This window comes from Equus caballus, chromosome 19 (assembly GCF_041296265.1).
Source record: "Equus caballus isolate H_3958 breed thoroughbred chromosome 19, TB-T2T, whole genome shotgun sequence".
NCBI lineage: Eukaryota > Metazoa > Chordata > Mammalia > Perissodactyla > Equidae > Equus > Equus caballus.
Genome location: NC_091702.1, coordinates 28,807,826 through 28,929,721, shown reverse-complemented (window position 1 = coordinate 28,929,721; position 121,896 = coordinate 28,807,826). Strand labels below are relative to the sequence as shown.

At 42.0% G+C, this 121,896-nt stretch overlaps 1 protein-coding gene, 1 non-coding gene and 1 pseudogene across 2 annotated transcripts; 1 reads left to right on the top strand and 2 right to left on the bottom strand.

The window, feature by feature from the left end:
- Positions 1 to 558: 558 nt before the first annotated feature.
- On the bottom strand, positions 559 to 107,189 carry USP13 (ubiquitin specific peptidase 13). Its single transcript, XM_023623342.2, has 21 exons — positions 106,860 to 107,189; positions 83,051 to 83,176; positions 77,287 to 77,347; positions 70,364 to 70,485; positions 65,280 to 65,422; positions 63,535 to 63,719; positions 55,307 to 55,401; positions 54,035 to 54,222; positions 49,415 to 49,486; positions 48,959 to 49,052; positions 40,080 to 40,205; positions 38,840 to 38,993; positions 36,248 to 36,422; positions 29,904 to 29,992; positions 27,422 to 27,544; positions 25,879 to 25,905; positions 22,419 to 22,562; positions 20,459 to 20,625; positions 18,860 to 19,013; positions 7,170 to 7,254; positions 559 to 5,430 (listed from the first exon to the last, which is right to left on the bottom strand). The coding sequence occupies exons 1-21, from the start codon at positions 107,025 to 107,027 to the stop codon at positions 5,337 to 5,339; spliced, it is 2,592 nt and encodes an 863-aa protein (XP_023479110.1). The 5' UTR covers positions 107,028 to 107,189; the 3' UTR covers positions 559 to 5,336.
- On the bottom strand, positions 11,376 to 11,514 carry MIR9178 (microRNA mir-9178). Its single transcript, NR_128257.1, has one exon. It is a non-coding gene; the product is annotated as a microRNA mir-9178 (primary transcript).
- A 14,176-nt stretch (positions 107,190 to 121,365) lies between the features above and the next one.
- The window catches only part of LOC111769078 (large ribosomal subunit protein uL10 pseudogene), a 771-nt pseudogene continuing 240 nt past the window's right edge, over positions 121,366 to 121,896 (top strand).

Here is a 121,896-nt window from a genome sequence, read left to right as displayed (position 1 = left end):
GGAATGGATTCTCTCCTACAGCTTCCTTGCTGACATCTTGATTTTACCCCTGTAAGACCCAAGTTCAGATTTCTGACCTAATAAATGTATGTTTTGAGCCACTAACTTTGTGGTAATCTGTTATAGCAGCAGTTAGAAACTCATACGCTCTAGAAATGTGGTGTCATAGAAATGCCCAAATCCTTTGATGCAGTCAGCATCAATTCTGCTTGTACGTGCATTAAGGGAGCCACCAGCAAACTGAGAACCAGGGAACCACAGAAAGGTCTCAACTGACTCCAATATTTGACTTGACATCTGGTAGAGAAAGTCTAGAAGACATCAGACTCCTCCCTGCCTTGGCCCCTCCCTCCTTCACAGAGGTAACCACATCATTGATGTTCCACAGTTGATGGGGACCAGGCAGCCTTGCACCCACACAAAGAAACCCTAAGAAGGCATAAAAAGAGTCATTGTCTCAAGTTACCTGTTCCATTGATGAATGAGAACCTGCAAAGGGCAGAATCAATTTACTCAGCATTTTGTTTTGCAAAAGAAGAGACATAAAGGGACCTCAGATTGTGAGAATAGCTTTTAATTTTAAAACAATTGAAGCAATAAATCATCCATCTCTCTTCCCATCACAGGCAAATATTCTCCCCAAACATTTGAGATATTTTAAACAACAACTGTGACTAGTGCAAAATAAAATAAATACAAACTCTTTCAGAAGCCAACATCACCACCTGCCAGGCAGGTGGGCACAGGGAGGAATGGTGATGTATCGAGAACGGCAGGATTCGCAGTTTCAAGACACCCAGCTCTGACCAGACTAAACAATGCCTGGGGAGGGGAACCCACAAGAGAATGTTGCCTAGAGTGAAACAAATATGCCCAACACCCTCATGTGGCTGACATTCTTGGTACCTGGAAGATGCTTGAAAAGTAAGTGCAAAGTTAGCAGCTTCTAGGAAAAGGTGAAAGAACAGAGCTTGGGGCTCATTTGCTTTTGTTTTTTAATTGGGGTCTGATACATATTGGTTTTTCTATGGAAAAATCTGCTGGCTTCTGGAAGGCATTCCATACCTCACAGTGCTCCCAATTCCAATGAAGCATTTGTGTTGCTTCTATCTGGAGAGGTTGGAGAATTACCTTCCATACCTCGGTATTTCACTGCCTACGCCACGCCACCTAGTCTAGTCTAGAGCGGCACTGTCCAACAGAAGTACCATGCAAGCCACACATCTGATTTTAAATTTTTTGGTAGCCACATTAAAAAAAGATAAAAAGGAACAGGTGAAATTTTAATACCTTACTTAACATATTTAAAATATGATCATTTTGGTATGTAATCAATATAAAATATTGATGAAATTTTTTACATTCCTTTTTTGGTATCAAGTGTCCAAAATCTGGTATTTTATGTGTACAGCCCAACTCAATTTGGACAAGCCAAATTTCAAGAGGTATTAGCCACATGTGGCCGTTGACTACTGCATTGAATAGCGCAGCTCTAGAGAATCTTAATACAAGCTCCTTCAGCAGGATTTACTGGGTAGGGAATCTCCTGCACTGTGCAGGTGATCTTATACCCCAGCTTAAGAGAACAGAACCTGGTTCTGTAACCTAGGATTTCTGAACTAAACTGAAGGACAGAATCACATTTTATCCACGCCGATCCCTTGGCCCCTGTCACCTGCCATCTCCCCACAGACAGCCTGTACAGATGGATGTGACTTAGCAACAGCGAAGCCTACAAGATGAAAAGACATCCTGTCTGTGACAGACAACTTCCTCAATACTTAGTCGGGGATCATAGCTATAACTGAATCAGAAGAAGATAATATTATAAATGTTATAGATTTAGCTGAAGGTAGTTCTGAGGTTTTTCAGGAGGTGTTTTAAACGGATTTTTCATTGTTGAGGGGATGGTAACAACATACATCATGGACTAGGAAGAAGAGAGTTTCACGAGTGGGGAAAGAAAAAATGGATAATTACCAAAGAAAGTGGAAACAGAAGCCAGGGTGGGCACACCAAAAATGGCACAGGTTCTAAACTGGGGTGTATGGGCCCATAATAAACCAAATATATAACATCCAACCTCTATGTGATCCCTCATATCCCCATGTCTGACCCCAGTAGTAACCATAGGAAAATAAAAATAGAATCAAATGTTAGGGCAGGAAGGGACTTCTGAACCTATCTGGTCTAACCCACTCATTTTAAAGAAAAATGGCCAGAGAGGTAAAGGACTCAGCCCATCACAGGCAGAGATGGAGTCGGGCTACAAACTCAGGTGCCCTCACTATGAATTGCAGGTAAGGCTCCGTCTAGTTCAAGGAAATAAATGATGCTGGGAGTCACAGGCTCGTGCTACTCGCACTAGACATCTTCCATCTCCAAGTGAGCTCAGGAGAATGGCAGGCACATTCTCTTGTAGGTGGGAGAAAACAGCCAAGTCAAAATATTGAAGCAATGTTGATGTAAAATAGCATTAAAACAGGATTCTTCCAATTGTCCTTTCTGCATACTTTTCCTCCCCTTTAAAAAAATCCCAATCTGAACCAAACTGGAGTTCTGATTAGTTAAATGGGCATTTAGATCAATTGACAAAATAAAAACTTTGCTACATTATATTTTCCAAAGACACATTCATTGGGATTTTACACAAATGGATATCAAAAGATATTTACAGGGAAAAAAGTGCTGTCTTTCACACGTACACTCACACACAGTGAGAATTTCACAATTATACCACCACGCCTCACACAAGGACTCCTAACAGGTTGATAATCAGTAGACGAAATCCACACATTATTCCAGTTTTCAGTAACAAATAATCTCATCTACGTACATGTGTAAAATTAAGTAGTATGTTCCAGACTTTTATTCCAGGGAAACTTGCCTTGTATATATTAAGGTATACATATAAATACATTTTTAAGCAAGAAAGAAACCCATTATTCGCTCCAGTTTTTCCCAATTCTTAATCTGAAATAAAGAATAAGCACATATACAAAACTTTGCCTTGTAGAAATAGCCCTTTGTTTTGTGAGGCAGGAAAAAAAGAGGCAGCCATATTACACTTTCTTACAATAGGTTTAGGCATCAAAAGGGCTAAATTTCTTTTTCTACTTAATGAAATTAAATAATGTATAGCCTATAATCTTATATACTGATTTGACACCATTCATTTTGCAAAGTTTTATTAGAAAATTTTTTGTTCAAAATACACGTGCTATCATTGTCCATATTTCAGTCCAAACCCCCAATCACCTCCCACCCCCAGAAAGGCCTTTGCTTTGTGACAGCATTGAAAAGAAGTCATTTTCGATGTGTGTTTGGAGTCATTACTCTACAATACTCAGCCCTAAAGAGACTGGATTTTCTAAGGCTGCTCAGCGTGGGGTTTTGACAGGAGTCAGGGGCTCATGTAACAGAGTGGGACTGCCTTAGGATATGGAGTCAATGTTAAAAGGTGACACCAGCGGGCAAAATTTAGTAGAGAATTACTGCACCACGAGCTCCCGCCTTCTGCCAATCTCACTTGTTCCCAAATTGAAGAAAACATCAGATGAGAGAAGGGAGGGAGCATACTCTACTAGGACCCACCGTGGCACACCATCTGCGACCGTACCAAATCTCGCCATATCCTCAAAGCACAGTTGGAAAGAGAGGGCAAGTGTCATCACACCATTGTGCAGATGATGAAAGCGAGGCACGGGGAGGATGAGGGACTAGCTCAGCTAGGGGCAGCACCCGTGGTCTCCAGGCCACGAGCCTCGGGCTCTGCATCCCTCACTCACATGGCGTAATGCATCTGTGAGACGGCCCCATCATAACCAGAATCCTGATTGTTCACAACTCACCATGTCATCATCTGCCATCTGTCCTGTGTCTCACCCAACTGGTTCTACTTTCTTTTCCTACACTTTCTAGAAAGAGCCTTTCTACCAACCAAATGCATGTTTAGCAGACAGCAATAAATTTTCCATTTGACTAAATAATCTGAAATAGAAATTCCAGAGACCCTGGAATTTGGTACAGGGCAGTAGGAAAATCACAGAGCACTATCATTCCATTTTTTCATCACATGTGAAACTCTGATCTAACCCCAGGTTACAACAAAACACTGAAATGTAAATCATGGTCTTTTATAATGTCATATAAACTTTCTTCGCATGTGAAACCCTTAAAGTACCCAGGATCACACTGTGGTTGCAGCAGATAAGCAGTGAAGGCAAGTCAGGAGGTGATTAGGCAAGAAGAGAGCAGGGATGGGACTCTGGCCCCAGAAAACATAGAAATGGAGGCAGGCAAAGAGCTCAGAGATGAGAAAATTACAGACCAATGTGGGGCACTTAACATGATTCCAGGGAGTTGTCATGTGTTATGGTAAGAAGAGATGAGCTATTTTAACTAAAAATACACACTATACCTTAGCAGGAAGGGCTGCTGAGAAACAGAATCCATCTACCTTTGGCAAAGTACAGTATTGTGCTGCTGTGGGCATCTGGCATTACACCATCAAAGGTCACAAACCCAAGTGAATTCTCGACAGCCCTCAAAGGGACAATCAGCCCTTTCTAAGCCTGGAAATCTAAGTGGGGAACAAATTTTTTAAACTGTTCCTGAGTTATAGTTTCTTTAAACTATTTGCTTGCTTTTTCTAGCTATGCTTAATACCAACTGTTTTAATCTTTAAAAACCAACCCGTCACAGATTTTCTAGTTGACTATAAAGGTCTCACACTCTTGGTCTCATTCTTACACACATTCACACAATTGTATTATGTATTTTGATATGATTAAATTAAAAATATCTTTCATTGCAGATGCTCTAATCTACTATACATGGATAGGTCAGAAATTATTGTCTGTAATGAAAAAATTATGTCACAAATAAAGCCCAGCTCAGTTACTGATTTTCGTTATGAAACAAAAGTGGGCTTCTCATTTATTGTGGGTGAGGCCACATGACTGGCCCCATTACTTGGTTTCTCTGGAGGCCGCTACCACTGACCCCCAAAGCAAAATAGAGGGCTAGTGGCACATTCTCACCTTTGATGTGCCAGTGGCAGATCCCCCACCAGCAATATGAATACGTTTTTTTTAAAAAATCATCCTCTCCTTGAACATTTATAAAAAGAAAAACTATCTACAGTAGTGTAACATCACTAATAGAAATTTCTTCCCAGTTCTATTTCAGAAGATGTCAAACGATGTTCTTTAAATAATCTATAAATATCCCATGTATTCCTTCATGTCTGGCCGTCCAACTTCTTACTTTTTTTTTTTTTTTTGGCAAATTAAAAAGGCATATGGCTTCTTCTCGCCAATTTGTACGTCTGAGGTTTAGCTTGGTATCCTGCGGTAAAAGTACATGTAGCCCAGGTCTTTAGGGGGCCTTTCAGAGGCACAAACTTTGTGGTCATTGTAGATCACCCACCTGAAAACAAAAGACAAAAGCATTTAATGGATCTAAGTCAGTTCCAGGAAACTCTGCAGGGAAAAGTTACCATGCCATACTTAAAATCATCAAGATGCTTTAAGATAACCATACTCAAGCTTGTGGTCTAAAAGGGAACAGAATGCTGGTGGGAAATTGCTTTTTCATTCTTGAACCTAATCAAAAAGTAGCTACTAAAGGAGCCTCCAATCATTTTAAATCCTCTATCTCATAATTCTGTTTGTAGATATCCATAGACAGCCTCAGGAATGGAGTCAAAAAATTATGTACAACAGTGTTTATTTTAGCCTTAGGTATAAACTAGCTAAAACTCAGAAGTAAATTGCCATGCAGTGAACTATTATAGAACCAATAAAATATCTTCAAAGAATATTTGGTGAAGTGAGAAAATAATCACAATGTAATATGAAGTGGGAAAAAATGTTACAAAACTGTCTAATACTTTATTATTAAATAATAATATTTATTATTATAAAGTATTGTGTACATACTTTAAGGTTTTAGAAAAGTTGTAAATATATATGCATATTTATATGTAGTGTGTACATATGTAGCCATATATACCCTCTCCCAATAAAAACAATAAAGCAAAGAGAAATATACCAAAATACAGACAATGGCTATCTCTAGGTTTCCAGATGACATATTCTTTGCATGTTTTTGTATTTTACAAATTCTTTTTACAATGAATTTTATTGCTTTTTAAATTATGATTAAGCTATTTTTTCTTAAGAAAAGTATTGTTAAAAGAGCTATCAGCCTTGGTAATAAAAAGAATTCACCATAAAACAGGTCCCTGTGCTCAACTATTTTGTTACTCAAGTTTAAAAGATAAGACTAAAAGACACACCAAAAAGGAACAGAATTGAGTTCTGAGTGGGAACTGATCACTCTTGCAGTAGGAGACACGGAGTGAGAGGTCAACGTCAAACCAGGAGAGGCCAACGTTAGGTGTTTCTCCAGCATCCATGTGGCCTGAGCAATGATGCAAACAGGAGTGCTGACCCACAGGCTGCTCAGTGGGGAGCTCAAGGAAGGGAAACCAGTGGGGCCTCTGGAGATCCAGCCTGGGGAGAATGTTCTGAAGAGAAGAGCAGCCTTACATCCCATAACTGTCTCCTTTCCTGTTTACCACACACCTAACAATCCAACTTAGGAAGCCAAGAAACCTACTGCAAGGCTGCAATAAGGCAAAACCCTGGATGTTTAGGGTTGTCAGATAAAACACAGGATACTCAATCTTTGACTATCAGGTAAGGAACAAATAGTTTTTTAGTGTAAGTTATGTCCCATGCAATATTTGAGACAATATTTGTACTAAAAAATTATTCATTGTTGATCTGAAATTTGATTTTAATAGGGCATCCTGGTTCTCTTGGGTTTTGTTTTGTTAGCCAAATCTGGCAATCCTATGGAGGTTCCAAATATGACATGCATTCTGCTGCAGAGTGCATCTTCATTTTGAGAAGTCACCTTGGTATGACGGTTGAGAGTGGCTTTGAATACCAGCTCTGACACAGCTACTTAGGAGCTAAGGTCAAGCTACTCAGCCTCCCTGAGCTTCACTGTCACGATGTATAAAATGGCTTTAAGAATACATCCCTCCAAGACCACTGTGAGAACCCAATGAGAGAACATGAAATCCCTAGTAGAGTGCCTGTCACACAGCAGGTGCTCAATAAAACACAGACATCATTCACCTTCTAAAAAAAACTCACCTTCCTTCCTTTTTGATATGGCAAACATAATGGCCACTCATTGTAGATGTTCCCATGTGACTGATGAATGCAAATAATTCATACACTATGAAAGAGGAAACAACTCAGTTACAAGGCAGTACTTCAAGAAATCAATAGCAATTCTGATCAGAATTTAAAGCCAACAAGAGTGTAACCCAGCAACTGTTTAGATTGGAAGACAAAGTTTATTTACCTTGTTATGCTGAGAACACACATGCCCACACATCCACCCAAAGTGACACCAAATTCAACCTGCAAGTTCTTAACAAAGCAGGACGTAAACTATCAAAGTACAGCTGACACTAAATCCATCTCTGGAAAGCAGTTAAAAATGCCACAGCCCCATCTGGTGGCAAGCTCACGGTCTGAAAGGGCAGTCCTGGCTCTACCTCTTCCGAGCAGCATGAGGATAGAGGAGTTATTTCATCTCTCTGAGCCCATTGCTTCACAGAGATGAAAAATCCACCCACTTCACCAAGTTGTATGAGGCTTACATGAGCAATTCAGACTAAAATATCATACAAATGTCAGGATTATGAGGAAGCCAGCAGATAGCTGTTAGCATTTATAGAAAAGGAAAATGCTTCAGAATACGCTTCTTGTGATTTCTGACTTGAGACCAAAATTCAGGCTTCGTGTTTTCTGAACAAGTAGATATATAGCCTCTTAGAGCATTAGACTGATGTTTATTCTCTAACGAGTACGTCCTACCACCTAGCACAGTATTCTGTACCAAATCCATGTTGAACGAATTTCAGCTCATGCTCGCCCGGCCAAACCTAGACCTACACAAGACACAGTGGGTTCCACAGACTGCTACCAGTCCCCTCCACAAACTGCTAGAGACTACAACAAAATAGGTACAGAAACTGAGTGAGCATAAACTTTAACAATAATTGGAGAACAATATTCATGTCTGTAGAATCTAATAAGAAAAAAATGGGCTTGCATAGTCATTTTTCTAGTACTCAGTTTTTATTGCGTTTTCCAAAGTACTGGTTTCGGACAGACCATTTTGCCTCACCTCTCCCTCTCCCATTCTCTCTCTTTCTCTTGCTGTTCACCCATGCTCATCCACTTACTCACTTGTGAATCCTCAGGCCTCATTTTACTCACCCTTCAGGACATCACACTGCTGATCACCTCCTCCTTCCTCAACTATTCATTCTCAAGACACAACTCTCTTGGTTGTCTAGCTGACTCATCAGCTCCTCCTCATCTCCCCGACCTTTAAATGGTGGTGATCTGAAGCTCAGCTCTCAGACTTTTCTTTTCTCTATCCTGATTCTCTCTCTGCATGCTTTCATCCAGTCTCACAGAATTAAGTGGAGTTATTTTCTTAATTTCTGGAAAGTTCACTGCTAATGTATGGAAATACAAGTGACTTTTGTATATTGATCTTATGTCCTACAACCTTGCTGAACGCATTTATTAGCTCTAATAGTTTTTTCAGTGCATTCTTTAGGATTTCCTATATATAAGATCACATCATCTGCAAATAAAGAGAGTTTTATTTCTTCCTTGCTAATCTGGATGCCTTTTATTTCTTTTTCTTGCCCAGGTGCCTTGGCTAGAACCTCCCCTTACAATGTTAAATAGAAGTGGCAAGAGTGGACAGCCTTGTCTTGTTTCTCATCCTAGGGGAAAAGCAGTTAGTCTTTCACCATAAGTATGACATGAGCTGTGGGTTTTTTCTAGATGCTCTTTACCAGGTTGAGGAAATGCCTTTTCATTCCTAATTTGTTGAGCATTCTCTCCTCAGCCTTATCTATCTTTGCCAATGGCAATTCCATTCTTCCAGTAACTCGGGACAAAATCTTGACTTCTCTCTCACACTCTTCACACACACCCAATCTATCAGCAAATGCTGTCAATATTTCCTTCAAAATATATCCAGAATCCAACCACTCTTACACCTCCAATAGTAACTCCTAATCCAAGTTACCACCATGTCTTGCCTGAATTTTCACAATAGCCTCCTAACTGGGCTCCCTGCTTCCTTCCTTGCCCCCTGCCCACTATACTCAGCATGGCTGTCAGAGCGGTCTTTAAATGGAAGTCAAATTGTGGCCATTTCTGTCAAAAACCCTCCCAGTGGCGTCCTAGATCTCAGAGTAAAATCTTACTCTTACAGGGGCCTATGAGGTGCCCCCACCTCCTTCCACTCTCCCCCTCACTCCACTCCGGCTACTCTGGCCTCCTGGCTGCTCGTCAAACACACCCAGCGCGCTCCGGCCTCAAGCTTCTACACTTGTTCCCTCTACCTGAAACTCTTCTTTCAGATGTCACATGACTCACCCCTCACTTCATCAAGATCTCAGATCAACTGTCACCTCAGAGATGCTTCCTGAACCACCATATGAAGGAGCAGCCCTCCCGTCCACCCCCACCCTCACCCGACCTTTCTTTACTGTTGTCCATCTAGCACGAATTAACACCTGCCATGTCATATACTTACTCGTGCATTCATTTATTGCCTATCTCCTTTTATCCCAGGCTAGAATATAGCTCCATAAGGACAAGAAGTCTGTCTATCATATTTGCTGAAATATTCCAAGCACAGAGAACCATGCTGAGCACGCAGTAGGCACTTAATAAGTATTTGTTGAGTGTATAAATAAATGAATTAAGGAATAACTCCCTTCACTCTATTTCCTCATTTGTTTTTATATCACCTTATATTGACTATATTTATACCAAAGTATAAATTGGGGTATAAATTAGTGAAATAATGATTTAAAAAAGAAATGAATCAGAGGGAATTACTGTTCCCATCATAACTAAGTTTTTGTTGCTAGCTGTCACATCCAAAAAAAACTTCTAGGTTTGAAACCAGAAACCAGGCAAAAACAATTGTGAACGACAATCATTTTGCCTGGCCCTTATTTTCTGAAATAGTGATCCAGGGACCCTACCCTTGTCTGCCCTTCCCATTGCCCCCCAACACTAAAAACCCACCCAACCCCAGTGAGCAAGACAAGGTGTGGGCTGAGACTTCTTCCAGTTTCTTGACCCTGGTGGGTTTTTAAAGCTCTTTTAGAATAATTCAATAGCAAATTCCAAAACTTCAATTTGACAGGTACAGTGCTGGTCTCCCAAACTTCAGCTGCCCTCTGCTGCCCTCTTAGAATTTTTATGAAATAAAGACAAGATACGATGCCCCAACCAAGGCTTTTTTCCCCTCAAAGAACCGTCCCCCAAAACAACAACTTAAATAATGGAACAGGGTATTTAATGAGCACTGCCCAGCATAAGCCTGAGCCATAACAATGAAACATTGCTCAGACACCAACACAGCCAATGGGTTGACAAAACAAACACACACAGAGAAAAGGACAGATCCACACACTCCAATACACCCAAACACATCATTCAGCCCCAAAGGCATTTTTCCCCCATTCAGTTCAAAACAATTCACATATATACTCAGAATCATAAAAATAAAAAGAAAAAGATGAGCATAAATCTTAGTCCTATAATTAAAATTAACCATGTTTATCAATATAAGCAATCACCCCATGCATTATTCAAGACCTCCTGCTAGGAACCACAGCAAAAGAGAGAGTCTCTCTCAACATATTTGCAAAAACTCAACAGGCAAAAAAATCTCATTTAGTGTTTCTTTCCAAAGAGAAAGTCAAGGTGAACAAACCAGACGGGATGATGCTGCCGGTTCTTCTTCAAGTTCCTGGAGGTCAGAAAACAGCATCAGCACACACACTGCCCCTAAAATGTATAGACCCCTTCTCATGTAGATAGAAAAGCCAGTTTGAGGTAAGGTAAATCATTCAAAAAACGTTGACTTTCAACAGAGAAACTTTCAAAGTATCCGAAAGAGCTGAACAAACTTCCTATACATACCACTACGTCCTACATCTGCTCAATAGGGACCCTCTAAATAGCCAGAATTAAACAGCATCTGAAACTAGCGTCCTTCCTCCCTACTTCCCTCTCCCAACAAAACTTGTCCTTTTACGAACTTAGGAAAATGTTCCCAACCTTTCTAATCACAGAATTTTTTAACATCAAAATTTTATCACCCCACCCCCAAACAACACAGCAGCGATTGTACTCGGATTTTATTCATTGGGAGAGCACTGTCAGAGAAAGTCTATGAAACTTGGGGAGTAGCATAGGTAGGCAGCATGCCCTTTCATGTCATGTGAAGGAATGGTCACCCGAGGATGGTCTTGGATAGGGACTGGCAAACTAGGAAGCCCCATAGGCCAAATGCAGCCCACAGCCTATTTTTGTACTGCCAAAGAGGAGAAAAATAGGAGATGACCTGCATATGACCCAGGAAGCCTGAAACATTTACTATCTGGTCTTTTACAGAAAAGGCTTGTTGGCCCCTGGTCCAGGGGAATGAACTCAGTTCATCTCATTACTTACCACTGACTGAAGGTCCCAAACTTAGTGAAGCTACTTGTTAATTAGTAGATTTTTGTCCAGTAAAACTATGAAAAATTTCTGTCCAGTGAAACACAGAACCTCAAGGATTTACGATCTTGATAGACATGAACTAATTTTATCTCTAACTCAGCAATCAAGTTATCTTTAAATATCCTAGCTTCTCAGATGCATTTGAACCAACAACCAACTGGTTCCCTCATTAATTAAGGAGTTAAAGAAAATCTGTGATATGTGTTCAGTTTACATTTACCTGAGAGTTATGATTCCACCTTTTTGAAAATTATAGTTCAACAACACATAACGACGAAACGCAGCTCTAGATTCAGGAGTGCAGTTAAATTAATTTATATTTTATAAACCACTACAGCATCCACATATATTTGAAAAGCAGGAGTATCTTGTAAGGGTGCGATACATTATTTAGTCCACAGAAAGTGCTCACAATACAGAAACAGCAAAAGACCCCTTGAAATAACCATCGAGACCCCAGAGGCTCTGCAGACTTCTGGTGAGAAACCCAAACTGGGTTTTCCAATTGACAAACTGGGTTTTCCAATTGAGTCTTCCTAACTTGAATAATTTGTTTCATTACCCATCTCTAACTCTCTCTGTACAATAGGGGGGGAAACAGCACCCCCCCATTTACTAACATTTGACTCAAAAACACCCTACATTTGCAAACAATCTCTACCCCCAACAGCTTGATTTCCCTCATCCCTGCTCTGAGAAAGGGCGGCAGAAGGCGGAGTTTTTGGCAAACTTCTGAATTCCCAAGAAGAGAAAAAGGAGGATCTGGGTAAATCAGTAACAGTTTAAGGCAGCTGATAACACAGACAGAATCTTAAAGGGTCTGCGAACTGCCTCCCGACCCCAGCCAGCTCAAAATGACCAATCCCCCCTGACTTCTCTTTGTTATACAGCCTAAAACTCCAAATATCAAACACTTCCCTCCTAGCTTAATAGTTCCCAGTCATTCATACTTTAGTGTAAATTAGTTTACTCCACAGAGTGGCTTCCTCTTAATGTCCAATAGCCCCACTGAAAAAAATAGGAATTACAAATAGGTGCTGAAATGGGATGAGCATTAGAGCCCAGATGTGGTAAGTAAGTGTGTGTGGCTTTCAAGTAGACCACTGGCGCTTAGCTCCCCGTGCAGCTGTACCTCCTGCTCTCCAGATCCTATTCTGGCTGCATTCCTCAGGGAGCCCGGCATGTGGGGAGCCCCACCATTATGTAAATGAAATGTCTCTCTGCTCCCCTTGCTGGAAAATCTCAGCTGCAGAAGATACCTGAACCATTACAGCAATGTGGCTGAAGGAGCCAGAGCAGGTTTTGAGTAATCACAGCCTAATCACATTTTAATTACACTGGCAATCAGTGAGTTCTTAAAAAAAAAAACAGTAAACGCTCATTAAGTGCAACACAGACACAGAAATGGTTTTGCAAACAGCAGAAGCCCAGACAGGTCAACTGAAGGCCTGATTTCCCTCTTTTTTCAAATTTTTAAAAACTCAACAGAAGGGCCAGCCCCATGGCATCGTGGTTGAGTTTGGTGTGCTCCGCTTAGGCAGCCCAGTTTCATGGGTTTGGATCCGGGTGCAGACCTACACCATTCATCAGCTACGCTGTGGCAGCAACCCATATATACAGTGGAGGAAGATTGGCACAGATATTAGCTCAGGGCTAGTCTTCCTCAGAAAAAAAAAAAAAAAATCAACAGAAAGTGAAGCACTAGCCCTAAAATGTGTAGGACATGAAGATAAATAGACAAATATCTTCTGAAAAATAGACTTCTGTCTCCATTCCAATTTAGAAAATCTGAAATAGGATGACTCAAGAGGGAGTGAAGGAGAAAGCGCACAGACTTCAAAATCAGACAGATGCGAATTCCAAGCTGGTTCTACTACCAGCCAGTTGCCTCAGTGGCCCAAGTCACCACTTCCTTATCTGAATACCCAGCTGTAAGGAGTGAAGGAAACACTGTAGAGGGAGTGCCTGCACATAGTAGGCCTTCAATAAAGGACCACTACTAGAAGTGTTAATAGCACTAATCCTTTTAAGCCAATTACATAACATTTAAATAACGCAATGACATTACTTCCTCATTCAAAATGATAGCAATAAAGATTCTTTTAACATATTCCCTAAAGGAAGAATTTGATACGAGTGCTTCTTTAATCCCTGTCCTCATAGACAGTAGTCTCTTTTTTTCAATTCAAACACCTACCTTGTCATTATTTTCAGTGTTAACGTGGTGCAGTGATGTCCCAGTAGCCACTTTCCTCTTTACGGCAACAGTAACCTAATCTTGCTTTAAGGTGGTGGTTCTCAAATTTAAGCTGAATTAGAACCACCTGGAGGACCTGCTAAACCACAGATGGCTGGGTCCACCCTCAGAGGTCCTGATTCAGTAGCTCTAGGGTGGGGCCCAAGACTATGCATTTCTAACAAGTCCACAGGTGATGCTGACTCTGCTGGTCCACTTGAACCAGGGCTGGAAGGGACCAACCCTTCCCTTCGCAGCTCACAAGCTAGAAAGGAACATGTATCCACCCTCAGGCTCCATGAGTGGGTCCTGTGACCAGGGGCAGGGTGGGCACAACCAGAGTCTCATTCTCAGGACGTCTGCTGAGACCTCTGGGACAAGACTCTGCTGGATTTTAACCTGGAAAGACACCAATGCAGGAGGCACTGGCAGCCATCTGACAGCCATTAGGGAGAGCCTTTCTGAGACTGGAACCAACCCAGAGGGAGCAGAGCCCAGGGGCACAGCCAGACAAAAGGGTTTGAGTCTGGGAGTCAAGGACACACCTAGAGTCAGGTCTCTCTGGGACTTTCCAGCTTTTATGACACAACACTCACTTTTTTGCTTAGACAAGTTTGGCTCAGCCCTCCTGACAGGTATAGGAGAACCCTTAAAACTGAGGTTGTTGGTTTTACTTGGTTTCTTGGTCTGTTTGTCTGTTTATTTTGGCTCTCCATTTTGCTCCTAAATAGTAATTACCTAAACCTTTAAATTGTCTTCATTACCCCCAGGTCAAATGTCCCAACCCAATTCACCAACCAAAAAAAGAGGTAAAAAACACTGTCTCGGGAATGGAAACAACCTACCTACACAGAATACCCATCTCCCCGAGTTAACCTATGCATTTAATGTAATTCTAGTCAAATCCCTGCAGAACGGCCAATGGCCAAAATTCAGCAGTAACAATTTAGAAAACATAACAGGAAAAAACTTTATTCATAAGTAAAACAGAAAACGTAATTCTGAGAAGTAACTAAACCAGAAATGCACAGGATGTTTATAAAGAAAACCATACAGCTTTGCAGGAGCAGGAGAAGAGGGGATGAATCAGGAAAAGGATAATATGTGTTTGGCCAGAAAAACTCAATACTGTACAGCTCACCAGGTACTCCCAAACTAATATGCAATATATGAAACTCTTCATACAAATCAATAAAAAACAGCTACAAACCTCAACCAAATGGGAAAATGGGCCAAAGGAAATGAGGACAACATTAATACAAGAAAAACAACTGGGCAATAAAGACATGAAGAATATGAGAGTGCTCAGCCCGACAGCAGTGCTGGGAGGAACGGGAAAGAGCAGAGATGCCAGGGCAGCCAGGATACGCAGCAGGGCTGTGTTTCTGGGGAGAAGTGTAATAATCTGTGTTAAAAATCTCAAAAATATGTAGTTTGCCTCAAAAGCTTCACTTCCAGAAATTTACCCTAGAGAAATAATCAAATGAAGACCCAAGAATGTTCATTATAGCATTATTTTTAATAGAGAAGGAAGGGAGGGAGGGAGGGAAGAAACAAATGTTGAACAAATGTTTCTTGCGTAACTGCATAGGGATTAAAGGCATTTGTTGTACTTCTGCGAACTGAATTCATCCCCTAAGAAATTTATTATTTAAAAATCATTGCTGTCATCTTCTGAATGTGCAAATAACCCCCTTTTTGGAAACTCTTTCTGTAATCGCCGTTTACTCAAATAATAACTAGTTAGCCTAAAATTAGGTATATAGATTATGGTACATCTATACAATGGAATATTATTAATATATGTTCAACAATCTAGATTAAATATATGTACACCACAGTTAGGGGGAAAGTAGGTTATAAAATAGCATGTAGAGAATAGAATATTTTTATAAATATACACATTATATTCATTTTTATAGATTTGTTTAGAAAGATCTAAAGAATATACAAAAAACATTAACAGTGGTTATGAGTGGGTAGTAGAATTGTAATTTTTATTTTCCTCTTTTCACATATCTGTATTTTCTCAAGTTGCTAAAATCATTATATTTCATTTTAATTTTAAGAAAAATAAACAATATAAATGTTAATTTTTTAAAGGAAAAAGAGAGAAGTGACTGACATATGAGTTCAGGTGCTGATGCAGCAAAGTAGAAGAAACCATCTTTTTCCCTTTCTGTGATTGACGCAAGTGTGACAAAATGGGACTGCCGCTTCCTCCATGTGGCACTTAGTGGAGGCAGCAAAAAAACCATCCATGTGACCACTGCCTCTTGCATTCATTTAATTCTCCATTCGATCATTCATTTGCTGATCACCTCTCATGGGCCAGGCACAGGGCTGGAAAGGCTACCTTAAAAACATCTTTTCTTCTATAACATCAGATGCAAAATGCATTTGATGAATTAGGATGGTTTATGCTTTTTTGGTTTTTCACAAGTAAATTTTTCACCTACTACTGTTCTCAGGTGCTGCATGTCCTCTATGTGATCCCTCACAGTGCCTCACTGCCTCCTTCCCCGCCCTCACTCTCAGGCGCCCTACATTTGGGGGTGATGAGGAATAAGGCCGCAGAGTTTGGCCCTTTAAATGAAAGGGTGCTTAAAAGCATCATCATAGCACCCTATTCAAGGATGCACCTCAAAAACCAGTAGAGCCAGGAATATCTGCAGACCACTCTGAGCACAATAAGCCCGAGGAGCTGATGTGGCGGTTTTGTGTCATTAATGACCATCTTGGGGAGGACGGTTGGTCCCTCCTAGCTCCACCAGAAGCAGGGAAACCCTAATGGATCAGACTCTCCCTCCTTCTGCAGCCAAATCTCTTGGCAGCTTTACAACGGCCCCATCTTGTGGTTTATTTCTTTTGCAAGAAGGACTCATCCTCCCCAAAGAAAAGTCCATTTCAGAAAATCAAGGAAGCAGTGAACCGGTGAACACATAATACATAATAAATTCTGCTCGTGAATTATTGAGTACCTTGTCCACAACAGCTTTTAATATTTTAGGCAAGCCAGTGATTTCCGAAAAGTAATACAAGACCCCTTAGATGAATATGGAAGACGGGAGAACTATACATCTCATCCTTTTCCTACCCGTCGGGATTAAAAACAGCTTCAGTGAAGAAATTCCTATTTTATATAAGAAAAGAAACTTTCCCTCCCACCCTCTCTCTTGAGTTAGATCAGTACATCCATGTTATGTCTGGTAAGAGCACTAATGAGTAGAACTATAGCGATATGCTTATAGGAACAAATGCTTCTAATGTAAATTCAATCCCATTTTTACTTACTTAGTACTTTCTATGTGCTAAACACCGTGAGCTTTGTAAAAGTAAAATGGTTTCTGCCCTCCACAAGTTCCCAGTCAAATGGGAGACACAGATATATACACAAATAATCTTACTGCAAGATTTTTTTTTTTTTTTTTTTTTTGCTGAGGAAGATTCATCCTGAATTTGATACTTCTAATAACAGAAGAACCAACACTATGTTATAGCGGCTATGGGCTCTGGAGGCAGACTGCCTGGGCTGGAATTCTGGTTCTATCTGTTACTATGTGAACTTGGCAAGTTACTTAACATTCTCTATCTCAGTTTCTTCATCCGTAAAATGGGGATAACAATGGTATCTACCTCATAGGGTTATTGTGAGGATTAAATGTACCAGAAATGGAAGAATTGTTGATACTGGTATAATTACTACTAGCATACGAGGTAAGGAGGGACTGATTATGACAAGGGTCTGGGAAAGCAGTCCAGAGAAATGGAATCTGTGGCCAAGTTCTGAATAACGGTAAGGATTTCAGTGTGCAGTGAATGGAGAGAAGGGCGTTTCACAATTAAGGATTAACCTGAGCAAAGGTCAGGAAGTAGCTAGAAGAGGGTCAATGACAGCTGAGCAGGCTGGTGGTTTGGCTATAGGACCAGCCATCTGAGTTGCAGGGATGGGCGGTACAGGAGAAGTGATGCTGCGAGATAAGGTAGGCTGGGATCTAACTGGGGAGGCTGCAAAGAGGTGCTGAATGGCAGCTAAAGAGCCTGAACATTATCTCACAGGCAACGACAGCCCAAGAGGAAGGGAATCACGATGGTGAAGAACGTGGATCCTGAGTTTGAATCTTGGCTCCACCTCTTAAGAGCTGTGTGACCTTGGGCAAGGTACCTAATCTTTCCGTGCATCTATTTTCTCACCTGTAAAATGGGTGTGGTGAGGATTAAATGAGTGTTTATAAGCAAAGTCCTCAGAACAGTGCCTGGCACATAGTGACATATATAAGTGTTTGCTATTATTATTATTTTTTTAAATATTTTTTATTTATTTATTTTGAGGAAGACTGGCCCTGAGCTAACATCTGTGCCCATCTTCTTCCACTTTCTATGTGGGACGCCTACCACAGCATGGCTTAACAAGCCGTGCATAGGTCCGCACCCGGGATCCGAACCGGTGAACCCCAGGCCGCCGAAGGGGAACACACGATCTTAACTACTGCGCCACCAGGCTGGCCCCAATGTTTGCTATTAAAAGGCAGAACATTGGCCTATGACACCTCCTCCTGCCATCCCGACAGCCCTTCAGAAAATTATCAGTAGTTGGTACAGGTAATGACACACCCATGGGTATGTATGGGGTCAAGGGTACAAGACTGGTTTTCAACTATTCAAGAATATCACCATGAAAATAAGTGCTCTCTTGGACAAAAACTTCTGTGGTCCATGAAGAAATTTTACCTCAAAGGACAGACAAAGTCAAAGCTGGCACTAAACTTAAGCACACATGCTACTAGGCAACGTGACTCTGAATTTGTCCAAAACTTTATCAGATCCTTGTGCCCATGCAAAGCCGCAAAATGTACCACTTATGGGAAGATGGGATCTGTGCTAACTTTTGAATGATGGCAAAGGTTTTAACATGCAGTGGTGAGAGGGAAGGGCATGAGCCGAACGTATAGTCATGATTGTTCACACAATCCCTAAGGCATGAACTTACTTCCAGATCCATCCTTGACTCTAGGTCCTTCGGGCTTGGCCTCAGAAATAATGTTTGCATTGGCGTTATTCTCCATCTCGATCACAAAGTCACTGTCCTCCTCAAACTCAGGGTGGCTAAAGATCCAATCCAGTGCTCTTTCCAGGTTATTATTCTAATAAAATAAAACATTTTTACAATGTATGCAGTCCCCGGGCCTCATTATAACCTGACCATTTGAAAGGACGTCAAGTAGATAGGGCAGGAGGCCTGAATTCATTAGTCCTAAGTGCCTCTGAGTAAGACGCTCTGATTCCGCATATGAAACGCACATTAGTTGGCATTCTGCAAGTCTCCCAACTGAGCTCTCCAACTGGATTCACTGGAAAACAGTTCTGAGCAGCAGATTAGCATTCTAAAGTCCGTCTGTCTTAGCTCAGCATTTCTGTAGGCTGATGCTGATAATGATGGGGTGCAGAATGCCAGAGAGGTTGGCATTGAAGTGCCGCCCTTTTTAAAGCCACACTAACTGCACACACTGCATTCTCTACCAACTGTATTTTCTGCAGATAACCATGCAAGGTTGATGGGGGCCAACGTGAGTACTATGTTAGCGCCTCCTATCCCTAAATGTTGGCAGAATGGTTGAATTGCAGGCGAGTCAAGATTAATTCCTTGATTAAGGATGACAACGCTGGTTAGTTAAATTGTTTTAAACTGAACTCCATGCGGTTCAAACCAATTGACCATGAAAATAGTTCCATCTTCCCCTGTTTGTGGTATCACTGACGGGTTAAAGAATTGTTTAGACGTAGTCAGAATCTCCAATGAAACAGTCAGGCTAATAAATAAGTGGAGAGTAAGCAAGTTCCCCGAGTGAAACAAACTCTAGTTGAGACATCTCAAGCATTCTTAAGGGGGACAGATTGTTCCAGCCACATTCCCATGAGCTAGTCGAGAGCCACTGTGACCTCAGCAATGGACCCTAGCAGGCAACCAGTCAGGATAGGCAAGAAGGAATCAGTAGCAGACATCCACTCAAAAATGGAGTATGGTGTGGCAAGGAAGGGTTTAAAAGAAAAAAAACAATGCAAGGGAGGATGGGTTAAAAAAAAAAAAAGCACTTTCCCTCAATATGAAATAGATATCTGTACTGCCAGAGGAAGACTTCTTTCTGCTCTCTAGTTTCACAGCCCTTCTCTCCTGACATCAGGAATTCATGAATACAAGAAAAGCATAACTTCTCATAAAGAACTGCCTTATTGAACACAGAATCTCGTGCAGCCCTCTTTGCTCCAAGGCCAAACAAACTCCAAGTCAAATCTCTGACCCTTGTTAATAAATGTTAGGAATGATACAGAATTTCTTTCAGTTTCGTCATCTTGCCCAGATGTACTATCTCCCTAATCTTAAATTCTTTGTATGATTCCCTCAACCATTTATTTTAGCTTTAAATACACTATATGCCAATAAATCTCTCTGGGCAATGGTGGCGTATAAGTGAGACAAACATGATTCAACACAATCAAAGGACATTGGAACGTCTCAATTGCTACTGACGAAAAACAAACCACTTCCAATAAGAGGAAGGTATTCACACACATAGTCTCTCATGCTTACTGTTGCTCGTAGCGCCTGAATAGCCTGATTTCGATGGAATCCCATGGAGGTAATAATAGCTACAATTTCCTCCGGAGGTTGGTTATCCAATCCAGTAGCACCAAAAACAGAGGCTCCAGCAGAAGCTGCTCCTCCATAACCAGGCATGGTCAGTGGTTCAGCAAAATCTGGGGAAAATAATCACACTCAGGCCTTTTTCTTTTTTTTGGTCTTGAAACAAACAACACTTTAAGCTAAGGAGGAAAAATAACTACAAAGTTACAATAATCAAGACAGTTTGGTACTGGCATAAGGATAAACACATAGATCAGTCAAACAGAATTGAGAGTCCAGAAATAAGCTCATATATCTATGGTCAACTGATTTTCCACCAAGGTCAATTGATTTTCCACCAAGACCATTCAGTGAAGAAAGGACAGTCTTTTCAACAAATGGTGTTGGACAACTGCATATCCACATGCTAAAGAATGAAGTTGGACCACTACCTCATACCATATACAAAAATTAACTCAAAACAGATCATTGACCTAAATCTAAGAGATAAAACTACAAATGCTTAGAAGAAAACACAAGAGTAAATCTTTGTGACCTTAGGTTATGTGATGGTTTCTTAGATACAATACCAAAAGCACAAGTGAAAACAGAAAAGAACAGATAAATTGGACTTTATCAGAATTTAAAACTTCTGTGCTTCAAAGGATACCATCAAGAAAGTGAAAAGACAACTCACAGAATGGGAGAAAATATTTGCAAATCATATATCTGATAAGGTACTTGTATCCAGAATATAAAATGCACTCTCTGAGCTCAACAATAAAAAGACAAATAACCTCATCAAAAATGGGCAAAGCATTTGAATAGACATTTCTCCAAAGATATATAAATAGCCAATAAGCATATGAAAAGATGCTCTATATCATTAGTCATTAGGGAAATGCAAATCAAAACCACAATGAGATACTCCTTCCCATCCACTGGAACAGCTATAATAAAAACAATAATAACGAGGTTTGATGAGGATATGGAGAAACTGGAACTTTCATACATTGCTGGTGGGAACGGAAAATGGTAGAGCCACTGTTGAAAACAACTTTGCAATTTCTCAAAATGTTAAACATGGAGTTACCATACGACAGAGCAATTCCACTCAAGATAAATGAAAACATACATCCACACAAAAATTTGTACACAAAATGTTTATAGCAGCACTATTCATAATAACCAAAAAATGGAAATAACCCAAATGTCTATCAATTGATCAAAGAATAAATAAAATACAGTGGAAGATTATTAGGTCATAAAAAGAAACGAAGTAGTGATATATGCTACAACACAGATGAACCTTGAAAGCATTGTGCTAAGTGATAGAAACCAAACACAAAACATCCCATATTATATGATTCCATTTATATGAAATGTCCAAAATAGACAAATCCATAGAGCCAGAAAGTAAATCAGTGGTTGCCAGGGGCTTGAAAAAGAGACAGGGAAGTAGAGGATTTCTTCTGGGGGGACAAAAATGTCCTAAAATTACATAGTGGTGATAGTTGCACAACTCAGCAAATTTATGAAAAACCACTGAAATGTACACTTTACACAGGTAAATTATATCTCAATAAAGTTGTTAAAAGTAAAAGCTAACTAAATAGCTTCCATTTCTTCACGATAGGTTTCTATTTCAAGTCCTTATATTCCCTTAGCTAGAAGTTTCTCTCACATCTTTCCAATGGTCTTTTGCCATTTAAAAGGGTGAATTATATCTCAATAAAGTTGTCACTTAAAAAAAAGAAAAAAAAAGATCGTGACTTTGTGACACAGGCAAAGTCCTCCCCCACCGCAGCATATTATGAGCTGAAGAGTCATTTTCTGGGACACATCCAGAGGACGTGGAAGAACCAAGGCTTACCATCACTGAGGATCAAATCAGATTCCCAAGCCATTCCATTTTCTGACCACCTACCTGGCTCCTCCATGTGAACAATGATCCAGTTGAAGGCCACCTCGGCTCCCATATTTCCAGTAAAGTACACAGCCTTCCGACACGCTTCTAGAGGGAACCCCATCTCGGCCAGCTGCATCACTGATGACTCATCGATGTCTGATGCTACGGAGCACAACAGGATATTGCGGCGTGAAAAAGTAAATTCTCCACTTCTTCTTGTCTTAGCTTCTCTTCACCCCCTTATCCACGTGCTACCCAAAGCAGGTGCTATTTTATTTAATGTGTAGATGGTGGTTTAACATTGTTTTGTTTTAAGCCATCCAAATATTAAGCGATTTGAGCTGAGTTTACATCTTGGACCTAAATAGAAACCATGGTAATTACCTGAACAATCCAAGCACTGACAAACAATTCTCTAATTTCATATGGGGAGATTTAGCGTATTCCCAGAACCATTTCCGCCTCTCGGATCATTCCTAAGACCTCTACAGCAGCCTCTCCTGTGACTGAAATTTGAAGAGAAAAGCATGATCTACACGCCCAAAAGCCTGTTCCTTACATCTCACAGAAAGTTACAGCAGGCCTTTAGATATAAGAGCAATCAAAGGAAGTAATCAGACAGGGGAATGGAGAGCCCAAATATAGAAGGAAAGAATGTGCTTTTTAATTGTACACATTTAAGATATTAAAAGAGATAATTTTACAAACCTAACTTGGGCTTACACCCAAGGGTTTTCTTCTCTTTTCATAATAATATATAGATATTGGTAGAAATGTGTGTGTAAAGACACACACACATACACATAGGTTTGTATGTATACTTTGTACCTATATATATATATACACATAGGTATGCTTATGTATATGTATACACATACATATGGGTGTGTGTGCACCCATACACACCTACACAGTGCTCTCAAATTATACCAAAGGTAGAGAGGAATAGAGCACAAAATATATCCCTTACGTTTTTCACGTCCTGAGGCCTCTAATCTACTGAAAATTCTCCCAAAGATGGCAGTTAGCAGAATTTAGGAATACAGATATCTGCTCTAAAAAAATTATATTGAAAATGTGTTTACCAAAGTTCTCCTACAAGGAAGATACACAGAACATACTATCGAGGTCAAATTTTAAGAAAGCAATGATGTAGGACAACAGTGATACCCAAATTGTGTTCTACAGTACTCTAGGGTTCTAAGAAAAATGTAATTATTGAACCACAAAATAAGGGGTTTCCATGGTCAAATAAATTTTTAAAAGCTACATTCTCAATTCTCCCCTTAGAAATTCATAATGTGCATTAGCATAATGAAGACCCAAAAGTCCTATATTAAATATTCCTACAGTAAGGAGACTATGAAAGTCCTTCTGCAGAACACCTTTCAACAGCTTGTAAGACTCTAATGTTCCCTACGGTCCATCAGCTATGAACATATAGAGAAGATATGGTATATCTATGATGGAATACTACTCAGCCACAAAAAAATGACAAAATCGTCCCATTTGCAACAAAATGGATGGACCTTGAGGGCATTGTGTTAAGCAAAATAAGCCAGACAGAGAAAGACAAACACTGCATGATTGCACTCATATGTGGAAGATAAACAAACACATGGATAAAGAGAACAGATTAGTGGTTACCCGAGGGGAAGGGGATTGGAGGGTGGGTGAAAGGAGTAAAGGGGCACATATATATGGTGATGGATAAAAATGAAGACTGCTGGTGGTGAGCACAATGCAGTCTATACAGAAACTGATAAACAAGAATGTACACCTGAAATTACACCATGTTATAGACCAGTATGACCTCAATAAAATAACTGGGGAAAAAAAAGGAAGTACAGTTTAGTAAGAAGTGTATGTATGTATATAATAACATCGGACTGAAAATGTATAATTCCATTCTTGTGAAAAATAAAGTGAGCCAGGCATAAGTAAAGAATAATGGAAGGATATACACCAAATGATAATAGTGGTGATAGATGGGTGATGAAACCACAGATGATTCTTTGCTAGTCCATAGTTCTAAATATCTCTTTTACCTTCGTAATAAGAAAACAAGTTATTCCTTTTAAAAATCTGAGAAAGGTAGGAGGCAAATGTAAATTAACTCCAGCTAATTCTCTTTTCTGCTGTTGAGGATAGGTAATTGCTGATAAGACAGCAAGCTCAGACCCAGAGGGAATCAATGGCCAAACCAGGAACACTGGAAAATGGCCGAGTGCTCACAGTCAGAGACAGACTCCTCCGGAACAGTCAGTTCCAACCACCCATGACCTCCCCGGGGGCGAGATCCTGCAGGCCAGCTCTCTGCAGCATCAGGAGCAGCCAGCAAACCTCTCCAGTGCAGGAAAGGTGAACTGGCATGAAAAGCACACTGGACTCCTAGCCCTGGTGCTGGTCCCAGCCCTTGGGTCTCTGAACTTGACTGGGTCTCAGTTTTATCCTCTGTAAAAGGTCATCTGCCCTACCCTTCTTACTGTGATAATCAAATGAGAACCTCGTCTTTGTATAAAAGACCTGTTATATACCATCGAAAGGAGTTATGGAATAATCAATGCCTTGTGACTCATGGTAACCATTCAAAAATATTAACAGCCATTGCTATTATTTCAACTAGATTATCCACATTGACAATGGCTTTCCCAAAACCCATGCTGACCCTAACAGCTTCTCCTAGCAATTAGCAAATTATAACTGACCCAAGAAACAAAATGTGGAGGCCTAAGCCATACAATCAACCACTTGCAATGTGGAACACTCGAACTTCTAAATTAACCATAGTTGTCTCCAGAAAGGCTTTGCGGACAAAAAGATTCAGAGTATTTAGTGTTCAGCGTTTACTCCCTCTTCCTCTCTAATTAATATCTAAATAGTTTGTTTTTTCAATTTCTTTTTTGAAAACTAAGAGTATCAACCCCCACCGGATTAAGGCACTAACAGGCTACAAAATTAACAAAACAATCCAATGAAATTAATAACCTTGAGAGTATTAATTAATACTACCATGTCCTGTCAGTCATGTGTCTTCATTATGTGTCTAGTGGCAGGAGTGGAAAAAATGACTGCCCACTGTGCCATCAGTGCAGAAAGAGGCCTACTCATGTGGCCAGAGAGGGAAGAAATAGCATCATCATCCCCTGTTCACACACGAGGAAACTGAGGCTCAGAGAAGTTAAGTAAATGATCCTAGGTCACACAGTCATAAACAGCAGAGCCTAGATTCCATCCCAGGGCTTACTGGCCACTCACACTAATGGCCACTCTCCTGAGCCACAGGGCCACCTAAGTCACCATGTCACTAGTTTACATTTGATGCCAACTCAACTTGCAAACAAAGAATCATTCCCACCCAGGAAAAGCTGCAAATACACATACAAAGAACAATGCCCCTTTACTGAACTCCCACAGATAAATATGTCAGACCACTAACAGTGGTAGGACACTCAGAAAAATTTCAAAAGATACATACGGTCTATGAATTGGTTCATCAGGCGATCTGGAAATTAAGGGAGAAGGCAAAAAATGAGACCAAACCACAGCAAGGAGCTTTAGAGAAAGAAAGAGTTAATCCAGGGCGCTCCCTAGCCCCCACCCCCCACTCCCTGATATCCCAGTGTTGTCAACCCCTCAAACCCCCACAGAGACCACCCCAGCCTGCACGACATCAAGTCATTACAGTAAGGAGGGAAAAGACCAGGTTTCAGGCATTTTGAGCAGCTAAAACATGATGCTCTATCACCTTAATGAACTAAATAAGATGGAAACTACACTTTTGCTGGTGAGCACACCGTAGTATATAAAGAAGTCAAATTATAATGTTCTGAAACCTAGACAATGTTATAAACCAATGTTATCTCAAATAAAAAAAAGCAATGAACTAAATAATTTCTCTTCCTGTATTACTAAGAACTCTGTATAATTACAAACCTAAGATCCTGTTGTGAACTGCATAAAAAGCAGGAACAGTGCTAATAAACCATTTTGTATTTCTCTGATGCTCCTACAGATCTCTTCTTTCTCGAATTCCTTTAATGAACCACCTGTACCACACACCCGAGACTGTCCCACATACAGGTCCCTTGCCTACCCTCCGTACTCTGTAATTTAACATTCGTCTTAGCATTAGAGAATAACATAAAAAAGATGCCTATCTTGAATCCTATCGTGCTCCTCCTGCATTCTCCTTTCCCTTCTTTTGCACCCGAAAGTGGCCACCAGTAACATTCACTGTTCAACTGATGAAAAACATTCAGTAGAAGGGCCCAGCGTGCTCTATCACTATTAGCGAATTGACCTAATGGACTCATTAGGAAGATGAATGTTCAACGAGTGAGCAAATGAAGACAGAATGAAGCTGATTTCATCAGAGTAACTGAGTCCATAAAGGAACCAAGATTTTTCGACACTGTTCTTGGACCCACAAAGGTGAAGCAATTATTTTTTGCATGTCCTTTTCCCTAAAAAGTGAAGTATTCCAAACAATGACGAACTCAGCATTCACAGGGTGAAAGAGAAACTCGAGCCGCCCCCTTGCTGTGAAGCAGTGATGACGCTGGGGAGGTGAGATGTGGGTAAGATTTTTAAAACCAACAAACACTGCTTAATTTCCCCTTTTGGTTGTCCAAAGATACTCACAGGAACGACACAGCTCCCCTAGACTAAGAGCCGACTGAAAACACACTCCTTCTCTTCCCTATGGGCCCCTCTGCGGGAACGAGACGGAAGAGGGAGGCAAAGCCAGAGGCAACATAACCTACTAACTTTTAACTTTTGGGAGATTGGTTGCCCTCTGCTGCCAGTGATTTCCACAGGTATGTTTCAACTACTCGTGACGGGTCTGTGCCTCTTCCCACATCTATTTTAAGTTCACAGGTGCAGCCAGGCCTCACTTGTGTGTCTATGGTGACTTACAGCACAGGAAGGGACCGCAGAAGGCGTGGGAGAACGTGACGATTCCAGCAAAGGAGGGTGGGGGAAGTGATAAAGAATGTCTTCCTGGCAGAAGATGGTACCTTTTGAGTCATCAGGAATGACTATTGGGGGGCTGATGTCTGGAAGTTCCTCCTCTCCTGGCTGTAACCCCCTGGCTCGGAGATGGTTGATGTCAAGTAGGTCTGGCATATCAATAGAAACATCTGCAAAATGAGAGAGATTACATTCACTGGATTCTCCAAAAACCCACAATCACCTCCTAAAACCAACACCACTAATTCTACGTGCATGTGTCTAGGCAGAGCTAAGGGATGCTGTTCTCGTCCCTGGAGTAGGTCACCAGACCAGCAGACTCATCAAGACTGATTAGATGTTAACAGAGAACTGGGGGAAAGTACAGGGAGCGGCAGGATTTCACACTGAACAAGAACAAACGGGGTAAGCCAGAGGTTGCAAACTGGGAACCCATAGACCACTTGCAGCCCAGACATTTTCCATTGGATATTTTTTAAATGATGGCAACAAATTCCAAGTCTTAAATTGGATTTCATTGAAAAATTCATATTTCCAGCTTATTTTGGAAAACAGAAAGCTGTAGCACATTCTCATATGGTAACAACTGCCTTGGGCCCGATCTTCGGCTTCCACTGTAGACAATATGTGCTCTCTGTGAGTCTGCCACAGACCCCACCGCTCCCTATTGCCCCCATGACCCTGAACATCATATTTGTGTTATTCTGATTTCTATGGTAGAGAAATGTTTTTCTAATCCATGTCTTTATCCAAAGTGGGAATACCCAAGAAAGACCAAGATATGTTTCTTATACCCAACCCACTTCTTTCATTTACATTATCATCCAGTCCTCGTTAGGCATTTGAGTTTGCAACCGTTAGTTTACGCCTTTTCTCAGATCATGGTGGGTACTGTGATTATTCTAACTAAGGTAATAAATAAGAAATGAAGTTTTAAAGAAATTAATCGAATCTCAAGCGTATTAGTCTTGGGTATATTTTTTTAACTTCTCAGCTCAGTTGTTATTGTGTTAACTTACTCAAATAAAAAATGCATCAGTCTGATAGCCTGTTGAGATTTAGTATTGCACACATTCAGATGGGATAATAACGAAAAATGGGTTCAAATGCTGGTGCAGGATACGTCTCTTGGGCTAGCAAAAAGAACCTGAAAAGACTATCCCCAAAACCAGTTATGAGGTCAGGTACATAAATCCTATTTTAAAACAATAACCCAAAGAAGAAACTTAGCTAAAAGAAAAATTTTTAATCTCATGGGACAGCAAAAACAAACATAACATCTGACCAAGAAAATCAATACAATTGTTCCTCAACAGAAAATTCGGGTTCATTAAAGAAAACTTCGGGGCTCCTTTAAATTCAGTAAGTCTATGATGTGAATTTTACATCCTTTACAGAAATTCCAAGGACAACGAAACATAAGAAAACTGTCTCTAGAGTGGTTCAAAGCCTTTAGAAGAGTCAGTTTTCTCTCTCAGGTACCTCCCAGGTCCATGGAGGAAAGGTTGAGGGATGAACATCCCGTCCACAAAATGATTCCGCCAGGAAAAGCAAAGATCTGCTGCAGAATCAATCACCAGGCAAACAGTGCCTTGTTAACGGTGAGTGCTGGAAGTTTCTGGAAAATCTCTCCTGCCGATTTTACATTCTTTTTACCTACCCCCTTCAGATGAGCAGATGAGGGCATAATTAACCTGGGGAAGACTTGAGCTGCTGTTTTTAAGTGCTCAAAACATAAAAACTTTAAAGGCCTGGCAAACTGTCTGAGGAAGCTGCTTGAGAAACCACCGAGGGTAAAACCGTACATCCTCCCATGGCACTAAGGACAGTCCACCGACACCTTGATAGGAGAGCACGATGGTGGAGAAAATGTTCTTATGCATTTTCTGGAAAACCAACTTTTAACAATGGTCAAGGGCCTTTAAAATTAGCAAGAAGAAAGCCCAATTAAGCCAAAGTCACATCTCTCTTTTGACTAATGCAACTGACTGTACTCCTTTTATTATTAATAAAATTTGTATGATCTAAGAGAATATCACTAGCCACACCTGCCCGCTTCAGAAGCAGAGGAGAGATGCTGAGAGTGTATCAATTACTTGCATCTCCAAGTGTGGCCTCTGGAACAGCAGCATGAGCAGCACCAGCATCACCTGGGAGCTAGTTAGAAATCAAGAATCCCAGGCCCCACCCTAGTCCTGCTGGATCAGCATCTGCATTTTACCAAGATCCCAGGTACCCTGTAGACATGGTCAAGTTTGGGAAGCATTTTTATTTGATAATGTGAAAATCCCGTTTTCACTCTCAGAATCTGGTCATTCCAGAACCCATTATTAGGGGTGGGTTAGTATGTGGTCATTTTTACTGTCAGTGCTTATCATATACTCTGATTCAAAAGAAAAAGGTGAGAATAATGGAAAAAGAATGAAATGGAACTGTTTCTGGCAGCCAACCACACGGGCTCTTTCACATGCCACGTTTTCTAAATGGCTAATTTGATGTTTTAAGCAAAAGCATGCAAAAGATACCTACCAAATTTTTTGGGAACCCAGTCAAGACCAAAAGTGAACTTCTTTATCTGCACTACCAAGTATTCAGGGAATGAGGCAAAGCGAGATGTTCTGGGAAACACAAGGGGATTAGATCAATGAAACAAGGCAATAAGAATTGTGAATACAGTTCATGAAGCATCAAAAGCTTTGTCTGAGGCATACCTGGCAGTTCCAGTGACTGGACTGAAGGGGAGGAACACGCAAACAGACATAAGCAGACACACTCACCCACTCCTGGTCATTCAGCCTGGCCTTTTCACAAGAAGAAAATGCTTAACGGAGGAGAACGCTGTCCCTTGACAATGATTTTGGGCACACTGCAGAAGTACTACTGTTACTTTGCTGTGGCATTTTATACTTCCAAAAAGTGTTTTTCAACTATAAACATTTGTTTTTGCTAAAACCCTTGCTAGAATTTAGTGTACATATTTGTAGGCATGTGTGGGCATGCGTGCATTATGCATTTGTGTGTGGGGTTTGAAAAAGCTCCCCAAGCAATCCTTACACACCCCCACCTCCGCTCCCACTGAGAATCACTAATTACAGCACAGAGTCTGCATAACGAGGGTTTACTGGAACTTTGGTTGAGGTCAACTATTGGAAATGCCGGGGTCTCATTAAAATACTACTGCACCTAAACTTCACGGTACCTGGAGCCTAAAGGAATATATATTATGGCATAAGGATCTAAAACATCTAAATCTGGGCCTTAAATTTTAAAATTAGTTCATTTGTTCAATGTCTTGAGTTTCCCTTCAAACTTTCAGGAAGGCTGAATGGCCTGGACTTGGGTTTGACAATTTTATGCACAGTCTATTCAACTGGTACACCAAATTCACGCCCCAGTTCCAGCTCATTCTCTCCACGTTTATCATCTTGTTCATAAGAACCATTTCTATTTGATTGTCAATGTGGGTATAGTAGGTAACTGTAAAAAAGGAAATTAGCTGCGACAGACACTATAGATACCTTTTAAAATAAGATGCTAGAACACCCTCCCCATAAACTCTACTTTTCAAATGTTATTCCTTCTATTTGGAAGGTATTGTCCCAGAATTCAGAAAACAAAAGAAAATGCATTGCTGCCCCCTAGTGTAGAAGAGAAGCCACAGTACAGGGACAGAGCACCACCAAAACAAGTCAAAAGATGTGGATTTGGGTTTACGATACACTACTTAATTCACTCCAAATCTAGACAAGTCACAGACCCTCCTTGAGGCTCCATTTTCACATCTACAAAATGGATTTATTAATACCCATTTGCCTTGGCTGTGTGATATTCATAAAAATGTGAAACTACCTAGCACACTAGAATGTACTATGTATACCTAAGGAATTAGCTTGATTATTTTGCCATGAAAGAGTTGGAATCCATGAGGCTTTGGACACTGACTTGGTCTGTCGCTGACCTGTATTTTGTCCCAGGCAAGTCACTGAACTGCTCAGTATCTCAAATTCTCCAGCACAAGGATGGTAGAAGGGTACAGGCAATAACACAATGGAGTTTTTCAAAAAGACAGGAGCTTAACCATCCTAAGGAATTGATCTATTATCCTGGCTCGCCCTCCAGAAATTATATATTATCTCTAATTAGGTTTTCCCATCTTCTGAGAAGCAGTAATAAACATCATTCTTACTTAAATATAACCAAGTCTTCATTTGCACCAAAACTCAACAAACTCCATCTGATATTTTCAACCAGTGTAAAAATGTCACCTCTCTGACTTCTTCTTACCACATTAACTTAAGATCTGAAAAATATATAGCGGTGAAATCAACCAAAAGTCATCGGTAAATCAATGATTGCCAAAATGTGGTTCAGGAGTCCCAAGACTCTTGCAGTAGCTCTGTGGTCAGCATTTGGGTGAGGAATCAGCTGGTAATACCACGGGGTGGGGACAGGGGAACTCAAGCCTGGGATGGGATGGGAGAGGGGACAGTAATTTAACCCGTTACTTTGCTACGGGTAACTACCAACCTAAGAGTACCAGAAAGCAGGTTAGATGATGCTCACATATTTGCCCTGTTGGGTAAACACTCTTTATTCATCTTTGTAACCTCTATAGGGTCTCAACTTGAATCACCCATGTAGAAACTGCTCAAAATATATTTGTTCAAATCAATCTCAAAATTAATATTTTATATTCATCAACTGCAGGTCTGGGACATCAAGTTTGTCAGTTAAATCCAGCAAAGTTATAAATTATGCACTACTTACTCTTTTATTCCTAAAATTAATTCCTGGAATTAAAATTTTTCTTGAAAAGTTATGTATTTAATAAAGACCATTAGAATGGAAATCACTCAAAAAGGTCTAGGTAGACACACAATAAATTTACCTCAAAGAATTGCTATGGGAACTAAATGAGTTAAGACATACAAAGTGCTTAGAATAGTGCCTCACACACTATTGTGTTGTCTATTGACAATCTAGTATCGGTCTTTAAAATATATCAAGTGTCAACTAATTACAATTAAGGCAAAAACACCATGAAAATCTTACTAAGAAAAATATATAAGCTGTCCTCTCCTTGAAATTATTAAGATTGTCTAATGTATTGAAAACCTGATAACTAAAAAATATATAATTCGGCAGCGGCCCAGTGGCATAGCGGTTAAGTTCACACGCTCCACTTTGGCAGCCCAGGGTTTGCAGGTTTGGATCCCGGGCATGGACCTACACACCACTCATCAAGCCATGCTGTGGTGGGGTTCCACATACAAAAAATAGAGCAGGATTGGCACAGATGTTAACTCAGCAACAATCTTCCTCAAGCAAAAAGAGGAAGATTGGCAACAGATGTTAGCTCAGGGCCAATCTTCCTCACCAAAAATATATCAATAAATAAAAATTACTCTAACCTTCCCATTAAATATGTTGAAAACATGATAATTAACCAACCACAGTCAAACTGTATAATCCAAAGCGAAAACAAAAAAAAAAGGAAAGATAAAAATACCAGTAGTAACAATTACAGCATCTATTCACTCTGTGCCAGGCACTGTACAAAGCACTTTCCATGGTTTATCTCACCTTAATCCTCACCTCAACCCCATGAGGAAAGAACTATTCTTATCCCCGGTTTACAGATAAGGAAACAGGGGCTTAGGGAGGCGAGGTCACTTTACCGAGGTCACGTCCCAGTCATTTCTACACTGGGGATTCAAACACCGCCCACGCACGTAAAGCCTGTGCTCTGGGCACACCGTGCTATTCTCTTCATAAATGATAAAAGTCAAGAGAAAATCTCTCCTGATGACCCTTACTTAATCTGTTAGCTGCTTAAGGGCAGGAACTAGATCTTGTTCAACTCGTGGCCTAGAAGACACTAGGGGGGCAATAATGAATGACCTTTCAAAAACTACCATTCTTTCCAGACAGTCTGTGCAGGACCATTTAAAGGAAGGGTCTTTAAGTCTGGTCCACACTGATCCAAGCTCTTCGGGATATCTTTTGCCTCTTCCTGGCCTTTCAGGCTCTGAGTGTAACATAAGAAAAGTTCAAGGCCCCAAATTAACAAAATAAGAAGGTCATGTCTGAGTCACAGCCTACATTGCTGGAAATAAGAAAAAGAAAAAAAAAGAGATCTTTTAGGAGTCCCCTGAACTGGTTTCCCCAAAACTAATATTTGAAATATAATAAGGTATAAGAAGGAATAAGTGAGGCTCTACAAGGATTACATATATGAATATAAGGATAAGCAAGCATGATAAGGAATGTGGTGCACTATATAATACAGGGATTAAGAGCTTAAACTTTTAACTCAATTGACCTGCGTGAATCCCACTCTGCCCCTTACTGGCCAATTACTTCTCCTTATCTCCTCATCTGTAAAATGGGGAGAATGATGGCGCCTACCTCACAGTAGTACTAAGAGGATTAAATGATAACTGATGGGAATTATTCAGCACATGACCTGGAATAATAAATATACAATATGGTAGTTGCTTTATTACCCTAAAACATTGTTTTTTCCTGTCCCATAGAGACCAGTTTTCAATTATTAACAATTGTGATACATCCAGTACTAGTCTTTTTATACACGTAAAACCATAAGAGCATGTGTATATGTAAAAGACAGAGAAAAAAGGAAAACATGTTTCATGTCTACTATTAAGGATTAGGGAAAGCAGAACCCTTCCCTCAGGGATTCTAGTAATTATGTTAGGACTGCCTACAACTAAATATTTTGTAGCATTTGAGGGGAAAATCAGGTCAGCAAGCATCATTCTTCCATTACAGAGGGAAGCAGGACATTGGCAGTGACTCTGTCGCAGGAGAAGAATCCAGGTCTCCTGACCACTAGCCTGGGGGTCAGAGGCTCTGTCTCCTGGAAAGCTAATGCCTCCAGCCTCCACTTTAAAGACAGGCCTTTTCCAAGGAGTGAGAAGGCTCCCTCCTGCGGGCCCAGAGAGTATGGCACACCCTGCACTTCTAAGATGTGAGGCCACTTTTCTGCAGAGAAGAAAAGGGTGGCCGAGTGGCCAAGCAAAGGGAGAGCACTCTGCAGCTCACCCCTCATGCTGGGGGCTTTCTAGGCTGCGGGATCCGCGATCGCTTCCACCTCCCACACCGCATCAGAATCACAGCGCCAAGTGCAAAGGATGAATGCTTAAGGAATCTCCAGCCTACTGTCAATAGTTAAAGTAAAAAAAAAACTCAAATCAACACATCGTACACCTTCAACTTACATAATGTTGTATGTCAATTATATCTCAATAAAGCCGGGGAAAAATAATTAAAGAGCTTGTTTCCACCCCTAATATAGGGTAGATTTCTAACTGTGCAAAGATGTCTTCGAGTTGCAATGAAGTGAATCTTGCATATTTAACATGCCAACTCACCAACTGTCATCTGCAAGGACACACACACACACACACACACCCATACACACACACACACACACACACACTCCAAAGCTGAGCCCTCGTAGGATGAAAGCTTACCCTGCAATGGATAACTGAAAACTGAATCAACTACTATTAATCTTCATTTGGATATGAAGAACCTTGTTTTAAAAATTATTTTAAGAATGGGGCTGGCCCCGTGGCCGAGTGGTTAAGTTCGCGCGCTCCGCTGCAAGCGGCCCAGTGTTTCGTTGGTTCGAATCCTGGGCGCGGACATGGCACTGCTCATCAAACCACGCTGAGGCAGCGTTCCACATGCCACAACTAGAAGGACCCACAACGAAGAATATACAACTATGTACTGGGGGGCTTTGGGGAGAAAAAGGAAAAAATAAAATCTTTAAAAAAAATTAAAAAAATAAATTAATTAATTAATTAAAAAAAAATTATTTTAAGAAAATACAGCTTTCTTTGAGCTTTTGAAATAAATTCTTTTTGTTTCACATTTTTAACATGTGAAATCAATCATCTGAAACAAAGAGGAATCCAGAGGGACGGCCGTTGCAGAGACCAAGTGATTCAGGCACGACTGCTCCTTAAGATCGTGATAAAAACAGCCTGCAGCAGCGCTGCCATCCTTCACTCTCCTTTATGTCAAGAAGAGCTCAATCTTAGTTTAAAAGAAAAACGGCCAAAAAACATCTAAAAGTAGTGAAATTCCCAGAGCCAAACTTTCAGACCTCCCCTCACTTTATGCCACTATGAGCACTCTTTGTCCAAGTGTATGAAGTGTGTCAGCAACAGCTTGACGGTATAAAATCAATTAAGGTGTCAAGGGGAGAAAAAACATTTTTTATATACCTGACAACAAGGCTCATAGTGTGGAAACAGAACACCTGCCTGAGTCCTGGCAGCTCATCTGAACAATGCTCAGGAGCCCTTATGTGCCCTTTGAGACGCCCTGAGCCCCCTGGTCTCCGGCAGGAACACAGTCACCAGGTTCTAAGCCAAGTCTTTGATTATGCAATTAAAATCTATCACAGGGGAGTTTAAATATCGAAGACTGTCATAGGTATTTTTGTAATTTCTATATTAACATCATTCTTGCCATGCGGGGCGGGGGGTGTTTCTTGGCTACAGCCTCTTGGCAAAACCAAAAAGCAAATTCCTAATAGAGGATAAACCACGACCTTGCTTTTTAAAAAAAAAAAAAGGCATTGCCTCGCTAGCGTGTCATATAGATGCTAAGTCGGTTATTGGACAGGTCTCACACAGTGAGGTCTACAACAACTAGGAGTGTGTGATCATAATCTCAGCTCACCACACACAAGCAAGCCTGCGCGGACTCACACAACACCCTGCCACCTCTCCCCCGCCCCAGGCCCCGCCTCTCCAGCCCCCTCCTCACCCCACGACCACCACACAAGCGCACACACACACACACACACATGCACACGTGTGCTTCCACACACTTACTTCACACCCGCAGACTTTGCCTGGAGGGCGCTACTCCAGAAATCGTCAACGTTTTCCGGTTCAGAAAAGGCCTGAAGGCAGGCACTAAAGGGGATCTTGGCACGAACCACCTCGGGGAGGGGTCTTCTGTTCGCTTCTGCTTCCCTTCTCGTTAACTCATAGGCGATCAGTTCATCTGAGGGAGAGAGCAAATGAATGATCGTGCAGTCACTTCCATCTCCTTGAAATGAACAACACCCTCTTTGGACAATCCTCCCCGAAGGCTTCTGGGCTGGGGCAGGATTTCTTCCTTGTTGCCCTTCCCAGAGCTGGAGAAGCCTGCTAAAAGGCCGTTCTTGGGGCCATCTTTAGAGTGGCACTGACACTGCCTCGAGCCATTCTTACTTTTTTGCCTGTTCCCCTTCAAGACTGACAGGAGTGAATCCCGGCCCAGCTGAGAGGTTCAGATCATGCGAGTGACGTAAGTGATGCACGAACCTGGTCTTTCATTTGCCCAGAGGTCAAGGATGGTTTTACCCAAACACCCCCCTCCGATCACAAAGTCTTCACACCAGAGCATTTCACACTGAAAAAGATCCGGGCTCACCTCTTGCCAGGCCCTTCACTATGATTAGGGACCATGGGGGGTGTGGGCCAAGGAGCAGGATGAACTACAGGGACTGCAATTATAGCCACTGCCCACAGCCTGTGACACTAACCAACACTGCCGAGGCAACTTTGGGCCAAGGTTATGCAACATCGCAGACATCAGAGCCACCAACCTTGAAGGCCTTTCTATGCTATCCATGCTCAAAGGATTAAATACCAAGGGAAAAAGAGGTGAGTGCACCAGGAACTTCCCAAGAATCAAAGAGATCTGCTCTTGGAAACTACCTGTTAAGTCAAAATTTTATATAGATTTTGAATGGGCCTTTCTGGGAATTCCTTTTGTATCACAGAAAAAGAAATCACTCCTGATTTAACAGTTTTTCAGCACATTTATGCGCCTATGCATGCTTATGTGCTTTCCTTTTTTTTCTTTTTTTTTTGCTGAGGAAGATTAGCCCTGAGCTAACATCTGTGCCAATCTTCCTCCACTTTATACATGGGTTGCTGCCACAGCATGGCTGACGATTGGTATAGGTCTGCGCCCGGGGTCTGGACCCATGAACCTGGGCTGCCAAAGCAGAGCACACTGAACCTAACCACTATGCCACAGGGCTGGCCTCACTATGCGTTTTCTTAAACACATCTGAATATGCTTTCAAAATTCATTCCCCAGTCCACATCAGTTTTTGATGTAAGTAAATCTAGGATGCTGGCATTAGGCATTCTGAGCAATCAATATCCAGAGACTAAATTATAAGTCTCCTTTCTGAAAAAATGTTACCACTCATAAATTATAAACAGTGAGTCAGAGAAGATGATAGAACTGAGCAGAACAGGCAAGAGAAAGCAATTAAGCCGAGTTCTAAAAAGCAAACAAACCACAGGCCCCCACCCTCATTTCTACCTTGTATAAGGGATAAGAATTTAAAAATTGGTCAAAAGCTGCATTGAGCTTACAGAAAATGGAAATCATTTCATCTTAAAATCATCATGATCATCACTCTCCAATTAGCACAATATAGTCAGGAAAAGACCAAAAAGGAGAAAAAGGCTACCAGGGAGTTGTTGAACTTTACAGAAATGACCAGTTCACAGGAAATAAGCAATCTGGCAGATATTTTGCCTTTTTCTGCTTTTAAGATGCTAATTCTAAGAAATTACCATTTGTCTATTCTGCCTGGGAAGAACCAGATGAGATGGACTGAAGGAAACTTCCCCTGAAACCCCCACTGGCTGCAGTATCTCTGCCTCCTTCCTGCTTCCGAAGCCCAGAGAGTCTTCTAACAGGCCTCGCTCCTATCAAGGGCCTTGTCACACTTTATCTCAAAGACTCGGAGGCCAAAGCTGGATTACTTCAAGAGACCTCCACTTGAATGTCTCACATCAAAAAATGCAGTTCTGGAGCCAGCCTGGTGGTGTAACAGTTAAGTTTGGGCTCTCCACTTTGGCGGCCCAGGGTTCACAGGTTCAGATCCCAGGGGCAGACCTACACACTGCTCATCAGGCCATGCTGTGGCAGCATCCCACACACAAAAACAGATGAAGACTGGCACAGAAGTTAGCTCAGGGACAATCTTCCTCAAGCAAGAAGAGGAAGACTGGCAACAGCTATTTCCTCAAGGCCAATCTTCCTCACCAAAAAAACCCACAAAAATGCAGTTCTGATCATTTCCCTCAGCACAACTCATGAGAGACAATGTTAAAGAAGTTTCCACATATATAATTCAAATAATTTTCCCCAAAATTAAGCTGACTCCAAGCCAACCAATGGGTTAAACTTATAGGCATTGAAGTAGGTTCCATCCACAACCCGTCCACAAAATCTGTGATGCATTTGATTCTTCTCAAAAGGAAGTCACACGAGGACTGAGGGAAAGATGGAAACAACCAGACACCTCTGGGCTGGGTCCACTCCTAACACAACTTTGAAGCCATATCATCTCTGATGGAGGGTGTTCACACGTGAAGCAGCACCCTGCCGATTTCCCCCTTTGGAACCGTTACCCTTGTTGGTCGCTGCCTCCATGGCCACAGGCAACTGCATCAGGTAATCCACTCGCTCTGTGTAGCGGACTTTCCGGGTCTGACAGCACTGAATACGTTCTTCCACCAAAAACCGAAAAACATCACTTGGGTTTTCTGAGCCGATGCGGTTCCTCTGAAGGTTGGATTATATCAGGTTAGCAAATGTATGAATATTAAGCTAATAAAAACTAATAAAATCAAATATAAATCTGGTATAAAGGTCTGGGGTTACTAAAAGTTCCCTCTGGTGTTGCTAAAAGTTTCCAGTTCACTAGATACTTTCATAGCAAAACAGTGGTATTTATCTAAAGTCCAAAAATGGAAGAATGGTTAAATAAATTACAGCCCATCGTGTGAATTAATATTATGCAGTCATTAAACATTATGGGAGAGAAAGTGATCTAGATGGAATTAGAAGAAAAGGGTTGAGGGAGACAAACTGAGGAGAAAGGGGAAAAAATAAAGGAAAAATTAAGGCATGCATGCTATGATTATATAAATGCATTTGTGTAAATTATATACAAATAAAACAGAAATCATGCTCTATTCAAATAAGTAATGACATGGTAAAACGTTCACAACAGGTTAAGCGGAGAACATTGCTTACAAAACAGCACATAGAGAATTCATAAATGCACCTGAAATGTGACTGGTGGGTCAGACACCAAAATGTTAACACTGGTTGTTGGTGCTGGTATTACGGGTGATTTTGATTTTATTCCTTTGTGCCTTTCTATATTTTCCACAAAGAAAATGTTTGTAATCCAGAAAACAGGAGTTGTTTTTCAAGAGGAGAAAAAAGCTTTTAATCATGAATTCTCAGTGGCTTTAACCAGAGCATTTAATGGGATTTGACTCTGCTGCGAGAGAAGTGTGACCATCTCTGAGCGGTGGCAGGAAGACACCACATATCACACAGGACTCTCAAGGAGCTTTGTCACGGAGAGAAAAAAAGCGTGAATGAAATAACCAACAAACATTCCTATAACACATACAAATGAAAAGGAGACCAGGGACGTCCACAAGCGCCTAGAAAACAGGGCATCCGGAGCGATTACAACAAGTATGATGAGCAGAGAAAGCCTCAACGAAGCGGATTCCAAGTGAGCTTGGACAGTGAGAGATGGAGGGAAGGGGCCAAGACAGAGCGGACTGCACTGAGGGGCTGGGCACACTTCTTTCAACCCTCAGGAGCATTTTTGAAGACTGACTTACTCACCTCTACAAGATTCACCAGGTGCAAGAAAAATTCCTGGGCATCCTGCTGTCTATTGGAGGAGAATTCTGGGTGGCTCTTGCTTACAAAGGCCTTAAACATGCGTGGAGAGATCCCATTCTGCTGAGGCTAAAACATAAAAATAAAATCATCTTACAATACTTTCATACACATAACAGCACTAAGTGGCAAGGAGAGTGAGGATTACCATAAGTCCCAATTTCCAGATGAGAAGACCGAAGGCCGCAGAAGCTAAGTAACAATAAGGGCCAACACGCCCTGGATGTTTAGTGTGCACCAAGCACCGCACTATGAAGCTGACGTGAGAACAGGATGCCACTCCTCCTGCTGACTCAAAACTAGAGACATGATAAATACCCCACTTTCTAAAGAGAGCCACTAGGCCCATCCTCACAGGGCCTGCTACATGGGGGCCAAACTGGTGCATCACAGCCCATTTCAGAGCACACTGGAGATGCATTAGGGAGGGGGGTCCTCAGAAGGAAGTTAAAGGAGGGGAGAGCTCTGCAGCATCTCCCTTCCCTCCCTCTGAGGAACTATGAGAGGCTCTCCCACAGAGACTGGGGCACTTGCAAGAAAAGGAAGTGACATTGCATGCCCCAGGCAACCATGGCAGAGCTGTTCAGCTCATGAGTCCGCCCTGGGCTGTTTCTGGAACAGAGCACACGGAGTTCCCAGGAGCTTGCCCCTCACTTGGAGAAGTGGAAGGAGCTTCCTGCAGCTGCCAGGAAAGCAGAGTGGGAAGAATGGGCAGCAGGCACAATTTTGGTGGGACAAGGATGTGTGAACTTGCCCAGGGACTAAAAGGATAGCTCAAAAGGCAGCCAGGCTCCTCCAGAAAGGCACTGCATGAGAAGATGGGGGGAGGAGGCTTGGGGTAGGAACTGGGGTGGAGTGTTACAGAGGGCAGCGGTCCAGGGCATCAGGGAAAGGTCCTTGAGGGGACAAGAGGGGGTGGGGAGGCATCTCTAAAGAACCACTAATGTGCCCCCACAAGAAGGTTGACCATGACAGAAGACACACGGCAGCCAAGAGGGAGCCAAACGCTCCAGCTCAGTGAAAGACTCTGCCCCTTTTCTAATCTCCCCTCCCTGGATCCTCCACTCTGGAGGGGCCAGAGGAGGTGAGAGGAGCCAAAGGGATGGAGCAAGGACAAAAAAATATCAGAGGATGCTTAGCTGACCCTTCTGTACTGCTGGTTTCCAAGACTCCCGAGCTTGGTAGGGAAGAGAAATTTTAAACTAGTTCTAATGTGAACCCAACATTTTAATGCTAGTAACTTGCAAGAAATCACTAGAAATCTGGGCGATCCCCATAAGATGCTCTGACGAGGCACGGTGGGAAGATTCCACATCACCTTTGAGGACAGAGGTGGGCACATGATAAAGCTGTTTCCTGAGTGTCCCTCTACATTCAGCCCATCTAGTAATGGGGCTACATGCCACCTCCTTTAATACTCACAATAACCCCACGAAGAAGGTACCACCATTATCCCCATTTTATGGATAGGGAAACTGAGACTGGCAGAGAAGTGCCAGGTAGGTCTTTCAACTGAAAGTGGTCTTAATGACCATATTATCATAGAGCCAACAAAGAGCAGACCCAGAATGGACTCCAGCTTCTGAGTCCAGGTCCAGGGACTCTGCAGCAAAATTAAAGTGGCACCTGCAGCACCCTGCCAATCAAGCAAAGAAATAATTGACGTCCTCTCTGCAAACGTGTGGCTGCTGCCCACCCACTTCTTCTCAAAACCTCCACGTGCTCAGCTTCCAGGCCACGTCCCCCTCCTCTGAAGCCCAGAGAACTTGCTATGTGGGCCATCACTGGGCTCATGACACTAAGTGCCTCCTGCTCCCTTCAACTTGCAGCCTCTTCTGGCCCACCTGCTCAGCGTGACTGCAGTCCTTGACAGGCGGAGGCCAGGTCTCACACTTCGTTGAGGTCTCCTGGACATCCAGCTCAATGCTCAAGGTCTGGAGACCACGACAGGTGTGCAGAATCGCACAGTCAGACGCACCAGCTTATGGGAAAACCTATATTTATCTCCCGGCAGCCAAGGGCCTGCCCTACATATAAAATCTCTCCAATGAGCACGTTCTAAGCAATGGTGCTAATAAAACTCAGGTGAATTTTCCTGTCTTGCTGAAAATATATCTGGTCTCGTCATTCAATATTTACTGACAACCTACCTTGTGCAGAACACTATTGGGGATTCTGGCAGACAACAGAGGCAATGAGAGACAACACACGTAGCTATAAAAAATGTTGAGGAGCACTGCGGAGGACCTGAAACAGTGCTAGCAGCTCTCAGAGGAGAACTCCCCAAAGTAGCAGCATTTTGGCATCTGAGGACTTGGAACCTGTACATAAATGACCGACTTACACACACACATGGCTTCAGATGTACTTCCAGCGAAGACCAATTTACCCCTGACAATTAATTTTCCAACTGTATATACACTTCCTAAAAACTATGTAAAAGTGGTAACTTTCTTCACTCACAATACGGCTGTCTATCTACATAGTACCAGCCAACACACGCACACAATAATAATGCCTTATCATTGCATAATGCTAACATTTATTCATTCATTCAACAGGTATTTACTGAGTGCTATAAAATGTCAGACACTATTCTAGGTACCTGGATGAATAATTACAAGGTGCCAGACACAGTTCTGAGCACTTTATATGTGTATATTGCTTAACTCACCCAACTTCATGAGGTGATTATTATTTTCATTATTTTCTCCACTTGACAGATGAGGAAACTGAGACGAAGAAGTGTCAAGTAACTGGCCGAAGATCACATAGCTAGAAAAGTCAGTCTCTCCCTCTCTCTCTGTCTCTCTATCTCTCTGTGTCTCTCTCTCTCATCCTAATACTCTTCTTGCACACATGTGCCTAGTTCTCACCTCTGATGTCCCCGAGTCCGTCCTACCAGTTGCTGAAATCAGAAGACAGTACGTCTTGGACTCTGGGTAAGCCCTCTCCACACCGAGGCACCTCTGGGGCCAACAGGACAGGTCTGTGCAAGTCTTTCTCCACCCTCCGCAGTGTAGAGGCACCAACTGGAATCAATCTTTTTGTATGGTGCATTTCTGTTTAGGCATTCACATAAGCACACACTCACTGCCTGCTGCTGATGGTGTTACTTCTTACAAGCCGTGCTTCGAGCGTGGTGTGGCTGCCAGTCCCCATCCAAGCAGCTGCTTTGAAAAGTTCAACGAGAGTAAACTCTGAAAAGATCACTGCTGCTCTGTGCCATCATGTGGTCATACAACCAGGAGAAGTTTCAGTAAAGACCCTGGTGAAGACCCTAGAAACAGCCCTGCGCTGGGATTGCCACCCAGCCTCACTCATGCCCCTCCCACGCCTCTTGTCTTTCTGTGCTCATTTCACTTCTTTGTTTTCCCTCGACTGATCTTTCTTAATCCTTTGTTCAACAGTCAAGCTATAGCCTGAGAATTATTGACCATCAAGATGTTACTTAAAAGTGTCCCAACCAGAGAGATGCTAGCCCTTCCTCTCCATGTCACACTCCAACTCCTGGCTGTCACAGCTGGATTTAGCTCAAACTTGGTTACTCCACAGTCAACGTCTGATCATCAGCTGGCCCCGTCTGCCTGCACCCATGCCCCACACCTAGTCCATCTCTGATTTCAGGGGAGAGGTCTCACTAATTCCCACGCTCAGCTATCACTATAGTCACCTCATATCCAGTATATTAGAAAGTCAGGCTATAAACAACTGGAGGCTGAATCTAATTAGGCTTCCGGATCTAACTTCCAGCTTATGGGAAACACAAGCTAAACAACACCTCAAGGAAGCAATCTTTAGAGCAATCCCGGAGCAGAGGATCCTGCTCCTTCAACAAATCAATAGCTTGCAAAAAGAAAAGGAGGCGGACTTTAAAAAGATGTCCTTGATCCTGCAGGGAAGTCTGCACATGGACCGGTATTAGCTGGTACTGAGGACTCGTGGTTAATTTTGGTGGGGTGCTTCTAACTCTTCAAACAACTTCTAACATGATATTTATGTTAAAAGAAAAGAAGAAGGTATCCTAGTTCCAGCTGCATATTAACTATCTACAAGTGAAAAGGAGGATGACTGGATTTGGTGATAAAATACTGCAGGGAAGGGAGAGGAAAGGAAGGAAAGGAAAGAGATGAGTTTAGGGGGGATTGATGAGACCAAAGTGGCAGAACGGTGACTGCTGAAGCGACACATCGGTACATGGAGATTCATTAGACTTTGCGCTCTACTTTTCTGTATATTTACAAATTTAAATAATTTTTTTAAAGGCCAGGCTCTATATAAAGCAGTTACCCAAAAGAAACCAAAAAGTCAAAACAAGAACCAAAGAACTAACTCAAAGAAACCATGTTTCCTAGTGGGCAGTGGGGTCAGTGACATCACCTGAGCGTCCCCTATGGGCCTATCACTGCACAAGATGAAAGAAAAGACCAAAATTGACCAAGGGCCAGGCCTGCCTTGAGGAAGCACGCACTCTCTGAGAGCCAGCTCTCGGACGCCTGAAGCAACGGCCAATCCTGACAACTAACTTTCTAAGGGGGAGCCCCAAACAGTTTCCAAAATAGCAAGCATGTAAGGAACCTGTCATATTCATAGGGTACTGTACTTACTTTCTCCGTCAGCAACTGCAAAACAGATCAGCTCAAATTAGAAGACTATGGTGTTCAGAATCTTTCCCAAATGCTTGCACAGACCTTTCTGGTGAACACTGCACCAAGAGGGCAGCCAGACTCTGCCCCCTCATAGCCCCTGAGCCTAACGCTTTAATTAATAAACAGGCAGCAAGATGGAGGCTTTGTATTACATCAGAGAAACACTTGTACGGATACTTACATTGGAAGACCACACGAATAAAAAAAGATAGACGCATCTCAGCTTGTCCCTAATACATAGGCTTATGGTGTTTGTTGAGTTAAACTCACTTTAAACCATAAACCTTGGTCCACTAGTTCCTAACCCAGGTCCACCCTTAATCTCCTAAGCTAAAGGAATAGATGGCATGCCCCAAGCTATTTTTTCATATTTCAAAAGGTAAGTTAGAAATATTATATTTGCCCAATCTCGGAAAATGGAGGTTAGTGAAAACAATATTATTATGTTTGGGGCTAAAATTACATCACTAAAGTAGAAGACTGGTTATCTCACGTGGATCAAAAACTGAGACTAGCAATTGCTCAGAATACAGGATTGTTTAAAACATGTTCTCTTCAAAAAGAGAAATAAATTATGGAGTATTCAACACTAAAGTGTGTGAACACTGTCTTAGAATGCATAAAGATCAGGAATATATTTTTTAAAGAAGAAAAAGTGTTCTTTTATAGTAAGGAGATTTTATTTACTGTGGGTGCAATTTAATTTCAAAAATCAGTTCAACAAGGGGCCAGCCTGGTGGCGCAGTGGCTAAGTTCGTGCACTCCACTTCAGCAGCCCAGGGTTTGCAGGTTTGGATCCCAGGCATGGACCTATCTACTCATCAAGCCATGCTGTGGCAGTGACCCACATACAAAATAGAGGAAGACTGGCACAGATGTTAACTCAGGGACAATCTTCCTCACCAAAAAAATAAAAATCAATTCAAGAAATTTATATAGAAATGGCAGTGCCCAAAATAAATACTGAAAATCTTTTTATAGATGAAAATGTATATTAAGCATGCATACACAAAACCTAGATTTTACCTTGGTCTGGAGAAGAAAAATTTAATACCAGGAAGTATACATTCTAGAAATGGCCCAAGATGTGAGACAGAGGTAAGAAACTCAAGTTACTGGGTTACGTTGGAATTCTGCAAACTTCACACACCCCTTTTGTCATTCACTCACCACCATCCACACACTGAGGCACAGGGAGCAGGAACCAAGTCCTGGATCTACTGTCAGGGAAGTAGGATAGTGTAGTGGTCAAAAGCACAGACTCAGAAGTCAGTCTGCCGGCTGTAAATCCCAGCTCTGCCACTCCCTGGCTTTGTAACTTCAGGCAAGGTTTCTGTGCATCAGTTTCTGCATCAGTGAACATGCAGGATGAGCCTGGCCTTTCATAAGCTCTACGTAACACAGTTATTAGTATCACTGGTGGTAGCGGCCCTGTAAAAAGGCATTCCCACCACATGGCTCCCACCCCTCTCTTATGCTCTCTCCCCTCCACCACACATTCCTCTTGTAATCTATCCCTCTCTCTGCTTCAGCACATCTTCTTTCCTCTCTTGGAGCACTTCAGGCTCATCTACAAGCCAGAAATGCCAGAGGCCTGGGACAAGACCACCTGACCAAGGGGCTCTTGATATCAGAGAGAAGATTCTGACAAACTGCTTTCTCTGAAACCAAGTGCTGATGAAAATCCTGATGCCTCAGAAAGTAATTCCCTCCTCTGTGAAGGAGACTGGAGATTTTACTAAGAATTACTTGTCTGTTCAAATAACAGCTAGAAACTGACATCACTAGGGCCCCAAAGAAAATCATAGGGTCAATTCAAGTTCTATTTTGAATGTTAAAGGAGCCTTTTTGACACCTGGACCAAAGACTCCCTCATTCTCATTTCCCACCCAGCCAGACAGGCCTTCCCCTCCACTGCCAAGATACGCATCGCTCCACTGATCACATGCGGGGTTCTTTCTTCAAGACCACTAGATCACGGCACCTGAGTGGGAAAGGATTTTACAGATTATCTAGATCAAGGGTCACACACCCAAATACCCAGTGTACCTGCTGGATCACAAATCACAAAGGGACTGGAGCCAGCTGGGAACTGTGTGTCCTGTGTGAAGGGATGCTGCTCCTCAGCTTCAGGCAACTGCTATTATGGACTGGGACTGCCATGTGTTTAAGAGAAGCTGGAAATTCAGATATTTGTCTGGGGGCCAAGCAAAACACACCTGCAGTCCAAATATGGACCAAATGCTGCCAGTTACGGACCCTGAGCCAGACAGAGCAGTGGTTCCCATCTACAAGCCTCAGACCTCTGGAACCACAGAGCTACTGCACAATGGTCCCTAAACCCACCGGCGAGGAGGGGGCAAGGGCCCCAAGCAGTCACTGTCCAAAATTGAACAAATACGTGCCTTGCTCATCTAAGAACTTCCTTTTTCTAATGTAAAAAGATATTGTAATATTAACAAAACCAAATTTTACTTCTAAACCTCGCTAAATGGATGAATTTGCATTTCACATTTTCTCAAGTGAAGAGATTCCAAAAGCACAACAGCAGCCATGTAATGTGCACAGATTTTATTTACATCAGAGAGGGGTCCTTCACTCTTGCCATATTCACAACCACCACCTAGACCAATTCCGCCAGGCAGAGACTGAAAGGGTACATGACTTGCCCGTGGTCCCACAGCTCCCTGCAGAGCCAGGGGAGGAAGCCAGGCTCCCAAATCCCAATCCAGTCTCCACCTCCTCCACCAGGGAGGGTGGGCTCCGCCTTAAGAGTGGCCTAAGAAGTGACAGCCTGGATGCCAACTCAGGATAAATGTGAGCAAAACAAAATTTTGGACCGTTTTCTTCACTAGCGCCTCTTCAAAGTTTCAGCGGAGCTCAGAGGCAGAAGCAGCCTGATAAGCTCAGACCCCAGCCCCACACCCAAACCATCTCCTCAGCTGCATCCCAGATGAGGGTCTTCCAGTCTCAGGTGGGTAAGGAACTCATGATCCTGCAATGCTGGATAACAAGGCAACCAGGGAACATAAGGCTTCCTGCCCCACCGACACTCTGGTCTCCTGTCTGGCTGTTCAGAAAGTCTGTATCCCTCTCCATCCTCCTCACAACCTACTCCCTTCTCCCCAGTCCCCAACCCTGCCTCTGTATGTGCCCTTCATAATCTCCCTTCTCCTCTTTGCTCCATTTCCCCAGCTAACTGGCTTCATTAGGAAAAAGAGCAGATTCACTTTCGATTCTTGCTCTCAGTCTGCAGGCATTAGTTAAGGATAACTGACTTAAGGTAGGAGCACAGAGGTCAAACACTTGAGAAACAGAATTGAAAGAACGTGCCCACTAAGTCAAGACAGGGTACTCTGAAGGCAGAGCAAGTGGGGCGTGAACTCCACTCAGGACATCTGCAGCAATGGGAGCCAAGGCCGCCAAAGACAGCTGTGTAAGCTGTGCACTGCACAACGCCAAGGGCACCACTCAGAAAGACTAGGTTGCAAGTAACACCCTCTAGAGTAGTGTAACAGAGCAGCCCAGGGAGGGGTCAGTAGCCCATCCTGCAGGCACGTGGAAATGCAAGTCTGACTATTAGGAGATAAAGCACATCTTTCAATTACGCTATCAATTAACAGGGACTGAATAGCCAACTGAGTTACTTATACTTGAGTGTGCTTACAAACTCCCCGCCAGCTGACCAAACATGAAGACTGTCCAGCCTTCACCAGAAATTCAGAATCCTCAGCTCTAAAGAAAGGTCTAGGGATCAGTGTGTTTATACCAACCAGCCTCTTCAGAAACTCTAGCAAACAAAGTTGAGGCTTAGGAGAAGAAAGACACCATAAGGGCCAAGATTGTATTACCAAGAGGAAAATGTTAATATTTTTATAAAGTTTATTCCTTCCATCTCAGCTGTATGTTAGGAAGAATACTGTTTCTGAAGACCCTTAATGATACAAATCACATGTAATCCATGAAGTGACTGGCACTGGAAACCCAAACCGTGGTTATTACTTACCACAATTTTTAGTAGCATGCAGACAGACACCCTAGACTCTGAAATCCAACAGCTATTCTGCCAACTCGCTAAATTGACGGCACCACTTGCCAAATCAGAGGAAATCCACGTTCTAGCTGGTAAAGGCCCCTCCCACACATCAACGTGGCCACCACCCGGACACATACCTTGTGTTCCTCCTTCATCACCTGTTCTATGAGTTCAGATTTCACCGGAGGTTTCGAATACTGGCCTGAGAGAAGCCCGTGTCCTAACTTAGTCCTGGACGGGAGGGAGAAACAAAAACAAAAGGTCATTGTTGCTTCCCCTTAGAGATGCTAAAATTACCTACGCATTTCAATAATTGCAGCTGCTTTTAGGTGGAACATTTTATCTCAATTTCTCACAAATAACTTATTTATTTGATTCAGCTCAATACTGATTCCATTTTCAAATTTTCCTCAGTACGTTATAATTTTATTAATTTCTTTCTTCTTGTAAAAGTAACACACGCTCACTTTAGAACACTTTAAAAATACAGAAAATGAAGAAAAGAGAACTGCCTTTAATTTTGCAACCCAGAGATAACCAATATGAACACTTTATTGGATACTTTTCTAAACAAACTACAATTGGGCACTTACATCTGTGTGTTGAAATCTTGTGTTGGATCTAAAGGAGAGTAGTCAAATATTCTTGGAAGATTTCCTACATACCTAGGAAATGAGAAGCGACAGTCAAAACATAGGAACTAAGAGGAGATCAGAACCAAAATGAGCCATCATCCTAGCTCAGACCTCCTTGCCTTTCTGTCAAAATTAAATCATCCACTGAAGAAACGTTTTTCCTGAGCTCCTACCTCTGCCGCCATATTCACGGACCTCCCTAAAATGTTCACGCTTCTATCAGCGGGTCCCAACCCTGGGTGCAAGTTAGAATCCCCCAGAGAGTTTCCTGAAAAAATACGAAAGCCAGAGTCACTCCCAGATGTTCTGATTTCATGGCTGAGGGTGAGGCCTGGGATTTGGAATCTTTTATAAGTTCCCCAAGTGATTCTAACATGTCGCCAGAGTCAAGAAGCACTGGCTTCTGCCATTGCAACTGCCATCTCAAACACAAACGGTGAGGTCAGGGGTTGTTCAATCACACCAAAGTGAATAACGACGACACAGCAGTGACAACTACCGTTTCTTGAGGGTTTCCTATATCACCTGGTTGAGTCTTCAGTACAACCATAAGAGGAAAGGATTATTATCGTTACTCCATTTGAGAGATGAGAAAATAGGGATGCAAAATCATTAGGTACCTTCCGAAGTCACCCAGAGAGTGTGTGATGAAACCCAGAGTGGACCCAGGCAGCTTGGCTCCAAAGCCACGCTCTGAACCACTCTGCCGGCTGTACCTGCCTTGTCCACGATCCCTTGAGCAGCCCACAACTCCTCTTTCTGACCGGTTTATCCCGACAGAGCAGCGCTAACTTTAACCACCCATCTCTAATCTCAACGTACAATCATTCCTCTCACTTCCAAAGTTCATTTCCTATTTCAGACTCTCTGCTTTGTGCTGTTGATCTTTCCCTCTTCAGGCTTTGAAGTTCTAAGCCTGAAAGCTCTAGGAGGAAGAATCCAGAAGCAGATCCCTTTCCCTGGCCCGTCATGCACTCTGCTCTGCCCACTTCTCTGACCTCATTCCCATCCCTCTCCCTCAGCCCACACTGCCCCGGCCATTTGCCCTTCCTGCTGCCCCGGGGCAGGCCAAGCTCACTCCTGATTCAAGGTCATGCCGTCTGCTGTCCCCTTCCTGGAGTGCTCTCCCCATGGATCCTTGCTCCTTCTCAGGTCAGGTTAAAAGAAATCTTCCACCCTTCCTAATTCCCTGTCACCTGAGCCTGGCTGACCTTCCTCTTGGCATGCATCACTACTTGCAATTACATAATTTATCTACGTTCTTGTTTATTATCTCTCTCTGGAGATTACATACTAGAATCTAATCTCCCTGAAGACAGACTTTATCTAAATCACTGCATCTCCAGCACTAGAACAGCATCCGACCTGTAGAAGGCACTCAATAAATATTTGTTGAATAAATACACTCATATTGTGTAATCACATAACCAATTTCTATAACTGACTACCTATAACCCAACAGAAAAGGCATCATACAACAAAGCTTTACCAGAAAACCATGACACACTTGTAGTTAGCAATGACCTGTAATCGGATCCCTCAACTACGAGAAATTTCTAGGCACCTGTTCTCTACAAACTCAGAATTCGTATCCCAGATTATGTACCTACATCAAAATTACCAGAGCATGCTTCTCAGGGACAGTCCCATTCAAACAGTTTTTAGATGTCACCAGGACAACAATTGCATCTAGAAATTTTCAATCGACCAAGAGCCAATAATAGATAAACAAAACTTCGGAACCAAATTACTCAGAACCATATGCTGCACTGAAGAATTCTTAACAATACACAACATGATGAGCTCATTAGCTCTCTTACAATCTAGCCTTTATCAGATTTCAAAACCTGACAGGACAAAAAAACTCACTGGGAAGGCGAGTATTAGGGAAAGGCTTATGCTTTCAAGAAAGATTGGTGGAGAAAAATAAAGTTAAAGGGGATAATCTTTGATGTCAGAAATGTCCACCTTGCTAGCAATTTATATTCCTTTTCCAATTGATGAGGAATATCCTCCATTACGACAAAATTAAATTAAAAGGCGGAAGTAATGTTAGATAATTTTTAAAATACTTATTATGCTTTTAGTTTGTAATCCAGTGTTTCTTAAAAAAAAATGTAGTTTTGCTATCTCACAATCCATTTCAGTTGTCATTCAATTTGTACACTTGTTTATTTAGATTTGATCCTCATCAGAATTATTCTGAAATGGAAACTGGGTTCAGGTGGCAGACAGGGTATCAAGGAGTCAGGCCGATGTTCCCGAATTACACTGTGGTTGTGCGTAAGTTATTTAATCTTTCTGTGAGTCACCCTTTCTACTTGCAAAATGGAGACGCTGCTCCTGGAACTCCACTGAGTTAGGCCCGTGGGGAGAGAGGAGTTTAAAGAGCAAGTACCTCAGGCCAGTGATATTTGGTAAAAGAAAGAAAACACTGAGGAGGAGTATGAATAATAAGCTGCTCATGCTCTAATATATACAGTAAATGTTTAGAAAATAGAAATATAAAATACTCGATAAAATAAAATTCTAAAACTCTTGAAACAAGACTGAGGTAAGAAATTCAAATCATAAATCCAAAACACGGTCAGGAGGTACATTTTTTCACTGAAGAAAAAATTCAGAAAGGTAATTGTTCATCAAACTTTGGTGTATAGAAAGAATTTTCAAAAACTATAGACTATAAAGCACTAAAAATGTGTTGGGCTTTGTAACAAAAGAATACAAGTTTCTTCCATTCTAGTTTAAAACAAATAATAATTATACAACATCTACCATAAGAACTTTCCTTTAAGATTTTTTTAAAAAACTTGGAGCATGAGACACATAAGATGAAGCTACACTGTTCCCCACATGACAATACAAGTATGCGACAAGGATAAGAATGTATTTAAAAAATACAGTGCATGACACATACCTTTGAAAAGGTTTTCCCATCTCAGAGCTTCAAATTTGTTCTTCCTTCTGTCCCAAACCCTCTGTCCCCACTTTGCCTGTACATCAGGCAAGGTGCATGTCCTTTCTTCAAAGGGCCTCTCTGACCACTTCCTTTTCCTTCAGGGAATCTACCATGTTTATAACCATGCAGTTGTTCCTAAGATTATTTATCTAATGTCTGTTTCCCCAAGTGGGGCCAGGCACCATGTCCTTTTGATTACCACTGAACCCAGCACACTGCTGAGCACAGTAGAACCTACTCTTTATTGGCTGGATAAAAAAAATGAAAACTAGACATGGAAAACTGGCCATAAATTCCCAAAGCCAGAAAACAGTAAGAGGTAAGTCTTCAATACCAAGAGGAAAGAAAAGCATTATTTGATACACTTTTTATTAACCACCAGTAAAGCTATTAGCATTTCAACTCCACATGGATAAAAAACTGTCCTGTGCTATTCTTAGTGTCCTGTCTACCCATCCGTCTGTCTTACCACATGTGTGTCCCCCTCCATACTCAAACCAAGGTGGAAACCTACCCACTCTGGAAAATACCAGAGACTATTTCCTAAATTTAGGCAGAGGCTGTCCATAAGTGTACCAGTGCAGCTCCCAGTTTCTGTGGCTCCCTGTCCTAAGCATGGGCTAAGGAAGAAAATGCCACAGACACAGCTACTCTGCCCCTAGGTGTGGAAGAAGGCAGCCTAGTGCATGCCCAGTTAGGAAGTGCACCAGTGCCTCCCAATTATCTATGGTGAATGGCCAGCTTTTTTGTCTGTTTCAACTAATACAGATGACACCTTTAAAAAATACAACATAGGGGCAGGTCCCGTGGCCGAGTGGTTAAGTTCGCGGGTGCTCCGCTGCGGCAGCCCGGGGTTTTGCCGGTTCCATTCAGATCCTGGGTGCGGACATGGCACCGCCCATCAAGCCACATTGAGTCGGCACCCCATATGCCACAACTAGAAGGACCCACAACTAAAAACATACAACAATGTACTGGGGGACTTTGGGGAGAAAAAGGAAAAATAAAATCTTTAAAAAGTAAAAAAATTTAAAATATAACATGAATAAATTATTGGAAAACTGAAATGCCAGTTATAAAACATGGCAATGTCAAATTGCTACAAAAATTTCTAAACGTTCACTCTCAATTTCCATACTTAAGTCATTGCAGATCCATAACCAGCAGTCCAAGACCAGCACCAGTCTGTGAACCACATTTTGAGTAGCAAAAAATTAAAGTCTAAATCTAAGAAACTCCACTCACCAAGAGGACAACATCGACCAAATGGATCACTGAATCTCGCCTAGCGCATCTATAGGAAGGGATTTGGCAGGCTTGCTGTGAAGATTAATGATTAATACCTTCTTGGCATGAAGAGTGATGGTCTAAAAATGGAAGCCACTATTAATATGACAAACCCCCACAGGAGGCTTTTCAGCGACAAAGCTTTCCTTATCTCACTTGATTTCCCTAACACTTGACAAGTGTTCTCACCCGGCTTCAGTGCAAGACGTCACACCACAGATGATGTGGTGAAATGTCCTGCAGCTGATGAAGATGGGCTTCCCCAGCACCTGTGAGTGGAGTGGACATGGAAGGGATAAGGGCAGTGCTGAGCGCCCCAGGGGGTAACTTACGCCCTCTGGAATTCTGGGATGCTGAAGATGGCCTGCATGACAGAACTGAGATAGCAGCTGTTCCCCAGGTTCTTGAGACCCGTGTATCCAGGGCCATACATGGGCTTCAGCTTCGTCCCCGTCTCCTGGATCACTTCCCACTCGCTGACACGAGGCTTGATGTCATTGTCCCGGAGCCCATTCTCTGTCTGGGGCAAAGTCGGTGAAGAAAAACAACTTTAGCTGTGACTATCATTCACAGATTATGTCCCATGAATGATTTCTAACAGCAATGGATGTTTCTTCCTTTTTTTTCCAATTAAACAGAGAAATAAACCGCTTAATTAAAAGAGACTGAGATGGTAATGGTTACACAACAGCATAGATGTACTCAACGTCACCGAATTGTACACTTAAAAGGGGTTAAAATGATAAATTTTGTCATGTATATCTTACTACAATAAAAAAAACCTCACATTTTAAAGATTTGAAAATAAAAGAGAGAGAGATTGAGTGGAAAGGAGCTAGGAGGAGGAAGAAAGACAAAAAAGAATTGAAAAAAAGAAGCAAGTAGAATAATTTCAAGGGAAGATACAACACAGCAAACAACAAGGCAAGGCAGTTGGAGGAGAAAGTGGAATCAAAGCATGGGGCTTGGGAGTGCCTCAAAATAGGAGGGAGGGCTACAGAAGAGCAGAGAAAATAAGTGAAAAAGTGACACGAGCGAGAAAGAGGAGAACATGAGGAGAGGGAGATGGCCCAGCTGCGAGGAGAGGACAAAAAGAAAGCAGGCACATTTCACCAGCTCAGCATAGGGACAAATCTTACACAGTCAGGATATCAGCTTGAGAACACAATACTAAAGCAAGCAAAGCTTTTCCATCAGCAATAATACGTCGCCTTACTCTTTCCAACCCCTGGGAGCTCTGCCTCCCTTCATAAATTAATTACAGTGATGGTGGTCACAGAAATTTTAAAGGTCATCTTCCCGCATCTTCTCCCTTTAGTGGACAAAGAGGGATTCCTGCAACTCTCCATCCAAGGAGACAGAAATGTTGTACGTAAACTCCAACTAAAACAAAATGACACTTGATGGGTGCCATCTGTATTACAACATAAAAACACCTAAGCTGGTAACCAAAAGAAAATGCTAATTAACTAAATTCAAGACATAAATGCAAACATTAAAACCTATAAACCTATAAAATGAAGATTGGTGTTACAGGAATTAGATATTAAATAAACCAGTTTCCTCCCTGCAAGGTGGGAATAGACAAAAGTAGGCCTTCTCACCCCGTGCATGTGAAGCATATCAATTCCAAAATGCGCTAAGTGCTTGGCCAAATGAGGATCCAAAACGGGTTCCTCTTCTTGAAAAGAATAAACATCTAGAGGGTGAAGAGAAAAGAACACTGAGATCTGTAATTAAGCATTCAATAGTCAACATGTATTTATTGAGCTCCTATTATGCAACGGACTGGTACCCAACAGGCTTTGTACGAATGAACAAAACCAGCAGAACCATCTTGTGAGTTACATTCAACTGGGGGAAAGACAGATGAGAAAGAATAAACAAAATAAATAGGAATTTTCTGTAAATATACCCATATATCAATTCTTTTGACATTTTAAGAAGTAATAAAAAAAAGTTTTCTGATTCAAGAAAATAAAAGAGCAGTGCCTAAAGTTAAAATAACTTAAAACTAGACAAATGTAAATGTTTAACACTTGATTTTTCTAACCAAAACAACAGTGGCATAACTAGAAGTTGAGGAGGTCAGAAGGGTGAGGAAAGAAAAGAGAAGGGTGACATGGTCTGCCAATGGCAGGGGGGACCTAGAAGGGAACACACAGGCCCTCAGAGGCAGCTGAATGGCTGGACTTGGGTGTTAGGTCCAGGACAAAGCAAAACGCTGCCACTGGAACCCTCTATGGTCTCAGCCTTACCAGCTCACCAATGTCCACCTCCACCTGCCTCCTCAGCCTTTCCTTCCTCCGTTAGTGCTCACCCCTCACAGAGCTGGAGAGGGATTCATGAAGACTGTGTACTGTTTCCTAAACATGTCCACTTCGTAGCACACACAGAAAATGATGCGACGTCTGGCACAGCAGGGTAATAGAGGAGGCTCCAGTCGCCCCGGGCCCTGCCCCCCTGCCCCAGGACTTGAGGGGTGGGCATCCTGGCCTCCCCGGTAACCCACTCATGGTGCGCTAGTGTTGGGAAGCTCTGTGCCAAGGTGGGCAGCTTCTCTCCTCAGGATTCTAATATCCCACCCGACAACAGAATGCTTTAGACCAAATCTGGCTTCTCAAAGGGTGGTGTACAGACCTGAAGCAGTTGTAAGAGTGTGAGAAATGCAGAACCCGGGCCCCACCCCAAACCTACTGAATGAGCATCTGCCTTTAACAACACCCCCAGGTGCACAGCAAAGTCTGAGAAGCACTGCATAGAGTTTTCAAAGCTATCTGATCACTGCCTTATCTGTCCTCAGAGTAGTGCAAAGTGGAAGAAGGAAGAGACATCTTCAGGCCATTTTGCAGATGAGGAAAAGAGGCTCAGAAAGGTTCAATCTTTTGCCTCAAACCTAACAGGTGGCCTAGAACCCAGGTCTTCTGACTCCCAGCCCGGTCCTTTTCCCTTTACACTAAACTATTTCCTTAGATCTCTCAGGACACCAGTAGTCTTGGCAAGGCACCATCCTAGGCCCTTAACAGGAATGGAGAGTCAAAACCCACAATTTCTTCATTCCTAAATTTGAAAAATAAAACCTACTAAAAGGAAAATGGATATAAAGATATCATTCTTTAGGACAGTAAAAGATAAGACCGTCCATGGACTTTCCTGCTCTTTGGAACATCAGCAGGAGGAAAAAAAGAAAAAAGTAATATATAGGAACTCTGGTAACCTTCCGACCCAAATCCAGATATAAGGAGATACCGCCACCCAAAGGAAGTCAGTCTTTGCGTTATTAACAGATTAAACATTGTGTAGCTTTCTCCTCTACCTTGCTTCCCCTGGGGGCTCACTTTAACTGGTGGATAGCAGCCTTCGTCTATATTCTTTTTTAAATATAATTCAGTGCTCTCAAAAACACAAACAAAAGACGAAATCCCCAGCCCAAAGAAGAAGAAATTTCCAAAAAGTTTAAACACTTTTAAGCATCAAAAATCTTTGAACGAATAACTTGAAACAAATACATCAACAATATTTTCAATCCATGAGAAGTGACACAAGCAAATACCATTCAAACACTGACTGGAAGGTGAAAGAGACACTTCCTAGGCACTTTAACTTTGGTTATTATTAACTAGTGAGATAGTTTTGAAAATTTAACTCATTATCAGAGCCTATTAGAAAATAATAAAATTGCTAGAATTGTACCACTGGCATTGGCCTAGGATTTTGAGATAAGTGAAGGTCACGCAGCACGCTGCAGTTCTTAACCTGTTAGGTTCTCGCCACACGGAGAAATTAACCTTTCCTATTTCCAGTCATCAACCGCTCCAAAGATACAAAATGATTCTGTCAGACACAATGGTTATTTCTTTGCCCAATGACAGAAACAGATTGGTGAGTAACACTCAAGAAATCTAAAAATGAATGGTGATCCCTTAAACTTGGCAATCATGAAGAATTTATAAATGACATGCAGTCATAGGAAAAAAATTTGAAGTAGACTCAGGGCCTGAAAACACTGCCTTATGCATTTTTCATAGGGAAATTCATTCATCTCCAACCTCAGCTTAGCAAAGTCAAGTCTTAGCTCAAAAATTACTATAGCAAATAAGCATTGCCTGACAAGTGTCACCCTCCCCAATCCCCAACCCGGCTTCAACCCTGGAGGCAAGAAGCACAGTTAGGGAGTTCACAGAGGGATCCTCCCAGGAATAGCCCAAGCAGCATTTCAGGAGTAACGACATTCACTTTAGAAGGAAACCAGTCATCGTTCCATTTCAAGTTAAATGACTAGTTAAACCACGGAGAGCATGGAGAGATCCACACCAGGGAACAGATAAAAGTTTTAGAGCATGAACAACCCATTGATGTGATAAGCATGTTAGAAAACAGTACATGCAACAAGTCTCCAAATTAACTAAAGAAAAGTTAGAGAATAGAGCTGAGACTAAGACTGAGACCAAGACTGAGAATCTGTAAGGAATTATATGAAAATGGTAATAATTTCATATCTCTGAATGGGAAGATTTATTTTCTGTTTTTTTTCTTTTCTATTTTTTCCAAATTTATTCTATTTTGATTGAAAAAATTGTTTTATAAGTAATTCCTAAAGATTAAAATGATTCTATTGGATGAAACGCCATTAGGTCTGATGTACCAATGGTCTTCCTTGTTCATCCACATGGATTCACTCACTCACTCATTCGTTCATTCACTCATTCATTCATCGTCTCAACAAATATTTACTTAACACCAAATATATATAGACACTAAGGATATAATGCTAAATGACATAAGTAAGGTCTGCCCTCATACGTTTAAACTTTACTACTTCAAATAGTCTTAGAAGAAATGCTGGTTTGGTGTAAAAGGACCTAACAGACATCTTCTTGGCTATGGTTTAGTCATGTCACTTCAGGATCTCTTCCTAAGCCCCAGAAAATGGCAGAACTCCAAATCCTGCCCTCAGATTCCCACACAGGAAAGCAGAGCGGGGAGAGAAAGGCAACATGTACCTCAACAAGCTCTTGTGTTTAGAAAAAGAAACAAAACCAGGGTAGCTGGCTTCGCGGCTCTGTTCTCACAGCTCAAGTGGAGAGAAAAACAGAACTCTTGGTCAAACACCAAGTCTTAAGTCAGAGAGGAAAGGACAAGGAAAGGTTCTTAGAGTAAGTGCTGGTCCGTCCACCCCAACTGCATCTCTCCACCGTGAGTTCATATTTGTGTGCCTAACAGACCATCTGCCACAGACAGGAAAAGAAGAGGAATGAGAGAATGCTCCAGCAATTACTAGAAAAATAAACACAAAATGAATGAGGTCAGAAGCATGTACCATCAGCTTAGCAACTGTAACTCCCAGGCCTGACAAAACCTAAACTTTCGTCAGGAAAGGAAAACAAGTAAGAGCAAAAAGACGTCAGTAAAATAGAAAAAAGGTGAATCAGAGGAGCAAATTTTGCTGGAGTGTCTTCCTCCATCTGTTTACCCCACAAGTATTTACTGAACACCTACTATGTGTGAGGGGCTATGCTAGATATAACAGACTACAACAAACGTGGCACTTGGGGCTTGCTGTCTGAAGTGACCACCATTAAACAGTTACAGGATCTTGTGAAAAGTGTTACGATAGAGCAGAACGAGATGCTTCAGAGGGACAGAGGAGCGGCACAAGCCAGGTCAAACTAAAATGAAGCAGTCCGTGCCCTGATTCCAAACCCTTGGGCTATGAGAAATTCAGGGGAGCTCACGCCCAGGTCAAGGGTGAAGATGACCAAAGAAGAAAGACCACCTTGAGATGCTATTGAGCTGGTGCAGGGGCAGCCAATTCCCAGCTGTGGGATAGGCAATTTCACAGCTGCCTTGGGCATCTCTGGAAGGCTCTCATGCAATCACCACGGCAATGAGACATCCTCTTAGGTAAACTAGCTTCCACAATGGAAGAATAAAACCCCCTCTCCTGCGTCCATACCCCTCACTGCCTTCCCACCCAGAACCTCAGCCTTTCTCTGCCACTCCAACGTCTCCGCCCACAGAGGAAAGCTTTTTATTTGTTTGTTTGTATGGTGATCTGTTCCTTGGTTTGTTTGTTGCTGTACCCATGGGGACCCAGATTGGAATTTGATATGGGGCCCATTTTTACTACACATGCCACTACAATGGCCTAGCCTGGGGGATGGGGGCTTTTTGAAAGAACTACTTCTAATTTGAGATCTCAAGATGAGCAGGATTTCTCACTGAGCAGGTATATGTTTGTTGGGGAGAAGGAAACCAGGATGACTGGATCACACTGCCATTAAATATTTGAGTCCACAAACTGCTTGGATTCCACGTTCACTAAGCAATATTCTAAATATAATTCAGCTTCCCACAGGGAAGGAATGTACTGGTCAAGCTGACATAAACATCACACTTACAGGCAGTTGTGGTTCTCATTATAAACTAAAAAATAAACACCCCGACTTTGAGACTTTGTCTCTTGTGAGCTGAATTACCCTCAGTGAACCCAGCGAGTATGGAAGAGGGGACCCTCGACTGTGGTACCTTCACCAGGAGGTGGCCACCTCGACCACAGGCAGAGGGCACTCTCACCTCCTGAGCCTCAATATCCACAAGGCTCATCATCACATATTTAAGGAAACTTATGCATGTTTTCAATTAACTTATCTGGCCTTTAAATAATCAAGAAGTTACAGCTAGCAATCTATTAAACAGATTTAAAAGAAATGAAAATTGAATTGATGCAGCCCATAAACTAACATGAAATGATAATTAGACTAAAAATAATCATTTGTGTTAAAATCCATTCTGCATAACATAAGCAGGAATCAAATTCTGATCTTTTTTGCAAAAAGTGAACATTATTTCAGCTAAATGAATTCAAGAACCCTTATCAGGGAATGCACCATCTGCACTGTTGTTGCCAATGTCTTATGCTTTCTATGATTGAAACAGGAGTATTTATTCAAATACTCTCATTTATTCAAATAAGAAAAACCTTAAAAGTTCTCCCTTCTTTATAAAAAAAAAAAACCCTTAACTATGGCAGATAATGGGTCAATATTCTTAATAGCTAAAGAGTTCTTAAAAACCAATAAGAAACATAACAGCAGCTAGAAAATCACACAAAGAAATTCACAAAAAGAACTACAAATGGCCAAGAATACCATGAAAAATATTCAGCCTCACAAGTCAAGCAAATTAAAACAAGATACCAAATTAGCAATGGTTTTTAAAAAGCTCTAAAACCCAAAGTTGTCAAAGATTTGTTGAAATGGGTACTCTCATACACAGCTGGTGGGAATGTAAATTACTATAACTATTTAAAAGAGAAACTGAAAATTTAAAAGGTTCAGGATTTTGTTTGTAGGAATTTATCCTAAAGAAATGCTTAGACAAACATGCAAAGATTTGAATATGTACAAGGATTTTCATCAGTATGGCAAAAAAAATTGCTAAAAACTCACAGAGGAATAGTGAAATGATTTATGAAACTATCATGAAGAATATTTAATGACAGAAATATAATTAATGTTAAATACAGAAAACAAGGAATAAAACTTTATACAGTGTGATCTACTTTTTGTAAAAGTGTGGGGCCGGGGGAGGGTTTTTGTATAAGAACTGATCAAGCCCTTAAAAAAGAAAAAAGACTGGGGCTGGCCCCGTGGCCGAGTGGTTAAGTTCGCGCACTCCGCAGCAGGCGGCCCAGTGTTTCGTTGGTTCGAATCCTGGGCGCGGACATGGCACTGCTCATCAGACCACGCTGAGGCAGCGTCCCACATGCCACAACTAGAAGAACCCACAACGAAGAATACACAACTATGTACCGGGGGGCTTTGGGGAGAAAAAGGAAAAAATAAAATCTTTAAAAAAAAAAAAAAAAAAGAAAAACGACTGAAAGGAAATACCCAAATTGTTAGAAGTGATTTGTCTGGAGTGTGGTATTACTAGTGATTTTTATTTATTTACTTCTCTAAACTTTCCTCTCTGTTTTCTAAACATGTTACATTGAACATCTGCTTCTTGAATAATCAAGGGGCTAATATAAAACTCCTTCCTTAAGTTGAAAGGAAAGAAACTTCTGATGGACTCCAAACCATGATTTGAAAATGTTTCCCACCAGAAAAAAGGCTTCTGGAAAATTAAAGATACATAGAGAACAGAATTAATCCATCCCTCTATTATTAGTATATATTCACATAGAATCTAATTATTTACATACCTATATACAAGTTGGTTCATTTAACAAAAGTACTTGTGCATACTATGTGTGAGATTTTGTAGGGAACCCAAAGATGCATAAGACATAGCCTTGCCTTCAAATAACGGACATTTTAAAACCAAGCCACACATACAAATAGTTGTTGTCTTGGACAAGCTGTTCTGAGAGCTGGACTTCTAATAACTGGTCTTATCAAAGCACTACATAAGGCAGAATAGAAAGTAGAAATACCTGAATTATTCTCCCCTTGTTAATTTTACCCAGGAGAATTCCTACACTGCAAACCCTTCTCTCTGTAGCCCCTAAAAGGACAAAGATGGTTGCCTGATACAGCAGTCACTCAACATATTGGTGACCTGGAAGGACCCTGCTGTAACCCTGAATCCAACTGCATGTCTTGAATTTCCTCTTCAGGTCCTGGAAGTCTTAGGATTTGACCTGGCTTGTGTAGCGGTTTATTTACTTGGGGGGAAATGTTTGACACCAGATCTCTTGTAGCTACTTTTCTCAAACCAGTTAAAATAAGTCTACTAACTTTGGGAGCAGGAAAATTATCCAAAATGTGAATCAAAAGAATCCTGACAAGACCTAACGGCCAGCCCTCAATTATAAAACAAATGAGAAACCAAACTAGTTTGACGGAAAAGGCATGGCTGACAAGAAGTGTACCATATTTAGTGAAAACATCCTAGCCAACTCTGGGGCAGGCTAATTCAGTCATAGAAAGATAACAGGCAAGAGAAAAGACATATGTCTTTATATTTCTTCTAAAAAGAAATCCATCTCAAAGAAGAAATAGAGACAAAAGCCTGGAAAGACGGAAAAGACGGACCTAAGTGCTGGTCCAGATCTGAGCTCAATAAATGTTTTCAATGATGCTTTAGATGATGGGTTCTTATGGCCACTGCTCAATATTTAAGTTTCCCATTATTGACCCTGATATGATTTCCCTTTTTCCTCACAAAATGGTAGAAGGAATTAACTGTACAAACATGGCCAAAAGCTAATATTTTAGAACATACAGTGTGAGAACATAATGGAAAGAAAAAACAATTGTGAAGCTGACAGTACACGTAGAAACCAATTCTAATCCCTCACTACACATGAACACCATAGCTGCCAGCTGACATCAGGGACTCTGAACACACAGTATCCTTTAAAACCCATCTTCTCCATAATGAATCCATTTGTTCCGAAAATGATACTAATCCCCATAATGAATTCTAGGGCTTCCTCCTACTATTCTAATGGTAGATTCAATTGTACACATTCACTTCACAAGTCCTGCTTCCTGCTCTGTCCTCTTAGCCAAGAAATAAACAGAAAGACACTAACAATAGCAATTAACTTTTATTAAGACCACACTGCGTGTACTGGGCTAAAAGCTTAGGCACCTTAACAAATCTATGAGGGAGGTACCACAATTATCCTCAAGATGAGAAACCTAAAGTTCAGAAGGATTGGAAAACTTGCCCTAGACCTCACAGCTAATACGAAACAGAAGCAGGGATTCAAACCTGGGCTGAGCCCAGAGCCTACACCCTCCAGCCCTTGGGATTAAGGCATTGGTTAAATCTAAGCGGGAGCCCACTGTAAATTCCCAGTCAGTAAAGGCACACTCACCTGCCCCATCAGGAGTGATGGTTCCCAGCTTCACAGCTAGAGGGTAGCCCATGTCTCTGTAATGCTCCAGTGCATGCCCGTTGCCCCCAGAGCTGTCAAAGAACCACTTCCCACACAGCACAGAGCCATCGGTCAGATTTAACCAGAGGTTTTCCCGCAGGTCACACCTGGCACACTTCCAACCACTGGAAAGTCATTGGAAAGCAGTTAGTGCAGCCGGAGCACAAGGTGAAATTGGAAAATGAACATCTAAGAAATCAGAATCTCAACGTGGGGGGGGAGGGTCACAGACAATGATCAACGGAATAACAGAGACCCCTCCAAGAGCAGCAGGACCACTCAGTACCCTGCCTGCCTCCCAGATGGGGACCAGCAACTCCCAGCTCCTCTGCAATAACTCCTTTACTTTCGAAAACTGACACAGACACCAAGGGTAGAAAAAGAGGTCCTTTTCTTAAAATTCTTATGTGAGGGACAATAGAGCTTGAATAAATTTAAACCATTAAGGATCTCATATTTATAAACATCTAATGTTTGTTTGTTTGTTTGTTTGTACTGAGGAAGATTTGCCCTGAGTTAATATCTGTGCCAGTCTTCCTCTATTTTGTATGTGGGTTGCCACCACAGCATGGCTGATGACAAGTGATGTAGGTCCATGCCTGGAACTGAACCCAGGCCACCGAAGCAGTGTGCACTGAACTTAACCACCAGGCCACGGGGCCAGCCCCCAACATCTAAAGTTTTAAAGCATTAGCCACACCTAGCAAAAATAGTTTAAACAAAACCCTAAAATGCTGCAAATCTAAATTAAGTAGAAAGGAAACCACTGAGCTGAAGGTGAAATGTGAGGTATGTGCCATGTGCCTTACAGAAGTTTTATCATTTAATTCTAATAAACACCCATCAGCATCAATATTACATCCCCTTTGTCAAAGGGAGAAACTGAGGCCCAGAAGTACCGTGCCTTCTCTAAGACCACACAGAACAGGAATTCACTATAGTCAGGGTTCAGCCAGACTGGACACATTCCTAATCCATCTGCTCTTTCCCTCTAGCACCTGCCTCTGTAAATGCATAGGCACCTAAGAGGAGGAGGTGCTCATGTAGCTCAAAGGACATTCCAGCCAAAAACATGACAACCAAAGACTGTTGTAAGTTGGCTTCCCCTAGAAGCATATTCTGCAACAAAGATTTGAATACAAATGGCTTGTCTGGGAGGTGATCCCAGGAAGCACCACAGGGCAGTGAGACTGGAAAGGACAGGAAGCCAGTACAGGGGATGTCAACAAGAAGATGACCACCATGAGCAACTGGGGCTCCGTCCAGCTGGGGAACTCCAGGAGACAGTTATCCCACATGAGGGCAGAGATCTAGGTTATTTATCCATCCACTCCACAGTCATTGGCTGAGGGCTGTTCCAGGAGGACAGGAGGGAGCACAAACTCCAGGGCATTTCTGACTGTCCCAAGCACCAGCCTACTTGGCTCTGGCAGCCAGAGAAAGCCCTCAAGCAAAGAGTTGCAGGTGCTTGCAACTGGAGGGGACGGACTCAGGGGTATGGGCTGGCCATGTTTAGCATCTACTCCAAAGGCACAGATAATTTTAGAGAGAACTTTGAGTTTATTTTTAATCAAAGACAAATAAAAGAAAATATATAACTGCTAATTCAGAGAAGAGGTAGAAAAGTAAATATTCCTTTGGCCAGTTTTAGAGGGTCAAGTTCCGTTTTGCTATCTGACTCTCACCTTGGAGGAATCCTGACTCCATTGTCCAGCTGGGTGAGGTTATTGGCATATTTGGATACTGGCAATTCATTTTCCCAAGTGTCTGGGTCCTGCTTTCTGTATGGAGATTTTGAGCTGAGAACTGCATCACAAGCAATTGTTACCTGTAAGACAGACCGAGATGTAATATATAAAAACAGTCTGAGAGTATAGCATCTTCTAAAAAATGAATTTAAAAGTTTACTAATAAATACGGCTTAATCTAAGAAAATTCAAACAGCACTGTTACCACAAGAGCAAGATCCTAGCTTCCTGACTCCAGCACGTTCTTCTGGATCTAGCTAGCTTTTGTCCCTGGGCTGGAGTTTACAGTATTGACAATGACACAAGATAACAAGGAACCAAATCTAGTCTGTAAGCCCAGACATAGGAGTCAGATTTAACAATTCCTACCTCTTAGCAAGCATAGTGAAAAGTTTAAGACGAACAACTTGCAAGTGTGAAATTAGGTACAGGAATGTCTAGGATTTACCCAACTGGTGTGTTTTCCTCCCAACAAATATACACCCAGATATCCAATATCCTGAACTCATCACACAATGGCATGTGGTCAAGGGCACTTGAATGGAATGCAAGCAGCACATGCCATTTCTTAATCTGGTACAAATGTGATCCTGAACAGGGACATGCCCAGGAGTCTCTGTGCCAGATCAGTCCACATCATGAGCAAATCTGTGATGTCCAGCTTGGCACCAACTGACCACAGGGGAGGGGGCAGGCAGATTTTCTGCTTTCTCCCAAACCCAACTGATCCTAGACATATGCCTAGCATCACATTTGCTATTTGTTTAATGTTATAACCTATCTCTAGCTGTCTTTGAAAACTTATATCTGGTGGGAATGTAAAATGGTGCAGCCACTTCGGAAAACAGTTTGGCAATTCCTCAAATGGTTAAACAGTTACCATATGACCCAGCAATTCCAGTCCTAGGTAGATAACCAAGATAAATGAAAATACGTATCCACACAAAAACTTATACACAAATATTCATAGGAGTATTATATATAATAGCCAAAAAGTAGAACCAACCCAAATGCCCATTAATGACAAATGGATAAACAAAACGTAGTATGCCCATACAACGGAATGTTATTCAACAATAAAAAGGAATGAAGTACTGATATATGCTCCAACATGGATGAATCTTGAAAATATCCTCAGTGAAAAAAAACAGCCACTGAGACCATATATTGTAAAATTCCATTTATATGAAATGTCCAGAATAGGGAAATCCATAGAGACAGAAAGTAGATTACTGATTGCCAGAGGCTGGGGGGATGAGAGGTGGAAGATGATGGTTGTGGGGTAATAAAAATATTCTAGAATGAGATAATGGTGATGGATGCCCAACTCTGAATTAATAAAAGCCACCGAATTGTGAAAAAAAAATTTTAATGAAAATTTGTATTCTACATCACTAACAATTAGCTGAACTTCACGCAGAATATTTTCCCCTGGGTGGCACTGACAAGTGACCCTAGAACTGATTAAGAGACAATGAAGGAAGTTCTCTCAGCAGCCGCCTCCCCACTCCCACTCAGCCCATGAGCAATTTCTATCAGTCCTACATCCAAAACCCATTGGGCCTACCTCTTCTCGATTTCCACCACACCATCCCGGTCCCATCCACCATAGAGCTCACAGGGACGGCCACACCGCAGCCTCCTTACAGTCTGCTTTCTCCTACTCTTGCTCCCTCTTCTCTGCCCAGCAGCCAGATTGACCTATCCTTCTCCAGCATAAAATCTCCAAGGTCATACTGAACACAACGAATTGATGACACTGGGCTAGGCACAGTAAGAAACAAGGAAGAGGTCCCTGCCCTCAGAAAACTTACACTCTGTTACAAACCAGGCATTCATAAATATACAGTAAAACCTTTTAAAAGAGATACTCCCATTCATCTCTCACCACAACACTGTTATATAATTAGCCGTTCCTTTTAATTATCCAAATTCACTTCTTAGCCCTTCCAGGGATGTCCCTAGAGAACAGGCCTGATCAGGCTCACCACACGCCCCTTCTTGATTTTATGCGTTTCTTACGCCACCTTAGCACTTCTGGCTACACATGCTAATCTTTGTAGTCTGGCCCGTTATTATAATCTCCTTGCTGTTTCACTAACTACCTCCATCCCTTCCCAGACCTCTTCAGAATTTTCTCCACCCCCATTAGGTCTTTTTTTAAGTGTTCTGGCTTGCAGTGCACAATGATTCTGACCAAGCTTTGAATATAATGTTCTCTCTTTTCTTTGAAAATCCCTCCTAGTGACACTCAACAAAATTCTCTTAAACCTCTGGGCCCCTTATCTAAAACACTGATCTACTGTTTTCAGAATATTATCTAAATTCACTTAGAGGCCCTTTTTATGGATCACAGCTGAAGGATCCATTACCCTATAATTACACAGTGAATTATCTTTCCCTGGATTTGTTCTCTGGAGTGAAGCAAGAGATCTTAGTACTAGTCTTGGCTCTGTCCCAAGTCCCTGGAGGCCTCAAGTTCAGTGGTGTCCTGGAAGTGGCTCACAGAGTAGACTGCTAAATGTTAAGAAATTCTGCAAGATGGTGGTTAAACACATCCACTATTAAAAATTAAATTATATAAAATTACAATTGAATAAAATATATTTTTAAAAGCTAATAAATATTCAAAACTCTTCATTTCCTAATTGTTCTATCTTACTATTATATATGTGTACTTGGGTTATTTGCATCTACGTTACGTGTATGGTAGAAATTCTATATAATGGTGTGCTACAGCACATCTCTTCCCAACGCTGCATTCAGTGACATCATGTTGTTAGCCTGAAATTGGCCATGGTGGCAGTACTCACACCACAGAAATCAGCAAACACTACAAAGCAGAGCTTTTCCCCTAGGGAGCTGGTTGCTAATTAGTTACAAGCACACCACTGCTTGAGTTCCTCATGTCTAAAATGAGGCCTTGGATTCCGGATTCTAAGATCCCTACTGAGCCCTAAATGCTATGTGAACTCTGCAGCACAGAGAGGTCGTTGAACTTTCTGCTAGGATCTATAGAGTAATTATCTGAAACCATTTTTTCTGTGCTGAGAAGCTCGAGGGATGAAGAAAGAGTCAACTGGTTGGGTGATTTTGAGCTCAATAATTTTTATTATTTAAAAGCTTAAAAAGAAAATTATGAAATACCAAAAATGTAGCAAAAGCACGAAAAGAAAACAGAGTAACTCGCATCTGTTATACAGATAAATCCTATCGGTCACGATCTGATAAATCCAGACTTTTCCTGCAGTCTCCCCATCCCATCTTCTGAACACTTGTCTTTCTCTCTCTTTTAAATTCTTAATGTATTTCTTCATTCTAAAAGACTCTGTAGCATAAAATATAATACATATTGTTGGATTTCAATTTCTATGATGCTTCACTTTTAAATAAAAGTATTCACACTTTGAATTATGTTCTGAATATACAAAGAATTAAAAGTATTTTAACACTCTTCTATTAACTTTTTTCACAAAAAGACTTTTTCTTCATAAGCGAATGAGAGAAAAATCGTTTCTCATGACATTTATGTACAATGGGCTTCTCTACTTCTTTCCTGACAGCAGATGTAAGAGCTATATTAAACAAGGACACTAAGAACTCTCAGCATCAGAGAGATATAAGCTTTAGTGTATAATTTCAGGTAATGGGATGAGATGAGACCACTTAGTCCACTCATATATTTTACCCTTGGTAACAGCCATTTGAGTCACACAGGGAATCAGAGAAAGCAGCGGTAATTTAATTCTGTATGACTGCTAAACACTGTGTACTTAGCACTAAAAAGGCTATGTTACTTCTAATAATTAGAGGAAAGAGCGACAATAGATAAATACATAAAATTTTCATTTCTATGGTCTTATATTTAGGTATAAAGTAGGTCAGGGGCAAAGAAGGTTGAATGTTGGAAACCTGGTCCCTGATGGCATGGGAACCCCAGCACAAGCATCCCCTCTTGGCAGGGGTAAGTGAGCAGGTGGCCATAGATCTAGTCACACAAAGTCCTGAAGACTCTGGGACCCGAAGATCTGGCTTTGGTTCTGGTGAAGTTTCAGGAGGGAAAAAAATGAACTGGCATGTCTAAACTCTATCAGCCCTGACTACACTGCCATCTGTGGCCAGGCTCTGAGAAGTCAGGGTGTGCACAGAGCAGAAAAGAGGAAGAGAAAGAGAAGAGAACAAAGGAAAGGACGGAAGGAGAGAGACAATCCAGGAAATGAGGGAAAAGTGGGAAAACCGGTAAAGGCCCCTGCAGGAACTCTGAGCCCACTTCCAAGATTTGAGAATCAAAGTCAATCAGAACTCGGTTTCCTTACAGCATCACTGCCACCCCCAGCTTTAAGTTGTTCGGGAAAATGAAAGTCACTCCACAAAAAAGAAGGGAAGGGAAGAGGAAAAAACTCACCACTAAATCTAAATTCTAAAACCTAAAAAACAGTCTTAGTCCTCAAGAGGAACAAAACTAAAAAGTAGGTTCACATTACCACAGAGATGCTGCAGCCCTGTGATTTGAAAATATATGGTTATTTTTATAATCATCTTGCTGCTGTTTCAGCAGTGGAACTCTTGTTTTTCTCCAAACAAAATCTTACATGGAAGGCCAACATGTAAAAGAGAGAAAAATACAGTCACTCCTCTAATCAGAAGACAGCCCCTCTCCAGCAGTCCCTGTACATCTCAGGGCCACAGTTTGAAAATCTAAGCAACAGACTGTGAGTCCGAGGCGGCAAGAAGCCAGCCCACCTGGAGGAGGCCAGCCCAATGAGCCATGAGTCCAAACAGCCCTCGACATGAGGCAGCGGAGGGTACCTGGCCCAACGCTACTGAAAGGTGACCCAGCCCGGCCCTCTGCACTGAGAAGAAGTGATGTGCTCATGTTCGTGCTCATTCTTCTCCTCTTCTCTCATTCGGCCCACCATCCCCAGCCCCCCAGTACACACACACCACACACGCACACGTGCACACACACCTGACACAGAGAGTCACGCGCATCTAGCTAGCAGCCGTGCACACTCACTGACCAGGGCTGGTAACTCCTCAATATTTGGTAGTGCTATTTCATAGTGGTCTGGGAAAATAACAAGTTTGGCTTCATCTTCATATTCATAATCGTCGCTATTTAAATCGTCATCAGTATCTAGATCTGAGGAGAAAACAAAAACAAAGAACAAGAAGTGAAGAAAGAACATTCCACACTAAGACAGCACTCACTGGGAAAGCCAGAAATCCACAGGGATGACAAACCAAGGCGTGACATTTACAACTCCCTCCTCTGACGTGACCATCTACCTGGACTTATCTATGAGTCCCGGCATGTATAAAGAAGACTGAGTCATATCATAAAGTTTACAATTAAAATCGACATACGTGCTAGGTATTCAGTTCTTAAAGATGTTTAAAGGAATAGACAGTTCACTATGATTTGTAGGGCACCTAGCTCCTGATTTCACAAAAATGGGTTGGACTGTTTTACACAACACTGTATTATGGAAGAAAATACATGGGTTTGAGAGTAGATAAACCTAGGTTCAGTTCTGGCTCCAAAATTTAATGTTACTTTGGGCAAGTCACAAACTCTCTAAGCTTTAGTTCCCTCATTTATAGAATGGAGATAATAACATTTATCTCACAATTTACATGGGGAATAAATAAGAAACTATATACAAGAGACCTGGCTCATAATAGGTAGTCAGTAAGTGGTAGTTATTATTTAAACATAAAATCTCAATCTCCCTCTCTCTCTCTCTCTCCCCTTCTGCCTCCCCCTCCCCCTTTAAGAACTGTTGAGATATTGGAGAGTAACCCAGAGGGGGGAACCCCATAATATAAGTAGTCCTGGTGTCCACAGGCTGTGGAGAATTTTCAGTAAGAAAGATGAGCTCCTGTAGCCTGTTACCTATCAAGGCATCGTCTCTTTGCTTGGCTAATCTCTGGTAAAGGTTAACTGAAGGCTTAAGGAAATGTCTTGTCACAATATTTACATGGACATTTCAGCCTCGAGTTCACACGGATGCCAGCATCCCAGATCATGTTTGTATATTTAGATGTTTGGAACTATGGTGACAAAGAGCTATTGAGCCATATTCCACTCACGCGCACACAAACCCACATACAAACAGGTACACAAACACGGGCTCTGTAGATAGGAGAAAGTTATTTTACTAGACGAAGTAGCTGGCTGAGAACCCAAGGATCTAGCTTCTGTTAGGACCTTGTTGTTTGCCTCCAACCAATAACCCAGTAGCTTTCTATGTATAGCTCTGCTCTTGAATTCTCAGGGGGCAGTTTTACGTGGAAAATGAGATACAGCTAAAACACAGTCTAAACCTTTTAATAAAAGATTCTAAATAATAAGAATCAGAAATGCCAAAGAACAGAAACAACATTGTTAGATAGCTATAAGAGGTTATTTCAACAAAAAGCAACATCAAAGAGGATTCTAAGAGTTTAAGAAGTAACTAAAGGCATTTATTTCAAAGAAATGATTCAAACAAAGACAGGCACTCTATATGTTATAAAAATTTGAATGCCCCAATATCTATAATAAAAATATTAGAAACTAAAAGTTCAATGAGAATGGTGTTCAATCCAATAGAATATTATTTAAATGTATTTATTTACACTATGCAGAAATATGGAAATGTTTATGCTATGTTAATATTAAAAAGACAAAATTCATCCTCACTGTTAGGATAACTTGGTAGAAGTTATGCTCATAGACAAGAATTGGAAGGAAATCTGAACAAATGAAAATAGTGGGCAAACTTTTCTCTATTCTTAAATTTTTCTTTATTATATTGTGTATAACAATTTTAAGTAACCAAAATACAGATCCCTTTTATTTATGTACAGATTTTGCTGACACAACATATTGTCTAAGCGTCTCTTCCACAGAAGACATACTCACCTAACGCTAATTCAAATCTTACCTGGCCAAAATCAGCGATAAACTAAGTTCAAAAAAATCCCACTCTGACATTGACTTGCTATGCAACGCTGGGCACATTCTTTCCAACTTCATTTTCCTCAAAAGTGAGCCACAGATAACATCAACTACCCCACAAGACTGTTAAGAAGATTACAAAGATAAGGTTTTAAGGCACTGCGCATAGGATCTGGTAGGTAGTAGAGGCTCCACAGAGAGTAGCCTCCGTCACCATCACCAGCATCACCACCGTCTCCACACTCCTGACGACTAACATGAGCAGAAGTGCCTTCCCTTCCCTTCGGCTGCCCGAGCTTCAAAACAATCCTGAAATAAGTTTCAGGAAGATCATGATATCTTGTGGGGATCTTCTACATGACCTGCCTGTGAAGAAGAATTAACTTCAAAAGCTTCCAGACGGTAAGCTGTAAGAGCAGGAAACGGATCTTATTTACCTTCCATGTCCCCACCTCCTGCACGGTGCCCAGCACGTACCACACACTCAGGCAATGTCTGTGAAAGGAGACTTCAGGAAGTTAAAAACGCCAATGTGCTAAGGTCAACCGCAAAGCAAGAGCATCAAAAAGCTTGGTGCTTTGGGGTTTTTTATTGGTAACTGATATGTGTTTTAAAAGAAGAAAAACTGCTATTATGCAAAAAAGCAGAACTTTGTTGGACTTCTTTACAGTTAGTTTATAATTTATTTTTATTTTTAATTCAATGGGATGGAAAGAGACCATGATCCTTCCCAAACATCTTAATGCAAATTTGGGAAAAGTCAGCAGAAGTAACCTACACTCTGACTTTAAGGGACAAATCTAAGATTTCTCCTAAATATGTATGACTCCACGATTCTAAATAAAAATCTACAATTTCCAAATTTCTCCAGAGTCTCACTATCCCAAAAAATATCTAGTTGAGGAACCTACAGAGTAACCACATCCTAGGGACCCATAGGACTAGGACCCCCAACTTCCCCCAGCAGCCACTTTCCATTGTGGCTATTAACTGGCAATACCTGGATCGGCTGCTCTTTTTCTAAGCTAAAAAAAAAGAGAGAGAAAAAAAGAAAAGTACCTTTCTCCAACTCTACTTCAATGATCCTCTCAGATCCCTGGGAGAAGACCCATTTCCAAGAAGTAACCTGCCTAAGCTCCAAAGCAGCACAGCGGAGGAATGGATGTCTGAATGCCCAGCTGAGCGTTCTCTCAGATAAAAAAAATTACCACCAAAACCTAGAACCGAGGGGAAGGTCCTTCACTGTGATTCACTTGAATGAACATCACGGAAACTGGGAGGAAGAGTGCCTTGACTGCTGAGGGGCAGGATGGTGCTCAGGAGACTTGGGTAAGCCTTTAGCACCAGCTAGTGGCCTCAGTTTCTCTTATAAAATCAAAATTAAAGGTCATTAACTGAGTGAGTCAACGGTTTCAATGTCACCGTTGAGCCAGGGGAAAAGGAATTATCCACAAAGGCATCAAGAGAAGGGAGAGAAAAGGCTCTCCCTGGGAGAAAGCCTTAGTCATCCACACGTGTTTCATGAAGGGGAAAGGGCATCACAACCACATTTCAACAGCAGTGAAAACGGACTTTCTAGTCAAAGAACAAGAGAGCCTGCAAGAGAGTTCTGAGTTCTCTTCCTCTCCATGAAGAGACAAGCCCAATGTCCCCCTTAGGGAAGACTCTGTGGCAGAGGCTACTAGCTGCCTCCCAGTATCCATTCTCCCCTTATTCCTTACTAATAGACTTTATTCAATGAATCCAGTTAACAGACTTTACTTTTTAGTCTCCTGTGCAGCACACAGTGTGGCCACACGACCAAGTTCTGACCAGAGAGGTGTAAACTGAAGTGTTGCATGAGGATCTATGAGAAGTCTGACAGAAGGAAGCTGACTCCACGGGGAGATTAGATCTTTTGTTCTTCCCCCTTCATCTTTCCTGCTTTCCAGAATCGGAATGTGATGACTAGAGTTCCAGCAGCCATTCTGGACCATGAAGTAAGCATGAAGTTGGAAATCACAGGCCAGGATGGAGGGTGAAGCAGAAATACGGGAAAAGTCTAGATCCTGATGGAACATGAGGGCCCTCACATCAGCCTGGACTTGCTGCTTCCCAGCATCCTCTATATGACAGAGAAATTAACGTCTATCTTGTTCAAAGTCGCCAATATTTTCAGTTTTCTCTTACTTAAGTGAGATGTAATCCTAATATAGTCCTTCATTGAAATTAATTTATAGGCCACATCAACTTGAAAACAGAGCTGTGATCAAGGTGACAAGAGAAAAGTGTCTACTACTGGGAGAAAAGAAGCATCAGCTGAGGGGCCTGTAAATCAGGGCTTGCAAAACCAAATTCTTAATGGGATGAAGCAGCTAACATAAATTTGTGAAGCATCTGGTTATAAAATACTAGGGAGAAATGGGGCCTGGGGGAAGCCCCAGACAGCTAATGAAATTCAAATTTAAATTTTTAAAAAACTGGTACAATCCAAATAGAAAATTTTTGCTGGGCTGTGAGTTTGAGGCACATCCTGTGGTTTGTAAGGCATGGACTGCTGAGAGAGCAGCTGTAGGACGAAATCTCACTGAGATGAAACAGTGGGCGAGTGCTCCCAGGAAGCAATGGAAGGGGTCCACACAGCACAAGGCACGAAGCTCAGTGCTCACCTTTGGGTTAACGTTTAAACCAGTTACTTGACAACATCCCCTACTACCAAAACGGTCAGAGAGAAATCAAACTTCAAGGTCTTTTGAGTGAAAAACACAAAGTTTAAAGCACAAGACTCTTCATTTAACCATTTAACTGCTTCATTTAACCAAAGAAAATAATGAAAAATAACAGTAGGTCAAAATGTTTCATTCTTTCCGCCTTCAAGAATGCCATGCTGGGCCGGCCCGGTGGCGCAGCGGTTAAGTTCCCACGTTCCACTTCGGGTTTGCCAGTTCAGATCCCAGGTGCGGACCTATGCACTGCTTGTCAAGCCATGCTGTGGCAGGTGTCTCACATATAAAATAGAGGAAGATGGGCACAGATGTGAGCTCAGGGCCAGTCTTCCTCAGCAAAAAGAGGAGGATTGGTGGCAGACGTTAGCTCAGGGCTAATCTTCCCCCCAAAAAAAGAATGCCATGCTGAGGTCATTTAATTAGGAAGAAGTCAAATTATCTATATGAGTGGAAGGGAGCTGAAGGGTAGTAACCAAAATTTCAGAATGTACTCAATTGTTTCAGCTTTTGGGCTCATTCTAAGCTGGTTTGGGTTTGGTCGGTTGATTTGGGTTGTAGTCCAAAGACATGCTGAGAAGTGGGAAAGACTGGCCATGGTGGGAACACCAACTGCAGCTAAGCCTCATAAAGAAAACCATGAGCTGAAAAGAAGAGAAAAGACAGCAAGGATGGGCCCAGCGTGGAGTAACAGAGAATCAAAGCAGGAAGGAAACGCAGTTCCACAACTGTTTCCCATTAATGTCCTTTTTTTTTTTTTTTTTTGCTTGAGGAAGATTAGCCCTGAGCTAACATCTGTGCCAATCTTCCTCCACTTTATACGTAGGTCAACACCACAGCAACGCTGACAAGTGATGTAGGTACATGCCTGGGATCTGAACCCGGGCCACTGAAGCAGAGTGCGTCAAACTAGTGTGTTTTTTTATTGTAACAGTAACATATGTTTCTTATAGAAAAGAGCTAAATGCAGAGAAGCAAATAGAAGACAATAAAAATCACCTCAATCCCACCACCAGGAAGGAGCTACTATTAAACAACTTGGAGTATATTCTGCCAGACTCTTTCAGACTCCCAGTTATATATGTATACGTGTGTGTATATACACATGCATATACACACACGTATACATATGTACATACATACCTATAGATATGCATGCACATATACATACCTATTTACATATATATACATACACATACATATATATTTGTACAGATTTTTTTTTTACCAAAATGAAATCATAAAATGCAAACAATTTTGAATTCCTTTCAAACAATAATCCCAGGCATTTAGGGATATAAATTTGTTTGGTCAAACATTATCAAACTACTTTTTCTCCTGGGAAAACCATATCAAAGCTTAATACGAAATATAACCATGAGTGCATGATAGAGAAACCAGTATTTGTGCATGAGCAAAACTGGCTCTTCTGAATGAAGGAGACAGAAAAATCACTGTTGGGCAAACACCACAGAAATCATTGTTGCAGACAAGATCCACTGATGGATGCTAAAACCACTATGCAAAACTTGGAGGAGAAACAAGATATGAGCATAGTCTCAAAGTACCACTCCCAAGACATTTACTAATTACACTGTAACTTCACAGTGGAGAAACCCAGCAGACACCCCCTTCATAAGTGATCAAGATTAACATCACTGGTATGAAGACATAGCATCATGTGCCCCCTGATATCATGTACTGAGGAGGCCACATCACCTCTGTGGTGTTCTTGCCAAAAACGCACAACCTCAGACTTACCATGAGAAAATATCAGACAAACTCAAATTGAGGTACAGCCTACAAATTAACAGCCAGTACTCTTCAAAAGTGTCAAAGTTATCAAAGACAAAAAAAAAAAGACTGAGGAACCATCACAGATTAGACAGGATCAAGAAAACATGACAACTAAATGCAACATGGGATCCTGGAACAAAAAAAGGACATTAGTGGAAAAAAATGGTGAAGTCCTACTAAAGTCTGTAGTTTGGCTAATATTAAAAAAAGAAAAACTGTCTCTTCTTTAAAGACAGTGAAAAAAGAGAACAGAAGCAGAATCGCAATGACTCTCCAGTCACTATAAATACAACTGCTTCAAAATACTAAACATAACTAAAAGGGCTAAAAGCATCCTTCACCATCAGGTAAACACAAAGTAGAGACCATCTCAAGTTAAATTCATTTCTCTCATCCTTAAATGGTAGAGCAATAAACAACCCATTACTCCAAATCACACACATGGACACGTACATGCACACACAGAAAATCCGGGCACAGTATTAATAACTATTTACATTACCTAAAAAAATCTTTGAATTCCTCCTTTTTGGTAAAGCTCCACCAGATGCCCCTCTTACCTTCTGAAAAGAAAACAAGAGATTGTTAAAATGCAGCCTACGGAACAGACGATTGGAGTGGGGGAGTACATCTCAGAGGTTCCCAGTTTTTATAAAATGTCAAGAGGAAATATTCAACCTTGACTAGAGATTCCAGAATAAACAGGAATTTGAGCCAAGTCAACGCAGGTGCGTGAAGGGCAATGCTTTCGCTCCACCTGATTATTTTCCCCAAGTTATAAAGGAAAGCACTTCTGGAAAGGGAAGTGGAACCAATCAAGGTGAAGTAGGTGCTTCAACTTCAAATCAGCACATGCTCCCAAGAGGTTGGAGTCCATGCCCAATGTCAGAGCTACTCTGGAGATATGATGGAGGCTCCAGAAGGAGCAGGGTCCCCTGCTACCACTCGGCCCTCAGTGCCTGGCCCTGAGCATGTTCAACAATCACTGTTGAGAGAGCTAACAAATACTGATAAATAGTCGCTGATGCTCTGGTCATATTAAACCTCAATCTGACCTCCCTAAACATTTTTGGAGCACCAACTGATGGCTATGTTTGCCATCCTAAGCTTCGTGTATTTTTTACCTTCGGTGGCAGCAATGAAATAAGCACCCATCAAGTGGCTAAGCAAAAGTGTTCATTTATTATTACCCTTCCGACACTCACACAAAAAATTTTACTCTCAAATAAGATTACAAAAAATTTTATTTCAGGTAGCCAAAACCATTTTTCCACACCGTATGTTCTTTCAGTTAATAGAAAAGAGCACGTTTCCAACACACCACATTGTACGGGCTGAACCTTGGCGTCTTTTCAAGCAGCCACGCGTTATGGCAGCATCAAGGCGCTGCTGCTTCTTTCGTCTGTCCTCTTATCACTCCTAAGTCTCCTTTTCCACATTTTATTGTTTGGCATTCAGGGCTGACTCATCTCGGTGATTCTCACATTAAGTTTTTACAGCTTCTACTGTAAGTTTATAGTTCACATCATAGAAATGTGAAAATTATTGAACACTGTAGCTCAAAAACCTCTCTCTCCAAATACTAATGCCAAATTCACAGCTCCTCTCTTGGAATCCCTCTGCTCCATGGTCTCAGAGCCTCTGTTCTCTCCCCTCCACTTACCTGCCTCAAAAAGGGATGAAATAAACCTGTACGAAAGGCACATTTAACAATCCTGTAGGTCGCTTGAAATCTCTCTACAGAAAGAGAAGTTTCTGGCATCAAAATTGTTCCAACCTCACTGTCCCCTCCATTCCTGCTTGATGGTGGAGGGAGAAAGAAGGAGAGGGGCTGCATGAAGGCAGGCTAGAATGTGAGGCTCTCCTCGATTGTGAGATTCACGCCTCAGACTTGGATTAGATCCACTTCCTTTCAGGAAAAAGAAAAAACGAGGTCTTCCTCCAAAGACCATCACCTCTGTGCCTGTGTCAGTTACCACTAGAAATCAATAGAGTTTGAGAAACTACAACTCCTCGGTGAGTAAACATTACTGTGCCTGTGTGTCAGGCTCTGTGCTGGTGCTCAGGCTGCAAAGTGAATGAAGATGTGCTCCATCCCCTGAGGAGCCCACCAGCATAGTTGGGAAACATATATGCAAACAAATAGCACAAGAGATTCTGGTGAGTGTTAAGAGAGGTATGAAAAAGGTACGATCAAATCATAAGCAGGAAACGATAGTTCTTCTGGTGGTTGAGGGTGTAAGCAGAGTTGGTCAGGTAAGAAGAGCAGCTGCTCAGCAAATATTCGTTGGATGGATGGATGGATGATGAACAGATGGATGATGGGTGGGTGGATGGATGGATGATAGATGATGGATAAGTGGATAGATATCCCAACCACAGGGAGTACAATAGGTAAAAGAGGAGTGAGGGTAGAAGCAGAGAATCCTAGACAGACAAAACAACATGTAAAAAGGCATGTAATTATGATGTGCTCCAGAAAAAAAGACACTGACAAGGAAGTGCAGCCTTCCGAGAAAGAAGACAAGGATGGCCAACCGGCATCCTAGGAAAAGCCAATACTTACGGGGTAAATGGAGGAAGCAATGCTAGTGAGAGAAAGCGAGCAATGGCAGTCTGAAAGCAGAAGGAAAGCCAGGAAAGAATGATGCCAAAGAAAGCCAGGAGGAGCAGTTTGAAAATGAAAATAAGTTCAAAGACTCAAAAAGTCAAGTAAAATCAGAACTAAAATGTACCCACCAAGTGTGGTAAGAAGAGGTCGCTGACAACCTCGAATTTAGCACATCAGCAGGAAGACTGAGGAGACTGCCGTGTGGAACGTAAAGGGAGGTGCAGTGGAGGTGATGAGAACAGAAACGTTTTTAAAGAAGCTCTAACTGAAGGATGGGATGACTCAAGGAGGACACAAATTAGAGGGACAGTTTTGCAGTGTGTCCTTTCTCAAGGTGGGAGAAAAAAGCCAGAAGAGGGAGAAGTTGCAGACATGAGAGAGTGGAGTTAACGAAGGAGCAAGTTTCCCGAGGTAGGAGGAAAAGGGACCAGAAAGACAGAAAGAACACAGCTTTCTGCTGAGATGGGAGGAAACCAAAGTGCAATTAATGCAATTGAGTTCCCAGGAAGGAAGAAAGGAGTTCAGGGAGTTCCTGTCCAGGGATCCCTGTTTTCTCTGTAAAGTACAAGTCACACTGTTTTCAGAGAATGATGAGGGAGGTACTGGTAAAGGCTTCAGGAAAGCACCCAAAGTTTGGAATGGGAGGGTATCGACTAAGTTTGCGGAGCAGTGAGAGGGCTCCGGGAAAGGGGGAAGGCCAGGAAGCAGACTTGGTCCCAACCCAGTGACAGTGCGATTCATAGCAGTGTGTGCGCAGAAGCAGAGGATGAGACTAAAGGATTGCTGGCTGGAGCTCTGGAGGACAGTTAAGGAGACAAGACAAGGAGAGGGCTGAGGGTATTGGTGATGACAGAATGGTTAGCCACGGAGCCTGAGAAGCAGGCTAGACAGCAGGGGAAGTGGCTTCCTGGACAAGTCACAGGCCTGGGGGTCTCGAGGAAGGACAACAAATAGAAATCAAAATAAACAAGAGAAACAGTTAAAATGAGAGCGGGTTGTGGTCAGAGACTGAAATACTTAACTTACAATTGCAGAGGCAGCACTAACCGTACGAGATCACCAGCATTCTACAACTCTGCCGCTGGCTTTGGGACCCTGAGCAAGTTATTCCAAGCGTCTGCGCCTCAGCTTCACTGGCTTTTCCCCAGTTTCCTAAAACTTCACCACTTTACAATAAGACAGACGATACAAAGTGAACTTCTTAAGAATTGCTATATCCCTTCTAACAAGAGTAGTGACTGTAAATCATATAATATTAGGCCAACATTAGATTATTTTAAAGCTAATGGAGTTATGACTTAGCTGACCCCCGGGCCTTTCTTCCTCTTCTTCCTCCTACTCTCCCTGCTGTCCAATTTTGGGATCTCTCCTTTGTCCGGAACTCAAACAGAGAATATATTAGGTAGGGTAGGGTGAGAGGTTAGATGACTTCAAGTCACCAGCATTGACTATTTAGAAGATCCAAGATAGTCTGCAAACTATAAGGACTAAAGTGAAGGGTGAACAGTGTTGCTAAATATAAAATCAATATTTGAAAATTAATAACATCCCCAAACACCATTAATAGCCAATTAGAATACATTTAAAAATAAAGATAGCAGAAGCAATAGTTACAAAATTATAGGGTACCTAAAAAAATCTAACAAAATATAAGCTCCTTTACTGAAAATTATAAAATATTACTGAAGGATATAAAAGAGACCTGAATAGAAAGGTATGCCATGTTGAATAGTCGTTCAATAAATATTTATGAAGCACCTACTATGTGCTGGGCACTGCTAGGCGCTGAGGACACAGAAGTGAACAAAACTGACAAAAGTCCTCATAGAGTTTACACAATGAAGTGGTTCATAGATTAATCTACAAATTCAGTGTGATCAAGATCAAAATCTCCACACGATCTTTTAAACTAGATGAACTGATTCCAAAATCCATATAGAAAAATAAGCATCTAAACCCAGGAAAGTTCTGGGAAAAATGAACATGGAAAAAGTGCTTGCACACTACGCGATATCAAGGCTTGTCACACCAATGACACAGACAAATAAGATCAACAGAACAGAACTGAGAGCCCCAACAGAGACCCAAGTGTGAATGGCAAGTTAAAATATTTAAAAAAATGGCACTATGAATCATTCGGAAAGATTGCCCTACTCTAGTAACAGGGGGACAACTGGTTATCAACATGGAACTTAAAAAGTAGATTCCCACATTTCACACAAACGCAAACAGAAATTATAGATGGATTAAGACCTAAAAGTTAAAACACACACACACATCTTAAAAAAAAGTATTACGATAAATATCTTTACGACCTTGAATTGAGTAGCAATTTCTTAGACAAGACACAAAACCACAATTCATAAAAGTTTAATAAATCTACATCAAAATTCAAAACTTCTGTTCTACAAAATAACTCATAAACGAAGCAAAAGGACAAGCCACAGACTGTAAGAAAATGTTCTATATAACAAAGTCTCGGATCCAGAATGTAAAAAGAACTAAATCAAACTTTTCAGAAAAAGATAAACCTATAAAGAAATAGGCCAAAAATAAAAATAAGCAAATCAGAGAAGAGCAAACCAGAATGACCAATAAATGTACATAAAGATGTTCAACCTTCCCAGAAGGAATGCCAAATATTTAGATGCCACCTCACAATCATTAGATTGGCAAAAATCAAAAGTCTGACCAAGCGCTGGTGAGGCTGTGGGAAAGCACACATTCATAATCGCTGCAGACAGGAGTGTAAAACTCGTACAACCACTCTGGGGAAGGATTTGACAACATGGACTAAAAAAGAAGATAAGTACACCCATGAGCCAGCACTACCACTTCCAGACATATTTCCTAAAGAAATCTTGCACATGAACCCCTAGGAGAAATGGATAAAAATGTTAATTGTTACACTGTTGGCAGAAGCAAAAAAAAAAATGGAAACAATCTAAATTGTTCATCAATAGGAGAATAGAATAATAAACAACAAGGTACTCATAAGATGTGATACCAAACAACTATTAAAATGAGTTAAGTCCATCCAGAGGCATAGCAACAGGGATAGATTTCACAACGCTGAAAGGGAAAGTTCTAAGCAGAATTATAGGTAACATTATGATAGTAATTATCTACATCTTTAAAACACATCAAGTCATACTATATATTGTTCATGAACACACACATGCTAATAAAATATAATGGCATAGGAATGAGAAACAACAAATTCACAGCCATGGTTACTTCTGGGGAGGGAGAGAAACAAAAGAGACTTGAACTTCCAAGGAAATTCTTTGGCTAAAAAAAGAAAATCTGAAGCAAAAATATCCAAATATTTTTTATTTCTGATTTTTGGATCCACTAGTGTTTCTGGCAGTATTTTGCATACTTTTCTGTATTTTTTTACTTAATTTTTTTTTCAATCAGTCAACTCCTGCCTTTTAATTCCAATCAGAAGTCTAGAGGATGAGAAATATAAAACTGGTTAAGATAACGTTTGGGGAAATCTATGCATTTCTGCAAACAGTGCTATTTTTGTTCACCATCATCAAAGCGAATCAGAAGTTATATGTGCACAAAAGAATCTCCACGTGATAAACCACACTAAGACAATGTTACAGGAAAGATATCAAGGCCAGTTCTCAAAAAGTGTTTATCTCACCTCTCGTACATGTCTCTTCAGGTGCATGTACACACTCTGTCCAGTTTTTCGAAAATGTCTTTCAACATGTTCCCTTCCAAAGGCCAAAAATGTATTCATGCATACATAGAGTCCACCTTCAGAATTCTAGAAGAAAGAGACAGGTTACAACATTAGCCAATGACACCTAGCCAAGTCGTCTAGATGTAGAAAGAGGGAAGGGGCAGGAAGGCAAAGGATGAAGACAAAGCCTGGTAAAAGGCCACCTGGATGTCATAGCCATCTGCAATGCCCCTCCAAGGGCTCCACAGCCACCCACAGCAGAAGCTCCCTCCCCAACCCTGTGTTCCAGTTGCTCCCGGACAGCTGAGCATGGTCTCTCCCAGGCAGGCGAGATCCTCAGAGGCCCTGGGAAATAAACATGTTTGTCTGACTCTCCCAACTGGGGTAAGGATGACAAGAAACAGAAGAAAGTTGGTAAGTGATCCAACTACTATCACTGCAATGGTTTGTCCTCGTTCCTCCTCATTCGTCAGTGCAAGTCTCCAGGAACATAAAGTTTTGGCAGGACAGAGTTCTTCAAATACATTGTTCCCTTCCTTTGGTGATACATTATATTTGATGGTATCCATTAATAAATTATAACAATTGAATACACAAATAATAACTTAATAAGTAAATAATAAAGGGAGTCTCATAATAATCATAGCTGCACATTATTGCATGCCTGACACATGTTGGGACTTTATGTATATTATTTCTAATCCTAACAATACTGCAAGCTGCTTAGTATTATTTCCATTTTACAGCTCTAAAAAGAAGCTACGGATAAGTCACTTGCCCAAGTTCACACAGCTTGGAAGTGTCAGAGTTAAATTTTAGTCTATTTCTCTTTTTATCCCATTACGCCACATTTCAAATATTATTTCATTATAGACATACTGCTAAAATGAATAGTCAAGGATATTGTTCACATTTTAGATACTTCATTCTCTATCCCAATTTCAACTCTCCTTTTCTCTCACTTTGCTTAACATAGCTTCCCTGTAAATTTAGCCTATAAACCTAGCTCTCCTTTCCTCCATGGAAATAGATTTTTATTAAGCTCCTGTTAGTCTCACCCCTCCAAATGATTAAAAAAAATGTTAAGTACCTGTCAAAATTGCCAACAAACATCTATCAAAATTTCTTACACTGCATTTAGTAAATCACATATTACAATATCAAAACACACACTGATGCTCATTATAAATACATGAAAAAATAATTTTTAAAGTTCCAAGAACTCAAGATCGTTTATTAAAAATTATTTCTAATAACAAAGTTCTCCAACATTGTTTCTGTGGTTTATACGCCAGACATAAAGGAGTCTTGTCACAACGAGACCATTATAACAACATTAGTTCAATTACGTGGCTATTATTGTAGTATCTGCATTGCAATAAGGCAAGAAAAAGAAAAAAGGTGTGAAGATCACAAAAAAAGAAGTAAAATGGTCTCGATTTGCTGATGACATTATAGTCTATATGGAAAATCCTAAGAATCTACAAACTACTAAAAATAACAACTAGCAGAACTAATAAGTGAATTTGGCAAGCTCATGGGATACAGGTTAACAGACAAAAAGCAATTTCAATTTTATACACTGACAACAAAACAGTTGCAAATGAAATTTTTAAAACTTGACTGTAAAATAGCATCCAAAAAACTCACAATTACAGTATATAGCTTGTGCTTCTCGATAACTTTTTTCCCTTTAAATGAGATCACTTGAATAAAATTAGAGAAGTTCTTCAACTAGAAGCAACACATTATATTCACTTGATCACTAGATTAAGTAAATATCTTCAAAAGGTTTTTTTTAAGTTATTTTGCATGGTTATCACCCTTATGAAAAACAATATTGCATGATGATATTGTATTATAATGGCCATTCAATAAGCCCATTAAATTGAGCACCACATATGTCAATAAGAAAAATAACACTTCCATTCTCTTTCTATAAAATGCAGTGCAATCAAAAAGAATTCAAACCAGAAGATATACTGGGGAAAATACGAGATTTGTAACCAGAGGTTCTGAACTACCATGAAGTAGCTCTGTGGCCTACGGCAGGTTTTCATACAGGTCTCCGAGCTTCAGTATTTTCCTCTGTAAACATGGCTATAGCGATAATTCCCACCTCACAGGGTTTTGCGAAGTTCAAAGGGAATGAAACACATTCTGTGCTGTAAAGCATTACATAACTGTTGGGTTGTTTTTTTTTTTTTTTTTTTTGAGGAAGATTAGCCCTGAGCTAACTGCTGCCAATTCTCCTCTTTCTGCTGAGACTGGCCCTGAGCTAATATCCGTGCCCATCTTCCTCTACTTTATATGTGGGACGCCTACCACAGCACGGCGTGCCCAGCGGTGCCACGTCCGCACCTGGGATCCGAACCCCGGGCCGCTGAAGCGGAACATGCGCACTTAACCACTGCGCCACCAGGTCGGCCCCGGTAACTATTTATTATGAGCTAAAAGTTTTGTGTGATGTATCTCCTATTATCTCAATTATTTTATAATTTGGGAAAACACACAGAAGGAAGAAAAAAGCGACTCTGACAGTCACATAGGGTGGGGGTAACAAATATTAATCGGTCAGAAAAATATATTAGACAGCTAGCAGGAGAACCAAAAAATTAACAAGTAGAAGAAGAAAAATGGTCAAGTACAGCATTTTTCTGAATAAAAATATAGCATAGCTGGGGCTGGCCCCGTGGCCGAGGGGTTAAGTTCGTGCGCTCTGCTGCAGGCGGCCCAGTGTTTCGTTGGTTCGAATCCTGGGCGCGGACATGGCACTGCTCATCAGGCCACGCTGAGGCAGCGTCCCATACGCCACAACTAGAAGGACCCACAACGAAGAATATACAACTATGTACCCAGGGGCTTTGGGGAGAAAAAGGAAAAAATAAAATCTTAAAATATATATATATATATATATATATATATATATAGCATAGCTATATAATGCGAGGGTGTATAAAGTAATGTCTAGATAATCATAAAATCTTTGCTAATTTCATTGCCAAGAGTTTCTGACTTATTAGGGTATTTGATAAAAATTGAATACACCAAATATTCACTCTCGGTTTCTGGAGGCCCTTGATATGGTCAGAAAGTCCATAATCAGAGAGAAAAATGCTTCGGCACTCACAGAGGAATGGACCCACAGAGGGAAGGATTCTATTGCAACATCCATGGGCATCTTCCATCCAACACACAAGCTGCTCTCTCAAGCAGCACATGCCCCTCTACTAGTAGCTCTGAGATAGAGGCGCTGCCCAGGGGACTTGCCAGTAGTTTTAAAAATTCAAGACACACTGAGACAGAAAACCCTTTAAAAGCTACCCCATATAGAACAAACACCCCAGTCTAATGAGAGACGCTTTCTTCCCTCTTGCCTTTTAATGTCTAAATATTGGTCCTATAAGACACTTTCTTTCACATACAAAGTCAATACTCCAGGTCACGTGCTCTGAACAGCTTCTTTCACTAATGATGACAGGTGTTTGCTGATAAATATCTCTCAATTCCTCTATAACCAAAGCACAGAGAATAATTTATAGCCTAGGATCCAAGCTAAGTTAATTGACTCTTAGGAGTTTTTGAACCCTCAACCTCGTCCTCTTTCATTAACCAGCCACACCCCCAACTAAGACCAATGCCTTGGAAAGCAACGTAAAGCATTTGCCTTCATATGACCAAAAGTGCAGCCAAGAAATCAGGCAGGAGAGAGATCTGAACCAATTGACAGTGAAATGCAACTGGAAGAATAAGAGAGTAGAGTATAAACTAATACTTCTCTCAAATAATGGTGGTAGAGGTGCTTTATTAAACTATTCTTAGGCTACAAATGAAATTCGTACGTATTGGGCTAAATTTTTAAAAATAAATGGTAGCATAAGAATGGAGATTCCAAAAATATATTTGTATTATGAAAATTGCTTAATATATGTCAAACCACAAGAAATACAAAAATAGGGGAAAGAATCACTAATAAAAGTTACTGGGACAGCTAGACATCAGCACAGAAGAAAATTAACCTAGAGCCACATCTTGTACCAAACACTGCAATGAGATCCAAGAGATGAGCACCTAAAAGCCAGACAAGAACAGAATAACATATTTACCGCACTTGTGAAGGGGAAAATAATTTCTGGTCAAGAAACTAAAAGATATCATCAGAGATGGTGTAGTTGAGTATAAAAATGTAAACAGTAAAGAACATAGTTTGTACCCCAAAATGTAATGAGACAAATAGAAAACCAACAAAAGAGAATGGGGAAAGATGTAAAGTACAATGAATAAAAGTTCATATTCAAACTATGTAAAAATTGATAAAATTTTTGATAAAATTGACAAAAATTGATTTAAAAATTCTTAAAATTGATTAAAAAAATAAGATGTCAAAATTCAAGTTCAACTTGATTAAGTGGGGTTTTTTTCTGCTTTTTCTCCCCAAATCCCCCCAGTACATAGTTGTACATATTTTAGTTGTGGGTCCTTCTAGTTGTGGCATGTGGGATGCCGCCTCAGCATGGCTTGATGAGTAGTGCCATGTCCGCCCCCAGGATGCGAACCAGTGAAATCCTGGGCCGCCACAGCGGAGCGTGCGAACTTAACCACTCGGCCACGGGGCCGGCCCCCTAAGTGTTTTTTTTTAAGATTGTTTAGTTTTAACTGTGAGAAAATATTAAAATTGAATCAGCACATCCTCATTACCTCCTGAAGTAAGCATATTAAAACAATCTCAAGGCAAGTTATGCCTACTAACTAGCAAAAAGTATTAAAATTACACAGCCTGAAGCCACAGACAAAACCTGTATATCTACTCCCACAATATAGACTGGTCCCCTCTTTCCAGAGAGCAATAAAGCCGTGACCCTTTGACACAGTATTTCTCCTTTGGGTACAGACTTCAGGAACCCAAAAGAAAGAGAAAAAAATCCCTAATTTGTACAAAAATATTCACAGATGCACTATTTATAACAGGAAAAAGTAGCAACGACCCCAAATAGAGGAGCTAAGAACCTGTGCATATATACACAACAAAATACTATAACATTGTTTATAATGACAAATTTATGAATTGTGTGTAATAGAAAGCATAGAAAATGTGTATAGAATTGTGTATAATGGACACAGGAAAGTAAAGTTCATGAAAAAAGAACACACACTGATGACAAGGAGGAAAGGAAAGAGGAGAAGGGAAGGCTGGAAATTGACGAAGACCTGAAATGAAACTGGATGTGATAAATGGTTTTATATTTATTTAAGTTCTTGACTGTGGGGCCCCCAGCCTCACCTCCCATTACCTTCTAGAGTGGTGTTTCTCAGACTACTGTCAGGAAGCACCAGGTTGCTTGGTTTTGGTTTTGGTTTCGTTTCGTTCCTGTTCATTAAGGTAAGATTGGTGGTCCCACTGTACCTGACTCGTTCTCAGATCCCGCCAGATGTGAACTCACTCCCACATGTAAGACCCACAGAACCCAAAAGGGTCTATATCCTGTTCGAACAAACTAATGCACTGCTCACACTCTCAGATGTGGCTGCAATGTCGAGTTGCCACAAAAATTTCTAAACGCTTGCACTCCACATTTGGACTTATCCCTTGGCACCAGCCGGCTGACCACACTTGGAGTAGCACTGGTCTACAGCCAGGTGAGCTGCCCAATTCTAAGAGTGTCTCACTGTCAGGAAAGCGTCACTTCAAGGAACTTCAGGGCCACCAGGTGAGGCCTCAAGCTTTCAGAGCAGCAGACATCAGAACTGGCTACACACGTCAACGCCTGCACAACTGCAGATGCTCCCCAGGTCCCACACCTGTTCACTCATCCACCCCACCTGCCCCTGCCCATGACCAATTCCCCCATCTCCCTGTCATCCCCCTGTGCTGACAGGTCTTAACCTCAAATCTGCTTTCACTTCACAACTGTTAGCATCCTGCTCACTGCAATCTGTAGCCTCCTTTCATTTGGGGCCACTACACTCAGAAGCTTGATCATGCATTTCCTCCTTGAGGGCAGGAAAAATGTGCCACAATCATTACTGAATTCCAAAAATAGTACCAGGTACACAGCACTTGAATTGAACAAACATTTATGGAATGAATGTTAAATTTTGTGCAGCTATTTGTCATTCAGTTGCACAGTTTAGTCCCTCTCTCAAACTGGTCCTCAGTGCCCTTCTGATCTGGATTTAAAACACTTCATAGTACAGGCTCCATTTCAAGTCTTTGGCATAGCTAAACAAAGGGGATCATCAAAAGAATGGCCATGCATAGAAAAACAGTCAGAGGCACCAGCAGGATTACTAGCTTTTCAGGTTTGTTTGGCTAAAGTCACACTCTTAGCAGCCTGGACACTTGAATTTCCCGGCCCCAGCTCTCCTGTCTTCTGTACCCAAGCCCGTCTCACAGAGATTTCTCCAGGACAGCAGCTGCCATCTCCACAGCCCCTTCCCGCCTTGCATCCTATCTGCCTCCTACTTTCAGAAGCCACCCAGCCCAGAATAGCCAATGTGCTTCTCTGCATATTCTTAGCTAAATAAGATCCTAATTATCATTTTCAAAATGTACTGAAGAGAAACTTGACCATGATGCAAGACTTAATTAAGAAACCTGAAATCACAAGGAAGTCAAGAAATACCCCTCAGGGCTTCTCTAATAGGCTCTATAATGATTCCCTTGACAACTTCTCCCACCCCACAATCAAGTTGTAAGAGAGAGGAGCAGCATTAGCAATCCACGCATTGTTTAAACCCACTTCTTCAATGCATTTCAATATAGATATGATATTGCCATAGCCACTCATTTACTACTTTACATTGTATTACCCTACGAACTATTCAGAAGTAACATAAAGGACAAAGTCACCTTTTTTTTATACTGTGTGGAATTTAAAAGAATATTAAAACAGTAGCAAATCTAAAGGTCAAGGTTACAACATGTTTCAGAGTAGCAAGGGAAGAGCCATTTTAAATAAAAATACACCACACTGTCAATCAGTAGGTGTTCAGAGAACTTTGTTTATGATTGCATGTTCTTGGAGACCAGCCTCCGCTGGAGGACAGGAAGGGAGAGCGAGCACATGTGCGCAACACACTCAGGAAACAGTCACTACGTAACACTTGTTTTTATAACTACAGAACAGTGTGGAAAACAAGCGGTCATTGCCGCAAAGAGAAACATGATGTAGGTAGAGGGAGTCACAACAAATCCACGTCCAGGACAAATTACATACTAACACCTCGGGAAGACTCTGACTCACGCACTCATGCAAAAAAGGAGACAAAAGGGACCAGAACATGGTATTTTCTAGAACACCGACTATTAAAAAAGAAGGAGAAAGAGAAAAGAAATTAACTAAATTAGTTGGTTGTAATAGTGAAAGGAAATAACCTGAATGCCCATGAACAGCTGTGTTTAGTAATTTATGGAAGCTCCATGAAACGTGACACTCTTCAGCCATTTAACATTGACTTGTGATGAGTATTTACTGATAGGAAAAGCTGTACATGGTATTTCTGAGTAAGGAAAGCAGGTAGCAAAACACTGTGTATGATGTCATAATATACAAGACATATTCACACTGCATGGCATAGGCATGGGTTATTAGGTTATTAGGGAGATAACGTAGGATTTCTTTTTTTCACGTTGTCTTACGGCATTTTCTAATTTTTCTTCAGGAACATGGATTCATATTTTAATAATAAAACAATAAAATTTTTCTTAACTGAATGTATTTAAAACCAAATATCTGCATACGGAATAGAATAAGCAGTCATTCAAATGTTCCCTTTCCTTAGGCTTTTGAAACCCAACCTGATAGCTTTAAGGGGCTGTATATTCTCGCTACTCAAAGTAAAAGTGTGGTCTGAAATAACTAAGAGGTTATCTCAAAACGTGTAGCTAAGGAAATTTGGGAACATACAAGTAAAAGAGGTAATGACGAGTGTAATCTCAGGGAGGCAGAGGAGAATGTGTTTACAACTGAGAAAAATGACACTGATGGAGGACACTGTACCCCCGTTGGATGCCATCCAAGTTTACAGAAGGAGGGATGGTCTGTGTGGAGTGTGGAAAAGAAGCTATGAAAGCAAATGAGGCTGTGATGTCTTCTCCAAGGGCACGAGAAGTGGATGGGGGTGTCGGCCAGGAGGAGTTTATTCAGCAGAGAGAGAAAGGTCGGTGCCCTAATGACTTACATCCTAGTATGAAGAGAAAGAAAGTAACCAAGAAAGAGATACAGAAGACAATTCCCAGCAGTAATAAGAGTGACAGAGGAGCCAGAGGGTGGAGACAAGAGGGCTGGGGTCTCTAACAGCTGGAGGGTGCAGTGGGGGGCCATGGGGGGCTCTCTGGAAGGGTGAGATCTCAAGGACAAAGGGCCAGGCAAGCAAAGTGGGAAGAGCACCCTAGGTCAATGGAAGAGCATGTACAAAGGCCCTGGCTACATCCTCAAAGAAAAGAAAGAAAGTCAGGGTGCTGGAGTCGAGTGAGAGGGAGGAGGGGTCTGCAGAGGCCAGCAGAGTAGGCCTCGTGGGCATGAGAAGAACTGGAGTTCACCCTAAGTGGGATGCAAAGCCACTGCAGGGTTTTAAATTGAGAAGTTCCGGAATGTGATCTACATTTTTAAAAATCACTCTGGCTACTGGGAGAGAATATGGGGAGGGGCTCAAGAGAACACATGGTTATGAGGCTATTGTATAATCTGGACTCACACTGTCTCATATAGTAGCCGCTAGCCACATGTGAATACTTACATCCAAATTAATTTAAATTAGGTTAAATTGAAAATTCAGTTTCTCAGTCGCACTGGCCACATTTCAAGTGCTCAACAGCCACTTGTGATGAGAGGTTACCATACTGGACAGTGCAGATACAGAACAATTCCATCATCAGAGAAAGTTCTTTTAGGCAGCACTTGTCGAAACAAGGCAAGATGGTGGTTTAGCCTGGGGGAGGCGGCAGGAGGAACAGGTAAGAGGACTCACAGCGGAGATGGGGAAACTTGGGCAGCGTCAGGATCTAATTTTAGGAAAGAGCCCATCAGCATAGAGGACGGATTAGATGTAGAAGTGTGTGGAAAAGGCAGAATCCAAGACAACTCCTAACTGATTTGACTCATTACTTTGTAAGACTACCCACCTCTCTCCGCTCAGCTCTTGCTTTCGTCAAGCAACCACCTGCCTATTAATTCAGCCTCTTGGGTACCTTCCTATCTGAATGATAGATATGAATATTCCAATGACCAGAGCCCAGATCCCCAGAACATTCTGTCTTCTAGAGCAAAACAAACAGATAACAGTTTTAAAATGCAAAAATTAAGTACATGCAGATGGGAAACAAATGTGCAATAAGAAAATAAAACAAGGTTCCAGATCAAGGGCAGGAAGCACACAACCCACAGAAAGGGGAAAAACCATGGAGAAGAGTATTATCAAAAAAAATAGGCTGGATAGCATGAAGAGACTCAAACAGTTCGCCAGTAGAACAGAACTACCAGAATACAATATGTGCAAAATCCAAAAACTCGGTTTCAACAGCAGATCCACTGAAATAAATTTGTCCATATACACCAAGTAGAAAAAAACAAATACACTTTAATCCCAAGAGGGTAGGCCTCCCTTCTAAACACTGATAAATCATGTTTGTGGCCATGAAATGTTAAGAAAAAATAGAAATGTTAACGCAGCAATGATTCTTTCAGCCTGCTCCAATATTGGCATTTCCCTTTCTGCAGAAGACTCTGTCTCAGGGTGGCACAGCCTGGTCCCAGACAGCTAAAGGCAGGGTCCGAACAGCTAGGTTTGGACATGCTATAAATTTACCATTCCCCTGAGGGGTCACTTATTAACTTTGTTCCTAAGTATAAAACCAAATCCTTGCTCTGGGTATTGGAGGCAGCGAGGACACTGTCACCCAAACAGCTGGGGACGTGTTTGGGCAGAGCATGAGGAACAGCTACTAACGATGCTCACAAGACAGATGGGTTAAATAAAAGCCATCAGAGGATGAAGACACTGAGGTGAGCATCCTTAGCAGTGCTAAATGGGAGCTGTAATCCATCTAAATCATTCTCAGCTTACATCTAAAAAAAGAAAATGTGAAACCACCTGGTCAAAGGTAAAAACCTTTTATAGTCATTTCTCATTATTTTTAAAAAGAGATGGCTTTAGGGGCCGGCCTGGTAGTTAAGTTTGCACACTTGGTTTCAGCAGCCAGGTTCGCGGGTTCAGATCCCAGGCATGGACCCACACACCGCTCATCAAGCCATGCTGTGGCAGGCGTCCCACATACAAAATAGAGGAAGATGGGCACAGATGTTAGCTCAGTGGCAATCTTCCTCACCAAAAAAAAAGAGAGAGTGAGAGATGGCTTTCTTCAGGATGCATTTCTCCTGATAAACTATATTAAACATGAGTATTAGGTTTCCAGGCTAACCCATAAAAGCCCATCCCTGTGAGCTGAATTTGAGTATGAATAATAGCCCTGAACAGAGAGCCACCAAGGAGGCCAGCAAACACTCACGCCCAAGGCTTTCGCTGTGAGTCAGAGCCTTGTGCACAATGACCAAGCAGAGACGGCTCTCTTTGGCAACCCCCAAAACCCTATAAATCCCATTTCATCTTCTTCTCAGAGGGATCCCTCCCACTAAACCCCACTAAGAGGTGGATAGCAATAAGTCACATTTAAGAGGCAGCTGTGATAACAACAACCCTGCAGGGTAGGTACTACAGAGGGGGAAACCAAGGCTCAGAGAGATTCAGTGACATTAAGGCACTTGCTGAAGTCATACTGCTCCTAAGTAGTGGGGGAGAGGGGGTTGAACCCAGGCCAGCCTGGCCCCCGACACACTGCCTGGTGCGACTGAGAAGCAGATGTCGTTTTGGTGGCAGACGCTAGGTGGGCGGCTGTCGGCAAGCACACGCCATCACGGGGGCTTGGGGAAAAGAGCAATTTCTTCTTTGTTTTCAAGGCTGTTTCATTCCAGGAAAGCAGAAGAGGCAGGCAAGGGAGAGCCACCCTGCTCATTCAAGCAGGCTGCGCCAGGTGCTCTGCCAGGCTTTCCTGCAGGGGAAGAAAGAGGCTTCTGCAGGTCGCACCAGCTCCCCAAACTTGAAACATCAGCAGGAGTCCTTGGAAGGTGGCTGCTCCAGGCTGAGCGCTCCCTGACAAAAGCAGTAGCAAGACCCACGGCGCTGGGCTCCGAGACACTGGTGAAGTAGCTGCAGGACCCTTATCAACTTCTATCCAGCCACTAAACTGGATCTGTCAGTGGTCCCCCTCTACTGGTGGCGCCTGGAGAGACAGCCCACGCAAACTGAGGCTCCTTCCAAAGCCTCAATGCAAGGAGACTCAATGGCAGAACCTGCCCAAGTGGCATGCCCAAAGGAGCACTTCAGCAGTTGTACCCAAAGGATGCAGCATGTGAATTACTCTTACCTGCCCCCTGCCCACTCTTCACCTTCAGGCTTGTATGTTCTCTTTCTTCATGGCCAGTCAATACACTGATCCCACTAACAGACCACCAAGCCCATTTCTAAGAACTGCTGGGGACAGAGACATCTATGTCCAGGTCACCACCTTAGAGCCATACCCAAAGAATTAACCAGGACAAAAAAAAGCAACACCTGGTTAGATTAAAGGAAAGTTTTCATAATTGCAACTCACTTGACAAGAGCCCTCAGCCTCTTGGCCAATCGCCCATGTAGGTTAATATGGGGCAGATTCACTGTAGAGTGATCTTATTTTATAAAACAGTAAAAGGCTGCATGTGTTCCATCTATAACTCTTCATGCAACAAGCTCATCTGTTCCAATTTCTAACTCCTGGAGGAAATGCTGCCCAAAACTCCTGTCAGAGTTTCTCTGAAACTTGAGCCAATCGGTGGGAGGGCAGGAAGCATGTGCTAGTTGCTGCTCCCTCCACCACTTGGGGGAAAAGATCCCAGGAGCAAAGGGGTGGGACCCTGGAAGGGCAACTCACAAATCCAGTTTTCTAAACTAGGGACTGCCAGACTCTGCAATTCAAACCCTGACTCCATTCTAAGCTCCATTCGGTCCCCAATTTTCCCAGTGGACACACAGTACTTGCATTGACCATCTCACCTTCATCACTTATGTCCTTCATACACTCCATCTCCCAGGCTACGAGCCTCGAAGTCATCTTTAACTCCTCCCACTCCTTCATCCACAGCATATTCTGTCACTAAATTGGGCCATATCTTTCAGCAAAGTCTCTATTGAGTTTATTCTCACCACTCCGCCATCTCTATTCCCACTGTCATCACCCTAATGAAAGCATTCTCCCTCCAACAGTACAAGAGACTCCTAGTTGAATTCCTATTGAGGGTCTCCCCACCTCCCAATCTGTTACTCCTCATTCCACTTCCAGAACAGCCACACCAAAGAACACTGTCCTCATGCTGTTCCCTTGCTCCTACCTGGCCAGCCCCTCGGTCTAACTTCATCAAGAGCAACCTCCCTTATAACCCAGAGAGGACTCAGCCTTGCTTTCCAATCTCCCCAGTAATTCTCTCCTCCATAAGACAGTTAACTCTCTCACATACATGCCAAGCTTGGTCCCTCGTCCATGCCTTTGTCCCCTCCTCCTCCAAAACACCACCTCTTCATAACCCATCCAGATGTCCAGGCCAGTAACTCTTCGAGATTTTATTGATGATTCCTATGCCTGAAATCTTCATTCACACATTATAAGTGTCACATTGTTTAAAACTAAAATATCCTGTAAGTCCTTCAGGGTCTAACTTCATGACACATGAGGGCTTAAGTCCCATCTCTGTCATGTACCAGTCTGTGAACAAGCTACCTAACTTCCCTGACTCTCAGTTTCCTCTTCTGTAAAACGGGGCAACAATAGTAATTATAACTTACAAGCCAATTACTACTGGAGTTAAACGAGATGATGTATATAAGAGTACCTAGTACAGTGTTTGACTCACAACAGACACTCAAAATTGGCACTCACACTCCTGTACAGTAGAAAGATCCATGTCACACTCTTCTTTCCTGTGGTCTTATTTCCCTCCTAAATACTCACACCCTCCCTACCCCCTACAGCACCTAGCGTAGTGCTGGGTGCAGAGTAGGCTCTAAATAAGTATTAATACTTGCTAATTAATACTAAACAAAATGTTTTATTTCTAATCTTATCACAGGAAGTATATACCATTCTGCACCTCAAGCAACATCTCTAGCCTGGAGGCATGTTCAGATTCATTAAATTCTTGTGATTATTGCATTGTCCTGCTGTTCCAGCCTTAAAAATAGGGGCTCTTGCTCACATCTCCCCTGTGCCTGGGGACAAGGGAAGTCCTGGGCGGATCACCCATAATATTGAACCTAAGAGGCAGCACCTGGGCCACAGACACCAGCCCTCTTGTCATCTCTCTGAAGGGCACCACGTGTGAGCGCTTCCACCAAGACGCCTGGGGCATCTAGAACCACAACATGTAAAACAGTCAGCCAGTACCCAAGGCACATTTCCCCTACTTTTCAAGGGTCAAGCTTACGGTTTCTCAGACAATGTGATAAAATTTTAAAAAGGCATTAGTTATTTTTAATAACATTTTTTATTGCAAAATATATGCTCACGATTTTTAAAAAACAGAAAAGAAGCAGCCTTGCTAGCACAGGTTCACAAACAGCACAGTTTTCAGTCCTCTACTCTTTCCCCTTTACTTCTCTAAGACCTCAGCTATTCTGCGTCTTTAACAATCAGCAGCCCAACCACAAAAGAGATGTACAAAGAGCTTTGACAGCAAAGGAAAATAAGTGTCTAACTCAGCTTGGAGGGCATGAGGAAGGCCTCACAGAGAACACCTGAGCTGGTTTTTAAGGATCAGTGGGGTCTGCCCAGCGGGGTGAGGGCTGGGGAGAAGAGGCATTCCAGGCCAAGGAAAGAGCATGGGCCACACGTGGAGGGGCGAATGCATGGAGCATCTGAAGAACACAAGGTCCTTTGGGCCAAAGAGAATGTAAGCAGAGAGCAGGTGCTAAGTGACAACACTGGCAAGGAAAGTTGGATCAACATGGTAAATTGATTTGACATGCTCTGTTAGAAAAGTCTGAATGGTGCTGTTGAAAATGTCAAGGCAGGGAAATGACATGATAAGACCCATGTTTTAGAAAACCAACTGAGAGTGCAATATGACAGAATGGAAGGGAGGCAAAGTGGTCCGTTAAGAGGCTTCTGCAAGAGTCTAGGCAAGAGAGGATGAGGGCCTGAGCTTTGGCGGTGGAGAAGGAGAGAGGAGGCTACGCTGATACCTGGTCACTAATGAGGTGTGACATAAAAGAGAGGGAGATACACCCATGTTCATAGCAGCATCATTCACAATAGCCAAAAGGTAGAAGACACCCAAGCATCCATCAACAGACGAATGGATAAACAAAATGTGGTATACACACACACGGAATATCACTCAGCTTCAAAAGGGAAGGAAATTCTGACACATACCAAAACATGGATAAACCTTGAAAGTATTATGGTAAGTAGAATAAAAGTCAGAAAAGGATAGATATTATATGATCTCACTTATACAACATTACAAGGCACCTATAGCAGTTAAATTTGTAGAGACAGAAAGTGGAATGGTGGTTGCCAGGAGTAGGAGGATGGAGGAACAAGGAGTTACTGTTTAACAGGGATAGAGTTTCATTTTCCAGGGTGAAAAGAGTTCCAGAGATGGATAGTCGTGATGGTTGCACAACGTGAATGGACATAATACCACTGCACTGTATACGTAAAAATGGTTAAGACGGTAAACTTGTTATGTGTGTTTTCCACAATTTTTTAAAAAGAAAGAGAGGGAGAGGGAGGCAGAGCGGATGATATATGACATCTCCCAGCCTGGGGCACTAAATGAATGGTAGCTCCTTTAACTGAGCTCCAGTCCACAAGAAGAAGAATGCAGAGGAGTGAAAAGAGAATTCAGAGTTGCACAGACGTCCAGATTCAATATGAGCTGAGAACACAAACTTTCCCAAAAAGGCTCCCTGACAGGATCAGCATCGTCTTTCACATTTCAAAACTCTAAAAATGATACAACTTTAACAGTAATTAACTTCTGCCAAAAAGAGACAGCAAGTGACTTTCTGATTATTAGTTTGGAAGAGTAAGACTCTAGGGTACATAGGGCAGATGACACACATACATCAACTTCACTCCTTTCTAAAATCCAAATAAAAGAATAGTGAAGGGATGTTTTTAAAACCTAAACCACAGCAACAAAATCTGAAAACTGGACCACAGATATATAAGTGCAAAAAAGATTAAGACAGGCTGACAATGCTGAATCCTAGGCCTGCAGCAGGGAAACCCAAGATCCAAACTGATTTACACCCCAAAATTTCCAAAAGACTCCAGAACTGGCAACTCCAGGTAACTCTGGAAGTTGGGGTGAAATAAGGGCTAAAATAAGGAAGAAGGGTTAAAAATCAGCTTAGGTAGCAGTCAGAGCCCCAGATCCATCCTCTACTCGAAATGGTCCCTCCCACACCAGCAAACTACTGGAGATTTATTCTCTAAAGCAGGTAAAAACAAAGGACTCAGGTCTGTGGGAGAATGGGCTCAGTTAAGAATAGGTGTACCAGCCTGAATACATGGGCGCTTAGAGAGGTATACATAATGTATGTGTATCAGTCCAGGTTTGGTCAGAAAATACAAACTATTCTAGGTATTTCATGCAGAAAGGGATTTAATACAGGAAATTATAGGCTTACAAAATCATGGGAAGAGCTGCGAGAACCAAGGGGAGAGAAACCACCACTCACGTTCAGGAAATCAGGAGGCATAAGCACCACAAAAAACTGTACAGATGATCTCAGCTCCCCCACGACTGAGGTGGCTTTGAGTCCCACAAGGACCCTCAGAAGCTGCCAGGAAAAGTGCACATCTGCCATGTGCATAGCTGCAATTGCAATAGTGGCTTCTCCTCTTCTGAATCTCTCACTGGCAGAATCAAAATCAGAATCCTGCCTTCAAAGCATTCTGGGAAGTGCAGTGCCCAGGTTTCCAATCCCTGCAACATGGGAGAAGGCCTAGCAAAACAGGGACAGGGCTGAGAACCAGAAGACAACATCCAGCTGGTACCCAGTATCCAGATGCTAACACCACCCTTGTCCTCTTCTCGCGCTCTGCTCCCTGAGTACTGGCAGATAGGCCTTCACTTTCCAGGCAAGACGTGACAACAGTCTCCCAAACCAAGGCCAAAGGAAAAACATGAAGATGCTAAAAGTAAAGGTTCCCCCAAGAAACAGCCAGAGCAGATCACCCTAAAGTGAAGCTCACAGTCGAGAGAATAAAGAATTCTCACCTCTGAAAAAAACCAACAATTCCCAGCCCGAGTAGCTGCAATTTTGTTCAAAAGGAGTCAAATTCTCTAAATTTTAATTTGCTTCAAAAAGAATCTACATGCGACAGACGACATCTATGGTCGAGCTAAAATTAATAACCAATTATTCAATTACCACAAATGTGAACCCACAAAAGCCACGATGCAGGTAGGGTATGTCACTGGAGTAACAAGTTGTACTTTTCTTGCCTAACTTCTGGAACTTTGGTTTTCCAAGTATGGCCTGAGAACCCTGGGATGCCCCAAGACCCTTCAAGTGACCTGCAAGGTCAAAACTACTTTCATAAGACTTAGCCGCCTTTTTCACTCCCTATCTCTCATGAGCTGATAGTGGCATTTTTCAGAGTCTACATGACATCTGATGACATCACTCTAATAGCTAATGGAATGGAAGCTGTTTTAAATTTTTCTCAGTCTTAACTTCTAACATGGTAAATATCAGTAGACAGAAACCACACAAAAGCTCTTTGGGGTCCTCAAAAACATTTAAGAGTATAAAGGGGCCAAAAAGCTTGAGAACCAGTGCTATCAAACAACTTTTTAGTTGCTTTTGGAAGGGTATTTTCGATCTGTGAAACTAATTAGACTTAAAGTTAACACCTTAGAAGAGAAAAAAAATCCTTAAGTTCCTAAATTTTGCTTTACTATCTTATATCTGTTTATCCATTAAGAGGAAGATTTTTCCACATATATTCTAAATTAAATTATTCTTTCCCCTACAAGTAAGCACCATGATGGCAAGTCTCATTGCCTGAAAGGCAGCTTTCAGAGCACAACAAAAAAAAAGTACAGCTTCTACAGGGACTCAAACAGATACTTGTACACCATTAATCACAGCAGCCTCATTCACCACAGCCAAAAAGTGGAAACAATCCAAATGTCCATCAACAGATGAATGGATAAACAAAATGTGGTATACATACAAGGGAATATTATTCAGCCACAGAAAGGAAATTCTACTACATACTACACCATGAACATTGAAGATACGCTAAGTGAAATAAGCCAGACACAAAAACACAAATACTGTGTGATCCCACTTACATATCCCACCTATACGAGGTACCTAGAACAGGCAAAATTCATAGAGACAGAAAATAGAACGGGGGTTACAGAGGCTGGCAGAGGGGGGGAACGGAGAGTCATTGCTTAATGGGTACTGAGTTTAGTTTGGGGTGATGAAAAAGTTCTGGAGATGGATGGTGGTGATGGTTGCACGAAAATTCGAATGTACTTTCAGGTTGAACTGTACAATTAAAATGGTTAAAATGGTATAAATAAAAAATAAAAAGCACAGATTCTACAGCCAGACAACCTGGATTCAAATCTCAGCTCCCGCACTTACTATCTGTGTCACCTTTGTGCTTCAGTTTCCTCATCTGCAAAATGGTAATAATATACACCATAAGGTTGTTGTGAGGATTAAATGAGGTAATATCTGAATAAACACATGCTTAGAACGATGCCTAGAACCTAGTAAGCACCCTGTCACTGGGTCTCAAACTATGGCACATGTCAGAATGACTTGGATAGCTTATTCAAACAGATTGCTAGAGTCCAAGCCCCCATCCCATGCCCCCAACTGTCTGTTTCAGTTGGTCTGGAATAGGACCCAAGAATTTGCATTTCTAACAGGTTCCCAGGACATGCTGGTGCTGCTGGTGCCGGAAGCACACATTGAGAACCACTGATCTCTGTAAACGTTAGCTGTCATTATTATTATTAGCAATGTCTGAGACAGTACCAAGCAGATCCATAAATACTTTTAGAAGGAAGGACAGAAAGACAGACGTGTAAAGGAAAAACACTCCTGTGTTTCTCCTCTACTCACAGAATGCTTTACTTCTGGTCACCAAATGTGTGGGGGTTTTCCCACACCAAAGCAATTCTCCAACCCTCCAGACACCAACTGAGCATCCCACAATTTAACTCAATTCTGACACTATCTACCTGGAGTTGACATTGGATCCCACAGGTTAAGGGCTCTGTCTCATAAGACTGCCTCCTCTTTTGCCCCTACTTCAGATGCCAACTGCAAGTCCAGGTTGCCACCTCTGCTTTAGAACTAGCTATAAATTGGAGGTTCCCACAACCTACTCTTGAGGTTCAATTCATTTGCTAAAGTAACCACAGAACTCAGGAAAACAATTTGCTTACCAGATTACCAGTTTATTACCAAAGATGTTAAAGGATACCAGTGAACAACCAGAAGAAGAGATACACAGGGCAAGGTCTGGGGAAAAGAGCATGGACTCCCATGTCCCCTCTGAGCACGCCCACCCTCCCAGCGCCCCCCAAACCCCACAGTTCAGGGACTTTTATGAAGTCTTCATCAGACAGGCAAGATTAATTAAATCATTGGCCATTTTTGATTAAGTCAATCTCCAGCGCCTCTCTGGAGGGGCTACTGAAAGTTCCAACCCTCTAATCACATGGTTGGTCACCCTGGCAACCAGCCCATCATTAGGGGTTTTCCAAAAGTCACCCTATTAACATGAACTCAGGTGTGGCTGAAAGGGACTTGTTATGAATAACAAAAGACACCTTTGGTGGCTCTTATCACTTAGGAAATGTCAAGAGTTTTAGGAGTTCTGTGCCAGGAATAGGAACAAAGTCCAAAGAAATATTCCTTATCATAAATTACAATATTACAGAAGGATTTACCGAGCCCCTAATATGAAGTTTCCCTACAAGCAGATGATCTCAAAGCCTCTCCCCATGGACATCCAGACCAGCCAGTACCATGAGGCCCCCGTCCACCAGTTTTGCAGACTTCCAGAAAGGCAGAGAACCAACAGTGATATCTTAATATCACCAAGAGACCTCAGAGCTTCAGAGAATGGGAAAAAAAGCTTCTTTTTACAAAATAGTGCTGATGCTGGAAGGGAAGAAGAGGTGTGGGGGACATGCTCCTGCTGGTTTCACATCCTCTCAGGCCACCTCTTGGGTGTGTGCAGCTGCTTGCCACAGAAATGCGCCTGACATCCTGGCCTCACTGCACCGGGGTCTCGCTCTTCTCAGCTGCTGCTGGTCTCAGGGAGCCTGAGGGGAGTCTGCTCAGCCTCTCTGGCACAAACACAAACCTGGAAGAGTGAGGGCGTTTCACCCCTGGAGCACCCTTGACCAACGGGCCATGGGAGCCAGTGGATAAATACTCTTCTATTGTGTGTCCCGGGTGGACGATGCTGAGGTGCATTCAACAGTTCCTCAGAGAGTCCCCGACCAGAATGAGCACCAGTGGCCAAGGGTGGTAGCCAGCTCAATCAATCACTTTTGGATTGGCTTTCCTTCCTTCTCTTTGTCACTATTCCCTTGGATGTTCTTCCACTTCTGTTCCCTGGGATACCTTTCCAAAATAAACTGCCTGTGCCAAAGCCTTTGTCTCAGTCTTTCAATTGACCTCAGCTCAGACCAGGCATAAAATAAGCTCTCCACCCTCAGACAGGTGGGCAGGAGGCATAATAAACACAAGAGTGGCCCAGCGCCTCTCTGTACCTCATGCTTCGTACAAGGCTCCACATCTAGTAGCTGTTTAAAACTACCAGTTAAATGGGTCAAAGAAAATGAAATGACGGCAAACTATGGAAGACAGACTATAACTAACTGCTGTGTTGTATGACACAGACTCTAAGTAATGAAGGCTTCAGAGAAAAGGATGAAGTCTGAAGCAGAAAGGGAAGGCTGAGAAATGGACCTAAAAGATGATCAAGACAGGAAGGTGGTCATGGAAAAGGAAATGAGTCTTACATGTTAAAGACCCAGAGACTGGCATCCAGAGCTGGTAATCTAGAAATGGAGGAGAAGGGGGACAAGGTACATTCAGATGAAGGAGAGGTTCCACAACCAAGGAAATGAGAGTGCGTTTTACATGGTGGTCCATGAAGGCTTGTGAGCAGAAGTGTGAACCAAGATAATTTCTCTACTTAACCTCACCTAACTTTCTACAAAACCCCTGAACAACCAAACACTTGGGCTTACAACCCGTGATTGACTCTTTATCTCTTTCTTTTCACCCTATAGCAGTTTCTAATTGGCCAGGCATATTATACACATGAATTTATTTAATCCACAAAACAAATCCATGAGGTAGGTTTTATTATTGTCCCCTCTTTACAGATGGAGAAACTGGGGCACAGAGAAGTTACAGAGCTGGGTGACAGAGCCAGGATTCAAACCCTGCAGGCTGGCTGATTCTTTCATGGTTGTCCCGCACAATCAATGAAGTCACCACATTCTACATGATAATCCCACATGATTCCTTTCCCAATGTTTCCCATATGTTGTATCCCTACCATTTTCAGATCCTGTGACCCCATGCAATTCATACATTTCCTAGACATTCATTGAGTTCCTGGTTTGTATACCAGATGCCGGGCCCGCTGCTGGGGACACAAAGACACAAAGTCTCCTCTCTCCAGGAAGGTCACATTACAGACCTTGCAAGATGAAGTCATGGAGAGATGAACCTACAGGTCAAGATGGGGAGGTGATCCTGGGATGAAACCAAATTGGTAGCTGAAAAAACAAATTTTCACTCCTCCCAGCATAACTGTTCTGGGCACCTGCTATGTGCTAAGCCCTAGAAGGTGGGAAGGAAGGAAGCAGAGGGACACTGAAATGAGTTTGCATGTTGTCCCACTAATACTCACACTCACAAAGGTGAGGAATAGCAAAGGTGTTCACTTCATGCCCTAGACACGGTAGATACATAATAAAAATTTATCAACCCAGTCTTCCTCTCACACCACTGCAAATCACATTACTTCCAGTAGCTTTGCATAAATGATCATATAAAATCAAGATCCTGTTCTAGGTATTCAAGGACCCCATATTCTACTCTCTACTTGGTTCTCACCTCCCTTATTGGTAAACCAATCTCTTTCTTCCAAATACATTACAAACCAGTAAGAAGAAAATATTCACACTTTATGTATTTGCACATGTGATTTACCTTGCCTGGAATGCTGGTCTCCTTTATTTCTATCCATCTTTATCTATGACCTTTTCAAAAGTATCCAGAGCAAGGATGACTACTTTTTTTTTCTTTAGGAAGATTAGCCCTGAGCTAACATCTGCTGACAATCCTCCTCTTTTTGCTGAGGAAGACTGACCCTGAGCTAACATCCGTGCCCATTGTCCTCTACTTTATATGTGGGATGCCCACCACAGCATGGCGTGCCAAGCGGTGCCTCGTCCACACCTGGGATCCAAACTGGCGAACCCTGGGCAGCCAAAGCAGAACATGCGAACTTAACCACTGCGCCACCAGGCTGGCCCCAAGGATGACTACTTTTTGCACTCAAATGGTTTGGGTTTTGGTCTTTTCTCTACCACAGTCCTATAGCATTTATGGATTACAGACTCTGATGTAATCACACCAAAGGATTTTGCTCTGTATGGTTCTTACAGCCATGCATGTAAGAGTTGGTACACAGTAGGTGCTCAAGAACCTTGCTGGATTCATGAAGTGTTAAGTAAGTACCATAGGGAAAGATCTGACATTACCATGCAGTGCTTTAATATAACTTGTTATAAAATCTTCTTTCTCTTCCTCCCCTGAAACATAGATAACGAAACACTGATTCATCTGCCTTGTAATCAACCCCAGTCTCCCTCAAGGAACTCCTATAGGATGAACGAAATCATCATTTTGTACTGGACAAGTTGCTTCTAGAATAGTATTTGGCACACAGTAAGCTCACAATAACTGTTTGTGGAAGCGAATTAAAATAATCAGCTTTTTTTCACACCTGCTATCCACTATATAGTGTGGTAAAGATTTCCAATAACAAAGTTTGTAAGAAGAATTTGAAGAGCAACCCAGATCAAACACAGAAAAAGTCATTTTACCCACTTTACATGGTGCGCTGTTCAGAAAGACTTAAGCCACTTTCTTCTTCCTGGAGTTCATAATCTGTCAGTTGCTCAAGTTAGGACCATCAGCCTTTGCCACCTTTGAGAGCTATTAGTGGAAACCTGCCCAACACTGGACACAAAATCTGAAAAGGGCATTTTCAAATACTTTGTGAACAACAGGATTTAAGGGCACTGCTGACAGTCACTTTAAGTAGTGTGATCACAATACGCTAAGTATTAAATACAACCACTTCATTCCATTCTATATAGACCTTTGTGAAGAAAAAAAGTAAGTAACGAATAAGTGAGATTTTTATCCCCTAAATGATCTAGAATTAACATTTTAAAATGTCACGGAGAGGATACTAATTCTGGGACTCCAAAGTATTCCAAACAAAAATGTTTTGAAGTCAGCCAAAATCAACCCACAAGATAATAAAGAATAGTTTGGAAAATTTCCCGCTCATTTAGGGTTTCTTTTTCCCTCCAACAATACTCTACATAATACGAATAAAATGTGTCAGGCTATTGTCGTGAAACCTGCCTCAGTCCTCCCAGTGCCTGAACCTCGCGGTTGCATTGAGGTCTGCCCGGTGACACATGAGATCTAAAGTGGGTGGATAAAAATAACCTGGTCCTCCAAAAGACATGATAAACGCCAGACAGCTGAGTCACTTTGAAGCCCATTTTGACTCTTGAAAGGGACAATCACCCTCCTTCTCTTCTCACACATACACATACACATACAAACTGGTGAAAACCACCGCCAACCGCTGGGTGGAAGGAAGGGATGGGTCTTCCCCTCCGGTCTCTGAGGTCACGACTCGCAATTTGGAACTTTTAATAATCCATACCAGTGCATTTCAGTCCAAGTGACTCATTTAGAGGAGAAAGGAGGAAGGGTTAAGAAAATCATAATAGAAAACCAGGAGACCCCCTATTTCTGCTGCCCGAGTAGAGGAACCTGAAGGTTTCTTCTGACATGCTGATAGAGAGGAGTGAGGAGAAATAGAAAGTGGAAGAATAAAAGCTCAGAGAGGAAATCAGAACTGTCCAGGAGTGGGAATCCCTGGGCGAAGCAAATGGTCCCAGAAAGAGCAGGGCTGTGTGCGTTTCGGGGGAATCCATCCCGTCCACATACCCGCCCTCCGCTCGCGCCCCCGGAAGGACGCAAACCATCTGCAACGTGCAGTTAAGATCAGGGAACTCTTCGATTCGATCTTTCAAACGGTGGCGGGGCTGTGGGCAGGCTGCTGGGAATGGGGCCCTGTCAGCCCAGGAAAGCTGGCCGAGCAAACCCCCCTGGCGACCCGGTCTTCGGCTGCTGCAGCCTTGGGGAACGCCGCGCCGGGCACCCGGGAGCCACTCGCGAAGTGCTCGCCGAACTGCAGTGCCCCTGAGCCAACTCCGCCGCCGGAGGAGGAGGTCCCCGGCTGCCACTGCGCATCTTCTCCCCAGCTTCGTGCGCCGCCGAGTTCCGCGGCTCCCGGCCGCCACAGGCCGCCGGCACCGCGACCCTCCCCCGAGCCTCCGGGCGCGCCCCGAGCCTCACTTACGGGGGAGTCGTAGGAGAAGGCGCACTCGCTCTTGTAGACCCGGTCCCCGGACCTGGGCACGCGGATCGTGGGCATGTGGGGCACCAGCAGCTCGCCGATGTCTCCTGCAGCCATCTTCCTGCTGCCGCTGCCGCCCGGCATGCCGAACAGGGCGCCCCGGCGCTGCATGGCCGCGGCGCGCACCGGAGCCGAGCCGAGCCGAGCCGAGCCGGAGCGCTGGGGCTGCCCGCGGCGGCGGCGGGCTGCGCGGCGACGGGAGCCGGGCCGGGCCGGGCGGGGAGAGCGGGCCGCGGGGCGGGAGCGGACACCCGGGCCTGGGGCGGGCGGGCGCGGGCGGGGGGACGCTGCTATTTTTAATCCAATGGCGAATCGCCGGCCCAGCTGCAGCGTCAGGCGGGGCGCCGGGGAGCGCCAGCCGCAGCGCGCCGGGGAGGGGGCGCTGGCGAGGGGCCCTGCGCCGGGCCGGGCTCGGCGGCGGGGGACGGAGGGCGAGCCCGCCGAGGGCGGCTCCGGGGGCGGGAGGCGCGAGCGGGCGGGCCGCGGGGCCACCACCACGGTGTCTTCGATCCTCGATCGCCAGGTTGCGAAGGGGCGACTCCGAGGCGGCCAACACAAAGAGCAGGACTGGGGGTTTTAAACACCAAACATAAGTGCGGGGTCTTCCCCTGATTGGGTGGGTGTGGGTGGGACTCGAGGCGCTTATCTGGAACCTACTCTCAGGCCCAAATCTAAATTTGCGCTTTGCACTTCGGTGTTAGCCTTACCAAGCCTTCTTCCTCACTTTTGACATCTAAAGCTCATTTTAAAAGAGAATAGAATAGGATCCAGTGCGGATAGACGTATGTTTTTGCGATAATACAGATTTTTCTTACGTATGGGGAGGAGGGTAGTCAAGATATTTTTCAGGTCAGGGGGAAGCTTTATTTTTTTTCTCTGTCTTTGGATCGTCTTCTGCGAGATTCGAGGTCTCCGTATCGAACATCCAATAGCCTGATTTGGGATCTTACGTGCAGGCATACATATTCCTGTCTTGCACATCCAGTTCCTCAAAATAAATAATGAATGGGGTTGGGTTGGGGGGTGAATAATTTGCGAACAGAGCATGCCTCACAGCATGCTATTTCTCCAAAAAACTCTTCAAACACGGATTCAATTCCACTGAGGTTCCCTGACTACAGCCAAGGTAAAGGGCAGGGTACCCAGTGTTCCCTGCCAGTTAATGAAACGCAGACATAGCAAGAAACAGTGAATCAAAATGCTGATTTCCATAAGCCTTTCCCAAGTCAAATAATCCTTAAATTCTTTTTTTACCTCCATTATTTCTCCGTTGTTCTCCTTGATTTTTCAACTGTGCGAGTCTGCTAGGGAGAAAGGAGAGGTACCTGGCATTCGATGTGAAGTAGGCAGGGGAGCCCTCTGCTTGCTCTTCTAACTTGCCATACCCTCAAACAAGGCTCATGCACACTGCACAGTCCTGTAACTCACAATTTCCTAATGCTGCCTGATGAAAGTGGAGAAGAGAAGGCACAAAGCAAAAAATTACACGGTATTGCTATCCCCATCAGCGGGCAGACACTCTCAAGGAGTTTTTGCTTTTCGCTTATTCTCACCAGCTTATCACCTTCTAGTAGTATCTGTACCTGTTTCAGGTTTGTGGTTGAAGCTTGCTTGTCCAATTACAGAGAAAAACTTGATTCAAACACATTCAAAACTTACAATTTAAAATGTCTTTGGATTAGGTGTAGATTAAAGCGAGACGCTGTTTCCCATCCTTCAGACTGATTAAGATATGTGTTGGCCTGGGTTTGGGAATCAGCTTGCATGCATTGTTGGTGGGAATAAAAACAGTAAACCTCTTTGGAAGGAGATTTTACAATACTGACCATAATTTTATGTGCTTCTGCTGTTTTGTGTAAGGATATTTGTTGGAACATTGTTTATAGTAATAAAAGACTGGGAACAGCCTAATGATCTATCCGTAGGAAGTGGTTAAAATATAGTGCCATTGAAAAGAATGAAGCGCTTTGTATATGCTGATGTGGAACAATCTCCAAATCACATTACTAGATGAAAAAAGAAGTACAAATCAGTGCGCAAAAGCAAGGAATACGTGCAAGGCACTCTGCACATCCTGTACACCATGGTCCTTCCTTCCACTTGGTTGTACCTGTGGGAAATATTTTATTTGTATCTAGCGAAAGGCAACATTATATATGCATATATTTTTGTGTGTATGTATGTATTTGTTTGGCCTTAGGATGTCTCCAGAAGAGTACGCAAGAAACTACTGACATTCAGGCTCTGTGGAGAACAGAAAGCCTGAGATTCCTTGCTCTTACTACCACTCTCTATCTTTCTATACCACTTAGTTTTATCATATGCAAATATTGCTTTAAAAAATCATTAAAACTCAATTGTAAACACTCTAAGTTCAATAACCAGTTAATACGTTTGTAGTATGTTAGCTTCACATACTTCCAATACTATTGCAACTGGGCAAAAATAAACATGCATTTTGACAAGGCTGGAAAGACATATAAAATTTAAATAGTTATGTTTAGTTTTTGGTTATAGGATTTTGTTTCTATTTGCAAAATACCTTCAACAATGTTGCATTTGTTTTATAATATGAAAATGTATTGAGACAAAAAGTTAGTAAGAGAAACTTCACTGAATTAAGGCAATATCTTAATTGTGCCATTGTAGGAAAAAAATTCTGGTTCAATTATTGGAACTTTTTAAGTTAATTTTGCAAATTCTATGTATGAATTTATAACTGGACTGTTTTACTATTGGGCCAGTTTCTGCATGTGGATCTTGATCAAGGAGCAGGAATAGAGTGATGATGGGGAAACAATTTTGACTTCCAACATAAGTTCAAAAAGTCTTACCTAAGAGATTTCAAAGGATCTAAGAGTAAGAACTGTCACATCGAGGTCTTCAGGCCACCACATCACTGCACTGCTCAAAAGCCTCCTGTGATGTTCCGGGTGGAGCCGGGGCTCTGACAGCCTGGCACTCAAGGATGTCTCCTGTTTGACAGTGTTTCCTTCAGACTCTACTCCCACTCCTACACTTCTGGTGAGCTCCATTTACTGTCCCCCGGGGATAAATGTACTTGTCTCCTAGCCTTAGTTGAAAGCTCTCCCTTCCTATTTCTATCTTCTCAATCATTTCAAGACATTATTGAAGACTTTTCTGACTGCTCCAACCCTCAGGAACCAGTCTTAAAACAACGACAACCCCAGGGGCTGCCCCGATGGCATAGTGGTTAATTTGAAATGCTCCACTTCAGTGGCCCAGGGTTCATGATTTGGATCCTGGGCATGGGCCTACACACCACTTATCAAGCTGTGCTGTGTCGGTGTCCCACATACCAAATAGAGGAAGATTGGCACAGATGTTAGCCCAGGCACAATCTTCCTTAAGGAAAAAGAGGAAGATTGGCAACAGATGTTAGCTCAGGGATAATCTTCCTCACCAAAAAAATAAAATAAAATAAGCCACTATTGCCTATAGTCATTATTGGGTATTGCCCTATGACATCTTTTGTACTGTTATATGTTTAGTCTTGGTTCCATATCTTGTCCCTCTGTATAGAAAGTAAACTCTTTGAAAGAAATTCTATTTCTTGGTATCTTTGACCATTGTGGAAGCTCAGTGTTTATGGAATATTGCCCACCTAGAAAGGTACTGCTCTGTTTATTTTAGGTCCTCAGTAAGTACCTACTAAATGAATGACTCACATCTGTGACACTGTAATAGATATGTTTTGCAGTCAGCTTTGTGCCTTTTAGGTAAAATTCATTGTGGCATAAATGTTGTTCCCAAAGCTGACAGAGGTTACATTAAAACTTGACATGAATATAAGTTAGTATGACTAATGCCAAAAAGGGGAATTGAGGAAATCAACAGAGAAAGAAATATCCTAATTATTTCAATTAATGGATTAGCTCTTCACCTCAGATGTTCTCCAATAATGTGCAGTGATCTGGTAAAGCCATCTATGGTGACAGCTTGTTGTGGAGGCATAGCCATTAATATGTTCTGTCCTGGCAGATAGCCTCCGCAGGAAGCACTGGTTAGTAAACGTTAACCATAGGTCACTGGTTAAGAAATTTAAGGCATTTTCTGTTTGTGGAAATTCTAGGTGAGCATTAAAAGTCGTGTGATAGAAGAATATTCATCGACACAGAAAAATGATCACTATAATGCAAAGTTCAAGAGCAGGTTATAAATGAGCATATACGCTGTCATTCTGTTTAAATACACATACACACACACATAGTCATTGCATAAGAGAAAGGTTAGATTGGAGTAAGCCCTTGTTTTGTTTTGTTTTTTGAGGAAGATTAGCCCTGAGCTAACTGCTGCCAATCCTCCTCTTTTCGTTGAGGAAGACTGGCCCTGAGCTAACATCTGTGCCCATCTTTCTCTACTTATATGTGGGACGCCTGCCACAGCATGGTGTGCCAAGCAGTGCCATGACAGCACCTGGGATCCGAACCAGCGAACCCTGGGCCGTCAAAGTGGAATGTGCGCACTTAACCGCTGTGCCACCGAGCAGGCCCCAAGGAGTAAGCCCTTGTTAATGGTGGTTATCTCTGGGTGAAAAAAATTATTTTTGGTTTTTTTCTTTGCACTCTTCTGTGTTATCTAAAGGTTTTACATTAAGTATCCATTTCTTTTTGTGAAAAAGGGGAAAAGTTAACTTTTTACACTACCACTGATTATATCAATTTTCTCTCCCACCTACCCTCTTTCTTACCTGCTTGTTCCCTTCACCACTCTTGTAAAACTAAGCAAGTTTCTGCTGTTAGGTTTATAGACAATCTGCCTAACTAGAAGGTAAGTTCACACTGGAATGAGCAAACTCTTTGAACAGCTCTTAATATCAAGATGAGGTAAGCTGTTATTCGGCTTAAGAGGAAATTTGAGATCCTTGTTCACCTCTTTGGGTTTCATGATGTGTAATACTCACCAAAGTCTTTCCAGGAGACTGACTCATAAGTCACTCACAGAGGTAGGTAGGCAGATTCCCTTTCAGGCCAATCTGACACCATCCCTGCTCATGCTCACCGCCATGTCCGTGCACACAGAGGAAGACATGTCCTCCACTCAGGTGTAGAAAAGCCTGGCGTGAACACAGTGGAAAAGAAGTATTAACCATGAGGCCATGGGCTGCTTTTCAGGTTTCCTAGTAAATGGGCATACCAAGGTATCTAAATATGATACATATTGGCTCCAAGATCCAAAGAAACTCAACATTGTACCTCGGGCTCCAAGATCCAAAGAAACTCAACATTGTACCTCATTCTTAGTGGTAGGGAACTCAAGATGAAGAACTTAACCTTCACTCTTATAATAATATAAAAGTTTATATTATTAAACTTCCCTCTGGAATTTCACTGGGATGGCAAGCCCCTGTATTTCTCAGAATATATCTCCCACCGTCTGTCATGGGGCACCTCTCACTTTCTGCTCACCAGGTCCTTTCTGCACATTGTCATCACTGTAGCGACTAGTATGATGTTCTATAGATGCTGATGGTCAAGGTCAGGAGTCAGCAAACTGTGGCCCAGGGACCAAATCCAGCTTGCAACCTGCTTTTGTAAATAAAGTTTTGGTGGAACCTAGCCACACTCATCCATTTCCATATTGTCTATGTCTGCTTTGATGCTACAACAGCAAACTGGAGTAGTTGCAACAGAAACCCTATGGACTAAAGCCCAAGGCATTTACCATCTGTCTCTTTAAGAAAAAGTTTACCAGTCCCTGGTCAAGATCCCTAAAAGCTATGTGTTATGATCCAGAGTCAGAGAACTGACATGACCCTGAGCCACAGAGTCAGATTGTGCTACATATCCTTCGGGTGATGGGAAACAGGTTTATCTGAATGGAGAAAATGCTTTCGCCAAATCAGTAGCTGCAAACCGAATGCCTGGAGATGTATTAATTTGCTTCAGTAAGGGGGTATCTCTGGAACATCAACCAAATCAAAACCACCACCTTGTTAACTTTACCACAGTACACCATCATTCTCCATTCTGCTTCCAAGTCAGAAAAAACAATGGGAGTCTGACAGGAATCACCAAGTCCGATGGCACCGATGCAGATCAGGGAGCCAAAGTGGAAATTCTACAGTTTGTTAAGGTTAAGTATTCCAATAATACTTTCAGATACTAGAGTACTATCCACATGATGAGCTTGGGGTCCCACTGGGCCTACCATGAGGTGAATGAGAGTTGGAAGCCCATATGTCATCTGCTCCCAATGTCTCCACTCTGGCAGATGGGAGTGCCATTCCAACAGGCTACAATTTCCATCAGAGCCAGTTTCCCAAAGTCTCTAGAAAGTTTGGCTATTTCCATTCTCCAGGGACCAGTTACTAGGGGAGTGGCTGCAAGGAAGGCGGGAGGAAGGTTCACGGTGCCCATATTTGATAATACTGTAGCATCTTTCCAAAGGCACCCAGCCTACTAGTCAATCAAGGAGCTCTGGAGGTGCCAACTAACTCCCGTCTGTAACCATGACTATCTAGGATGATGGCTTGATTCAGATCTCTGCTTGCTAAACTTGGAGTTGACAAGGTTGGAATATGATATCTTAGTGGAATGTCCACTGCTTATGTTCCTGGGAACTCTGTGATAAACCATAGCCAGAGTGATCTGTGAATTATCCATTCTCTAAGATCTGCTAATCGCGTTTGGACTGCTGCCTAATATCATAACCCCACCAGCTTTGCTCCTGGCAGTGAATTACTGCCACCAGGGGTGTCCACCCGGGATTCCTCCAGCCCCACAGAGATCAGAAAGCCCACTTCCTGGGCAACTCCTGTCAGTGGCATTCAGAGCCAGTTGGAATGATTAGTTAATTGCCTTTGAAAGATTGTGTGCCCCATTGGAGACATATTTGATAGATCAAATTCAGAGTTTCTGCCTCTTGAGTCCCTTCCTCTATGCTATGCCAAGGGATTCCTAGCCCCTTGTTGTCATGTAGCATGAGCCAACATTTGGTCCAGGCTTGTGCTAGGCAACCCAAGTTTGTATTAGGATCATGCCCATGCTAATAAAGAATGTCTGCTGAGTAAATTCATATTGATCAGTTTGACCCGATCTAAAATCGTATTTTGCCCTCCTTGGTCAAACGTCCTCAGTATCCATTCCCGCGGACATTGCCCCATTTTGTAGAATTTGCTGATTCCTGTGACAACTTTGAGTATAAATGCTGAACTCTCCACCCCACTTCTGCAGTTGACTCTTGGAGACGACATTGATTTATCATGGAAAATCATTATCAGTAGAAAACACTGACAGGTTGACAATGGGGAAAATGCTAATTTGCTGCTGAAAGGGAGTATGGCTTCCTTAGAGAAGGAAAGAGTGCGGGGAGAAGTTCAGAAGGGTTTCAGAACTTGGGATTGTCCAAGTCCCCTGCCTACTCCCAGACTTCTCGATTTCAATTATGGGGCTCCTACTCTCTTCTGATGCGTGCCATAACTCGGACATAAAAGTAAGTGAGATAGCATTTTCAGCAATAGGATTTGATTTTTGAGGATCTCATTCTGCAGCAGCAAGCAGGAAGTCATTATTTTCTCATGATCACATAAATACTCTGAGATTCATTCTATTCCTTGAAGACTTTAAAGATCTGAGCATGTCCATCCCTTGTAACAAATTATCCAACGTCTCTTAAAACAGAGCCCTGACATTTCCCACACCCTGGGGTCTAGGATAGCCACCTTGCCCCAGAGCTTTATGGCTCCGGGCATACAGTCCCAGACAACACGAGTGCTAACTTGATTGATCTATTTCACCAACGAGTACTACGGTCTGCTATTTTTTATCTTGAAATCTGAATGGAAATCTAGCTGCCTTCTATACAATTTTGAACTGAAAAGCAATTCCAAATACCACCCCCCACCACCACCAACTCCACATCCCTCAGGATATGCTGCTTGCAACGTATTCTCTGCTATGGAAAAGGTTAGAGTTCTTCTTTCGTAAGCAATGGACACTAGCTCTGATCAACATAAGCAAAAGGACAGGATGCCTTGGAAAAGTAAATTGTGACTCCCAGTACTGAAGGATGGGCTGAACTATCAGAAACTAAAGCACCAAGGATCACAGTAGCGGCCACTTATACATCTTCTTTCTAGATGCTGCCACCGGTTGATGCAACAGTAATTTCATTCCATCCATGTGTGTCTCTGTTCAAGATCCAGGCTTCTGGGAAAGAGTCTATTGGGTAGAGCCCCCGAATGTGCCCATGCCTCTGATTGGGGAGGGGCCCTTCTGCCAAAAAAGGATGCTGATCAGACAATAAATAAATAAATACTATACTCACCTTGCAACATTATTACAAGGATATAAAATGTTTGTAAAGCACTTAGCAGAGTTCCCTGGACCTGCTAACTATTTTTGTTATTTCTATCATTATCCACAAATCTGACCCCTTTCTTTCTTGCTAGGGGAGTGACAGCAGGTTACCGTGGGGAACTGCCTTCCTCCATACATATCTGTAACCAAATTGGTCTACTCAATACTCACTGATCATTTCATGAACATTCATGCTTTTATACTTTTGCTCAAGATGAACCCAAGCTGGAAGATTCTCCATCATTCATTCTTTTTTTCTAAATCCTGTTTGCCCCACATTTTTCAGAAAGTCCACCACATACATTTACTACCTCTGTCACTCATTAGATACTAAAATGTCTTTTTTAATCTTTTATTTATGCACTCTGTCTCCTTAACCAGATTGAAAGTCTCTTGAGGGCAGAGACAACCATAATACACCTTTGTATCCCCAAGCCTGAGTCATGCTTCTACATATAGAAGTTGCTAAAAAAAAATGTTTGGTATTTTTCACAGAAATAAATCAAACAATCCTAAAATTTGTAGAGAACCACAAAAGATGCCAAGGAGCCAAAGAAATCTTGAGAAAGAAGAACAAAGCTAGAGGCATCACATTCCCTGATTTCAAACTTTACTACAAAGCTATAGTAATTAAAACAGTATGATGTTGGCATAAAAACAGACACACAGGTCAATGGAACAGAATAGAGAGCCCAGAAATAAACTACCACATATACAGTCAAATAATATTTGACAAGGGAGCCAGAAACATTCAACGAGAAAAGGATAGTCCCTTCAATAAATAGTATTGGGGAAACTGGACAGCCACATGCCAAAGAATGAAACTGGAACACTATCTTACACCATACACAAAAAATCAACCCAAAATGAATTAAAGACTTGAACATAAGACCAGAAACCATAAAATTCCTGTAAGAAAACATAGGCAGTGCACTCCTTGATATCAGTCTTAGTGTTGATTTTTTGGATTTGACACCAAAAGCAAAGGCAACAAAAGCAAAAATAAACAAGTGGGACTACATCAAACTAAAAAGCTTCTACACAGCAAAGGGAAACATAAACAAAATGGAAAGACAACCTACTGAATGGGAGAAAATATTTGCAAATCACATATATGATAAGGGGTTAATATCCAAAATATGCAAAGAACACATACAACTCAATAGTAAAAAACTAACAATCCAATTAAAAAACAGGCAGAGGATCTGAACAGACATTTTTCCAAAGAAGATATACAATTGGCCAACAAGTATGTGAAAAGATGCTCAACATCACTAGTCATCAGGGAACGGCAAATCAAAACCACAGTTTGACATCACCTCACACCTGTTAGAATGGCTAGTATCAAAAAGACAAGAAATAAGTGTTGATGAGGCTCTGGAGAAAAGGGGACTCTTGTGCACTGTTGGAGGGATTGTAAATTGGCGCAGCTGTTATGGAAAACAGTGTGGAATTTCCTTAAAAAGTTAAAAATAGAGCTACCATATGATCTAGCAATTCCACTTCTGGGTATTTATCCAAAGGGAACAAAAGCACTAACTCAAAAAGATATCTGAACTCCCTTGTTCATTCTAGCATTATTTACCATAACCAAGACATGGAAGCAACCCAAATGTCCATCTATGGAAAAATGAATAAAGAAAAAAAATATATATATGTATACACACACACACACACACAGTGGAATATTATTTAATCATGAAAAAAGGAAACCTTGCCATTTGTGGCAACATGGATGGACCTTGAGAGCATTATGCTAAGTGAAATAAGTCAGATGGAGAAAGGCAAATAACATATGATCTCACTTATATGTGGGATCCAAAAGAAAAACCAAATGAACTCATGGATACAGAGAACAGATTGGTGGTTGCAGAGGTGGGGCGTCGGAGGTGGGTGAAATGAGTGAAGGTGGTCAAAAGGTACAAATTTCCAGTTATAAAATAAATAAATTTTGGGGACGTAATGTATGCATGGTGACTATAGTTAATAATACGGTATTCTATATTTGAAAGTTGCCAAGAGAGTAGATCTTAAAAGTTCTCATCACAAGAGAAAAAAAAATTGTAACTATTTTTGTGGTGATGGATGTTAACTAGAGTTATTGTGGTAGTCATTTTGCAATATATGCAAATATCAAATCCTTATGTTGTATGCCTGAAACTAATAGAATGTTATATGTCAGTTGTATCTCAATTAAAAAAAAAGGTTTTTAAGAGTGTTTATGGCTGTGAAAAGATTGCTAATTGATTTCCCATATCCATCTCCCCTTCTCCTCTAGAAAAAAAAAATTAGGTAATGTGACCAGTTGGAAAACTAAATTTTCCAACTTTGCATCTAGGTGCATCTAGTATGTTCTAGACATTAAGGTGTAAGCAGACAGTGTTATGCCTTTCTGATGCTTGGCATCTGGATCTAATGCCTGGAGTTCCAGCAGCCATCTGGACCATCACTTGATACTGAGGTTGGAATCCAGGTGTGGCAGAGCATAGAAATGCAAAGATAAGGGGTCCCTGATGATTTCTTAGAGCTGCATACTAATTGGCACTGGGATATCCACTTCTGGATGGTCTTCATAAAAGAAAAATAAATTTCTATCTCGTTTAAGTCAGCTTTTTTGAAAGACGTGGTCAGTGGGGGGTGCTCTGTTACAAGTAGCTGAATACAATTTCTAAACGATACTACTACCATTAGAAAATATAGATGAATTTTTAAAACTTTTTATCACTTAGTACTTAGTACCATGTAACTAGGTACTCTTCATTTTTAGCACTCATAAGAAGAGCTCTTAAAAGCTTTTATGACCTCATGACTTACATAATAGGCTGAATCATAACCCCCCAAAAGACATTCACATCCTCATTCCTGGAACCTGTGAATATTATCTTACATGGCAAGAAATGTCTGTGCTTGGCATGCGTGATTAAATTAAGGATCTTGAGATGGGGAGACTATCCTAGATTATCTGGTGGGCACTAAATGTAATCATAAATGCCCTTACAAGAGACAGGCAGAATGAGATTTGACATGCACAAAAGAAGAGGAAATGGCAGTGTGACCATATAGACAGAGATTGGGGTAATGTGGCCACAAGCCAAAGAACGCTGGCAGCCACCAGAAGCTGAAAGAGGCATAAATGAATCCTCTCCTGGAGCCCCTGGAGGAGGCATGGCCCTGCCAACACCTTGATTTCAGCTCAGTTGTACTGATTTCAGACTTGGTTTCCAGAACTGTGAAAGAATAAATTTTTGCCATTTTAAGCCATCAAGTTTGTGGTAATTTCTTACAGCAGCCATAGAAAACTAACACAATTTGAATTACCTTTCTTCTTCTCTTCTAATGAGGAACTATACTTTCTTCTATAAACCACCTGTTACCTTCTCAACTCCTACCTCTCAACATCTCTTACCTGACACATCAAAGATGCCCGAAATCTATTTGGTAAGCGTGTGAGTCCACGCATTTTCCCTTTGCCTACCTAAGATGCAATATTCCACAAACAATATACACAATTAGTCATCAACTGCCTGACACAGATAAAAACTAGCATACTAGGGGAATGCACAAAATAAATTTAAAGGGCAGACTGTTTTTGCAAGAATCGAGTACCTAGAAAGTTTGTCATTGAAAAGAATGCGACACTGCAGGTGGGTTGGAGCAGGCAAGGTCTTTGGGTGTCCTCCTTACAGGCAGTGGAGAGTCACTGGAAGCTGTTGAGCAGGAAAGTGACATATATGAAAGGGCCCTTTGAGGAAGGTGAGGCTGGTGGTAGTGTGTGGCATAGGCTGCATGGGGACGGCTGCCAGGAGAAAGAGCCTGCAGGGGGATATTGCAAGAGTATATGCAGCCAGAAATGACCAAACCAGGGAGAGGTCAGTGGAAATCACGTCTGTGAGGGAATTTGTAGGACAGGACATTGATTTGGGAGATGAAAGTCCGGTGTTCTACTCCTAGAACTATCCAGCTCTACTTCCTATTATATCATCTGAGAGAATTAATTAACTGCTCCACACTTTGGTCTCTTTATGTGTGAAATGTTAAGAAGATAAAAAAAAAAATACTTTCTATGGATGAAAAAATCACATAAGAGCTGCACTTTCCCTCTTTCTTCTCATTTTCATTGCCTCCTGTGTTTTTTTTTTCAAACTCAGACATCTCCTAAACCCTCCTGAAATGATAACATGACAAGAGACCGCACTAGGAGAAAACTCCAAAGTCTGTGAGGAAGTCAAGATGTGCTGATGGAACAGTGTCACTCATTCTCAGTTGTGTTGTGTTATTTCCAGTGTCACTTTGACAGCCCCATCAAATGGAAGTAGTTTGCAAGAACAGTTTAAATACATGAATATTTCTCAAGAAAAATTTGTCCTATGAAACTAAGACGAGAAAAAGAAGGTATAGGACAATAAAAGGAAGAGGAGGAGAAGGGAAAGGGACAGGAGAAGAGAGGGAGAAAAATAGAAGAGTGATAACTTATTGCGGTTCTACTATACCAGGGTCTACACTATCTCATTTAATCCCCACAACCCTAAAGGTAGGGCCTATTATTATCCCCATTTTACAGATGAGGAAATCAAGACTACACAAAGTCAAACAACACACCCAAGTTCACATAGCTGGGAGATGACAGAACTGGAATCCAAGGCCCTAATGCCTGCCCTCAAGAAGCTTATAGTTTTGTAAAAAGGCAAAAGGTAACTATGTGACACAAATGAAGAAACAACACAAGACAGCGTGGACTCAAGGTCCATGTGATATATTACATTACTTGTTCAAACATATTCATTCCTGTCCTGCCCTTCCCATGCTTACCCGTGGGCGGGGTATTATCTTCAAAGGCTGTTCCATCAATCTAGATTCCTAGAAGAAGACACATGGTACCAGCAGAACCGAGCAGATCCAAAGCTAACCTTCAGCCCTTAAAACCAAGACATAGTTTTTCAGTATTGTGAACCACGGCAGAAACTGGCTAATACAGACCTAAATGTGCAATACTGACACAGGCAGTCAGGATTCCTGCTAAACTTTGTTCCTTTTTCTGTTATTGCCCAGACAAAAGAAGTATCCCCTTGCTTCCTATCTTTGAAAAGTACAGCCAAAATTAATTCTTGGAACTGAACATTCATTACCTCAAATAGAAATGACCCTTAAATTTTTCTACCATAGTAGTTCTAACAACAGAAATAATATAAAAACATTGAGACAAAACAAAGTTACAAGGAATAAAGCACACAAATCATCCAAAATTCTTTCACTCAGAATTACCACTATTAATAATAGGTGAATATCACTCCAGATATCTCTCTCTATATGTCTGTAGATGAAAAGGTGGATGGATGGATGGCTAGTCAGAAATAATTTTATAAAAAGAGGAACACGTGATACTTGAAGAAAGTTTGGCTTTTCCACCTTGTAAGTGATCTGATTTTTCTGGCTAGAAATTTCCCTTACTTCCATTTTAATTTTTAGTGTTATCAACTGTAGTCATCATGTTACACATTAGATGTTCAGATTATAATTGAAAGCTTGTACTCTTTAACAACCTCTCCCTATTTCCTCCATTTTTAAGCTTAAAATGCAATCATTGAACCAAGACATGTCTTAGTGGCTGTTGTTCCATTTTTTCCTAGAACAGAGTAAGCCCTTTTAATCCTCAGATTAGGCTCTTCCTTTATTTCTTGGAAATTTCCATTCTTACATCTCCACTGAGGGATTTCAGTGCTTCTCCTACCTCAAATTGGACCGACGTAGCATTGTGCCAAAGGCGGGCTTCCCAAGAGGCTCGCTCCCTTCTTCAGGGAAGTGGGCTATTAGTGCCAGTGTCTCTGGGCTCTTCAACACCTCTCTGTATATTTCTACTGCAGCATGCCCCCTACCCATCCCTCCCTCTCCCTTCCCTCTTCCAAAACATTTGACCTCCAGTGGCTAGAAACGAAATGATACTCATGTCTAACTTCAGCTTTCTCTTTTTCCCTCCCTCTCTCTTTCTCCCCTCAGCCTCCTCCTCTCTTTCTCCTTCCTTCCCTTCATCCCTCCAAGAATCTAAAGTTTTGCTTTTCTTGCTTGTTTGGTCAGGACATCCCTCACCTTCAAGGCAGCATTAATCCCTCCCTTTCTCTAGAGTTGCAAGGATGACACGGTTCCAGGAGTACCAGATTTGTAATGTGGAACCTTTAAGAATCCACTTCCCTTCCCCAGGCATTCCTGTAAGTGTGATGTCGTCTTCAGATCTCCCATCCTCTTTAGGTCAATGCCAGTGTACTGATGTGACGTCCAGAGAAGACACAGCAGCCTGGAAATCCACCTTCTTAAAACTCATCTAACTTTGGGAAGATTATCCAAAATGTTTTACTAGGGGAACAGAAAATGTGGTCTCCAAGCGAACACAGTGGATCTATGCTTCCATCTAGGTCTAGAGAAAGGATCTAGTGCTGATGGGCAAGAACACAGTGAAATGCAAAACCATCGAAAGGCACCCAGAAAACAGTGCCACTCAGGAGAAACTCTGGCCTCATATCCAGGGTAAAGTAGACTTCATGTTTTCCACGAAGGACTCCTTGAAATTGGAGACATGCTGCTTGCCAAACAGGTGCCAGCTACTGCCTTTGTTGATGCCATAGCTCCATGCAAAGTCACACAGTCAGCCCAGAGCACTGGTCTGG

Excerpts from the sequence above, each read along its gene's own strand:
- USP13 (XM_023623342.2), bottom strand. The coding sequence starts at position 107,027 with ATGCAGCGCCGGGGCGCCCTGTTCGGCATGCCGGGCGGCAGCGGCAGC. Across the intron at positions 70,486-77,286 it reads GAATTCAAAGATTTTTTTAG|ATCTAGATACTGATGACGAT; the intron begins GTAATGTAAATA and ends TTTTCTCCTCAG. Across the intron at positions 19,014-20,458 it reads TTCAGGCGCTACGAGCAACA|AATAATAACCTGGAAAGAGC; the intron begins GTAAGCATGAGA and ends TTATTTTATTAG.